At 50.5% G+C, this 139609-nt stretch overlaps 3 protein-coding genes across 3 annotated transcripts in view; 2 read left to right on the top strand and 1 right to left on the bottom strand.

The window, feature by feature from the left end:
• TXLNG (taxilin gamma) overlaps positions 1–7635 on the top strand; it is a 23250-nt gene extending 15615 nt beyond the window's left edge. Inside the window, 6 exon segments of the mRNA XM_054397118.1 lie at positions 240–434; positions 2453–2572; positions 3592–3666; positions 4415–4507; positions 5774–5869; positions 7330–7635. Of these exon segments, the coding sequence (XP_054253093.1) occupies positions 240–434; positions 2453–2572; positions 3592–3666; positions 4415–4507; positions 5774–5869; positions 7330–7635 (885 nt within the window).
• A 6415-nt stretch (positions 7636–14050) lies between these two features.
• On the bottom strand, positions 14051–23589 carry RBBP7 (RB binding protein 7, chromatin remodeling factor). Its single transcript, XM_054391682.1, has 12 exons — positions 23566–23589; positions 23090–23234; positions 21069–21211; positions 19936–20109; positions 19542–19657; positions 18785–18945; positions 17994–18120; positions 17824–17901; positions 16851–16927; positions 15792–15849; positions 14900–15010; positions 14051–14139 (listed from the first exon to the last, which is right to left on the bottom strand). Exons 1-12 carry the CDS (start codon positions 23579–23581, stop codon positions 14071–14073), a joined length of 1275 nt encoding a protein of 424 aa, XP_054247657.1. The 5' UTR covers positions 23582–23589; the 3' UTR covers positions 14051–14070.
• A 22185-nt stretch (positions 23590–45774) lies between these two features.
• REPS2 (RALBP1 associated Eps domain containing 2) lies at positions 45775–127203 on the top strand. Its single transcript, XM_054391672.1, has 18 exons — positions 45775–45975; positions 79424–79547; positions 80614–80762; positions 83080–83203; positions 86411–86502; positions 88805–88943; positions 90400–90463; positions 92705–92847; positions 95923–96017; positions 96712–96781; positions 97448–97513; positions 101586–101628; positions 103554–103690; positions 109201–109265; positions 118906–118989; positions 120770–120915; positions 124679–124784; positions 126306–127203. Exons 1-18 carry the CDS (start codon positions 45775–45777, stop codon positions 126372–126374), a joined length of 1917 nt encoding a protein of 638 aa, XP_054247647.1. The 3' UTR covers positions 126375–127203.
• The last annotated feature ends 12406 nt before the right edge of the window (positions 127204–139609 follow it).

Below are 139609 nucleotides of genomic sequence, written 5' to 3'. Positions count from 1 at the left end.
GGTAGCCAACAGTAACTGAAAGGGTAGAGCTTGAAGCTCTAGAGCTTCTAGAAGCCTTAGAATTAGGTTCTTCACATGAGGAGTTGTGTAGCAGGTTGTGAGTGTAGCTCATAGCACCTCTGAAAGGGCAGAGCTGGAAGCTCTACAGCAGCGAATCCCTGCTGTGTCTGTGGCTAAAACACGAGCAGGGGGAGGTGCACTCTTTGACTGGAGCACCTTGCTGTTTATCCCCTCACAAGGAGGAGAACCTGCAGCAGGCCCGAGAGGAGGAGGAGAGGCGGAAAGAAGCCACTGCCCACTTCCAGCTGACGCTGAACGAGATCCAGGCGCAGCTGGAGCAGCACGACGTGCACAACGCCAAGCTGCGGCAGGAGAACATCGAGCTGGGCGAGAAGCTCAAGAAGCTGATCGAGCAGTATGCACTCAGAGAAGAGGTGAGGCACTCTGCTGCCCCTGCACTGCTGCTCAGCAGGGAAGTGCTGAAAGGGCAGAGGGGGAAAACCCTGGAATGCTGCACACCGTCGTGCTGGAAGTGGTTCTTGTTGCTTGTGGCCTGGCCAAGGGCACTGCCAGCTGGCAGCAAACTGGGAGCAGTGGCTGACACCCCTTCAGGCTGAGCTGCCATTCAGGGAGACCTGGACAGGCTGCAGAGTTGGGTGGGCAGAAATTGAATGAATTCCAGCAAGGCCAAGGTGTCCTAGTTTAGAGACACTGGAGGTCTCATCTCCCTGCTTTCTCTTTGGAGGCACCTAGACTGAATGGCCACACAGAGTCTGGCATGTGGGAAAGAACAGCCCCATGGAGCAGGATGGGTTGGGGTCTGAGCTGTTGGAGAGCAGCACAGGGGAAGGGGACCTGGAGGTGCTGGTGGACAAAAGGATGCTTCTGAGCCAGCAATGTGCCCTGGTGGCCAAGAAGGCCAAGGGCATCCTGGGCTGCATCGGAAGGGCTGTGGGGAGGAGGTCAGAGAAGTTCTTCTGCCCCTCTGCTCTGGGGAGGCCACATTTGGAATCTCCAGTTCTGAGCACCTCAGGTGAAGAAGGAGCTGAGGGAAGTGCTGGAGAGAGTCCATGGCAGAGCCCCCAAGCTGCTGCAGGCAGTGGAAGATCTCCCTGTGAGGCCAGGCTGAGGCAGCTGGGGCTTGGAGCTTGGAGCAGAGGAGACTGAGGGCTGCCCTCAGTGCTGGGGAGAAAGATGTGCAGGGCAGTGTGGGGAGGACAGAGCCAGGCTCTGCTCAGGGCTGGCCAAGGACAGCACAAGGGGCACTGGGTGCCAGCTGGAGCAGAGGAGGTGCCAGGGCAAGAGAAGGGAAAGCTTTTTGCCTGTGAGTGTGGCAGAGGGCTGGAGCAGGCTGCCCAGAGAGGTTGTGGAGTCTCCTTGTCTGCAGCCATTGCAAACCCCCTGGCTGTGTTCCTGTGTGAGCTGCCCTGGGTGCTGCTGCTCTGGCAGGGGGCTTGCACTGGATGCTCTCTGGAAGTCCCTTCCAGCCCCTCACACTCTGTGGTTCTAAAACCTTTAGAACTAGCAAACTAAGCTTAGCTATGGAACTGCTTGAAGTTTAGCTCCCTCTTTGACAAGGAGTCTACAAACCCTCCCAAAAGCTTAGTGAACCAAAACCAAATAAGAGACAAATAATAATTCTGAAGTGCCCTCCCATTATAATGTGAAATGATCATTTAGTGGGATTTCAAATATTCATCCATACTGCAGTTGGAAATAACCTCTGGCAGCTGTTTATCCAACTCAGAACAGCTTGAAAGTCTGCTCAGGTTGCTGACACTTTGCCCAGTTCTGAACACCTATCAAGACAGAGATTCCACATTCTCTGGGCAGCTTTCATAGCATGGCTCAGGTTGGAAGGGACCTCAGAGCTCAGCTCATCCAACCTCCCCACCATGCCCAGGGACACCTCTCAACTAGAGTCAGCTGCTCCAGGCCTCGCCCAGCCTGGCCTTCAACACCCCCAGGCAGGAGACAGCCACAAGCTGTTCCAGGGTCTCAACACCGTCACTCTAAATAATTTCTTCCTAACAGGCAGTCTAACTCTACCCTAGCTTGCCTGCTCATGGGCATCCTCCTGCCCACCAGGCTCCCCAGGTCTCCCTACCCTGTGCTGCTCGCCCCACCCTGTGCTGGTCCCTGGGGTTGCAGTAACAAAGTACACCAAGGATTAAAGGTGGCTACACCAAGTTCAGAAGGAAGTACTTGCTCCAGGCTTTTTGAAATGCCTGGTATGAAGAGGCTGCCAGCATTGTACCCATCTGGCTTCTCTGAAGGACAAAAAAGTGCAATTCTGTCTGGAGAGAAAGGGAGACAAAGTGCAGCTAAAGCTTTGGCCACTCCTGCATGAAGCTCCTAAACACTCTGCAACTCCCCAGAGATGTTCTCTCCCTTTCATTGCCCAGAGGGCTGTTCCTGTTTGACTGATGTGATTGTCTTCTTTCTTCCTCAGCACATTGATAAAGTGTTCAAACATAAAGAGCTACAGCAGCAACTGGTGGATGCCAAACTGCAGCAAACCACCCAGCTCATCAAAGAGGCAGAGGAAAAGCATCAGCGGGAGAGGGAGTTTGTAAGTGCCTTGTGTGTGTGTGGTGAGAGACAGGACAGAGCCCAGCCCTGCCATGCAGCACTTTGTGCTCTTCTGACAGTCAGGGGGGAGCTCAACAGCAAGCCTTGAAGGTTAAGTTTGACATGTGTATGATGCCTGTCATGTTTAATGTCCATGGACCTCATGGAGCAGGTCCAGAGGACACCACAAAGATGATCAGGGAGCTGGAGAACCTCTGCTCTGAGGACAGGCTGAGGGAGCTGGGGGTGTTCAGCCTGGAGAAGAGAAGGCTCCAGGGAGACCTCAGAGCAGCCTGCCAGGACCTGAAGGGGCTCCAAGAAGGCTGCAGAGGGACTGTTTCCAAAGGGCTGCAGGGACAAGGGTTTGAAATGAGAGCAGAGCAGACTGAGATTGGATGTGAGGAACAAATTGTGGAGCAGGAGGCTGCTGCCACACTGCAAGAGGTTGGCCAGGGAGGGAGCTGAGGCCCCCTGGCTGGAGATGGTGAAGGTGAGGCTGGAGAAGGCTGTGAGCAAGCTGCTCTAGTGGAGGATGTCCCTGCTGAGTGCAGGGGGTTGGACTGGATGCTCTCTGGAGCTCCCTTCCAATGTAACCACTCTGATTCTATTGTTCTACAGTTTGTGTTTGTTTATTTACCTCCTTGGGCAGCCTCTTCCAGAATCTCACCACCCTCACACTGAAGATCTTCCTCCTCAGCTCCACTCTAACCCTCAGCTTCAAACCATTTCCCCTTGTCCTGTCTCTAGACACCCTCAGGAAATGTCCCTCTGCAGCCTTCCTGCAGGATCCCTTCAGGTACTGGCAGGCAATCTGAGGTCCCCTGGAGCCTTCTCTTCTCTAGGCTGAACACCCCCAGCTCCCTCAGCCTGGCCTCACAGCAGGTGTATGAGAGTAAAGTGTAATAAAAGGCCCTGTGGAGAGCACAAGGTGAGGCTAACATTGCATGTTTGACCCCAGCTCTGTTGAAGCCGTTCTCACAGCACTTCCTTCACAATTTGGCTTTTTGCTTTGTGTTCTAGCTGCTAAAAGAAGCTACTGAATCCAGACACAAATGTGAACAGATGAAGCAACAGGAAGCTCAGCTGAAGCAGCAGGTACCTTTTATTTGTGGGGTTTTTTCTTTAGCTGGTGGTCTTCAGTAACAGTTCCTCCAAAATCAAAGCACCCAGAGTTGTGGCTGCAGTGAGCTCACTGAGTGCAGCTGCATCCTTCAGCTGATGCAGTGGACTGCTTGTGGGCAGGATTTGGGTGATAGTTTTAATTAGGCCTTATATTGGAAGGGTTAATTTGTGAGGACTTGACACTTTGTCCTTGCTTTTTGATGCATCCTCAGGCTGCTGTTACTGGAAGGTGCTAAACATTGAATTGCTGGAGCTGGGCTCTCTCCAGCTGCTCTGTGCCCTTCTGCTGGGGACCCCAGAGCTGGAGGCAGGATTGGAGGTGAGGTCTGAGCAGAGCAGAGCCACGGGGCAGAATTCCCTCTCCTGCCCTGCTGCCCACACTCCTCTGGCTGCAGCCCAGCACACAGCTGCCTGCTGGGCTGCAGGAGGGCACTGCTGGCTCCTCGGGAGCTGGTCAGCGCCACCAAAGCTCTTTCTTCAGAGCGGCTCTCACCTCACTGCACCCAGCCTGGATTTGTGCCTGGGGTTGGCCAGAGGCTCATGCAGGACCCTGGACTGTGATTTGTTCTCAGACCAGTTCTGCCTGCTCCTCAAATCGAGAGGGATTAGTATATGAAAAAGTTCATTTTCTGCTGTTCTGATTGATTTTTGTCTTGTACCTTAACATCTTTCTTTATATACAGCTGCTCAGACAAATGTTTTCTGCCTCTTTTTCCAACAGCTTTCCCTTTACATGGATAAGTTTGAGGAGTTCCAGACCACCATGGCAAAAAGCAATGAGCTCTTTACAACCTTCAGGCAAGAAATGGAGAAGGTATTCAGAGGATTACTTACTTTCAGAAAGTATATAACAATGGATGCTCCTGGAGGGTGCTTTGGAAATGCTAAGGCAGTGTTTGCCTACTGAAAATGCAGCTTGGGATTTCATTTGGATCATGAGGTGGGGCAGCAGGATTGGTCATATTTCTGAGTTTTGATGCATTGCCTAACATCTAAACCCCAATTTCAGAGTTTCCTGAAGGCACACAGCACTTCTCAGTCCTTTGGCTGGTGCTTATGTTTTAAAACATTTTCCTGCAGCTTTTACTTGTACTTGAAGGCTGCTGCTCTCTTTGGTGGTTTTTAAGACTCAGTCTTGTTATATTCCAATTCAGAGTCTTTATTGGTGGGCTTGATTTTGTGCAGAAAGGCTCCTCTGTAAGAGAACTTGGTCAAGCTGGGCTTGAAAAGTAACACTAAAAAATTGAGTTACTGATGTAGAGCCACAAAATGGGTTGGGTTGGAAGGGAGCTCCAAAGGTCATCCCTGCACTCAGCAGGGACATCCTCCACTAGAGCAGCTTGCTCACAGCCTTCTCCAGCTGAAATAGCTCCAGCCATGGGGCCTCAGGTGCCTCCCTGGCCAACCTCTTGCAGTGTGGCAGCAGCCTTCTGCTGCACAATTTGTTCCTCACATCCAATCTCAATCTGCTCTGCTCTCCTTTCAAACCCTTGTCCCTGCTCCTGTCCCTGCAGCCCTTTGGGCACAGTCCCTCTGCAGCCTTCTTGGAGCCCCTTCAGGTCCTGGCAGGCTGCTCTGAGGTCTACCTGGAGCCTTCTCTTCTCCAGGCTGAACACCCCCAGCTCCCTCAGCCTGGCCTCACAGCAGAGGTGTTCCAACCCCCTTACCATTTCTGTGTCCCTCCTCTGGACCCTCTCCATCAGGTTCATGTCCTTCCTGTGCTGAGGGCCCCAGATCTGGACCCAGCCCTGCAGGTGAGGTCTCCCCAGAGCAGAGCAGAGGGGCAGGATCCTCTCTCTCCAGCTCTGGCCACACTGCTTTGGATGCAGCCCAGGCTGCCCTTGGCCTTCTGTGATGCCAGTGCCCACTGATGGCTCCTGTCCAGCTTCTCCCCACCAGCACCCCCAAGTCCTTCTCTGCAGGGCTGTTCTCAATCTCCTCATCCTCCAGCCTGGATTGATTGCAAGGGCTGCCCCAGGTTATGTGTAGGATCTTGCACTTTGCCTTATTGAACCTGATGTCAGCCTCCCTGCACTACAAGAGCAGCCCCAAAATAAAATCTTTTTTTCATCTTTTGCAGATGACAAAGAAAATTAAGAAGCTGGAGAAGGAGACCATCGTGTGGCGTACCAAATGGGAGAACAACAACAAGGCTCTGCTGCAGATGGCTGAGGAGGTAAGCTCTCTTTCAAGCAGCAGTGTGGCCAGACTGGAGTCTGTGTCCTAGACAGCTGCAGACAGGTCATTTCCAGGCACCTGGAAATTCAATCTGCAGCAGCCTCTCCTTGCACTGTCTGCCTTATGTTTCCTGTTGTGTGGTTGCTGCTGTTCTCCTCATGCATGGAAAATGAAAAGCTGCTGCAGCAATCTGCAGTCATAACATGAAAAAGTTAGCCTCATCTTTCCTTGCTTCCTTTTTCATGGCTGGGATATGAAATCTTGAAAGCTGAATGAATTGCCTGTGGTTTGATGTGCTGAGCAGAGCTGAGTCAGTGCTCTAAGAGGGATCTGTTTGAAATCTCTGAGCCTGACAGGAAGGAAATAACCACAAATAAAGGATCAGGGACCTCCCTGCCTTGCTGCTGTGCCATTCCTTACCTGTAGTGCAGCAAGGAAGGAGCCAGCAGGGTTTGCACACAGGGCAAGGGCAAACAGCTCTGCCTGCAGTGTCTGGTTCATGTAGGTTAGGTGTGACATTACTAAGCCATCCTGGGGTGGTCTGCTAGAGCTCTGCTCATCTCTCTTCTTTTAAGGAGCTAGCCTCAGGAGAGCCTTGAGGGTGATACCTTCTGGCCTGGATTCCCCACTTGTGTGGCCCTCTGTTTCCTGCAGCTGCCATTGTTTGGGTTGTAACTGACTGATCTGTGGGCCTGCAGATAAGGCTCCTCAGTGATGCTCAGCCCACTCTTGAAAGCAGTGTTGTGCAGTTCTAGCTCTGACTGCTCTCTAAAGCTGTTTGTTGCCACCCCAGCTTAGGTGAACTCTGAATGTAGTGAGGAGATCTGCTCTGGTGCTGCTGGAATCTGACCTACTGGGTTCAGATTTCATGTTCAGGCTGAAAGGCAAACTCTGAATGTAGAGTGGAAATGTGCTCTACTACTGCTGAAATCTGACCTACTGGAGTCAGACTGAGAGAGTTGGGGTTGTGCAGTCTGGAGAGGAGAAGGCTCCCAGGAGACCTTCTGGTAGCCTTCCAGGATCTGAAGGTGGCTACAAGAAAGCTGGGGAGGGACTTTTGAGGGTGTCAGGGAGTGATAGGACTGAGGGGGATGAATCCAAGCTAGAGGAGGGCAGATTGAGATTGGATGTTAGGAAAAAGTTGTTCCCCATGAGGGTGATGAGAGACTGGCACAGGTTGCCCAGGGAGGTGGTGGAAGCCTCATCCCTGGAGGGTTTTGCAGCCAGGCTGGATGTGGCTGTGAGCAACCTGCTGTGGTGTGAGGTGTCCCTGCCCATGGCAGGGTGTTTGGGACTGGCTGAGCCTTGAGGTCCCTTCCAACCCTGACAATTCTGTGGTTCTGTGATTCATGTTCAGGCTGCAGTAGTGGAGCTCCTTCTCAGCCATTGAACAACCCCACCCCCAAAATCAGCTCATCTCGGAGTTTTGTCTTGTTTGCTGTTCTTTTTGTTCTGCAGAAAACAGTTCGAGATAAGGAGTACAAAGGCTTCCAGATCAAGCTGGAACGGCTGGAGAAGCTGTGCAGGGCCCTGCAGACGGAGAGGAACGAGCTGAACGAGAAGGTGGAGGTGCTGAAGGAGCAGGTGTCCCTGCGGGACGCGGACGTGGACCTGGCTGTGCAGGTGCTTCAGTCCTGCAGCCTCAGCTGCCCCCCGGAGCTGGAGCCTGGCATCCAGCCCCCGCCGGGGCCCTGCCCAGCCGGCGGCTCCCCACGGACTCTCTCCCTCAGCCCCACTCCCGCTGGCACCCAGGCTGGAGACTAAAAGCCAAGTGTAAACACTGTCCTGAGAGCTCTATTTTGTGTATCACTTTCTCTGTTGGTGGTAACTATTTGGTTTTTGTGGTGAAAAAAAAAAAAAAGAAAAAATCAACAAAAAAACCCCAAACCAAACCCAATTTTCTTACTTTTTCTACCATATCTGTATTTTCTTAGAACTACTGGACTCCCATGTGGTACAGCAGGCTGCATAGCAGCTTGGAAATAGCTTCAACTATAAATTTTCCACAACTGTGTTGCACATCTGCCTCATTTTTTTTGTTTAAACAAACAAACTAAAAAACAACAACAACAACAAAAAAAAAAAACTATTTTTCCATGCGAAGGATGCATGTGCATTGCCCTCCCCAACCCCCACCCCCCCAGCACTGGCATGGAAGGGCTGTGGACAGAGCTGGGGCAAACAGGGACAGCAGGTTTCTGCTTTTTTGGGTGTAAAAAACCAGCACTCTACTTTTTTTCGTTCCTTTGCCACTGAGCCTACTGAAGATGAAGCATTTCCCCAGGAAACTGACCTACATCAGAATGCTTCTTGGCCAGTAAAGCAGTCAGCTTTCCCCTCTAGGATGCTCTCATCTGGATGGGAAAGTGTAAAGGTCCAAACTACAGTAAAAAAAAAAAAAAATTAGTTGGAAGGGGTTGATGTTCTTTGTGGCATGAAAAAGAGCTCTGCAAGATCTCAGTTTGTATCTGGTGAGACAGACTGGGCAGCTTTGGGTGCAGACTTCTCAGGCTTGTGTTGTAAAAGTGAGTTTAGGCTCCTGGCCCTACCTGTATCCAGGGGAGTGAGCAGACATGCAGTAGTGTTCCTGAGTGGGGCTGTGGAGCCCCTTGCACAGGGGCTGGTCGTGTCCTTCACTCTGAGCTGCAGAGTCCATTACTTGGTTATCCTGACAGATCCAGCAGTGTCTAGGTGAAGCTCTGGATTAGCTAAGGGCTGGCAAACAGGGGTGGAAGGCTGGAGGCTGTGGCATACAGGCCTCTGCTAGCCCTGTGTGCTGTGTATCTAAGTGTTAGTGAAGTGTCTACTGCTTAGAATCACCCTGGAGATTCAAATCCTTCCTTTGAAGGGACAGTGTGGAAGTTGTGGCACACTCAGCCTCCAGGATGTCCCAGTTGGGTTGTCTGGTGGAGATGGTCACCAGCATAGACCACCAGCAAAGCTTCCTTGGTAACCTTAAACCAGAAAGTCTCTTCCTAGAAAAGCTGATAGCCACAGTTTGATTTCTTTCTCCTGGAGGAAGCCAGGAGCAGCAGTGCTGGCTGGGCAGGGCCCTGTGTGGCATGGCTGCAGGCTCCCCTTTGCTGTAGCTCCCATCCACTTCCTTGCTTGTTTTGATTGCTGTCATTTGAGGAACTGCAGATGTCTGGAGCCTTTCGTGCTACCTAAAGTCCTTTGCACTTGACTGGGGAGGGGGTTTGTGAATCAAGCACATCTCTCAGTGAGCTTCCCACCCTCACTGCCCAGGACAGTGGCTAAATTACTTGAATGTTGGGGCTGCACTGAGCCTTTTCCTGGAGTACATTGAATTCATATATCTGGCTCTGAAAGAGAGGAAGGCTCTGTAAGGCCTGAGAAAAATGTTTTTTAGCTCTAGCACTGAGAGGAACTGTGCAAAACTGATGTTTCTTAGCTGGTGTGTGGAGCAAAGGGGGAGCTGGCATCTCTCTCCTGGATCGGTGTGGGGGTTGTGTTTGTGGTGCAAGCACAATGCAGGCATGAGAAGAAGTTGAGAGCTTTGGGATGGTGCAAACCATAGGGCATAAAAAATACTTGGGGGGTTGGGGGGAGGAAAAAAACAAACCAAAAGTATTTCAGAGTTGCTTTTCAATTTGCTTTCTAGAACCAAACTCTTTAAAAACAACAGTTGTTACAAGAATGGTTTTCAGCTCTCACTAAGCATGAAGCAGTTTTCCTGAGGAAAAGTTTTGTACCTGCTGCATCATAGCCCTGGCAAAAGTAGGAGCTGCAGCTTTCTATTTGTACAATGATTTGGACATTTGTACCTGGACCAATTCTTTCTGTCCTGCTGCTCCTGTATGGAGGCAAGAGGGAAACTCTGCACCGTGCTGCAAGGAATCTTTCCAAGGGCTTTTGGAGATGTTCCAGATGTTTAGAACAGCAATACAGATGTTTGTTACTGACTTGAAATGAAGCAGAACACCCCCCCCCCCCCACCCCCACCCCCCCCAAGAAAAGGCTTTTTTGGGATTATGGAATTATGGGGATAACTTTTTCCTACCCTTAACAAACTCATATCAACCTGGCTGGCCAAGGGGAGCTCTGCTTTGCTTCCTGAGACCAGGCCCTACTTTCAGTCATTGCTTAAGGAGTGTTTTAAAAAAACAAATCCTGGAAAGAAATTACCAACTGACAGGAGGGGTGAGCTGGGCACTGCTCTGCCAGGGCTGCTGCAGGGGCTGCAGCTCTGCCAGGGCTGCAGCCAAACTGGCTCCAGGAGGGGTTCAAAGTAAAATTCTCCCACTGCCTTTCTCCCACTCCCCTCAATGCTTAACCTGGGCTGCAGAGCGGTTGAGCCTGGAAGGCTGCTGCCTCCCTGGCCTGACTGACAGCTCCACCATGATGAAGCAGCACAAAAGCTCCCTGGCATTGTGCTGCAAGAGCCAGGGCTGTGTAGCTGTCCCCCAGTGAGTGAGCTCAGGCTGTCTCTGGTGTTTTGTCCTTCCTCTCATCACACCTGGTTATGTTACAGTTCAACTCTCAGGTGTTGCAGCAAATCTACCTCTTTGGGACTGTAGATGGAAATAACTGTGAAAAAAAAAAAAAAAAACAACACAAAAGTGATGCAGAGATCTAGTTTGTGCTAAACACACTGCTTTATTTTTACAACCCACGTCTGCTTTCATGAGGAGAAAAACCAGAGATGCTACATGAACAGGGAGGCAGTCTTGGTTTTGCTTTTCAAGAACATTTTTGTAGAGACTTTTTCACTGATGTGAACCTGAGATTTTATCTACTCGATGCTGTAGAGATCAAGTAAAGGAGTATGCTGAAGAGACTGGACTCTGAGTGTTTCTTTCACATCATCTGCTTGTCTCTCCCAACTGCCGCTGCTGAACTGGTTGTATCTGTTTGAAAACTCCTTGAGAATGAGAATTAAAAGCTGTGAAACTGGAGTGCAAGCCTTTTGTGCCAGTGAAATGCCCTGAGGGCTGCTCTTCCAGGCTCTTGTGTCAGTCACTGAGTGGTTTGGGTTGGAAGGGACCTCCAAAGGTCCCTCTGTGTTTCAGGAGATCTTTGCATTTCACTTCCTTCCAGAGTGCTTTTTGTTGTATTAGAGTCTAGTTTCAGTTTGGAAAAAATGCCATGGAAAGGTCTGGGTTGGAAGGGATCCCCGAAGCTCATCCAGTCCAACCCCCTGCACTCAGCAGAGACATCCCCCCATTAGAGCAGGTTGCTCACAGCCTCCTCCAGCCTCCCCTTCAACATCTCCAGCCATGGGGCCTCAGCTCCCTCCCTGGCCAACCTCTTGCAGAGTTGCAGCAGCCTCCTGCTGCACAATTTGTTCCTCACATCCAATCTCAATCTGCTCTGCTCTCATTTCAAACCTTTGTCCCTGCTCCTGTCCGTGCAGCCCTTTGGGCACAGTCCCTCTGCAGCCTTCGTGGAGCCCCTTCAGGTCCTGGCAGGCTGCTCTGAGGTGTGCCTGGAGCCTTCTCTTCTGCAGGTTGAACAACCCCAGCTCCCTCAGCCCTTTGATCATCTTGGTGTCCCTCCTCTGGACCTTCTCCACCAGGTCCATGTCCTTTGTATGCTGAGGGCTCCAAATCTGGACACAGCCCTGCAGGAGAGGTCTCCCCCGAGCAGAGAGAGCAGAGGGCAGGATCCCTTCTCTCCATCTCTGGCCATGCTGCCAGGGCCCCTTGCTGGTTCGTGCCCCCGTCTTCTGGAACATTCAGTATCTGTTAACCCCTTGCTACTCTGCTCATGAATATTTCTGTTTCTCAAGGTGACATTCAGAGGAGTTGGTGGTGCAAACCAGCAGGTTCTTAGAGGAACAGACCTGTGATGTGCAGCTCTGAAGCACTCAAGTGGTTGGTGAGGTGGCACTGATGAAGATTTTTATCCAGGAACCCTGGGCTCCAGAAATGAAATTGCAACTCTAAAATGTGATTTATCATTCCCCTGCCCTTTGTGTTTTATTTCAGGACAGAGAGGAAAGAATTTAAACTCCCTAGGTGCAAGCTGAAAGCTTTGGAGAGAGAAGGCAGCCTTGGTGCTGAGAAGTGGCATCAAGTAGGTGGGTGCTGGGAACACAGGAGGAAATCAGCCTCACCTGGCAGCCTTCCACTGCAAATTACCTTCTGTGTGGCTGCAATGTCTGCACTGCTGGCAGCAGCTCCTGAGAAAGGTAGGTGCTGAATTCTCACAGCTTCCTTGAGAAGGAAGGGCAGCAGCCTCTGGGTTCATTGCTTTATGGCTGCTTTTGGGTTTTAGCTTTAAATTCCACTATAATGGTTTAGGTTGGAAGGGACCTTGAAGATCATCTGGTTCCAACCCCCTGCCATGGGCAGGGACATCTCCCACTAGGCCAGGGTGCTGGGGAGGGGCTGAGGGGGACCATGGTGTCTTTGTGCTGGTGCTGCAGCATAGCATCCTGCTGCTGGCACTGCCCCTGCCTAGGGCTGAGCTGCACCGTGCAAGCAGGCAGCAGGACTCTGTCAAGGGCAGCAGCAGGGGTTGTGTAACAGCCTACAGCCACCACCACGCTCTCTGGGAAGCACTTTTATTTTTCCCATTGACAGCCAGGCCCTTGACCTCTCTACTTCCTACTTTTCAAGAGCTGCATCTGTCAGAACAAACGTCAAAGGGAAGCAGGACCTGACCAAACCCATCCCTGAGTTCAGTGCCTTTAGTGCTTCTCATTGGCTGTCACTTGCATGTTAAATTAGCTCCCAGGGCAGCCCGAGGCCCCCATGGAGATCACTGCAGAGCTCTTCCTGTGAGGCAGGACAAGCTGCTGACCTGCTCACACCTACTGAGACTTTGTCAGATGAGGGAATGGTCTGGTTTGGAAGAGATCTCCAAAGGTCATCCAGACCAATCCCCCTGCAGTCAGCAGGGACATCCTCCACTGCAGGTTAAATGTTCAAGCAGAGAGAGCAAGAGATGCATTAAGGGAAGTAGAATCACAGAGTGTGAGGGGTTGGAAGGGACCTCCAGAGAGCATCCATCCAACCCCCTGCCAGAGCAGCAGCACCCAGGGCAGCTCACACAGGAACACAGCCAGGGGGCTTTGCAATGGCTCCAGACAAGGAGACTCCACAACCTCTCTGGGCAGCCTGCTCCAGCCCTCTGCCACCCTCAGAGGGAAAAGGTTTTCCCTTCTGTTCCTCTGGCACCTCCTCTAGTAGTGTTTGCAGCACTTAAAAACCTCACATTTTTCCTATCCTCAACTGGACACCAACTTAGTCTGCCCTGACAGCTCCCAGGCTGCTCCCCAACTGCTCTGTAGAGTCCTGATCAATATGCATTCTCCAGCTTTCCACTCAGCCAGGGCTTTAGGAGCCAGTCATGTTTGTCTTGGATTTGTTAACGGGTTTTAAACAGCCACCTGCTTGGCTACCCTGGCAGCACCTAAGGCAAGAGGAGGTTAAAGCACGGTGCTTCCACCACCACTCCAAACCCCCCAGGGCCACCCAAAACAACACCCACCCAGAGCCAAACCCCAGCTCAGCAGTTCCTGCAGTCTGCTCAGGGCTCAGACTCAGCTTTACAGGAGCCTGCTTGGTCTTCCCCACATACTCCCCTAACAGCCTGGTTGTGAAGGGCTTGAGTTATCTAGTCCCAAGTTTTGTACGTCAAAACAGCTCTCATCTCCATCCAGCTTTAATTGCAGGGTAAGTTATGAACCAAGAACTACAGAGGTTGATGACCAAGCAGAAACGGAATTCCATTCAGGCAAGGAACCATTCACCTTCTAGCAATGTAAACGAAGCACAAGAAACCTTTTCTTTAATAAATTTTATTTATGCAAAGCCAATCCAAAAGTGTTGTGTAAAAGTGAAAAGATTTTTTTTTTCTTTTTACATATTAATAAAAACTTGGGGGGTTGGGGCACTTTCTGTGTGGGAAGAGTAAGGATTTGACTCTTCTATTTACAGGAAGCCACTAAGGCTGCTTAGAAATATAGACATAAAGTTCATCCTTCCTTTCCCTACAAGCTACACAACAGCTCCAAGTGCCCACATTATAAAGGCTATCCCATGACAACTTGACTCTTTTATGCCTGATAAATTCTCAGTTTGATGGAAACCTTCTGCCCAGTGCTTGGTTTATGGTTTGGGGTTTTTGGGGTATTTTTTTTAGGGGCACTTACTTATATTTTTAAACATATACAGTAGTCAAATAATATTATACTTATTATGTCACACCCAGTGTCTCCTTAAGGAAGAAAAGTTATGTTCCTTGACCCTCCAGTTCAGCTGCTGCTATGTCTGGATCTTCATCATTGTAAATGTTTTCTGCCTGAAGACACGAAATGTAATTACAAGTGGTAAGCATTAATTGTTTGCAATCTTCTCTACCTCACAGAGAAAGACCCTGGCACTACCAAAAAGGCACAGACATCATCCTCTCCCCTTCAAGAGAGCCTCTCCCAGCCATTTCTAGGGAGCTGCACACAGTGGCTATACTTCAGCAGTTGGTTTCTCACCCTGCTTTTACTTCAGCAGTAACCATTTAACCATGAACATTTCATTTGGACTCAGTTCAGCCTCAGCCTGAACACACAAAAGAAGGTAAGGAACAGGTATTAAACCCCAAAAGCCTGACCTGTGATGCATGTTTAAGTCTGTTGGATCTCTTTTTAACTGAAATTCTCCCCAGATGAGTTCATTTCACATTTATGATTGAGCAAATTGCAGTAATATAAAAGAATATCAACTAACTGGAGAGTTAAGAGGCACTGGGCTTCAGAGTCAGCGTGCAGGTGAGGGGGAGAGTAAGTCTTGGCTGCTTTGGAAATGAGTTTGTGGCTGTCTCATTTACTCCTAAGCAGTAGCTATGACCTGGGAGTTGAAGGATTAGTCTGCAGTTACCTTGACCCAGGTTGGTTTAGCCTTTGTTTTCCTTCTGAAAGTCTTAACTCTCCAATCAAAAAGTGTCAGAAATGCAGGGGACAGACTGCTGCAGCCATTGAATGCAGAAGCTGCCCTATAGCCAAACCAGTTCAGTTTCATTTATGCACCAGACTTCAGAGCAGCTGGAGAGCTGTTGTGCCACTCACCATTTGCCAGATCTGCATGATGTTGTCCTCTGACACAGAACAGATGACCCAAGGCTCATTAGGATTCCAGCTGAAGTCTGAAATTTTGGCAGTGTGTCCTCCATGGATAAACTGTTAAAATAAAAACACCCACAAACCTCAGTAAAACATTTCCTTCCTGCAGAGAAATCTGTTCAAACCCAGGATTCAGCAGTTGAATTCATCATGTGATGGCTACATGAAATAAAAAACCTCCTAATAGGGACTGACAGCAGAGACACCAAGAAGGGAGGTGTGAACCAGCACAGAACATTCACTGTGGTGTGGCCAGTGCTGTTCCTCGATTTTGTTCAGTATCATCTTCATCAATGACCTGGGTGAGAGGATTGAGTGGCTCCTCAGCCAGTTTGCTGATGATACTAAACTGGGAGGGTTGCAGACACCCATCAGGCTGTGCTGCCATCCAAAGGGATCTGGACAGGCAGAGAGCTGGGGAAAGGAGAACCTCATGAAGTTCAATAAGGACAAGGGCAGAGCCCTGCATCAGGCACCAGGACAGGTTGGGGGTTGTCCTGCTGGAAAGCAGCTCCATGCTGAAAGACCTTGGAGTGCTGGTGGGCAGCAAGTTCTGCATGGGACAGCAATGTGCCCTGGTGGCCCCTGGAGGTGCTTCCCAACCCCTTCTCTGATGCTGTGGCCAAACTGTCAGTACGTTCAACACTAAAGATGTGTAAATGGTGATCAGGACCATTTTCCAAACACCACTGCCTTTGGAACTGAACAGAAGCAGCCTACTGCAAGTTAGAGCAACGGATGGGAAATGGGGAGGTGAAAAGATGTAACTACTGCAGCTTCAGCAGCACAGCCAAAAGGCCTCACAGCACCTGTCAAACCCTGACAAAAAAAAACATACCAGCAGCTCAGGAGGGCCATCTTCTGCATCCTCTGCAGACTGCTCTTCTCCAATTTTACTGTAAGAAAGCAGTTTATACATTTATTAAGAATGAGAAAATTGCATCATATAGCTTAGTTTAACAGGTCCTAGAATGCCAGCTTGGGAGGGACCTCAGGGATCACCTGGTCCACCCTTTCCAGGTGAAATCCCTGTCTTGGAAAGATCAGTGCTGCCATGCTCCAATGACCAGACACTAGTGCAGGCAGGTTGATTATCTACCACTGCACTGGCAGTCAACAGTGTTTTGTGAGAGAGATCAGCAGTTACTACCATTTGGACTTCCCAGCAACAGGACCACTACACTGAAAGAATTCCCAGTTCCTAGCCTTTGTTTCCAGTATTTGCTTTTGCCAGTGGTTTGTTGCTTGTTTTTTGTTTTTCCTACTGTGGAATAACTCCAAGCCTCCAGCAGAAAACACAAACTGTTTGCTATTCTCCTCAGGGAAACAGAGCCTGACCTTTGAGGCACGTGGAAGCAAAGGACAACACAAACCGAGCAGCAGGAAATCCTCCCAGAGAAGCAATGCTGCAACCTGAAAGGAGGTTGTAGAGAGGCTGCTGCTGGTCTCTTCTCACAGGTGATTAGTGATAGAACAAGAGGGAATGGCCTGAAGCTGCCACTGGGTAGGTTTAGACTGGATGTTAGGAAGAAGTTTTTCCCAGCAAGAGTGGTCAGGCATTGGCAGAGGCTACCCAGGGAGGTAGTGGAGTCCCCAAGGCTGGATGTGATTCAAGGTGGTTTGGATGTGGTGCTTGGGGCTATGTTTTAGGGGTGAGCCTTGCAGGGTAGGGTTAATGGTTGGACTTGGGGGTCCTGAGGGGCTGTTCCAACCTGAATGTTTCTGTGATTCTGTGAATGTTACACACAGCCTGTGCTGCTATGTACTCACAAGACCAGGTCTGGCTTCAGCAGGCAAGGAGGGGCAGGGAAGAGCACACAGCAGGGCTCCCCCATAGGCAGGGTGCAGCCTGGTGTAGTTACCAGCTCTTGATCCACCCCAAGGAAACGGTGCTCACCTCAGGTCCCACACGTTCAGCCGCCGATCAGTGCCACTGGACGCAAGGATTGTTTCGTTGTGAGGAGACCAATGGACCTGCACAGAAACACACACAGCTACTGCCTCCTGAGCTGGAGCCCTAGCAGCCAGCACCTGTACACTGATCCTCAGCAGTTACACTCAGCACTTCATTTGCTCCCAGCAGAAAGGAGGTCCTAGAGCTCAACAGAGTGCTTTGAAGGATTTCTGAGAGTGAACAGCCACTGTTACAGAGTGATTGTATCATGGAATTCCATTGTCTAAAATTCACATCTTTGCACCTACTGAATAGGGAGAGTTCACAAGATTAGATCTGAACCCAAGTTATTCCACAGCAGGACATTTAAAGGAACCTTCTACCTGCACTGAAGGTAGTTGAAACCTCACACTATCTTTTTAGTAGTAAGTTCACAGGAGGTTAGGGGTTGGAAGGGACCTCCAAAGACCATCCAGTCCAACCCCCCTGCCAGAGCAGGAGCATAGAATTCAGCACAGGTCACACAGGAACACATCCAGATGGGTCTTGAAAGCCTTCAGAGGAGACTCCACAACCTCTGTGGGCAGCCTGTTCCAGTGCTCTGTGACCCTCACCCTGAAGAAGTTCCTCCTCCTGTTGAGGTGGAACCTCCCTGTGCTGGAGATTATACCCACTGCCCCTTGTCCTATCCCAGGGTGCAACTGAGCAGAGCCTGTCCCCTCCCTCTTGACTCCCAGCCCTCAGATATTTATAAATATATATTAAATCCCCTCTCAGTCAGATATTTGGAAAAAAGTGGTGGACTACTTGCTTCAGAGTCAAGCGGGGAAACTCTGTGTCTCTATTTGTTGAACCAAAATTTGTTATTTCACATTTAACAGACTTATTTCTTGTGGTTTCTCACCAGAGGACAATCCACATATTCTTGTCTTGCTTAGTGTTCTTACAGACTTTGCTAGAGGGGAGTTTCACCCACCTGAAAGATTTCATCTTTATGAGACTCAAAAGAATGGAGTTTCAGTTTTAGATTCCGAAGATCCCAGAGAGCCACGGTCTGGGAAAGGAACAAGAAATCATTTTTACCGTGCTGGCCACACAACTGGCACCTGAAATACTTCTCAGTGCAAAGCAGACCCAAGTAAATACCTTGTCAGCAGAACCAGTTGCTAGAATGAACTCACTGTAAGGGTTGAAGGACAGACAGTTGACCTCAGCTGTATGAGCATCTACTGAATGACTTGGCTTGGATGTGGTGTTAGATCTGGTGTCCCAGCTGGTGAGTGGCAGGAAGCAGAGTCAACAAACAACTTTTTACGGGAGGTTGTTTCTCACAACACTACACATTAGTTTAACAGCCTACATCATTACTCAACCTAAGTCTGAAGCTACAGTTTGTATTCTTAGAGGGAATGGGTTGAGGCTCGAGGAGGGCAGATTGAGACTGGAGAGTAAGAAGAAATTCTTTAGTGGGAGGGTGGTGAGACTCTGGAACAGGCTGCCCAGGGAGGCTGTGGATGCCTCCTCCCTGGAGGTGTTCAAGGCTAGGCTGGATGAGGCCTTGAGCAACCTGGGCTGGTGGGAGGTGTCCCTGCCCATGGTAGGGGGTTGGGACTGGATGATGTTTAAGGTCCCTTCCAACCCACCCCATTCTATGAATCCATGAAAGCATGAGTCTGTCTCAAAGCCTTTCAGGATTGTGTCTGTAGTGAGGAGCAGTTTGCAGCAAGAAGCTTATAGTTATAACTTAATTTCAGTGATGTGAACACATTAAATGATGTGCAGATTTCAGAGACTCTGCAGCATTACTAGAGTTGATTACTCTGAAGAGCTACTTTAGACCATGCCACAATTCAGGTTTTTCTGATTTGAGTGCTCTGGACTGGTCCATTGCCAGCATATAGCAGGCACAATCCAGAAACTACTTAACCCCAACTTACATCATAAGCTTCTGATCATCGGCCACAGATCCAAACAGAGATTCATGGAGCAGGTGCCAGGCCACATCTTCTACTACTGCAGAGTGTCCAGTGAAGATTGATTTGGCATCAACAATTTTGCCTTCTTTTGGTCCAGCACTTATATCCCACAAACACACAGTCTGCGAATAAGAGCCATATTCTGCTGTTAGGCAGACTGACTCTGTTGCCCTTGAAATAAAAAAAAACATTCCCATCCTGCACATAAACAGAGAGAGGCAACCCTCTGAAACTAAAGAACACTTAGTATGCCCTAAGTGAGAAAGGAGCTAAGTTATCCATCAGTTTGGTGCACATTTGAGGCCCAAGGATTATTTGCAGGGACACAAAAGCAATTCATGCTTTTAAAGATCACAAATTTGTAAGCCCTCACTTCAGCTGATCCTTGAGAGCCTTGCTAATTTACGGGCTCAGACCCAGGCCTGCTTAAAGGGTTATTATGCAATCATTGCTTTCAACAGACAACTCTAAAGATATTCTGTTCTTATCAAGGATGTTAAAGAACTGCTTCTTGATTACAGTCTGAAGTCAATTGACAGCCTCTGGAAATATGTGAGAGCTTCCCCATATGACAAAATAGAGCTACAAGAACTCTTTAGTTCTTTAATTATCTGTTACAGCATAAATTAGGAGGGGGTTGGATTTTGGGTTTTTTTGCTTCACTCTTTTGGTTTGGTTTTGTTTTTTTTTTCACTAGGGGTAAGGATGTGGCTTTTACATGATCATCTGATGCACTGAGAAGATGTCCACTCAAATTGGAGTTCCATGATAAGCCATAGCCTTCTTTCTGGTGGCCTCTTAATCTCAGGTCAGGATTACACTCTCCACTCGGGTCTGCAAGAGAGGAAATTCCTTCCATTTAGCTTCATCTTGCACATCAATCCAGAGAAGCATCACTATCAGTCAAGAACTTTGTCTCCATTGCAGTAATGGAATTTCAAACACCAGCTTCACAGGAAAGTGCTGCTTAGGATGTGATCATAACCAGGCAGTTAAAAGTCAGCGAAGTCTGGGCCTTCCTGGATTTCAGGGCTCTTCAACTCTCCTAACTGCAATCAAGCACAAATGTACCCTTCAACAAGAAGACTTCAGCTTCAAAGAAGGTAACCTACCTGGTTTTGGAGGATGTTTGGTGTAGTCAAACACCAAGACATCAGCAGCGGGTGTCTTTGTAGCAATGATGCAGGGGTTCTGTGGCATGTACCGAGCACGGTTCACTTCCCCTTCGTGGTTGATCTTAATCTCTGTTTCGATTTTGCCAGTCACAGATCCAAAGCCACCGAACTCTGCATTGGTCAGAACAAGGTCAGTTTGTCACATCAGTTGTTTCAGACAGAGGAAGCAGCACTTCATGCATCTCCCTCACTCCAAGCATCAGTGACAAGCATTTATAATACAATCCAGACAAGGAAGACTAGCAGCATGTGGCACAAGAGTACTAATCCTTGGAAATTTGAATCCTGAAGCTCTGACTTTGTATTTAAGGGAGGTGAAGAATATTGGTTTGCACCAAAACAACAGAGAGCTGGTAGAAATGCTAGAAGGGATTGTGCATCATAATGTCACCTGAATTATTCTGAAATCACAGAATGTCAGGGGTTGGAAGGGACTTCCAGAGAGCATCCAGTGCAAGCCCGCTGCCAGAGCAGCAGCACCCAGGGCAGCTCACACAGGAACACAGCCAGGGGGCTTTGCAATGGCTCCAGACAAGGAGACTCCACAACCTCTCTGGGCAGCCTGCTCCAGCCCTCTGCCACCCTCACAGGCAAAAAGCTTTCCCTTCTCTTGCCCTGGCACCTCCTCTGCTCCAGCTGGCACCCAGTGCCCCTTGTGCTGGCCTTGGCCAGCCCTGAGCAGAGCCTGGCTCTGTCCTCCCCACACTGCCCTGCACATCTTTCTCCCCAGCACTGAGGGCAGCCCTCAGGCTCCTCTGCTCCAAGCCCCAGCTCCCTCAGCCTGGCCTCACAGGGAGATCTTCCACTGCCTGCAGCAGCTTGGGGGCTCTGCCATGGACTCTCTCCAGCAGTTCCCTGAGGTCCTTCTTGAGCTGAGGGGCCCAGACCTGGACATAATGTTCCAGATGATGTATGAAGTACCCTCTTTCAGTCAGTATTCATGACCTAGAGTTGGCACAAACTGGTAAGCGTCAGCTTCAGCATTTAACAGCAAATCAGACTACCATTAGACAGGACATTTATCAATGCTACTGCTAATGTGTTCTCTCCAGATGGCATGCATTGCCCACCTCCTTTCTCACTGTCATACTGAGAAGCATCAAACTGGTCATCATTGGGGATCTGGACTCTTGCAACCACCAGGTGGTTCTGCTCGTCAGAGGTGTGTGTGCCCAAGACCAGCCAGTGCAGCGCGTAATCCTTCCCCTCCGGCCTGTCACGACAACAAAGCAGGGAGGACAGCTGAGTGCTCACAACTTTGATAGCCAGCAGCAATAATAGTCAAGATCCAAACCTTCTCAGAGAGCTAGAAAGGAGAGACCTGTGCAAAGATCCTGTCCTTGTGCAATAAAGTGAACAAGGCTGTGACACAAGCAAGCCTAGGGCACATCCAGCGAGGCTAGAGAGTGACAATGCAAGTCACAGGACAACTACAAACAGGAGTTAAAGGTGACACTAATAACTACTTCTGTCTTTAATTCCCCTAGCACAGTAGTGATTTAGAAAACAATCAATACAACTTTCTATACAACACAAATGCTGGGGACAAGCAGCAATTTATTTTTTAAGCTTTTCCCAGTTATTATTTTCAGCTTTTCCCAGTTATTATGTCATTTCAGAAGCTAATTTTTAAACACTGCACAAGTCCTAGAACCATATTTCTCTCCTGGCTGTTCAATGCAACATTGAGTAAGAAGTGAAAGACTGGATGGACAGTGCCATTTCTCTCTAAAAGGGAAAAACTGAACAATAAACCACAAGCAAACTCTGCATTCCTGAAAGTAAGAAGCTAATGGTGCTGCCTGGATCCAAGCAAGGAGGAACCAGTGGGGCAATCAAACTACTGCAGCTGTTACTATACCATTTCCAAAGCATCATCAAACATTTGGACAGGGAAAGGAAAATACAAAACAAGAAAATCCCAACACACAGAATGCATAGGGCACTTACTTGCATCAGGAACAGATGTCCCATCATGTCAGGTGCCATATAAAGAGACAGTCCTTGCCTTTAAATGACTTTACATATTTTGACACTGGCAATACCAGGTTTTAAACTGAATATTAAGTCAAATCTGCAAAACATGAGGCAAGCAGAAGTGTTCCTGATCAAGGCTCCACACCCTCACCTTCCCACTTTACTCTCTCCATGCCATAACTACCTGGCTCACACCTCTCACACCACCTTCCCCACACGTTCAAAAGGAAGTGGTCATCTAACCACCAAACATAACATCACATATCCAAGGTGGAATCTGAAAGAGGAAGGAGACCATCCTCTGATTATGGCATGAACTTTACAGATCAGCTGTTTTAAAACCTAGCTGTACCCAGGCTGCAACACCATGAGGGAGCCAGTCCTTGTCCACTACTTCAGTGCCCCTGTAGTTCTGAGATTTATAATATATGTAGAACAGAATCTTTCTCTGTCTTCAGTATTCCTTAAGAACTAAACCAGTTAGCCCACAATTTTCAAGGGGAACTGGAAGAATAAGGAAAATTAAAAGATGTGAGATCAACAGTGAGTCAGGGACAGAACCATGCCATGAATCACTAGTCTTAGAACAATATCCTTTTAAAAAAGTCTGGACCTAAGACAAACAACCAAAAAACCATAAGAGACAGATACTATAGCTTTGACAGAACAGTAATCTGTAGTGCACATGAAGAAAAAAGGCAGTCTTGAGCAGAAAAGATTTCTCTGATCAGAATTAACTATAGGAGAGTATTAAGTCTCTTATTTATCAATCAATAAATTGAGAAAGATTTCTCCCCCAACACCTCAGGTCACCTTCTGCTAGGCTAAACTAGAGTTCTGCAAAGCATCAAGTTGTGGCATTTTCCCCAAAGCTTCTGCATACCTGAAGGGCTTTTGAAGTTGTGTGACAAGCTCACAAAGGAGCCCAACCGGCATTATTCTCATCTTGCGTGGTTTTTATCTCAAGTTACTTAAGCAGACATGGCCAGCAAAAAGAGCAGTGGAACAAGCAACTGCACCCAGCCTCAGCTCCTGCTTTGCGAGCTAAGGAAAATCGGTAACTGAGCCCTGTGCCTACCTGGCACCTTCCAAGGCGTCTTTTCCTTTCTCTCACCTGGTGATATCTGGCAGCCACTGCACGGTGAGGCTGGGCCACTCCAGGGCATGTGTCATCACCAGGTCGTACAAGAAGGGGGTGTTTTTCTTCCAGATCTTGTACTCTTCGCTGATGACACGCTCTTCCACCGTGTCCTCCAGCACTGCGGAAAAAGGACAGAGGTGAACCTCTGCCGCCGAGCCGGGGCGCGGAGGGGCGGCGGGGAGGGGTGGTACCGCCACGGGCCAGGGCAATACCAGCGAAAGGGGAAGGGCAGGACATGCGGGGGGCCGAGGCGCCCTCAGGGGCGGCCGGCGGGAGAATAACTGCAACGGCCCCACCCTGGCTGCCACCCCGTCGGAAGCTCCCCGGAGAGGAAGGCAGCAGGGCCGCAGCCCCTCTAGGCCATGCGCGCCTCTGCGAGCTGCCAGGGGCATACATCCTCACCGCAGCGCCCGGCCGGGGAGACGGACGGGGAAAGAGGGGTCTCCTACCTTCCTTGCTCGCCATGTTGGAGGTGCGAGGGCAGGAGGCAGCACAGGGGGCAAAAGCTGAGGGAGCTGAGGGCGGCCACGGGGGAGCAGAGCAGGAGGGAGCGCGAGCCGCCGCTAAAGGCCCCAACGGCGCCAGCGGCGCCGCCTCGCCGCGCGCGGGCTCGCCGCCTGCCAACGCGCGCCTCGCGCCACCGCGCATGCGCCGTCCGCGAGGCCCACCCCCTCCGCGCCACCGCCCACGGCAGCAGCCAATGGAGAGGGCGGAAGGGCCGCGAGGGCGCGCGCGTGCGCGGGGCGGGGCCGCCGGCAGGCCGGGGCGCTCCAATCAGGCGCTGGCGCGCGCGCTGCGACCTCGCGGGGCGGGGTCGCTCTGACGGCCGGGGGCGGGGGGGAGCGAGGGGGAGGCCCCTGGAAGCGCTGCAAGGGGGAAAAGAGGAGGAGGCAGTGGCTCGGGGTCTGGGAGGTGCTGGTGGCGCAGTGCGTGCCCTGCCCCGGCTAGCGCCCGGACTCGGCCCCGAGGGGGATGACGCTACGCCCGAGAGCGTCGTGCGGCGGCCCCGGGATTACGGGGTCAGGCGGAGCGAAATGGACGAGGAGGAGTCAGGCAGCTGCGGCGGCACAGGGTTTGCGGTGCGGAGCCGACAGCGGGACCGAGCCGCGCTGTTCCCGCCAGGCGGCGCTGTAGGCAAAGCAGCGCCACGGGCGGTCCAGGCGTGGGAGGAGGTCTGCGGCCTTCCCGCCGCTCCACTGCAGTTCTGGGCGCTGCGGGGGAATGCGGCCACCCCCTTCAGAAGCTGCCTCACGGCGCTCGCAGCGAGCCCGGCTCGTACGGCGTGGGATTAGCTTTAAACATATATTCTGATCTGCTCACCGATATGCTGCCGTTGTCCCCAAATCCACCCACAGCAGGAGGTTGGCGTCGGTGCCACCGAGAGGGCGCTGCCGCCAGCTGTGCACACCCCACAGCGGGGTTAGTAACCGGTTCCTGCGGCTGGACCGTTCCCCCGGCCGCACGGTGCCACACAGGCCGCGCAGGCTTGCCCGGAGAGCACCGGAGCTCACCATTCCTCCACACCGGTAACCACGAACGGGAAGCCACCACAAACCCGACTGGAAGGGGCTCCCCTCAGTACTGCCGGGGGAGATCGGAGCACCCAAGTGCTGACCGCCGGGATCCTTTACACTTCCCTGCAGAGGAAAACGAAAGTCTACAGGTGTTAACCCCCCAGCACGCTTAGGAGTCATAAACTGGTTTAGGTTGGAAAGGACATTAAAGATCGTTTGGTTCCAACCTCCCCACCATGCCCAGGGACACCTCTCAGCTAGACTCAGCTGCTCAAGGCCTCATCCAGCCTGGCCTTCAACACCCCCAGGCAGGAGGCAGCCACAGCCTCCCTGGGCAGCCTGTGCCAGACTCTCACCACCCTCACACTCAACAACTTCTTCCTCAGCTCCACTCTAACCCTGCTCTCCCTCAGCTTCAAACCATTCCCTCTTGGCCTGGCTCCAGACCCCCTCACCAAAAGTCCCTCTGCAGCCTTCCTGCAGGATCCCTTCAGGTCCTGGCAGGCAGCTCTGAGGTGCCCCTGAAGCCTTCTCCTCTGCAGGCTGCACACCCCCAGCTCCCTCAGCCTGTGCTCACAGCAGAGCTGCTCCAGCCCTTGGATCATCTTTGTGGCCTCCTCTGGCCTTTCTCCAATTCTCAGCGTGAATGAAGACTACAAATTAGCCTTGTGGAAACAAGTGGAAGCAGCTACAGCCACGAAACTTCAGGGAACCCCAAGGAACTTGGATCTGAATCCCACTTCACAACCGAGAAAATGTAAGTAAAAATGGCTACAGGGGCCACAGCTGAATAGTTTTGGTTGTTGTGGGTTTTTTTCCTCAAAGATAACAGAGTGTTGTTTAATTGTTTAATTTCCTGCCCAGCCTTCCTGTTCTCTTCTGCTTCAGTTGTCACTAACCAAAAAACCACTTTCTTTAACTGCTTAAACAGTGCTTGCAACAGGTAACAACAGCCTTAACCAGGCCAGAACTTTCTGGCAGCTAATAACAGTTTCCAGCAGGATAATGGCAACAGAGGCAGTTAGGAATTGGGTTAGATTGTCCCAAATTCCCCTAATGATTCAGAGGGATGTTTTGCCTCCAAATTGCATGGATTTTCACAGAATCATAGAATCATTAAGCTTGGAAAAGACCTTTAAGATCAGTGAGTCCAACCCTAACCCAACTCCCGTGGCCACTAAACCATATCCTGAAGCACCAGAGCTGCAGCTTCCTGAACACCTCCAGCCATGGAGACTCCACCACCTCCCAGTGCAGCCTGTTCCAACCCCTCACCACTCTCTCAATCAAGAAGTTTTTCCTCATGTCCAGCCTAACCCTCCCCTGGCACAGCTTCACCTCATTGCCTCTCCTCCTGTCTCTGGGTGCTTGGGAGAAGAGACCAACCCCAGCCTCACTCCAGCCTCCTTGCAGGGAGCTGGAGAGAGCAAGGAGCTCTCCCCTCAGCCTTCTCTTCTTACCATATTGTGACTTAGGTTCTTAAAGTGAATTCTTGCTTCTGTATTGAATGCAAGGAGATGAATTCTGCCTCACTGATGCTCGTATGCCTTGACTTTGACTCCCAGAAGGGGAACAAATTAGCTCTGGAGTGAAATTCACTGTGCTCAGCTAGAGATAGTGTCAGGAGAAAGGGGAACACACAGCCAAGTAAAAGCCAGCAGATTTTAATTTTCCTCTGTTGAGGACACTCTTCCTGGGCTGAGCCTTCTATGGTCTGGCCTCCAGTTTTTCTAACAAGGAGTCCAGTTATGGAAAATATTTATGTCTGGGAGAGGCTGGTAACAGCAGCCAAAAGTTGTAGCATGGGAACTGAGGAAGAAGGCTGAGGTAGGCAGCCAGCTTCTCAAACAGGAAACCTTCCCTAATGAACCACTGCTTCATTCACCCAGAGTGGTGAAAAGCAGGAATCTTTCAGTGAAGTTCAATCATGACATATTCATCCTCTCCTGCAGCCTGCACAAATTGGAGGTAAAGCTATGCATGGCTCATTCCAAAAAGGGAAATCTTGTTCAGCTAATTGGAAGCTACCAAATAATCCTCTACACAGGAGGGCAGGAATGAGGGTGTGAGCACAGACACACAGCCTGGATCACACAAGAAGTGTTTCCAGCTTGCCTCTGGCAAGGCTTGCTGCTTGTTTTGGTATTTGCTGCCAACTATGTGACTGCTCTTACAACGTGCTGAGGCCTTCCTAAAACGTTGGAGAGTGAAGAGTGAACCTTTCAAAGTCTTCCTCCTTCCAGAGCACTGCTCAGTTAAACCTCAGATGCTGGCTAAGGGACAGCTTAGGCTTCCTGGCTTTGAGTGACCTCTGGTAGTTCTCACTAAAGAGAGGTTACAAGGCTTCATGAAAGACCAAGCCTGTGTCAGCATTTTGGGGGGTGGGGATCCTGCTTGTGCATTTTCACAGAATCATAGACTCACTAAGGCTGGAAAAGATCTTTAAGTCCATTGGCTCCAACCTTAACCCAGCTTCCACAGCCACTAAACCATGTCCTGAGGCACCAAGCTGCAGCTTCCTGAACACCTCCAGGCATGGGGACTCCACCACCTCCCTGGGCAGCCTGTTCCAACCCCTCACCACTCTCTCAATCAAGAAGTTTTTCCTCATGCCCAACCTAACCCTCCCCTGGCACAGCTCCAACTTGTTGCCTTTCATCCTGTCTCTGGGTACTTGGGAGAAGAGACCAACCCCAGCCTCGCTCCAGCCTCCTTGCAGGGAGTCAGTTCTGCTCTCTTTGCATAGTCTCCCATAGTTCTGTATTCTACTGGCCTGGGCAGGTTATTGCCCGTATGTGGATTTTGCAGACCTGTAGAGATACTAAAAGCAATGGCAGAGAGTATTTTGGCTCTTTGGTGGAGGTACCAGACCTGGACATTTTTTACACCAATCCAGTGTCTTTTCAGTACAATGGAAGGAGCACCCCCTGAATTCTGAAGCTTCCAGCATATGGCTCACTGGAGTTCGTTGTTGCTTGTTGCCCTGGCTTCACCCCTTGGAGAAGCTTGGTGAGCAGGAATGGGATAGTTCCAAGCCTACGTCTGGGTCACAGGAATCAGAGCAGACTGGAATCCAGAAGGTTTCAGTTACATGAAAGGGAATTGAGGCAAACTACTTCTCTCAGTGATGTGCTGGAAGCAGCGTGAAGCACAGGGAAGTCTCAGCCTGCTGTGTCAGAGGAGGTAGAGGGGAGATGTTTGTTATCATCTGTGTCCTCTTCATCTTCCACTCTGGGCCTTAAAAGCCTCTACAAGTGTGCAGTGAAGGAAAGTGATGTCTGCTCTTGCCTTCTCATCTTTAAGGATGAGTCTCCCCACCTGAGCTGCCTGCCCTTCTTTCCCAGAGACTCCCCTGAGGTCACCATATGGTTTCCTTCTTTGTTCTTCACTCTTTCACTTCTGAGACTTGAAGCAATTAACAATGACATTATGTTCAAGGTTCTGGGTATCTCAGGGGTGAATCCTCTGAGACAGGAGCCATGCCAAGCAGTTTCTGTAGTAATGAAGATGTTTGTGCTGTTTGACTTTCTCAGCCATTATGTCAGATCACCCTCAGGTGCAGTCTTCAGAAGCTCCAGAGATCCTGCATCTTCTATCCTGTCCTCTTTCCAAGGGTGCTGAGTACTGAGAACCACAGCAGTGCCCAGAGTGTGTAATGTCAGACAGGTGGTAATGTCAGAAGGCTTTACAGCTTTTTTACTTTGGGAGGCAGAGTCTGGGGCCAGATTATCCTCACAGTATGTTAGGGACATCATAGAAGGGAAGAAGGAACAGGCAGGTAGAAGATCTGCTGAGCCCAGGCTGGTGCCTGTCTACTTCTCTGCAGTCAGTTCTAAAGCTGGTGGCTACCCAAGCATCCTAGGAGTATCCAGCAAACAAACTTTGCTGCTGCTTGTGCTGATCACTGCCAGTGGTGTCTGCAGCTGGAGGGGCACAGCCACATGTCCAGAAATGTGAGAAAAGAAAGATGGAATCACAGGATCATAGAAAAGGATGAGAAAGACCTCTACAGTCATTGAGTCCAACCATAACCCAACTACCATGACCACTAAACCATCTTAAGCTACTTCAGTTCATGGCCACCCAACCTTCCCCTTCCATGAGGAAGGCTCTGTGAGCTGCACTGCCTGTGGTGCTTGTAAGTTAAAGATGGGAAATTAGGAGGGGATTAACCCAAAGATCATCTTCAGGAGGTGTGCAAGACTTCACTACAGCATTCAGGGCTCACTCAGCACTGCCAGGGGAGCAGCTTTTCCACTTGCTTCTGACTTCCCACTGCAGTGGTCACACTGCAGAGTTCTGTGGAGGCAGAACAACCACTAGAGCTCTGCAGACAGCAGGACATGGCAGCACTGCCCTGTCAGGTCAGAACTCTACTTGAATGTGCTCTTCAATTAACAGCCTGCCTTCTGTTCCCTGGGGACCACTTCATGCTGCTAATGCCACTTTACAGCACGTTTCAGGGCATGGTGGTGCCAAGAGTTTAAGCCAGGCTAAGACCCTAATGATGCTGAAAGGAGTAGCCCTGCTCTCTCCTGCTGCTAGCCACTCTTCTGGCCCTTCACTAATGTTCACATGGCCCATGGGGAGCTGAACCAGGTCCCCAGTGTGGCTGACTTCTTTGTTCAGCAGAGCTGGTTTTCATTAGATGATCAAGCTGACCATGCTCCCTGCACATTTTCCCAGTCTTAAACCTGGCATAAAGAAGAGCCCATGGCCAAGGGCAAGAGCAGGCTCTGGTTTCATATTAGCTTGCACCAGCTGTGAGGCTGCACCAGAGTGAGGGGCAGCCAACGAGTTCTCAGACAGGAATGTGTTATCAGGTAGGCTGGGCTTGTTTCCCTAAGCTTCAGCAAAAAAAAAACACCAACCCAGGTTCCTCTTAAGAAAGAGCACAGAGGTGGTCATCACTACTCTGCTGTTCCTCTGATGCACCTCAGAGCAGAGACTAAAGGCAAAACACAAACCAATAAAGCCAAACATTAGCATTCCAGCCATGTGGCCAGAAACCTGAGCTAGGATTAGCAGTCAGCACTTCTGATTCCCTAAATGACTTTGGCCAAGTTGCTCAGGCCCTGTTTACATTTGATTTCCAGCTGTGTGGAGAAACAGTGCAAAAATGAGAGCTTAGATTTTTCTAAAGCCCCTAGGATTAGGGAGTTCCTCAGCTGATGGCTGCTCAGCCTCAGACACCTTTTAAACAGACTCTCCACAGTATCTCAAACCACAAAATGCTTTGATATTTCAGGGTTTGTTTAATCTGATCCAGTTGTGCTGCCTCTTGGCAAAGCAGCAATTTTGTTTAAACTTTTTTCCTTTAAAAAAAGTCTTTGAAGAATGTTTTCAATGCTTGTCAGAGAAGGTCTCAATGGTGTCCTGGAATACTGGGAGTCCCCATGCTCATACTTAGGTCTGTTGTCTCACACTGAAGCCCAAGTTATATATCCCATCTATAGAACCACAGAATGGTCTGGGTTGGAAGGGAGCTCCAGAGGGCATCCATCCAACCCCCTGCACTCAGCAGGGACATCCTCCACTAGAGCAGGTTGCTCACAGCCTTCTCCAGCCTCACCTTCACCATCTCCAGCCATGGGGCCTCACCTCCCTCCCTGGCCAACCTCTTGCAGTGTTGCAGCAGCCTCCTGCTGCACAACTTGTTCCTCACATCCAATCTCAATCTGCTCTGCTCTCATTTCAAACCCTTGTCCCTGCTCCTGTCCCTGCAGCCCTTTGGGCACAGTCCCTCTGCAGCCTTCTTGGAGTCCCTTCAGGTCCTGGCAGGCTGCTCTGAGGTCTGCCAGGAGCCTTCTCTTCTGCAGGCTGAGCACCCCCAGCTCCCTCAGCCTGTCCCCAACCAGAGGTGCAGGTTCAGATTCCTACAAAGCATCCTGTAAGCCACAGTGGAGTGTTGAAGCTAAACGTCAAATGCCTACTTGGCATCTTGGCAGGGGCAGATGAAAACAAACACTTAAAGACAGTGGAGGTCAGAAATTCTTTCTCAGAGGGTTTTGAGTTGAAATGTGAGAATTTTAAAGAAATACATTGCAGGTTTTAACAGAACATTTGGAAACACTTTTCCCTCTTTCCCCTGTGTGGCCATGGAGTCATTCATCAGTCTCTCCTCCCCACTTCCTTGGCTCTGCAATGCAAACATCTAGGGGCAGTATCCTGTTGATGTTGTATGTGTTTTATTAAGGGCTAGCATGGAGTTGTTCAGAAGAGAAATATTCTGCTAATGTGAACACAGAGAGATGAGGTGGTAGGCAGAAATGTGGAAACATTCCTCTTTCTCCATCCATTCAGACAGAGGGGAGGGAAGAATTTACCACAGGTTATTAAGGGGTAGTGTAACAGACTCTCACAGACAACCACAGGGAAAAAGAGAGACCCAGAGAGGTGGAAACTGCTTCTTCCTTCAAGCTTTCCTTGGGCTGGTACAGCTAGACACAGCCTCACCTGCAGTGCTCTGTCTTAAGGCTTATGTGTGTATGAGGTGGTGGTCACTGAAGTCTTGGAAGTGCTGGGCACAAGCTGGTGTGAGAGTTGGTGCTGTGCAGGAAGCATTATTACTTCAGCATTCTTGTTTCTCTGAGTTTAGAGTGCAGCAAGACCTTGATAATGTCTGCCAGGTGAGCTTTCTGCATGCAGCACAGACCTCAAACAGGGCTTGGACCAGACCCCTGCTGACAGGGTCAGGTTTGATCACTCAGAGAACTCTAACTAAGCAGAGAGAATTTGTGTTAAGGTTAAAAATCCAAACCCTTTTTGGCACAGTTCACAGAATCACAGAATGGCTGAGGTTGGAAAGGACCTTAGAGATCATCTTCTCCAACATCCTCTCTCAACTAGACTCAGCTGCTCAAGGTCTCATCCAGCCTGGCCTTCAACACCCCCAGGCAGGAGGCAGCCACAGCCTCCCTGGGCAGCCTGTGCCAGACTCTCACCAGCCTCACACTCAACAACTTCTTCCTCAGCTCCACTCTACCCCTGCTTTGCCTCAGCTTCAAACCATTCCCCCTTGGCCTGTCTCCAGACCCCCTCAGCAAAAGTCCCTCTGCAGCTTTCCTTCAGGTCTTGACAGGCAGCTCTGAGGTGCCCCTGGAGCCTTCTCTTCTGCAGGCTGCACACCCCCAGCTCCCTCAGCCCATGAGGGAAATTATTCCCCATGAGGGTGGTGAGAGACTGTCAGAGGTTGCCCAGGGAGGTGGTGGAAGCCTCATCCCTGGAGGGTTTTGCAGCCAGGCTGGATGTGGCTGTGAGCAACCTGCTGTGGTGTGAGGTGTCCCTGCCCATGGCAGGGGACTTGGGACTGAATGAGCCTTGAGGTCCCTTCCAACCCTGAAAATTCTGATTCTAAATCCTGATGATTCATAGATTGATAGAATGCCAGGTTGGAAGGGACCTCAGGGATCATCTGGTCATCATGTCCTTTCAAAATCTAGACTTCATTCTTTCCTCCTAACATGAAGAACACAAAGTTTTGAGGCTTTTTCAGTTCTTCCATGTTCCTGACCATCTCAAACTAACACAAACAGCTCTGAAAATAAAAGGGTACTCACTTCAAATTCCAATACATGTAAGTCCCAAGGCACGAAGTGTCAACATAACAGCACTCTCTCCCTGAAAGATAGGATTTTATTATTTATTTTTTCTAAATTTCTCTGCTTGGAAAAATATTTGTCATTTGTAATATGGAATTTGTCATCCTGGCTTCAATCACTGCAGTGGAGCTCTGTCTTCTGCAAATGCCTCTAGCCAAGTAATGAAAGAGTGTGGAGCCAAAGGGAGCACTTTTCCTTTTATAACTCTTATAAAGAATTGGTTTATTTGATTAGGTTTCTTAAAGTGGCTTGAAACCAGTTAGTAGCCTCTAAAATGACATAGCCCAGTGTTGGTGCAGTGACTGACTTGGTGCTCAGCTGCAGTTTCACTCTGCATTTGTTCCCTTTGGGGTTGCAAAGTTGTGGCTCAGGTCTCAGATACACTTTCAGTCAAGAAATAGCTGCAACAATAAAAATTGTTAGCAGCCAAGCTTTTGTTGTTGTGCTTCTGCCAGAGGTGAACACAACCACATTTTCCACCTCCTCTTCTGATGGATCAGCAAAGCAAAATGGGCCTTTAGCCAGTCTGCTGTAGTGCAGTAACAGAGCTGAAATCATGGAATTGTTAGGGTTGGAAGGGAGCTCAAGGCTCAGCCTGGCCCAACCCCCTGCCATGGGCAGGGACACCTCACATCACAGCAGGTTGCTCACAGCCACATCCAGCCTGGCTGCAAAACCCTCCAGGGATGAGGCTTCCACCACCTCCCTGGGCAACCTCTGCCAGTCTCTCACCACCCTCATGGGGAACAACTTCTTCCTCATCCAATCTCAATCTCCCCACTTCTACTTTTGCTCCATTCCCCCCAGTCCTATCTCTCCCTGACACCCTCAAAAGTCCCTCCCCAGCTTTCTTGGAGCTCCCTTCAGATCCTGGAAGGCCACCAGAAGGTCTCCTGGGAGCCTTCTCCTCTCCACACTGCACAACCCCAACTCTCTCAGCCTGTCCTCAGAGCAGAGCAGCTCCAGCCCTCTGCTCATCCTCGTGGCCCTTCTCTGGACACCTTCCAGCACCTCCAGATCCTTCCTGGAACAGAGGTTCCAGAACTGTTCACAGAGCTCCAGGTGTGGTCTGAGCAGAGTGGAGCAGAGGGGGAGAATCCCCTCCCTGGCCCTGCTGGCCACACTTCTCTTGCTGCAGCCCAGGCTCTGCTTGGCTCTCTGGGCTGCCAGTGCTCACTGCTGGCTCCTGTTGAGCTTCTCCTCCACCAGCACCCCCAAGGCCTTTTATTCAGGCTGCTCTCAATGACTGTGAGAAGCAGTTGATGCTGAGCTGCCAGATTTTGTGTGATACTGGCTTAGGGATGCTTGGACTTGCTAGAGGGTTGGAAAAGATCATCCAGGGTACCCTCAGCAAGTTTGTCAATGACACCCAGCTGTGTGGTGCCATGGCCTCACTGGGGGGAAGGGATCCATCCAGAAGGATCTTGACAGGCTTAAGAAGTGGGACAGTGACAACTATATGAGGTTCAACAAGTCAGTGCAAGATCCTGCAGCTGGGGTTGGGCCAGGTTCTTCTCCAGGCTTGACACCCCCAGCTCCCTCAGCCTGTCCTCAGAGCAGAGCTGCTCCAGCCTGATCATCTTCATGGCTTCCTTTGGATCTGCTCCATCAGGTCCATGTCCTCCCAGTGTGTTGAGGGCTCCAGAGCTGGATGCAATGCTCCAGGTGAGGTCTTACCCCAGAGCAAAGTGGCAGAATCACCTCTCTCAAAGTGGATTGTAATTAACAGTGTGCTAAGGCTATGAGACAGCACCACAGAAATGGAGTTAGGAGCAAAAACCATCTGCCAGCAACAGAGCACCACACCAAAGAAGTTCATAGATTCATGGATGCATAGAATGGTTTGGATTGCAAAGGACCTTAAAGATCTCCCAGTTCCTACACCCCCGCCATGGGCAGGGACACCTTCTACTAGGGCAGGTTCTGAGCTTGAGTTTAAAACGAGCTGCACTGAGTACTGTACCCACAGAAAACTGAGGAAGACTCTCCTGAAAAAAAATGAGCACTTCCCTGCCACTGTATTTGCAGCATAGGAGCCCTGCCAGCCAGCATCACTCAGCAGCCTCCCCTGGTGCTCTCTGCTTCAGCCAGGCAAGCTGCTAACCCCAGGAAAGGCTCTGTACTCCTGCTTGTACCGAGCAAGCTGCAGGAGTGTTCCCAGCCTTGCTTAGGCACTCAGTGGTACTAAGAGCTGCCTTTGTCAACTGCTTTGCCTTGCTCTTGCTCTCATCTCACTTGTCCTTGCTCCTAAGGTTTCTGCTGGCAGCACTGTCTGTGCTAAAGCTGCTAAAAGGCTGCAGCTGAATCACTGTGAGCAAAATCCATTGCAGTGCACCAACCTGGAGCTGACTCAAACCAGCAGTGATGTACTGGCATCAAAGAGTGCCTGCAAGCAGAAGAGCTGCCATTAAAGCTGGCCAAAAGCTGCCTGCTGTGAACAGCTCTGCTTCTGGTATCTAGCTGGGGCAGAGGGTAGAGTTCTCTTTTCACTGTAGTAGCCTTCCCTAGCAGGCTGCAGTTGTTGCACAAGGTACACACCACTGAGGCTGGAAAGAGGGGAAAAAATGCTCAGTGGGAGGTTTTTAGCGGTACTAGAGTCACAGTGTTCACCTTTCCTTCACTGGCTGTGGGAGCAGGTCAGGTCACACAGCTCATAGCTTCCACACAGCTCATGGCCTCTAACCTGAAGGCAAAGCCCTGAGTGTATTTAAGTAGATCTCCTGAAACTAGCTTGAGGCTAAGCTAGAGAGCCTGCAGAGGATGCTGCCAGGTGGGGCTCTAGAAGCTGCAAAGCTTGCAGCAGCATGCAGGTGAAAGTTTGCAGAGCTGCTCATACCAAGCTGCTACAACAGCTGCCTCCAAATCCTCTGCCCAGGAATTAACTTCGGACTCTCCCTGCAAGCTGCAGACACACCATGACTGCAGTCTGGGCACATCTTCGATTTCACTCAGTACTTGAGTGGTCTAACTCTGTACAAATTCATCAGAGTTGACTGGCAATCAGAAACTGTTTGTTAATGAGGATTTTTTATCCTTTGGAGTAGTACCACATTAGCAAGGCATTCAGAGCTCTGTAGTGGCTGTCCACACATGGAGTTCCTCTGAAGAGCTAAGCCTGCAGATTCTCACCCTGCTTACCTTCAGACTCTCTGGCAGGTTCCCTTTGGGAAGGAGGGAGCTCACTGTTCCTCCTCAACCAGCTCCCCAGGACATTTTCATTTCTTCATAGACCTTGATAGGGCTCCCTCCACTTACCTCCCTCTTGACAGAGCTTGACTGAAGGGTTGCTCCTCTTCTGCTGGCAGTTCAGGACCGTTCTTTGCTATAGGCCCTGACCCAGATTTTCTCTCTGTGCAGTTTAAGTAGATCATTTGCTGCCTGATTAAGACATTTGCCCTCCCCCTTATGCTTGCCAGTGGTAACATTGCTATGCTGCATGAAATTTAGGGGCTTGTCTGAGAGATGAGACATGTTTCTGGGTTCAAGCAGGCAGGGGTTTTAGAGGACAGCAGCAGGCTGTCTCTCTTCAGATCCCCACAGCTTTCTTCCACCTGAAAAGAAAGACCCTGCACTCCCATCCTCCTCCTCTGCTAGCCAGAGCCAGCCTGGCATCCCTGCTCTTGCAGCAATTAACCAGAGTGGCATCTCTCAGAATACTGCCAGGGAGGCAGCAAAAAGAACAAGGAACGCATCCAGTTTGTGTCCTGCTTTGCATTGGGTGAAGAATGCCAAGGATCTGGCTGGATCCTAACAAAGTCCTGCTCAGGCAGCTCCTTGCAACCCATAGCTCAGGGGCACCTTGCCACCAACTGTCATTATCATAGAATCACAGAATGGCTTAGGTTGGAAGGGGCCTCAGAGCTCAGCTCCTCCAACCTCCCCACCACGCCCAGGGACACCTCTCAGCCAGACTCAGCTGCTCAAGGTCTCATCCAGCCTGGGCTTGAGCAACCCCAGGTGCCAGACTCTCACCACCCTCACACTTGAAGAACTTCTTCCTCAGCTCCATTCTAACCCTGCTCTGCCTCAGCTTCAAACCATTCCCCCTTGGCCTGTCTCCAGACCCCCTCACCAGAAGTCCCTCTGCAGCCTTCCTGCAGGATCCCTTCAGGTCCTGGCAGGCAGCTCTGAGGTGCCCCTGGAGCCTTCTCCTCTGCAGGCTGCACACCCCCATCTCCCTCAGCCTGTGCTCACAGCAGAGCTGCTCCAGCCCTTGGATCATCTTTGTGGCCTCCTCTGGCCTCTCTCCAGCAGCTCTGTGTCCTTCTCCTGCTGGGGACCCTAAGGCTGGAGGCAGGATTGGAGGTGAGGTCTGAGCAGAGCAGAGCCAAGCCAAGGGGCAGAATCCCCTCTCCTGCCCTGCTGCCCACACTCCTCTGGCTGCAGCCCAGGATCCAGTTACTATCTGGGGTCTCAAGTGGAACCAACTTTACCTTCCTCCCCAACCCCTCTCCCTGCCTTTGAGAGAAGGCAGTTTAATGAAGACAGCTGACAGCCATACTTCAGTATAAAGGTGTCAAGTGAATTATTCATGAGCTCCTTTCTCTCCAAAGCATTCCAGCTGCTTTATCTCATTGTCAAATTGCAAGAGAAAGTCGCAGTGTTGTGTGGCAGTGCAGCTGTTGCTTTGAATAGCATCTGTTTACCACCTCACACTGGCAGCCAGGAGCATCCCCAACTCCTGCAGTCAAGTGGCAGAAGTAAAAGACCACCAGGACTGGGCAAAAAGACATGCTGGAGAGAAACAGAGATAAGTGATACCATCAGCACTGTGAGGAAGTCAAGATTCAGATATTTTTAGGTGCCTCATTTTCTGCAGTTAATGTCTTTGAGCAGCAGTGAACAAATGGAGCAGCTGTGCATCCGCCTCCTCCCCCAGATTCTCCTTTCTTTAACACTTGACTGTCCCTTGCTGGGCCTGGTTGGCAGACCAGGCCTGTCACTAATGTCGTCTGTTGATACTCCTGAGGACACCACTGCAGGCAGCATGGCTGCAGGGAGCACAACAGGCTGCATGGGAGCTCATTTCAGAGCCCAGATTCATAGAATGGCTTAGGAGAAAAGAGACCTTGAAGGATCATCCAGTGCCAAGCCCCTGCCATGGGCAGGGACACCTCCCACCAGCCCAGCTTGCTCAAGGCCTCATCCAGCCTGGCCTTGAACACCTCCAGGCAGGAGGCATCCACAGCCTCCCTGGGCAGCCTGTGCCAGAGTCTCACCAGCCTCACTCTAAAGAATTTCTTCCTCATCTCCAGTCTCAATCTGCCCTCCTCAAGCTTCAATCCATTCCCTCTCATCCTGTCACTCCCAGCCCTTGGCAAAAGTCCCTTCCCAGCTTTCTTCTAGCCCCCTTCAGGTACTGGAAGGTTGCTCTAAGATCTCCCTGGAGCCTTCTCTTCTCCAGGCTGAACAACCCCAGCTCCCTTAGCCCTTTGATCATCTTGGTGTCCCTCCTCTGGACCTGCTCCATCAGATCCATGTCCTTCCTGTGTTGAGGGCTCCAGAGCTGGATGCAGCACTGCAGGTCAGCAGTGTAGATCAGAGGGGCAGGATCCCTTCCATTCCCTCACTCTTTAGCAAATACAGATGAATATTAAATAATTCATCCTACCTTTGATTTCTCAGCCTTTGTGCTCAGAACAGGCCAGCAAGGGCCCTGTGCAGGCTGTCTCGCCTGTGACACTTCCTAAGTTTGCAGCACTTCATTTCAGATCTCAGTATTTATTTTTGTGCAGGATGTTTTACCTGCAGCAAACCTAACACACTGACATCTGTCCTCAGATACCATCCTTGGTTATCAAACCAAAGTAACCTTTAAAGATGTGATCACAATCTTAAAGGCTCAAACAGAAAGATAAGAAATACATAATCATTAAAAAAAATAGATTCTCCTCAGTGCAGAAGTAGATTGCAATTAGTCCTAATTAATTCTGGTGCTGCTGAGATTGGTATCTGCTTTAATGTAGCTCTGCCTTGCCAACTTGATGCTAATTTCTTCCTCCTGAGCATGAGAAGGTTTTGCTGAGTTTTAATTTAACAACACAGGACTGAGCTGATCACTGCTGTAGCAGCTGCAATGTTTTCACTCTGCTGTGAGCACAGGCTGAGGGAGCTGGGGGTGTTCAGTCTGCAGAAGAGAAGGCTCCAGGGGCACCTCAGAGCTGTCTGCCAGGACCTGAAGAGATCCTGCAGAGGGACTTTTGCTGAGGTTGTGGTGTCTGGAGACAGGCCAAGGGGGAATGGTTTGAAGCTGAGGCAGAGCAGGGTTAGAGTGGAGCTGAGGAAGAAGTTGTTGAGTGTGAGGCTGGTGAGAGTCTGGCACAGGCTGCCCAGGGAGGCTGTGGCTGCCTCCTGCCTGGGGGTGCTGAAGGCCAGGCTGGATGAGACCTTGAGCAGCTGAGTCTAGGTGAGAGGTGTCCCTGGGCATGGCAGGGGTTGGAGTAGCTGAGCTCTGAGGTCCCTTCCAGCCTGAGCCAGTCTAGGATTCTGTGATTCCATGGTTATGCATGGTGCTAAATCCCATAGGTGATCTGCAGTTACAAGTGACTGCTTCTTGAACTGGAGCATTGCTTAGCTGCCCAGCTGAGAATACAGCGCTTCAGGAAAGGAAAGCCAGTCAGACTGATTCTTTTCCATCAGTGATCACTGGACTACAGAAAAAAAGAAAAAGAAATGATGGAGCTACCAAGGAAGGAAAAAAATGTTTCACCAGTGGTGTTAGGAGATTGCTGGGCACTGGCTTGAGTGGCTGCACCAAGGAAAAGGTCATTCCAATGCCTTCAGGTCTTCAGAAGAGAGGAACCCTTCCAGCTAAGGCTTTCTGGCAGTGTTGTGAAGGCCATCCTACTTCTGAATGGTTCTTCTGTGGCTTCATCAGATCCTTTCACTGTTTCCACAAGGCTCATATGATAAGAGGAAACCCAGCAGGCATCCTTAGGTGTTTAACTTCAGAATGCAATCTGCTGTAAACCTTTTGGTCTCTAGCTGGGCTTTTTTAGGACAGACTAATCCTGAGTTTGACTGCAGTGTTCTTGCACCTGAATGAGGGGATTGCAGGATCAGTCTTGAGCAGAAGTGGAGTGGTAGTGCAAGGTATTTGTACAATACCTAACTGCCCAAGCACAAGAGAGTAGCTGCACATCCTTGTGGCCCAGCTCCAGTTGTTTTTCTCGTGTTAGGGCCAGGAGCAGCTGATGTACCACACCCAGAGGAGTAAACAGGAAAGGCTGCATCTCTGGCTTTGTTCTGCAGCCCTGCCTGACAAGGGGAGACACAGGACACCACCAGGCAGATCCATGCAGGCAGGTTCAGCTCCTCAGGGCTCTGCCCAGAGCTGAGCAAGACTGCAGGCAGGAGAACCATAGAATGGCTGGGCTGGAAGGCACCTCCAAAGCTCCTCCAGTGCAACCCTCCTGCAGTCAGCAGGGATATCCTCCACTAGATCAGGCTGCCCAGAGCCCTGTCCAGCCTCACCTTGAATATCTTGTAGCAGCACCTAGGCAAGTTCCTGCTGACAGCTACTTGTGTCCAGCTAACCTGAGGGGAAGGCAGAACTTAACTCTGCCTGTTCCTCCACACAGCCTGGCTTCCTTTCTTTTTCACTCTCTTTCTTTCTGTCCTTCCCTTTTCTCTCTTTTCCTTTCTTTCCTGCCCTGGCTGATACCCAGTGTTACAAATGTGCAGCAGCTGAGAGCTGAATATTGAGAGCTGGCATCTGCCATAGGTTCCCTCTGCCATAGGTTTCAACTGATGTGCTCAGGCACAAGAAGGGAGATTTTTTAACCTAAGGGGTTGTGTCCTCTGATAGAAGTGAAGAGAGTCTAGCAAAGAGAGGGAAGAAGAGGGAAGGTACCTGGCAGGGGGAGGTCCAGCAAGGGAAGACAGTGGTGAGTCACTGGCAACAAGGGTGAGAGAGGGATGGTAGGAAAAGTCCCAGGTCACACACAGACAGGGTAGGGAAGAGTGAGATCACTCAAAGAAAATATTAAATAGGGTAGGGGCAGCGTGGGGAGAGGCTTTTAACCTCTTTTATTTGGAAGCAGCTTCTGAAACCTGGCCTCTGCTTTTTCCTGTGCCAGTGATCATTCTTCTCTCTAGAGCTCTCCATGTTTCTCCCATGGAAGATTCTCCCATGTGCCATCTACTCCTGATGCACATCTGTGTGACACTCTGCTGAGCTACACTGCAAATCCTGGAGCCAGTACCAAAGAGCTGATAAATCACCACAGCCTAGTGCCACTCACATTTGCTAGCTTGGACTCCAGAAGGCTAACAGCCTTCACCTGAGCCTGCCAGCTCAGCCATGGGCAGCTGTACCACTTGGATTTGCAAGCTGGCAGGTCTGGCTCCTGTGTGGGATCTCTGAAGGCCTTGAGCAGCTGAGGTGTCCCTGCCGATGGTGGGGACCTTGGAGCAGATGATGAGGTCCCTTCCGACCAATTCAGTGATTCTGTGAACTTAATAACTGTGTTGTGGAGCTTAGCTGTCTGCAGAGAAAAATGAAATAACTGCTGAACCATCTGATCAAATGCTGCATTTCACCAATTTACTTCTTATTAGTTATTGCCATTACACCTGCAGTGGTTCCCCAGTCAGTTAGGAATAATGTCCTGAGTTTATGTGCTTCCCATCCCTCTTTCAGAGCCCCTGAGTGTCCAGCAGTTGCCTGTGTCTGACAAGACTGCCATACAACTGGAAAATAATTCCCTTGAAGCACTAACAAAAAATCTCTGCAGGGTGGTGTGGCAAATGTAGCTCAGGTAGGAGCAGAACCATTTTTTTTTCTGAGTCTCACTAAGACAAACTCCTCAGTCACAGGGCTGCAGATGAGCTTCCTTACACACACCTTCCTTCTCCACCATGCTGAGAGTTAATATCTAATCTTTATACTGAAGAAGAATAATGTGGCAGCTGCCTGGAGTTCTTACACTGCAGGGGGAAGATAACCACATTAAAAAATGGCAGAGCAGAGAATATTCTAACAGTGTGAGTGCAACTGCATCTGCAAGACTGCAGATGACACCAAGCTGTGTGGTGTGGTTGACACTCTGGAGGGAAGGGATCCATCCAGAGGGACTTGGACAGGCTGCAGAGCTGAGCCCAAGCTAACCTCATGAAGTTCAGCAAGGCCAAGTGCGAGGTTCCTGCACCTGGGTGAGGGCAATCCCAAACACAAATCCAGGCTGGGTGAGGAGTGGCTGGAGAGCAGTGTGGAGGAGAAGGCCTTGGGGGTGTCAGTTGGTGACAAACTCCCCAGGAGCCAGCAATGGTCCCTGGTAGCCCAGAGCCAGCTGTGTGCTGAGCTGCATCCAGAGCAGGGAGAGCAGCAGCACAGGGAGGGGATTCTGCCCCTCTGCTCTGCTCTGCTCAGACCCCACCTGCAGCACTGCCTCCAGTTCTGGGGCCCCCAGCACAAGAGGGACCTGGAGCTGCTGGAGAGGCTCCAGAGGAGGCCACAAAGATGATGAGAGGATGGAGAACCTCCCCTGTGGGGACAGGCTGAGAGAGTTGGGGCTGTTGAGCCTGGAGAAGAGAAGGCTCCAGAGAGACCTTAGAGCAGCCTTCCAGTACCTGAAGGGAGCTACAAGAAAGCTTGGAAGGGACTTTTGCCAAGGGCTGGGAGTGATAGGATGAGAGGGAATGGATTGAAGCTTGAGGAGGGCAGATTGAGACTGGAGATGAGGAAGAAATTCTTTATAGAGTGAGGCTGGTGAGACTCTGGCACAGGCTGCCCAGGGAGGTGGTGGCTGCCTCCTGCCTGGAGGTGTTCAAGGCCAGGCTGGATGAGGCCTTGAACCTTGTAAAAAGTTCCTCCACAGCTTTCTTGTAGCCCCCTTCAGGTACTAGAAGGCTGTTTTAAAGTCTCCTTGGAGTCGTAGTTGCTGAAGGCTTTTTGGAAAGCCTGAGTTAAAGCACAACTGACAGAGGAACCCTGCTGTCTAGTCTTGGTTTGCTCAATTTTTGCATCCATGTAATATAAAAGCAAAGGGAGAATCTTGTTTCAAACCTAAAAAAGATAACAAATGTGCCCATCCATTCTTTTAAAATTCCACATGAAGCTGTTATTTTAGAAGAAAAAGTGCCAGGGACTTTGATGGAATTTCATGGAAACTGTGCTGGAGAATTCCCTTCCTGTTTACAGTGGAGTTGTGATACCATTACAGGTTACAAAACTTGCCCCTAACCAAGAAATGCTACACATCAGAAATGAAAACAGTTCAAGGATTTATTGTTTGCTGGGGGGTACTAATAAACAAAAAAAGAGTAATGTAACTGTATTGAGATCTGACTTATCAAAGTATGGTTTGGATCTGTGTGTGGTCCTCCTGCCCTCCCCACCCAAATAAGGCAGTGATTTACTCTCAACCCAGACAGCAGCAGTCCTGCAAACAATTGTGTGAGCATGTGTGGGAGGAAGACTGAAGCCATAGTGCAAAATAAATATACTGTTTGCAGAGATGTGCCAGAAGGAACCACAGCATCATGCCAGGGGTTGGAAGGGACCTCCAGAGAGCATCCAGTCCAAGTCCCCTGCCAGAGCAGCAGCACCCAGGGCAGCTCACACAGGAACACAGCCAGGGGGCTTTGCAATGGCTCCAGACAAGGAGACTCCACAACCTCTCTGGGCAGCCTGCTCCAGCCCTCTGCCGCCCTCACAGGGCAAAAGTTTTCCCTTCTCTTGCCCTGGCACCTCCTCTGCTCCAGCTGGCACCCAGTGCCCCTTGTGCTATTACTGGCCATCCCTGATGGCTTGTGTTACCATGAAGTGCCCCTCAGGTCTGAGCTCACACCCCCTCACAAGCACTGCATGGAGTGGCAGTGCCACTGCACCAGGCACACTGCAGTGTATGAAGTGGCTCTGGCCCCTCTTGTTCTGGGGTCAGCAGTGTAACTCAGTGTAGCTGGCACTGCTGAAGGACCCCTGCAGTTCAGAGGAGGCAAGCAAGCACCTGAGCACCCCTGTACCCCCCAAAAGTGCTCTCATGCCCACAGGGTGTTCAGCTCACCCCATTAATAAGCTCACACTTGGCAGAAATAAGAGGCATGGATTTCCCTGCCTCCTCCTTCATCTCATGGGGCTTCACTTCTGTAGTGTCTTGGGAACAACATGCTTGAGATGACAAAATTGGGGTGGACTGTTTAGACCACAGCCTCTGGGTTGTTTCAGAGGAGAGTGGGATGCCCCTGGAGGTGTTTAAGAAAAGACTGGGATGAGGCACTTAGTGCCATTGTCTAGCTGATTAGACAAGGTTGGGTGAGCGGTTGGACTTGATGATCTTGGAGATCTTTTCCAACCTGGCTGATTCTGTGATTCTGAGAAAGGTATGCAAGCTTTGCAGGTCAAGGAAGAAGAGAAAATAGTCCAAAGGAAAAAAAAACACCAAACCCAAAACAACCCCAAAGCAGATGGTTTTGTTTGCAGTAAGGTGTGGCTGGTGAAGCAGATCAGTGCGTTCTGGGACACTGGGTGTTTCCAATGTCTTCCTGCCATGCTTCACCCTGGGAACGCTTAGGGAGGGAAAAAAAAGGGTCAAATGGTGTCTGCTGGAGAAGGGAGAATTCATTGTGATGAGGCAGTTAGCATCAGAAGTACTGCACTGGTCCATTAGTGATGAGCATATTGATGGCAAGCTGGAGCAGAGGAGGTGCCAGGGGAAGAGAAGGGAAAACTTTTTGGCTGTGAGGGTGGCAGAGGGCTGGAGCAGGCTGCCCAGAGAGGTTGTGGAGTCTCCTTGTCTGGAGCCATTGCAAAGCCCCCTGGCTGTGTTCCTGTGTGAGCTGCCCTGGGTGCTGCTGCTCTGGCAGGGGGCTTGGATGGATGCTCTCTGGAGGTCCCTTCCAACCCCTGGCATTCTGTGATCTTCAGGCACAGGCAAATGCAGATTGTTGACAGTATTTTCCTTTGCTTGTGGGCACAACAGCCCTGTCATTCAAGTTCAGCAACAAGGCAGCTGTTCTTCCAGAGGTTAGTTTGAAGATATTTATCTATACAACTCTCATGAAGATAGTTAGGTGAAGCCCTGCGTCATCTCTACATGACTGGCACCATGTCTTCTAGCTAGGATTTTGTACCTGTCTGAAGAGACAGCAAATGTCCAGCAACCTCTTAGGCATCTCCAAGCAAAGAACCTAGTAGTCGAGGAGTCCCTTGGTCTCTTTGCTGAGTCTTCTCACAGATTTTGCTGAGCTGCTATAGGTCTTTGCCACTAAGTTGGGCTGCAAGACAGATTCTTGAATAGGTATGGCCTCCTTCAAAAGGAGATGAAGTTCAAAATTAAAAAATGCCATCATCTAGTCCCCTGTCCTTAAAGGAACAAAGATTTCTCCATAGCACTCCAACCTAATATTTTCTAGTAAAATGACATGAAGTTGTTAGAGAGCCACAAACAGCTTTGTTGGGATATACCCAGTGCTCCCACCTTGGGTTGTGAGCTGGCTGACTTTTAAGGAGGTACTCGACCTCCAAGGGGAAGATTCACAGTGTCACTGCTGCCAGAGGTGTGAAAAAGAGGAATCTTGTCTCCAAAAACAAGGGACTCTGTCCTCTCCACGTTAAAGCACGAACTAGAGAGAACATGATCAGATGTTTCTCTGTTAAACAGACCTGGCTGACCCATTAGGACTCAATTCAGAGGCGTCACATTACTGCAGCACCCAGGCTGCATCTTTTTTCCCCATTGTTTCTGGTGAGAGAAAAATTGTTTCTGCTGCACTGCCTCTGCACAGCCCCCAGAGAGGGGCAGGGTGGCAATCCTGGGAGGGCTGACAGGGGCACAGCAAAGATGAGATGGGTGAGATGTGTGGCACCCAGCTGGCTGGCAGCATTCCACGCTGCCTCTGTGGTGCTGGGTGTCTGTCTGGGTGCCCATGGGTCTGCCCAGTGGCACAGTGACACTGTCCCCACCCAGCACCCACTAGTGGCAAGTGCAGACTGTCCAGACTGAAGCTTAAAACTGGAGGTGTTTAAGAAAAGCCTGGATGAGGCAATTAGTGCCATGGTCTGGTTGATTAGTTAGGGTTGGGTGATCGGTTGGACTTGATGATCTTGGAGGTCTCTCCAACCCGGTTGATTCTGTGAATCACAGGCACACAGGATGTTAGGGGTTGCAAGGGACTTCCGAAGATCATCGATTCCAACCCCCTGCCAGAGCAGGACCATAGAATCCAGTGCAGGTCACACAGGAATCAACTGAAGAGACAGATTGAAAAAAAAAAAAAACAAAAACAAAAAACCAACAAGAACAAAACTAAAAAGAAAAAAAAAGACAAACACAACAGGCGGGGGCGCGGGGTAGCCGCGGCCGGCGGGGAGCCCAGGCAGGGCCACTGGATGCGGGGCGAGAAGGGGGTGAGAGGGGCAGGCTGCGGGAGCGTCTCCCGGTGGCGGCGGCGGCGCGGGGCCCGCGCCGGCTGGGAGGCGGCGCCTGCACCTTCCCCGCCGCAGCGCGGTCCCGCCTCTCGCCCGCCACCACCTCCCACCCCCCTCACCGGCGGCGCGTCTGCCGCTGCCCCGCTGTGCGGGTCTGCCTGCAGCCACCCCGCTATGGAGCAGGGGCCGGCTGGGGGGTCCGCCGCCGCCACCACCAGCACCGGTGGTGTGCTGCTGGCGCTGAGCGAGAGCGAGCAGCAGCGCTACTCCGAGCTCTTCTCGCGGTGCTGCCCTCCCCCCGAGGCGGCGGCGGGGGGCAGCAGCGTGGGCGAGCTGTTCCGGGCCTCCCAGCTGCCCCCGGACACGCTGCACCAGGTGGGGCAGGGGCGGCCGGCGCTTCCGAGTTGCGGGGTGCGGAAGGTCGGGAGAGGGTGTCGGGGGACTGAGGCGGGACGGGAGCCGCTCCCTCACAGCCTTGGGGGAGAGGGGCTGCGCGTTACCTCTGCCGGAAAGTTGGGGCTGCGCGGCGGGCCGGGGCTCCGACGCCCCCCTGCGCTGCCCGCGGGGCCGGGGCGAGCGGCGGCTCCGGCAGTAGTGCGGCGGTGTGCGGGCGGTAGAGCAGAGCGGGGCCGGAGCGGGGCACCGGCTTCTCACCGCGGCAGCCTGCATGGCGGTGCCTGGGGCTTGCTTTGTGTCCGCTTGCCTTTTCCGAACAAGCTCCTAATACCGCCAGCGTTCGGTAGCCGCGTTCCTGCTTTCCTCCCCGGTGTCCGGGACCGGCGGCGTGCCGTTGGGTTACGCTTTGACACGGAGTCACCGGAGCGGGCGTGAGGTGGTGCGGCTGGATTGCGGTCTCCTGGGTCAGGTCGGTAATGTCATTAACTTTTTTCCGAGGAGCCCGGAATATCGTGAAGGTGCTGGCGGAGAACATGCCATGCGTATCGTTCCTGGTTTAACACTGCTAACTGGGGAGGGGGGTTAGTGGTGTATTTTTCGGTGGAAAAAAAAAAAAAAAAAGCCCAACCGTGTAGGTGAAATGACGCTGGGGTCCTTGCATGTTTGTGCTTGGGAGCAAAGCCATTCGGGTACGAAGCAGGAGGCTCTGGCGCCAGCAGAGCCGCTGGGTAGTGTCAGAGGTGCTCGACGCAGGATGTGAGGCTGGGTTCTGAGGAGATGCTTGGTCAGGGTAAGGAGAAAGCTTTGTGCTGTCCAGGGAAGAACCGGATTTGTGGTCTGGTCTTCTCCACCTGTGGATTAGTGATGTGACTAACGTGCTGTAGTTGCATAATACTTCAGACAATAAACTACAGAGAGGAAGGCTATCTCTGTTTTATTCTTATTTACAGGGATTCTGTTCTCCAGTAGTCTGTTTAATTAGGAAGAAAGAAGTTACATCAAAAATTGAACCAAAGTTATAGTTAAACCTGGGCACTGCCCGAGTGTTCTAAACTCTTCTCCTGCATTTGTGGTAGATGCCAGGTCATACGGTAATGCTTTCTACATTCCCAGGTGGCTGTGAATGAAAGTAATGATATTCCAAGAGCATTTCCCCTCTCTTGTGGTGTTTACACAGCCTGTGTTAACAAAAGTGTTACAGAGCACTGCAGTACTGCTTCCTTTGGAGACCCACTTTGGCCTTGGGCTTGCAGTTGAATTGAGTGGTGAAAGCAGAGGTTCCACGCAGATCTAGCAGCAGGGGTAGGTCTTTGAAGAACTTGGGCATTTAATTTCAAACAAGAAGGCATATTTAAGAACCTTGTTAAAGGCTTGGTTAGGAGCTGCCCTGATGGAAAGCAGCTCCAAGGAGAAAGACCTTGGAGTGCTGGTGGGCAGCAAGTTCTGCAGGGGACAGCAATGTGCCCTGGTGGCCAAGAGAGCCAATGGGATCCTGGGGGTCAGCAAGCAAAGTGTGGCAGCAGGGCTGGGGAGGTTCTGCTGCCCCTCTGCTCTGCCCTGCTGAGACCACCCCTGCAATCCTGTGTCCAGTTTGGGGCTCCCCAGGTCAAGAGAGACAGAGACCTGCTGGAGAGAGTCCAAGGGAGAGCCAGGAGGATGCTTAGGGGACTTGAGCATCTCCCCTGGGAAGAGAGACTGAGAGCCCTGGGGGTGTTTAGTGTGTAGAAGAGAAGGTGAGAGGGATCTGATCAATGTCATATCAATAGCTGAGGGGTGGGGGTCAAGTGGAGGGGGCCAGGCTCTTTTGGGTGGTGCACAGTAGTAAGCCAAGGAACAATGGAGACAAACTTGAACAGAGAAGGCTTCAGCTCAACATGAGGAGAAACTTCTTTACAGTGAGGGTGGCAGAGGGCTGGAGCAGGCTGCCCAGAGAGGTTGTGGAGTCTCCTTGTCTGGAGCCATTGCAAAGCCCCCTGACTGTGTTCCTGTGTGAGCTACTCTGGGTGCTGCTGCTCTGGCAGGGGACTTGGACTGGCTGCTCTCTGGAGGTCCCTTCCAACCCCTAATGTCCTGTGATACTGCAATATGTGTGACTTTGCTGTAAGTTACTTCATTTTCCAAAGAAATATGAAAAAACCCTCCTTATTTTCACTGTGTGGTACCTTACCCTATCATTTAAATGAAATTTATTATCATGTTGTTATCACAGTCTCTTCTGGGGATCATTTTGATAGTAATGTTTGACTGAAAGCCTGGAAGTGTTAGGTGTTTTTTTTTAATGTTCATGTTGGGATTTTTTACTATTGTAGATTATCTCCAGCTATATTTATTCTGTGAGGAGAATGTTCCTGGGAAACAAACCTGTAATTGGCTTCAGCAATATTCAGATAATAAGGCCTGTGGGATCTGGGGCTGTTTCTTTTCCTCCTTCCTGCCTTCCCTCTCTTATTTATATGGCATTAAACTCAATTGCATTCTCTTCTGTGGCTACAGTGCCTCAAAGCCCACTGCTGTCAGATACTCTTGCTAACATTTACTAGGACTTAAGAAAGGGAAAAAAAAGTATTAGTGCAATGTGTTAAAAAAAATCAATTGGCAATGTGGCTGTTTTGCTTAGGGAAGCCCCTGCAATGTTGTTGGAGGTATTTGCTGATATTTTGTGTTTTATCCTCCTCCAAAAATGCAGTTTAATGCTTTGTTCCCCCCTCCCACTCTACCAATTATGGGAACAAGGCAGAGATTCACAGTCACAGATTGCAGTGGTTGGAAGGGACCCTCAAAGGTCATCTTGACCAACCCCCCTGCAGGCACCAGGAACACCTCCAACTGGAACAGGCTGCCCAGGGACACATCCAGGCTGATCTTGAACGTCTCCAGGGGCCTCAACCACCTACCTGGGCAGCCTGTTCCAGTATTTCACCACTCTCATAGTAAAGAATTTCCAACTAATGTCCAACCTCAATGCCCCCTGCTCCAGTTTCAAACCATTGCCCCTTGTCCCATCACTCCAAGCCCTTCTAAACAGTCCTTCCCCAGCCTTCCTGTGGGTCCCCTTGAAATACTGAAATGTAGTCCCAACTCTCTCAGCCTGTCTCCATAGGGGAGGTTCTCCAGCCCCCTCTGATCATCTTGGTGGCCTCCTCTGGACCTGTTCCAGCAGCTCCATGTCCCTGTTATGCTGGGGGTGGCAGAACTGGAGGCAGTGCTCTAGACTGGGTCTCAGGAGAGCAGAGTGTCTGTACACCTGGCAGTTAGTCCTTCCTGTCCAGGCATCCCTACTGACTGGCTGAGATAGGGTCATGCAGAGCTTTGCCATGCCAGAAATAGGGAGATTGGGACTGCAAACCTGTTGTGGGTTTCTCCTCAGCAGAGGCTGCACAATGCAGAAGGTACTTAGCAGTGTTCCCGGTCCCTTGTGTGAGCTGTAACAAGAGGCAGCTGTGGTTCATTTTGTAAGCAGTGTGCAAGTTCCAGCTTTTTATTCTCAAGGTATTCATTGAAGAGCAGTTTTACACATCAGTGTGCTTCCAGAACTGGCATTTAGTGCCATGGCAAAGTCTTGGACCTGTGCTGTTGTCTTTAGGGATCTGTACTTGTACAATGAGTGGGATAAATCTTTGGGAAAGGAGGAGCCTTCCCTTTATATGTTCTTTGACATTTCTGGTTGAGCAGGAGGATGCTTACAAGCATCATAGGACACCTTCCATCTTCCTTAACTATAATGGCAGGGTTTGCAGTCTAGACAGAAGTCACAGAATCCTAGACTGGCTCAGGTTGAAGGGACTTCAGAGCTCAGCTCCTCCAACCTCCCCTCCATGCCCAGGGACACCTCTCAACCAGACTCAGCTGCTCAAGGTCTCATCCAGCCTGGCCTTCAGCACCCCCAGGCAGGAGGCAGCCACAGCCTCCCTGGTGCCAGACTCTCACCAGCCTCACACTCAACAGCTTCTTCCTCAGCTCCACTCTAACCCTGCTCTGCCTCAGCTTCAAACCATTCCCCCTTGGCCTGGCTCCAGATACCCTCAGCAAAAGTCCTTCTCCCAGGGGTGCCTCCCTGCTGGAGGGTTGCAGTTCCTGTGGGAGAAACAGTGTCCTGAGGAGCAGAGAGGTAAGGCTGCCTGACTTGGTCCAAGAGGCTGCTCACATGAAAGAGGCTGGGTGAGAGAGAGCAGAGAGGGAATGTGAGAGCATGTGCCAGAGGAGGAAGTGCTGGAATCAGTGGAAACCATCCAAGAGCAGCCAGGTCAGTGGCAGCAGATGGTGTGCACCCAAGGGTCCTGGGTCTTGCTGAAGAATGCAGTGCTTGAGGACAGATTGCTCCCAGCCAGGCTCCTGAAGGCCAGCTCCAGCTCTTCTGCTGGGCAGCAGGCTGCAGCAGAATTGAACCTCTTCCATTTCCCTTACAGAAGGGCTCAGAGAGTGAACTTAGCAGGAGTTGTTTGGGTTCAGGGAAAATGGCTGAAGTTAGCACTGAAGTTAAGAATGTCAGACACTTCAGAGCCTGCTAGAGAAGGGCCTGGCAGGGACAGGACAGGATAGTTTGTGATGGCTGTGGAGCCAATACCTGCCCTGTGCACTGAAAGCCTTTGACAAGCCCCAGAGTCTGATTAAAGGCAGAACCATGAAGGTTTTATTTAGATTTGTGCAAAGCCTGTGGCAGATCTTTCACCAGGGGCTTTTAAAGAACCTTTTCAGATGTCTGTAATCTCTTGCCTGAAAGATTTGTGCCAGCATTGGGTTTATTTTCATTTTTCCTGTTTTTTTATGACACAGAAGGAGCAGACTAGGCAAGTGCCATGCAGTTCACAGATTCATGGGTTCACAGAATGGGTTAGGTTGGAAGGGACCTGAAGATCATCCAGTTCCAACCCCACTGCCATGGGTAGGGACACCTCCCACCAGCCCAGGCTGCTCATCCAGCCTGACCTTGAACACCTCCGTGGAGGAAGCATCCACAGCCTCCCTGGGCAGCCTGTTCCAGTGTCTCACCAGCCTCACTGGAAAGAACTTCTGACATCAGCCAGATTCATCTTTACCTCTGCTGGGCAAATTAAAAAGGGTGATCCATGTGCTTTGGTTCCTAAGAAAGGGAAAAAAATTCTTCACTGTCAGGGTGGCAGAGCTCTGGAACAGGCTGCCCAGAGGGGTTGCCACAGGTGCTGACAGTGGCTGCTTTGCCTTGTCTCATTGTGGGCAATCAACTTGTGACATCATTTTGAAGCTGGCCACCAGCCAGCACAGCCTCTGCTCCTTGAGGAGAGGACTCCAAGGGGAATTTTTTGTGGGTGCCAGTCCCAGTGGGCTGATGTCTGTGTGGATTTAAAGAGTCATCATCCTCTGCCCAGCAAAGCAGAGGTCCCTGCTGCTGCTTTCACCATTTTTTGGTATTGCTGTGGTCTCTGGAGATTTTTCTTGTTGTCTTAAGAAATTAGAGAGCAGGATTAGACTCAAGATTTACACTGCAGTGCTTATCTCTTTTTTTATTAGTTCCTGACTTATATGATTAATTTTCACTTGATGTTATCTTTAATTCCCAGGTTTATAAACCTTAAGGCTTATTTGTGGGCTTGAGCTATCAGCACAGAGATTCAATTTACTTGAGAAAACTCATTCTTCCCTCTGCAAACGAGCACACTGCCTTATTCTGAGCTCTGAGGGGGACAAGTACTAATTGTATGATGCTGGAGCTACACAGGCACTGCATTAATTTATTTTTTTTTAAGCTGGGACTCTCCTTCCAGCTCTGTGTGAAGAGCAGAGCACAGCAATCTTGCTTTTCTTCCACAGGTTTCGTGAGTTCATTTGTGTTTGTCGTGACTGGTCTCTATAGTTACAACTCTGCAACTTAGCTGGGGCTTTGTGTTCAGCAATCAGAAGTACTGAGAGGTGATAAAAAAATTGCTCAGTTGATGTTTCTTTGGAAAAGAACCAATACTCTCTTTTTTTTTCAATTCCAGGAGCATAAATTAGTACCTGTGTGGTAGCTGGGGTGGGATGATTCTCTCTGCCTGGAACAGGCAAAAAAGAGTAAGAACTGTGACAGTTAAAATGTTAACTTCTGGTGTGAGGAATCTGGACTTGGACTTGCATTGCTAAAGATCAAATTTGCTCTGTCATGCCCTTTGACAGAATTTGGCATTATGCAGCTGCTGGAAATGTCACTTAGCTGGCTGGCTAACAGTGAGCCCATCAAAAAGTGATCATAGAATGGTTTGGGTTGGAAAGGGCCTCCAAAGGTCATCCAGTCCACCCCCCCTGCACTCAGCAGAGACATCTTCCACTAGAGCAGGCTGCCCAGAGCCCTGTCCAGTCTCATCTTGAATACCTTCAGGGATGGAGCCTCAACCACCTTCCTGGGCAACCTGTTGCAGTACCCTCATGGTACAGAACTTGTTCCTAACATCCAATCTAAATCTGCCCTTCTCTAGTTTGGAGCCATTGCCCATGCTCTTGTCCCTGCAGGCCTTTGCAAACAGTCTCTCTCCATCCTTTTTGTAGCCCCTTCAGGTACTGGCAGGCTGTTCTTAGGTCTGCCTTCCCTTCTCCAGGCTGAACACCCCCAGCTCCTTCAGCCTGTCCTCATAGCAGAGGTGCTCTAATCCCCTGATCATTTTTGTTTCCCTCCACTGGACCTGTTCCATCAGGACCATTTCCTTCCTATATTCGGGGCTCCAGACTTGGATGCATTACTCCAGGTGAGGTCTCACCAGAGCAGAGTAAAGTGGCAGAATCACCTCTCTTGATCTGCTGGCTGTGCTGCTTTGGATGCAGTGATGTTCTGTTAGAGCACCTATAGAGAGATTACATCCTACTGACGTCTTTGAGTCAGGAAGGAACAAACCTGGGCATATGACTTAGTCCAGAGGAGACCCCAAAGATGCTCCAAGGGCTGGAGCTGCTGTGCTGTGAGGACAGGCTGAGGGAGCTGGGGTCCAGTCTTAACGTTTTGTGCAAGATGACACAATCAGAGAATGGTTTGGGTTGAAAGGGACTTTTACAGATGATCCAGTGCAACCCCCCTGCAGTCAGGAGGGACATCCTCCACTGGAGCAAGTTGCTCAGGAACTGGGATAATGAACCTCTTTGAATTTTAAATATTATGAATTGAGAACTATTTCTGTTACAATATTTGTAAAGCAAGCTTCTTTGATGTGTTAACATCTAAACATACAAACAGGATGGCAAAATAAAACATTAATGAGCAGGATCAGCTAGTTCCCCTTCTGAAGACACTCAAACAGCTGAACAGCTGAGTTAGTGGATGATTAATTTAGCAAAGATTGTTGGAGCAGAAACCCAACTGTGCCCAAACAGTAATTCCCCTTCCTCAAGACAGTGAATTTTTTTTTCTTGCCAGTGTGCCCAGGAGTGCCTTTTGGTGACCACTGCATACAACTGAGAACACTGTTGGGAACTATTTTCTTTTTTCTTTTTCTTTTTTCCTGCAGTTTGGATGCAGTAATGAGGTGGAAGGATGTGGAGGGATGAGATCCATTAATTCTGTCATCTGGTAGGACATTTGTCCATGGATGGCAGCTCCACCACTTCTCTGGGCAGCCTGTTCCAATGCCTCTACTTTATGTGAAGTTTTTCCTAATATCCAGATATGCTCAGCAGTATCTCCAGTGTTTCTCACCAAATTCACCCTTCCTTGAGGAAAGGGACAAACGAAGATCTCTCAGCTGAAAGTCCAGTGCCCCCCAAGTCTCAAAGAATTTTACAGCGCCATGAATTTGGTTTCTTTTGTATCATCTTCCAAGGAGATGTGTGTGTGTGTCATCATAGAATAGAATGGTTTGGGTTGGAAGGGAGCTCCAGAGAGCATCCAGTCCAACCTCCTGCACTCAGCAGGGACATCCTCCTCTAGAGCAGGTTGCTCACAGCCTTCTCCAGCCTCACCTTCAACATCTCCAGCCCATGGGGCCTCAGCTCCCTCCCTGGCCAACCTCTTGCAGTGTTGCAGCAGCCTCCTGCTGCACAACTTGTTCCTCACATCCAATCTCAATCTGCTCTGCTCTCCTTTCAAACCCTTGTCCCTGCTCCTGTCCCTGCAGCCCTTTGGGCACAGTCCCTCTGCAGCCTCCTTGCAGGCCCCTGGTGTCTGCTGGCTCACCATAGTGTGAGTCACAGAGCTGATTTTTCCTTTCAATAGCAAATGTCTGTACTTATTATTATTATTGTTATTGTTACAAATTTGAAGTGGGTTTTGGCAGGAGCCTTTCAAATTCATTTACCTTTGGGGGTTTTCTTTAATCCTTTTTCTTGAAGCCTCCCTTTCCCCATCAGGAAAGATGAGCTCAGCTTTGGCACAGGTAACATTGCACATTTCATGCATTATTTACTTCTGGCATAATTTCTCCAACAATGTCCTATGGAAGCCAAGATGAGGACCTTTCAGAATCAAACCTGTCTAATCATCTGCAAAGAGGATGAGTGCTGTGGGCTAGCAGATACAGGCAGAATTGTTTTGTTACCAACAGCAACAGCAGCACAGCACTAAAAGGTAAAGTGCTTGGAGATTACAAATGCCAAAAGTAAAAATAAGTGGGGAGGGAAGCAAAATAATTCATATTATTGGGTTCATGGATTTTCTGAATAATTGCTGCCTTCATGAGAACATCTGTATGCATTAACAGCCATAGGCTGCTTTTGCCTTTCTGTGTACAGTTGGAAATGCAAACCAAGTCAGGATGCCAACTGTGCTAGAAAATGCTGCCATGCTGCAGGCAGTGTTGTCCTGGACTCTGTCTGCTGCTGCTTTCAAGTCCTGTGCTCCTTGGCTGAACTGAGGAGGAACACTTGGTTTAACTGCAGACAATAGAGGTCTCACTACCTGAATGATGCAGTTCAGCACAAGGTGCAAGCATGGTCGGTCCAAGCTCTCAGGCCCCCAGCTTAAGATGGACATGAAGCTGCTGGAGCAGGTCCAGAGGAGGCCACAAAGATGGTCAGAGGGCTGGAACAGGGGACAGGCTGAGAGAGTTTGGGCTGTTGAGCCTGGAGAAGAGAAGGCTCCGGGCAGACCTTAGAGCAGCCTTCCAGTACCTGAAGGGGGCTGCAAGAAAGCCAGGAAGGGACTTTTGCCAAGGGCTGGGAGTGATAGGATGAGAGGGAATGGATTGAAGCTTGAGGAGGGCAGATTGAGACTGGAGATGAGGAAGAAATTCTTTATAGAGTGAGGCTGGTGAGACTCTGGCACAGGTTGCCCAGGGAGGCTGTGGCTGCCTCCTGCCTGGAGGTGTTCAAGGCCAGGCTGGATGAGGCCTTGAGCAAGATGTGCTGGTGGGAGGTGACCCTGCCCATGGCAGGGGTTTGGAACTGGATGATCTTTAAGGTCCCTTCCAACCCAAACCATTCTATGAATCTGTGAATTCTTCTGCAGGTACCTTAGAAAATAGCAGAGCCTGAAGTCAGGCCTGCCAGAAGGGGTTTGGAGAGGAATGGGGAGCCTGGAGGTGATGATGTTAGAGCACCTGGTACCTGACAGTGTGACAGGTCCCAGGTTCACTGCAGCACTGAGCAGTGCTGATAGCAGCCAGCAGGATAATAATGCTTCATGTCACTTACATCAAGTTAGGAGTCCCTTATTTTCCTTCTCTCCCTGCCCATCAATCTGCCCCAGCTATATTACAGTAATTATATCTTTTATTTGATCTGATCTAAATCAGGCCTGTTTTTGAGGAGGATACTCTTCAAAGGAATATTTTTTTTTTCTTTGGAATATATTCATTAGCTGGTTTTAGACTGCATGATTTACTGTGCACATATTTGAGTGCAGGGGAAGTGTTGCAAGAAGTAAAGCTTTAGGTTAAGCCTAGCAAGACTATTTTAGAGTAAATACTGAACTCCAGCCCTGCAACAAAGCATCAGGCATCCTGGAGTTGGAGTGAAGGTCTGCTGGTCATAGATCAGAGCATGGTTCAGTCTGGAAGGGACCTCAGAGCTCAGCTCCTCCAACCTCCCCTCCATGCCCAGGGACACCTCTCAGCCAGACTCAGCTGCTCAAGGTCTCATCCAGCCTGGCCTTCAGCACCCCCAGGCAGGAGGCAGCCACAGCCTCCCTGGGCAGCCTGTGCCAGACTCTCACCAGCCTCACACTCAACAACTTCTTCCTCAGCTCCACTCTAACCCTACTCTGCCTCAGCTTCAAACCATTCCCCCTTGGCCTGTCTCTAGATACCCTCATCAAAAGTCCCTCTGCAGCCTTCCTGCAGGATCCCTTCAGGTCCTGGCAGGCAGCTCTGAGGTGCCCCTGGAGCCTTCTCTTCTGCAGGCTGCACACCCCCAGCTCCCTCAGCCTGTGCTCACAGCAGAGCTGCTCCAGCCCTTGGATCATCTTTGTAGCCTTCTCTGGGCTCACTCCAGCAGCTCTGTGTCCTTCTGCTGCGGACACCAGAACTGGAATCTGTGCCTGGGACTGGCCAGACCCAGATGCAGGACCTTGCACTTCAGATACTGCAGGACAGGTGTTAAAGTAAATATCTCTGAGTACTGGAAACATCACAAAGAGCAAAAGTAGAAGATAAGTTTGTGAATCTATATAGTTTAAATTATTTGGCAATATCTTAGTGCAAATATTACTAACAAGCAAACTAAGAAATTCTTTCCAGTGAGGCTGGTGAGACTCTGGCACAGGTTGCCCAGGGAGGCTGTGGCTGCCTCCTCCCTGGAGGTGTTCAAGGCCAGGTTAGATGAGGCCTTGAGCAATCTGGGCTGGTGGGAGGTGTCCCTGCCCATGGCAGGAGAGTTGGAACTGGATGATATTTGATGTCCCTGCTCCAGTTCAAACCATTGCCCCTCATCCTATCCCCACAGGTCTTTCTAAACAGTCCCTCCCCAGCCTTTCTGTAGGTCCCCTTCAGATACTGAAATGCAGCTCTAAGGTCTCCCTGGAGCCTTCTCTTCTCCAGGCTGAACACTCCCAGCTCCCTCAGCCTGTCCTCAGAGCAGAGCTGCTCCAGCCCTTGAATCATCTTCATGACCCTCTCCATCAGGTCCATGTCCTTCCTGTGCTGAGGGCCCCAGATCTGGACCCAGCCCTGCAGGTGAGGTCTCCCCAGAGCAGAGCAGAGGGGCAGGATCCTCTCTCTCCAGCACTGGCCATGCTGCTTTTGGTGTCAGCCCAGGCTGCCCTTGGCCTTCTGTGATGCCAGTGCCCATTGCTGGCCTCTGTCCAGCTTCTCCCCCACCTGTACCCCCAAGTCCTTCTCTGCAGGGCTGCTCTCAATCTCCTCACCCCCATCCTGGATTGATACCAAGGGTTAAGCTCATGGCTAACCATGAGTTGATATTCCTCACAGGTCTCCCTGTTTCCTAATTGCTGTGTAGATTCAGCTCAGAAATGAGCACAGAACTGAGGTGGTCTCCTTTGAATAGTGGATATTCCACTTCAGATTTCATAATTTAATCTAAAATTTACTAATTTCCTATGTCATGGCTTGGGTTTTTTTGTGGCCTGGTTTCTCAAAAGAAATGAGGCTTGTGCAATGCTGTTGTTCATTCAGCCCAGTGGTAACTTCTGAATTTTTTAAGTATTTCAACAACATTGTAAGAAAATGGAAATTTAGACTAGAAATGAAGTCAGGCTGGAGGTAAGGGTGATCTTCAAAGTCCCTTCCAACCCCATCCATTCCATGAATCTGATGGCTGGCAACCCCAGGAGAAAGCAGTAGCACAAAAGGAGCACCAATAGTGCAAGAGCCAGCAAATTGTCTTCAGCCTCCTATGGAGGCAGGGGGAAATCACAGTCCAGAGACAAAAGGGTCCCAGGGCCCTGCAGTGAGTAAGTGCAAGTAGGCAGTTGCAGGACCTTGCAAACAGACCTCTGTGCCTGGCAAGCCTTTGGGGGACTCCATCAAAGCTCCCCTAGGCAAAAGCACATTCAACAGCTGCATGAAGGTGACTCCCCTTCCTGCACACCCATGTCAAAGCAGTTCCATTTTCCTGCATGCCAGAAGACTGAGGGAAGCAAGGGAGTGACAGGATTCAGCTCCAGCTCCAAGGAAAGGTTCCCACAGTAGGACATTTTTGCAGAGGGGTAGGATTTTTGAAAAGCCCTAAGTAAAGCTGACAAAAAGAGCAGCAGCAGCAGCACATCCCTTCCGCTGCTCTTCCCACTGTTTATTGATCTCCTGGCAGATGCAGAAGTGCTACACCAGCAGCTTGCTTGGCTGGTGGAAGTGCCCAGCTGGAACCAAGGGGAACAAAGAGCACTGCAGGTGGAGCTGGGTGGGAAGAGGCAGGGAGGGGAGTGCAAAGAGGGGACACAAAAACAGCTGCACAGAGCGGAGATGGAGAGACTCAGCTGCCTCTCTAGCTCCTCTCCTCTCACTAGCAGGCTGCCCTTTCTCTCATGCCCATAGCACTGTGTAATAGCTACATTACTTCCAATAAGAAGTTGTCTTTGGGCAGCACAACTGACAAATCCCAACTCTCTCTGCACCTTTGCTTGGAGGTGAAACTCCTCAATGAATTATTTAATGTTTAACACAGACCAAGTGCACTTTGGGACCTTCAGGAGGACAAGAGCATTTCCTTTTACCACGAGGTCTTTCACATCACTCTTTAAGAACTCTTCAGAGTCTCTCAATTTTTCATAGGTTCATAGAATGGTTTAGGTGGGAAGGGACCTTGAAGATCATCCAGTTCCAAGCCTCTGCCATGGGCAGGGACACCTCCCACCAGCCCAGGTTGCTCAAGGACTCATCCAGCCTGGCCTTGAACGCCTTCAGGCAGGAGGCATCCACAGGCTCCCTGGGCAACCTGTGCCAGAGTCTCACCATCCTCACTCTAAAGAATTTCTTCCTTATCTCCAGTCTCAATCTGTCCTCCTCAAACTTCAATCCATTCCCTCTCATCCTATTACTCCCAGCCCTTATCAAAAGTCCCTTCCCAGCTCTCTTGTAGCCTCCTTCAGGTACTGGAAGGCTGCTCTAAGGTCTGCCTGGAGCCTTCTCCAGGCTCAACAGCCCCAACTCTCTGAGCTGAGGGAGCTGGGGGTGTTCAGCCTGCAGAAGAGAAGGCTCCAGGGGCACCTCAGAGCTGCCTGCCAGGACCTGAAGGGATCCTGCAGGAAGGCGGCAGAGGGACTTTTGCTGAGGGGGTCTGGAGCCAGGCCAAGGGGGAATGGTTTGAAGCTGAGGCAGAGTAGGGTTAGAGTGGAGCTGAGGAAGAAGTTGTTGAGTGTGAGGCTGGTGAGAGTCTGGCACAGGCTGCCCAGGGAGGCTGTGGCTGCCTCCTGCCTGGGGGTGTTGAAGGCCAGGCTGGATGAGACCTTGAGCAGCTGAGTCTAGGTGAGAGGTGTCCCTGGGCATGGAGGGGAGGTTGGAAGAGATGAGCTCTGAGGTCCCTTCCAGCCTGAGCCATTCTATGAGAACTCATAACTTTTATAGGCAATGCTCTCTGCTGCTGTGTTATCTTTAGATTTCAGAAGGTTGGGTTTAATCCTTCTGTTGTTTATGGCCTGTCTGCAGAGCATATGAGGAAAAGATTATTCCTCTCCCTTTTCAAGCCCACTCCTACCATGCCTCTTAACGTTGCAAACTGTCACTTGAACATCTCTGCTGCAAGTCTTGGGAAAATGAAACATGAGACAAATTATCTTCAAGAATCTGTGTTAGCATTTACTGCTTGGTTGGACTTGAACTTAAAGGTCTTTTCCAACCAGAAAAACTCTGTGATAAGATAGAGAGCAGTGCAAATGGGGCATCAGAGAAAGAAACAAAGCCAGATGGGTGTGATCCTTAGGAAAGGGGGAGAAACTGAATGAAATCCAACAAGGCTAAGGGTAGAGTCTGGCACCTGGGAAAGAGCAACCACATGCACCAGGGTAGGTTGGGGACTGACCTGCTGGACAACAGCACTGGGGAAAGGGACCTAGGGGTGCTGGTGGGCAGGCGGATACCCCTGAGCCAGCAATGTGCCCTGGTAGCCAAGAAGGCCAAGGGCATCCTGGGCTGCAGTAGAAGGGCTGTGGGGAGGAGGTCAGAGAGGTTCTCCTGCCCCTCTGCTCTGCCCTGATAAGATCACATCTGGAATCGTGTGTTCAGGTCTGGGCCCCTCAGGTGAAGAAGGAGCTGAGGGAAGTGCTGGAGAGAGTCCATGGCAGAGCCCCCAAGCTGCTGCAGGCAGTGGAAGATCTCCCTGTGAGGCCAGGCTGAGGGAGCTGGGGCTTGGAGCTGAGAGCAGAGGAGCCTGAGGGCTGCCCTCAGTGCTGGGGAGAAAGATGTGCAGGGCAGTGTGGGGAGGACAGAGCCAGGCTCTGCTCAGGGCTGGCCAAGGACAGCACAAGGGGCACTGGGTGCCAGCTGGAGCAGAGGAGGTGCCAGGGCAAGAGAAGGGAAAGCTTTTTGGCTGTGAGGGTGGCAGAGGGCTGGAGCAGGCTGCCCAGAGAGGTTGTGGAGTCTCCTTGTCTGGAGCCATTGCAAAGCCCCCTGGCTGTGTTCCTGTGTGAGCTGCCCTGGGTGCTGCTGCTCTGGCAGGGGCTTGGATGGCTGCTCTCTGGAGGTCCCTTCCAGCCCCTCACACTCTGTGATTTTTGTGAGATGTTGGCTCCACTGTCTTCAAAACAACCAAACAGTAAAGCCCTCAGACCTAGCCCCTCTCTAAGGGGAAGAATTCACAGTCAGCATCTTGCTGAGTAGAAAATGTTTCTTACCAGTCCCTGAAGACTGAGCCATATATGAAGGGCATGGGGCAGGGGAAGTTGTGTGGTTGCCACCCTGCATGCCTGTCAGGAGGTGAAGGTGATCAGCACTTAACCATGAAACAATTTCATTACAGAATGCTTCATGAGGGGATTTAGGGAAAGGGTTGAACTCTTGAGTGGTTTGGTTTGGTACCTTCTGTGCTGCTCCTCTGGGACTTCTCCAGCTTCCCTGTGGCTCCAGCTCGTTCAGTGTGTTGGTTTTGTGTGTGCTGTGCTCTCCTCTGTGGCCTGTGGTGTAGCTTTGGATCTGAATGTCTGTAAATAACCCTGCACAGGAATTCCTGTCCGATCTTTCCCAGAGTTTTTACACAGAAAATCAATTTCCTATGGGGAGTGTCAAAAATGTGAAGGTTAACAGTCCATGGAAATGCCTCTCATCGTTTTTAGCAAAACCCCAAATTTTTTAGAAAAAAACCCAAATCTCAGCTCCTTGTGGGAGCTGAATTAAATCTGTCCTCTTGGCGTGCAGTAAGTGTAGTTTCTTACCTCTGCAGAAGGCCAAAAGGTTTTCTGTTCCTGCAAGGTTTAACTCACAGTGCATCTGTGGGATCAAATTGGTAGCAGATGACAAGGGGTGGAACACAGGTGATGCCTGAAGCTCTCTGGGGAGGCTGTGGATGCCTCCTCCCTGGGGGTGTTCAGGGCCAGGTTGGATGAGGTCTTGAGCAGCTGGTGGGAGGTGTCCCTGCCCATGGCAGGGGGGTTGGAACTGAATGATCTTCAAGGTGCCTTCCAACCCAACCCCTTCTATGAATCTGTGCCTCTGTGAACTAAGAGTGAGGCACAGAGTATTTTAAAAGTCATTTGTCCTTGCTGTAGCAGTGTCTGTAAAATCTCAGAGTCTGAGAGATAATGTCACAGAACAGGAGCACACTGCTTGGGTTGAAGAATAAAAAGTGCTTGTGGGTAAGCATTGAGCTTTGTTCTTGTGATGGTTTGAAACTGTCTTTTTAATTTTTTCCTTGCAAAGTTCAGAACAGAGAAAGTGAAAGAATGTAAATAAGTCACTATTGGGTGTAAGAAAGCAAAATAACGATTGTTCTAAACACTTCCATTGGATAGATAGAAATGTTTAAGAACTATTACCCAAAACAAAGTAGGCATTCTGCACATTCTGCGTTCGGCAGTGGGGGCAGTTGCTGGGCTGTCTGGCTGCTGTTTCTTCTTCTCTTCTGGCTGAAGATAACACACTGACCTTGGCAGCTAAGTTAACATCTTTCTGATTAACAAACTCTGCTTCTCTGTCCTGGGGGTCCTGGGGGGAAGCTCCTGGGAGAGGGAGAGGCCCCTTTGGGAGGGTCCCCTTGAGGGGAAGCAAAGGAAGATCTTTGTGCTTTTCTGTTGATTGTATATATTTGTGAATGTTGTGAATTTTGTATATTTGTACATATTCATTGCATTTCATCGTAGATTTTAGACTCTGCTTGTAAATACAGCTTTTCATTTGCTTCCAGACTGAGCTAGCCTGGTTATTGTTGGGGGGGGGGGGGGGGTATTTCAGCTCACGCCGACACACTTTTTATTTTTGGCGCCCAACGTGGGGCTCGATTGCTTGTTTGATTTATTTCTGCTCAGATTAGGAAGCAAAATGAAGCTGTTTTGGATTCTGAGTCATTCTATTTCATCTATTATCGGTGCAATTGTCTACAGATGGGCCATTTCCTGCATAATAGACAAGATTGTGAGATATGTGGCATATAAGTCGTTTCTTTGGGTTAAGAACAAGTTACTGAATGTTGGTGAATTCTGTTGTGGTCTTATTGGGCTTAGAAGATATGGTAACTCAACTATGGATCTGCTAGCAGACACATTTGAGTTTGTTACTCCTCTTACAACTACAGAGGGTCCTTGGAACCAGTGGTACCCTAGATACCTTGTGCTAGCCTTAATCTTAATTTTGTTGCTTCTTGGAATAATCATATGGCTACTGATAGCACTGTATCAAGAAAGACATAAGGCTACTTGCTCTTCCAACTCTGCTGTGAATGTGAAAACCAATCCAGTAAAGGAGCTGCAGGAGGAGATGCAGATGCTGCAGGAGATGGTGCAGATGGAGATGAGGGCCCTTCTACTCAGGGTCCCTCTGTTAAGAAAGATCCTTCTGGTGAGGAAGAGAGGGTTAGCCTTAAAACTCTGGCAGACCTCTTGAGACCCCACATGGATGATGGAGATGTAGGTCAGGATGTAGACCCTGGTAGATTAGCAACTGCTGGCAGAGCCTCTGAACTCAAGGAAATTCAACGGAGGATTACAACAGGATTATGGGGACAGCAACCTCAGGATGATGATGATGACATACAGTCAGCTAATGCACCCAGACAGGAAATTAGACATGTGAGGAAGGATTACATCAGAGGAGATAATCATAGAATCATAGAATCAAGAAGGCTGGAAGAGACCTCAAAGATCATCGAGTCCAACCTGTCACCCTAAACCTCATGACTATCTAAACCATGGCACCAAGTGCCACGTCCAATCCCCTCTTGAACACCTCCAGGGATGGTGACTCCACCACCTCCCTGGGCAGCCCATTCCAATGGCCAACCACTCTTGCTGTGAAGAACTTTCTCCTCACCTCCAGCCTAAACCTCTCCTGGTGCAGCTTGAGACTGTGTCCTCTTGTTCTGGTGCTGGCTGCCTGGGAGAAAAGAACAACCCTCTCCTGGCTACAACCTCCCTTCAGGTAGTTGTAGACAGCAATGAGGTCTCCCCTGAGCCTCCTCTTCTCCAGGCTAAACAGTCCCAGCTCCCTCAGCCTCTCCTCATAGGGCTTGTGCTCAAGGCCTCTCCCCAGCCTCGTTGCCCTTCTCTGGACATGCTCCAGCAATTCAACATCTTTCCTAAACTGAGGGGCCCAGAACTGGACACAGGACTCAAGGTGTGGCCTAACCAGTGCTGTGTACAGGGGTACAATGACCTCCCTGCTCCTGCTGGCCACACTATGCCTGATGCAGGCCAGGATGCCATTGGCTCTCTTGGCCACCTGGGCACACTGCTGGCTCATGTTCAGCTGCTGTCAACCAGTACCCCCAGGTCCCTTTCTGCCTGGCTGCTCTCCAGCCACTCTGACCCCAGCCTGTAGCTCTGCATGGGGTTGTTGTGGCCAAAGTGCAGCACCCGGCACTTGGATTTGTTGAATGCCATCCTGTTGGACTCTGCCCATCTGTCCAGCCTGTCAAGGTCCCTCTGCAGAGCCCTTCTACCTTCTAACAGATCAACATCTGCTCCCAGCTTGGTGTCATCTGCAAATTTACTGATGATGGACTCAATCCCCTCATCCCGATCATCAATAAAGATATTGAACAGGATGGGGCCCAGCACTGATCCCTTGGGGACACCACTAGTGACAGGCTGCCAGCTGGATGTGGCACCATTCACTACCACTCTCTGGGCTCTGTCCTCCAGCCAGTTCCTAACCCAGCACAGTGCTGCTGTCCAAGCCATGGGCTGACAGCTTGGCCAGGAGTTTGCTGTGGGGGACAGTGTCAAAGGCCTTGCTGAAGTCCAGGTAGACTACATCCACAGCCTTTCCTACGTCCACCAGGCTGGTCACCTGATCATAGAAGGAGATCAGGTTGGTGAGGCAGGACCTGCCCTTCCTAAATCCATGTTGGCTGGGCCTGATTCCTTGGCCATCCTTCAGGTGCACAGTGATTGCCCCCAAGACAATCTGCTCCGTGATTTTCCCTGGCACTGAGGTCAGGCTGACAGGCCTGTAGTTCCCAGGTTCTTCTGTCCGTCCCTTCTTGTGGATGGGTGTCACATTGGCCAGTTTCCAGTCTTCTGGGACCTCTCCAGTGAGCCAGGACTGGTGGAAAATGATGGAGAGAGGCTTGGCCAGCTCATCTGCCAGCTCTTTCAGCACCCTAGGATGAATCCCATCAGGTCCCATGGACTTGTGAATATCCAAGTGACTCAACAAGTCTCGAACTAATTCCACATGGATTTCAGGAGTACAACACTGCTCCTTGACCCCATCGACCAGTTCAGGAGGCCAGTTATCCTGAAGTCCTCCTGCCTTACTGTTGAAAATGGAGGCAAAGAAGGTATTTAGAATCTCAGCCTTCTCCTCACCCTTAGTTACAATGTTACCCTCCACGCCCAATAAAGAGTGGAGGCTCCTCTTGCCCCTCTTTTTAGCATTACTATATTTATAAAAATGCTTTTTGTTGTCCTTCACGGAAGCGGCCAGTTTAATTTCTAACTGTGCTTTTGCCTCTCTAATTTTTCTTCTACATGATCTAGCAACATCCTTAAACATATCACTAGTTTCCTCCCCCCCTTTCCAAAGGCGATAAACCCTCTTTTTTTCCCTTATATCCTTCATGAGCCAGTCCTGTCTTGGCTAGCCAGATGTTTTGATATGGGAGCCCCAGCATTGGTGGTAGGTGACAAGTCGGCCTCGCAGTTGGGGATGCTCTCAAAGGATACAGGCATAGACAGGCACCTAGGCAAGTGCATTGGTAAAGTTTCTCTGTGGGCACGCCTCCTACTGGCAGTCTCGCTGAGGTACCCCAGCAGAGATGATTTACCATGGAACCCACAATAGCTGAGGGAATCAAGCGTCTTAGAGAATTTGCTGTGAGAGAAATAATGTATGGAGATCATAAGACTCTGAATCCTGATGAAATTCCTGTTGGAACAGGCCTCGCCAAAAAGCTCATTAAGCTTGCTCCTCCTAATTATGCTACTATTCTGGCAAGCAGGATTGTGGCAAGAAATTATGGTGGAGCACCTCCTACTGTTGGCTATTTCACTGACCAAATGAGGCAATTGGAGGATAGTCTTGCACATACTTCTTTGGTTTCAGCCACTGAAACTTTTTCTGGAGAAATAAAGAATTGCATGAAAGAACTGAAGGAGGAACTTAAAACCTCCATATCCAACGTGATGAAGGGGGATGATGCTGATTCCTCTTCCTCCAGATGGATACAAGTTTCAGCTGTTAGGAACAGACGTGCTCCAAGAAGGCCATTCCAGAATAGGTCAAACCAAAACAGACAGCAGAAGCAATCACGTGGCAGTATCTGGATAACTCTGCGTGATCAGTTTGGTGAGAACATGAACAGATGGGATGGTCAACCAACTTCTGATCTTTTCAGGAGGTTACAGGAGCTGCAGAGTGGCAGATCCCGAGGTAGCAATACCAGGAGGGTAGCTGTCGCTTCCTCAGTTTCCCAGAACAACTCTGATAGCTCCAACAGTGATCCTAATTCTGGTGCTGGACGTTGTGCCAGCTGTACATGTGGAGGTAATCCCCACCATTAGGGGTGCCCTGCCTTCCGCCAGGGGAAGGTAAGGGATAATGGAGATAACAGAATCTATTGGGATGTGTACATCCAGTGGCCTGGCACTTCAGAATTTCAGAAGTACAGGGCCTTGGTTGACACAGGAGCTCAGTGCACCATAATACCATCAAATTATCAAGGGGGAGAATCTATAACTATTCAGGGAGTCACTGGTGGATCTCAAGAGTTGTTTAAGATAGAGGTTGATATAAGCTTAACTGGGAAGCAGTGGAAGAAACATACTATTGTAACAGGCCCTAATGCACCTTGTATTTTGGGAATTGACTTTCTGAGAGAAGGGCGTTTTAAAGACCCTAAGGGTTACAAATGGGCTTTTGGAATAGCAACTGTAGAAATTGATGGAGGGAAATTGAAGTTGTCCATTAGACGTGAGCTTTCAGATGAATCTGCAGTTGTGGGACAACATGAGATAGAGGATGTAAAGCTGCTGGTTGCTTCTCAAACTGTGCATCACAGACAATACAGAACCAACCGTGACTCTTTGGTGCCCATTCAAAACTTGATTCATCAGTTGGAGAGTCAGGTCATCAGCAAAACTCATTCACCTTTCAACAGTCCAATCTGGCCTGTGAGAAAGCAGAATGGAGAGTGGCGTCTGACAGTTGATTTCCTTGCCTTGAATGAAGTAACTCCACCCATGAGTGCAGCTGTACCAGACATGATGGAACTCCAATATGAGCTGGAATCCAAGCAGGCCAAATGGTATGCTACCATAGACATTGCTAATGCTTTCTTCTCTATTCCCATAGCGGAGGAATGCAGGCCTCAGTTTGCTTTCACCTGGAGAGGCATTCAGTACACATTCAATCGTTTGCCCCAGGGGTGGATTCACAGTTCAACTGTCTGCCATGCAGTGATCCATGATGCTTTGGAGAAAGGTGGAGCTCCAGAACACATTCAGTTCATCGATGACATCATCGTCTGGGGTGAGACTGCTGAAGAAGTCTTCAAGAAAGGTAATAAAATCCTTGACATTCTCTTGCAAGCTGGTTTCGCTATCAAGCGAGACAAGGTGAAAGGACCTGCCAGAGAAATCCAGTTTCTGGGAGTGTGGTGGCAAGATGGTCGCCGTCACATCCCAATGGATGTGATAAACAGAGTCTCCACCATGGCAAATCCCATCAACAAGAAAGAGACTCTGCGTTTCTTATGCATAGTGGGATTTTGGAGACTGCACATTCCTGGATACAGTCAGATTGTGAAACCTCTATATGATGTGACTCAAAAGAGAAACAGTTTCCAATGGTGTCCTGAGCAGCAAGCAGCCTTTGACCAGATCAAGCGAGAGGTAGTCCAAGCGATGGGTCTGGGACCTGTCCGAACTGGTCCAGACATTAAGAACATTCTGTACACGGCCGCGAGTGACAATGGCCCAACCTGGTGCTTATGGCAAAGAGCTCCAGGTGAGACACGAGGACGTCCTCTTGGTTTCTGGGGTCGTGGCTACAGAGGCTCAGAGGCAAACTACACTCCAACAGAGAAAGAGATTTTAGCTGCTTATGAAGGAGTGAAAGCTGCTTCTGAAGTGATTGGAACTGAGTCACAACTTCTTCTAGCTCCTAGATTGCCAGTTCTGAATTGGATGTTCAAAGGCAAAGGTTCTTCACCACATCATGCAACAGATGCTACCTGGTCTAAGTGGATGGCTCTGATAACACAGCGAGCTCGAATGGGAAATCTCGAAAGGCCTGGTTTGGTGGAGGTGATCACAAACTGGCCAGAAGGCACAAGCTGTGCAAAACCTCCAGAGGAGAGAGTAACTCGTGCTGAGGAAGCTCCTCCTTACAGTGATCTGTCTGATGATGAAAAGAGATATGCTTTGTTCACAGACGGTTCCTGTCCTCTTGTTGGGAACAAGCGGAGATGGAAATCTGCAGTGTGGAGCCCAACGCGCAGAGTTGCAGAAGCGAGAGATGGAGAAGGAGAATCCAGGCAACTTGCAGAGGTAAAAGCTGTCCAGCTAGCTCTTAACATAGCTGAACATGAGAGATGGCCAAAGCTTTATCTCTACACCGACTCATGGATGGTAGCCAATGCCTTGTGGGGTTGGCTGAAAGACTGGAAGAAGAATGGCTGGCAGAGGAAAGGAAAGCCTATCTGGGCTGCAGATCTGTGGCAAGACATTGCTGCTCGCATTGAGAGAATCCCAGTGAAAGTGAGACACATTGATGCTCACATTCCTAAGAGCAAAGCTCCTGAGGAACAACAACACAACCATCAGGCAGATCTAGCTGCAAGAGTTTCCCAAGTGGACACAAACTCTGATCCTGATCCTGATCTTGACTGGAAACACCGAGGTGAGCTGTTCTTAGCTCGGTGGGCCCATGACTCGTCAGGACATCAAGGCAGAGATGCAACCTACCGATGGGCTCGTGACAGATCCATTGACATTTCCATGGATGCTATCACACAAGTCATCCATGACTGTGACATTTGTGCTGCTATTAAGCAGGCAAAGCGGATCAAGCCCTTGTGGTACGGTGACCAATGGTCCAAGTACAAGTATGGTGAAGCCTGGCAGATTGACTACATCACTCTACCTCATTCTCCATCTGGTAAGCAGTATGTGCTTACTATGGTAGAGGCAAGCACTGGATGGCTGGAAACTTATCCAGTTCCTCATGCAACTGCACGTAACACCATTCTTGGTCTGGAAAGACAAATCCTGTGGAGACACGGAACTCCAGAGAGGATTGAGTCAGACAATGGAACTCATTTCAAGAACAATCTTGTGAAAAACTGGGCCAAAGAGCACGGCATTGAGTGGATATTCCACATTCCCTACTATGCGCCAGCTGCAGGGAAGATCGAACGCTACAAAGGTTTGCTGAAAACCACTCTCAAAGCCATGGGGGGTGGATCTTTGAAAAACTGGGAGAAACATTTAGCACAAGCAACCTGGTTAGTGAATAGTAGAGGTTCAGTGAATCGAGCTGGACCTGCCCAATCAGATTTGTTGCGAAAGGAGGAAGGTGATAGAGTTCCTGTTATCAGAGAAAAGAATCTGTTAGGCAAAACTGTTTGGGTATTTTCTCCTTCAGGAGAGGCCAAACCTGTCCGAGGGGTGATTTCTGCTGAAGGTCCTGGTCACACCTATTGGGTGATGCAAGAAAATGGTGAAATTCAGTGTATTCCACAAAGAAATCTAACTTTGGCTGAGAGAGGTTAAATTCAGAGTGTTGCCCAGATACAGCATCGCGCCCAAGAGGAGAGTTCATGAGATCTACGGTGCACGAACCCTGAGAGCCCTGAGTCACCTGAGAGTCCCTGTTCCTTCCTTCGTTCCATCTACGAGGAAACAAGCTGTTTGCTGTTTTTCCTGTGATTTGACTCTTTTGAATCATCTACATCTGAGATAGCCGGAATGGACTATGGTCTTTATTCACCTAGTGTTGTAGATATTATTTTAGATTAGATAAATGATAGTAGCAGCCAATGGAATTGTTTAGAAGGGGTGGACTGTGATGGTTTGAAACTGTCTTTTTAATTTTTCCTTGCAAAGTTCAGAACAGAGAAAGTGAAAGAATGTAAATAAGTCACTATTGGGTGTAAGAAAGCAAAATAACGATAGTTCTAAACACTTCCATTGGATAGATAGAAATGTTTAAGAACTATTACCCAAAACAAAGTAGGCATTCTGCACATTCTGCGTTCGGCAGTGGGGGCAGTTGCTGGGCTGTCTGGCTGCTGTTTCTTCTTCTCTTCTGGCTGAAGATAACACACTGACCTTGGCAGCTAAGTTAACAACTTTCTGATTAACAAACTCTGCTTCTCTGTCCTGGGGGGCCTGGGGGGAAGCTCGTGGGAGAGGCCCCTTTGGGAGGGTCCCCTTGGGAGGAAGCAAAGGGAGATCGGTTGTGCTTTTCTGTTGATTTTATATATTTGTGAATGTTGTGAATTTTGTATATTTGTACATATTCATTGCATTTCATCGTAGATTTTAGACTCTGCTTGTAAATACAACCTTAATTTGCTTCCAGACTGAGCTAGCCTGGTTATTGTTGGTGGGGGGCGGAATTTCAGCTCACACCGACACAGTTCTTTTTCTCAAAATAATTTTTGTTTCTAGAGGCTGAAAATAATTTTTCTGTGTGTTGTAGAATAATTTTGTTCAAGTCAGCATGGCTAAGAAGTTGAAGAAATAGAAATAAAGAAACGATTTGTGCTCATCAGCTGTGAGCCCAAAGCAGTGGTGAGAAAATGCTCAGTGCTGGAGGGATTCTTCTAGTTACTTTGCAAAGGTCTGCAGGGACAGGAGCAGGGGCAATGGTTTGAAATGAGAGATTGGATGTGAGGAACAAGTTGTGCAGCAGGAGGCTGCTGCAACCCTGCAGGAGCTGAGGCCCCGTGGCTGGAGATGGTGAAGGTGAGGATGGAGAAGGCTGTGAGCAAGCTGCTCTAGTGGAGGATGTCCCTGCTGAGTGCAGGGGGTTGGACTGGATGCCCTTTGGAGCTCCCTTCCAACCCAACCCATTCCATGATTCTGCTTGGTGGATGGGTCAGGCATGGCAGCAGATCTCCAACTGGCTTTCTTCCCCTGCAGCTATGCAAATATCAGCAACATGTAAAGAAAATAGTAAATAAAATAAGCAGTATCTTAGCTCAACTCTTCTTCCCCTCTTGCCCTGCCCTCAGCCAACCCCAAAAGCAGGACTGAATTGCCACCTAAATAAGTGCTCAGAGATGTGGAACAAACACTGCTGCTTTTTGACTGAAGACCTAATTTCAACAGCACCCTGGACCTAAGCCACGAATCAGAAACAGAGCAATGATGTCTCTCCTGTCTTAAATATTTTCCTGTTAGATTTCATCTTGCTTTTTGTGGTCAGCTGTCAGTAATAAGAACAACTGAAATTTAGCTTTCTACTGTAAAATAAAGCTGAAGGAATCCCAAGCTGACAGAGGTTAGTGTAGCAGCACCCTTGGCAGGTAGAGCACTGTTTGTTAGGTGGGACTGCAGGGGGGCATTGGGGATAGGGCTTCCCTTCTTACCTTGCTGCACAGGCTTCACAAAGTGGCTGTTGTAAGTCTGCTAAGCCAACAGATTGTTGTGCAGGAGCACTGGGGGAATTAAAAGCTTAAGTGATTCTTGCACTCTCAGGGGTTTACATGATTGAGACAAGGAAAATGGGGGAAAGAGTCTCTAGTTAAGTAGGTTTTTTTTGCTTGTTCTCAGTTAGGCTCCAAGCTACCATAGCAGTTAAACCTGGGAGCTCTCAGCTTGTGAGCTTTCCTGCTGCATGTGCATGGGGCTGCAGGCTGTGAAGCTCAGAAAGAGAAACATTTCTGAACCCTGCAGCTCTTGAACAGCTCTCCCAGCTCAGCCATACAAGGAGAGTGTCCTTACTTCAAATGGAAATGCATTGGAAGCCTGCTGTGGTTCTGCTCTTTTTAAAGTTGTTCCCCTTTGTCCTGCTTTTATCCATGTGTTGTAGAGATTCATTACATGAAGCAAGACTGAGACGCCTGTTCAGCCTGCAGAAGAGGAGGCTGGGGGGGATCTGATCAATGTCTGTCTATCTGAGAGGTGGGGATCAGGATGCAGGTGCCAGGCTCTGTTTGGTGGTGCCCAGTGACAGGACAAGGAGCAGCAGGCACAAGCTGGAGCACAGGAGGTGCCACTTAAGAGGAGGAGACACTGCTGTGTGGTGAGGGTGCTGGAGCCCTGGAGCAGGCTGCCCAGAGAGGTTGTGGAGTCTCCTTGTCTGGAGCCATTGCAAATCCCCCTGGCTGTGTTCCTGTGTGAGCTGCCCTGGGTGCTGCTGCTCTGGCAGGGGGCTTGCACTGGCTGCTCGCTGGAGGTCCCTTCCAACCCCTCACATTCTGTTTTTCTAAGTACTCAGAAGAAGACTAAGGGGGATAGATAAAAGCTAGAAAGGTCCCAGATGCACCCTGTCCCCTCATTATCTCCTGAAACTGATGAAGATCCCTGGGAGTGAGGCACTGCTGTTCTGTGGTTTGCCTGAGGGGGAGAGTTCTGTGCTTCAGTCCACAAAGCCTGCTGTGCTGCATGCTCAGTATTTACAGTGTCTTCTAATTCTGGCTGTATTAATCAATTTTCTTTTGCATAGGTCCATGGTTTAAGGACAAGGAAGTCAGTGGTGATGTGTTGGGAAAGAGTGGGATGCAGGTGAACAGCCATGTGCCAGTCCCACCACCTGCTGCTGCTGCCCAAACACCCTCTGCAGCTCTTGCCACAGGGCTGTGTGCAAGGGGAGCTCTCAGGGTATTTGAAGTGCTAAATGAGTCTGAGTTTCTCAGTTCTTTGCTGCCTATTTTAATGCACCTCCATTATTAGGACGACACTCACAGCAGGCAAGGTATTTCCAAATGTTAGCTGCAAGGCTTTCCTGACTTTCCCAGGACTTGGTGGAGTTAATCTAGCAAAAACCAGACAGACATCTGTACACATTACTGCATGTGAGAATAAAAAGGATTTGTAAGAGCTTGTCACATGCAGCTTTGCTACAGATCTGCTCATTTTTAGCAGTACTTTGCTGCAGTACTGAAAAGGAAGCCTGGGAACCAGGACAGTGAATGAAGCATTTAGCAATCCTTTTTTGTCCTTTTAAATTGCTTGATTTGCTTTCTTGTTCTTCAGCTCTGGTTAAGCTTTATATGGAGGCAGAAGTCTTGAAGTGAATTACTGCTTAGAGTAAATGAAAGCAGGCTACCAAAAGCTGAGCTTTTGTTGCATGTTGGTTCATGTCTCGAAGCCAGCAGCCTCTCTTTCTTCTCCTAGCTCTCTGCCTTATACTTTGCACAATTTCTACACTAAATGAGTCCTTGCAGAGCAAAGATAGGTTGGGTTGGAAGAGACCTTAAAGATCATCCAGTTCCAAGCCCCTGCCATGGGCAGGGTCACCTCCCACCAGCCCAGGTTGCTCAAAGCCTCATCCATACCAGCCTTGAACATCCCCAGGATGGGACAGCCACAACTTCCCTGGGCAATGTTTCCAGACAGCTTTAGTCATCCCCTGTGTTTGACCTCTTGTGATCTGCAACCACTTTGATCCCACAGATGCTCTGTGAGTTAAACCCTGGCCTGTGGGGTTCAGCATCTGAGTGTCTCTGGGCAGCCTGAGCCAGTTGAGGGTGTCCCTGCTGACTGCAGAGGGGGTTGGACTGGCTGACCTTTGGAGGTCCCTTCCAGCCCAGGCCATTCTGTGGTTCTGTGATTCTGTGTCTGGCCTCTGGTTATCATCTGAGATGAAGAATTGGTTCATGTCTAATTGGGCAGAGATGTGTGAGTGCTGGCTGCAGGGGTTGCACCCATTAACAAGCAGTAGTGCACTTGCTGAGAAGAAAGAAAAGCAGAGAAATGAGTTGGGTTTTTTTGGCCTGGAATTGTAAATCTGACATTAATTGTCCTGAGGTTTGCTGTTGGGCACTCTGGGTAGCTTTCAGCCTGCAAATGGAACAGGTCATGAAGTTCTGCTGGCACAGCATCTGAGAGTGAAACTCCTGCACTGTTTCCTTCTTGTGGTTGCAAAGAAATGTGGAAATAATAAAGCAGCTGTGGTAGAGGCAGCAGCAGTGTGCTGCAGTACTTTCTGTGGGCCCTCCTGTAGGCCTCTCAGTGGTGCCAGCAAACAAGAATGGCTTTGGTTTGCCTGCTGCACCCCCAGCCAGGCAGTGACCTGGGGCATGGCCATCGAATGGGAGCAGCCTTGCTTCAGGACAGAGGTGTTCCATGCCCCCACTCATCCCCATAGCTCTCTGTTGGACTCTCTGCAGCAGATCCCTGTCTCTCTTGAGCTGGGGAGCCCAAGAACAAGCTACAATGAGCCTGGAAGACTTTCCAGCTCAGCTGCTTCTGTGTTTTCAGGAGCATGTGGAGCTGCTCTGCCCTCAGCCAGTGCCCTCTTTGCCCAGCACTCCGTGGAGGCCCATCAGCCCTCCCACCACAGTTCAGACCTCAACCACAGAGTGACCTCAGGCACCCTTCTTGATCAGCTGACCTCTTCTAACTGTTCCAAAGACAAATATTTGCAGCAGGGGCTTTATCAGCAGCTTATCTCCAAACTGTCAAACATCTGACCCACTTCACCCTTTGCTGTGTTGGTGAGGTTTTTTCACTTGGCATTTAGACTCTTTGATCTGCTGGTTACAGACAAGTTTTGCTACATTCCTGACCAGGTATTTCTGAAGGGATCACTGTTCACAGACCTGTAACCCTACCTGGAGCCCAGGGCTCTCTGTCTATCTATCCATTATTTAAAGAGAAGGAAGACACAACATATCCTGGATCCAGCAGGACTTCTGCCTGGAAAAGCAACAGGAGGAGGAATGTGCTGGAGCTCTTATGTCCCAGCTGTGCAGAGGAAGAGGCTCTGCTATGGATTAGGTTCTTCAGCTCTGCTCCTTCACACCAGTGGTAATTCACAGAACAACAGAATGTTAGGAGTTGGAAAGGACCTTGGAAGATCATCCAGTCCTACCCAGCTTTCTTGTAGCTCTCTTCAGGTACTGGAAGGCTGCTCTAAGGTCTCCCTGGAGCCTTCTCTAGGCTGAACAGCCCCAACTCTCTCAGCCTGTCCCCACAGGGGAGGTTCTGCAGCCCTCTGATCATCTTTATGGCCTCCTCTGGTACTTCTCCAGCAGCTCCATGTCCCTCTTGTGCTAGGGTCTCCAGAACTGGAGGCAGTGCTGCAGTTCTGGGGTCTAGCAGCATTAATGGCTAAATGAAAAAGCAGAAATGCCAGCTCTATCTTCATCCCACAGCTGAAAACCTTCCCCTTGAGGCTGCAGAATGGTCATCTCAGCCCATCCAGAGGGTCACTAAATAGTTGTTTCTGATTTTACCTCTTTTTGTACTTATGGGAAACAAACCAGCTCTAGCTCCGTGTTCAGTTCCTGAAGTTTAGTTCTTGCGATTGAAATGAGACCTGCCCATGGTGTCTGAGAGGTCATTGCTCTTGGAGACTGCAGTGGAAACTTGTTTGGAGAGAACTAGGGAGAGCTGGAACAATGTCAGATTGTGCTGGGAAAAACTGCTTCATGTTGGGACATCTTGAAGGAGCAGTTACAAAAATAACAGTGAGTGTCAGCCCACAGAGCAGAGCATGGAGAACGAGCTCCACAGTCTGCTTTGTGCTGCAGCATCTCCAGATGCAAAGCTTTTGTGTTGGGACTTCACATGGAGAGTGGGAATTGAAGCCAGGCAGTCCTCTGAACAATCCACAGCTACAATGTTCAGTTCTGATGCTGATGAGTTGGAGATCTGTTTGTTGTGCTTCCTGGGTTTGGGGTTTTATGCTTTGTTTGGGTTGGTTTGTTGTTTTTTTTTTTTTTTTTGTCTATTTTCACAGTCATAGAAAAACTTCTGGCCCTTCAGAGGGCTGTGCAGGCATCTGGGGTTTGCTCTTTCTCCCTTTCTTGTGGCTGCTTAATAGATAAGGTTGACCAGTTGGAAAGCAGTGTATGGAAAGGGACCTGGGGGTGCTGGTGGACAGAAGGATGCTCCTGAGCCAGCAATGTGCCCTGGTGGCCAAGAAGGCCAAGGGCATCCTGGGCTGCAGTAGAAGGGCTGTGGGGAGGAGGTCAGAGAGGTTCTCCTGCCCCTCTGCTCTGCCCTGATAAGTCACATCTGGAATCTTGTGTCCAGGTCTGGGCCCCTGAGGTGAAGAAGGAGCTGAGGGAAGTGCTGGAGAGAGTCTATCCCAGAGCCCCCAAGCTGCTGCAGGCAGTGGAAGATCTCCCTGTGAGGCCAGGCTGAGGGAGCTGGGGCTTGGAGCAGAGGAGCCTGAGGGCTGCCCTCAGTGCTGGGGAGAAAGATGTGCAGGGCAGTGTGGGGAGGACAGAGCCAGGCTCTGCTCAGGGCTGGCCAAGGCCAGCACAAGGGGCACTGGGTGCCAGCTGGAGCAGAGGAGGTGCCAGGGCAAGAGAAGGGAAAGCTTTTTGGCTGTGAGGGTGGCAGAGGGCTGGAACAGGCTGCCCAGAGAGGTTGTGGAGTCTCCTTGTCTGGAGCCATTGCAAAGCCCCCTGGCTGTGTTCCTGTGTGAGCTGCCCTGGGTGCTGCTGCTCTGGCAGGGGCTTGGATGGATGCTCTCTGGAGGTCCCTTCCAGCCCCTCACACTCTGTGGTGCTGTGTGAAGGTGCTGCAGTGCCTGTGCAGCTGTATTTTAAGGCAACCTGCACAAATCCTGTTGAACTGTGGGGTACTGTTTCAGGACTGGATGAGGACAGGCACAGCGCTGACCCTGCAGCTTTTCATCCTTCTCTGACAACTATTTTTTCCATGATGTTGTGTGAAATGAACTTTTTATTCCTTAATTGGCAGATGACCTGTGAAATTGTTTCATGTAAGTAGTTAGACCTTGCAGTAAATTTAAACTTGGGTGCAGTCCACTTTGCATCATGTTCTTGCCTTGCAGGCTGTTAACAGATCCCATTTTGCTAGCTCTCTTCATCAGCCTGAGGTTACTTTTGGCAAGCAGTATCTGCAGCCTGGCACCATGAAAAATCCTTTCCAAGATGTTCTTCATCAAACTTCCCTTCGCTCTTAGGCTGTCCCTGGAGGATTACAGTTTGTCTGCTGAAGAATTACAGATATAATTGCAGTGGAAATTGACTGTCAGGAGTTCTGTATTCAAATCCCTGCAAGTTGTTTTGATTTGTCTAGCAGTGTGTGAACTGAAAAAAAAATCAATTCTTCCCTTGCTAGCTTGCTGGATGGGCTGAGACCCAAACTAACAACAGGAAAGGACAGAAAGGATTTGGTTTTAAGCATCAGTTGAATGAAAACAGACCTGGTGGTTCCTCTATATTTCAAAAGATCTTTTCATTTAACCTTCTTCCAGAGTGCTCTTTGTTGTATTAGTGAAAGAGTCATATCGTAGGATCATGGAGTGGTCTGGTTTGGAAGGGACCTTCAAAGGTCATCTCTGCACTCAGCAGGGACATCCTCCACTAGAGCAGGTTGCTCACAGCCTTCTCCAGCCTCCCCTTCAACATCTCCAGCCATGGGGCCTCAGCTCCCTCCCTGGCCAACCTCTTGCAGTGTTGCAGCAGCCTCCTGCTGCACAACTTGTTCCTCACATCCAATCTCAATCTGCTCTGCTCTCATTTCAAACCCTTGTCCCTGCTCCTGTCTCTGCAGCCCTTTGGGAACAGTCCCTCTGCAGCCTTCTTGGAGCCCTTTCAGGTCCTGGCAGGCTGCTCTGAGGTGTGCCTGGAGCCTTCTCTTCTGCAGGCTGAACACCCCCAGCTCCCTCAGCCTGGCCTCATGGCAGAGCTGCTCCAGCCCCCTGATCATTCTTGTTGCCTCCTCTGGACCCTCTCCATCAGGTCCATGCCCTTCCTGTGCTGAGGGCTCCAGATCTGGACCCAGCCCTGCAGGTGAGGTCTCCCCAGAGGAGAGCAGAGGGGCAGGATCCTCTCTCTCTAGCTCTGGCCACACTGCTTTGGATGCAGCCCAGGCTGCCCTTGGCCTTCTATGCTGCCAGTGCCCATTGCTGCCTCCTGCCCAGCTTCTCCCCACCAGAACTCCCTAGTCCTTTTCCACAGGGCTGCTCTCTATCACCTCATCCCCCAGCCTGGACTGATAATGAGGACTGGTCTGACCCAGGCATTTCAGGAGATATTTTGATATAACTTCATTCCAAAGTGCTCTTTGTTATTTATGAGATAAAGAGTCCAGTTCCAGTCTGATAAAATATCCTATCTCCTTCACAGGCTATGCCTTGAGTTCAGATGGAGCGTGGAGACTTTATGGGGCAAGCTAGCTCCATTTCAGGACTGCATATCAGTGCATGGAATCTGCCTGTTGTGTTGGCAGGCTGTGTGCACTGACCCTGTGGAAAGTAAACCAGTAAACCCAGGAACCATGACCATAATGCAGCATTCAGCCGAAGCTGCTGTGGAAATCAGAGCAGGCAGCGTGTTGTGAGGATTTCATTTTGGATAAACCCTAATCTGCCACCTCCTTCTGTGCTTGCTGCAGACAGGAGCTACTCCTGTTAACAGCTCCAAGCAGGTGCTGTGAAATGCTGTCTGGAAGGACCCCAAGACCCTCTCCTTTAGCTGTACAAGGAAACTGATAAGAGAAAATGTCTGTGCCTGCAAGTAATCTGTATTGATAGATTCTTAGAATGGTTTAGGTTGGAAAGGACCTTGAAGATCATCCATTTCCAACACCCTGCCATGCCCAGGGACACCTCCCACCACAGCCCAGGTTGCTCAAGGCCTCATCCAGCCTGGCCTTGAACACCTCTAGGGAGGAGGCATCCACTGGAGGTGGGTTCCAGAGTCTCACCAGCCTCACTCTAAAGAATTTCTTCCTCATCTCCAGTCTCAATCTGCCCTCCTCAAGCTTCAATCCATTCCCTCTCATCCTGTCACTCCCAGCCCTTGGCAAAAGTCCCTTCCTGGCTTTCTTGTAGCTCCCTTCAGGTACTGGAAGGTTGCTCTAAGGACTTCCTGGAGCCTTCTCTTCTCCAGGCTGAACAGCCCCAACTCTCTCAGCCTGTCCCCACAGGGGAGGTTCTGCAGCCCTCTGATAATCTTTGTGGCCTCATCTGGACCTGCTCCTGCAATTCTATATCCCTCTTGTGCTTGGGGCCCCAGAACTGGAGGCAGTGCTGCAGGTGAGGTAGTGTCAGAACTGCCATTGTAAGGGCTGTTCATAAGCACAGTTCCCTGTGATACCATAGCATCTGCTCCAGAAATGTTTTCCTGGACACTGTACTGACCTTGTGATTTCACCTCAAAGCTCCTCAGCTGTTTTAGGCCAGCAGTGCTCCTCAAAAGCTTAACAACTACCTACATGTCTCTGATGTACTAAGGGGAAGGCAGGCAGTGATGTCCTGAGTTGAAACAAACCTGCTGGAGAGAGTCCAAGGGAGATCCATGAGGATGCTTAGGGGACTTGAGCATCTCCCTGAGAGATACTGAGAGACTGGGAGCCCTGGGGCTGTTTAGTGTGGAGAAGAGAAGGCTGAGAGGGATCTGATCAATGTCTATCAATATCTCAGGGGTGGGGGTCAAGAGGAGGGGTCCAAGCTCTTTTGGGTGCTGCACAGGAATAAGCCAAGGAACAATGGAGACAAACTTGAACAGAGAAGGCTTCAGCTCAGCATGAGGAGAAACTTCTTTGCAGTGAGGGTGGCAGAGGGCTGGAGCAGGCTGCCCAGAGAGGTTGTGGAGTCTCCTTGTCTGGAGCCATTGCAAAGCCCCCTGGCTGTGTTCCTGTGTGAGCTGCCCTGGGTGCTGCTGCTCTGGCAGGGGGCTTGGACTGGCTGCTCTCTGGAGGTCCCTTCCAGCCCCTCACATTCTATGATTCTGTGAAATCCAACAAGCAGTTGCATTTAGAAAGGAGTTGTGTTGTTTTTTTTCCTCTCTTGTTTACAGGGAGCTGTTTCCCTTCCCTGGGAGCATCAAATTAACCACCCTGGTGTCTCTTCTCCCTCAGATCACAGAGGTGTGTGGAGCCAAGCGTGTGGGTTACTTTGGTCCTGCCCAGTTCTACCTTGCCTTGAAGCTAATTGCAGCAGCACAGTCAGGGTTCCCAGTACGAATTGAGAGCATTAAGAATGGTAAGTAGCAAACTTTTGCTTGCAGTGCTCTGTGCACTTGTTCCTTGCTTTCTTTAACGCTTCTCAGCTCTCCCTGGTGGGAGACTTTGTGCTTCCAGTGTGCCTATAGAACAGTTGGATTTACAGCCCTGCCTCCTGCCATGCAGGCTGAATGCAGAGTGCTTGCCTGTGGCTTTGGTGGAGCTCAGGAATGTTGACTGAGGCAGTCAGTGTCACTGGGCTGGGTCTTTGAGTTTCTTTGAGTTGAGGATGCAGACCTCTTGGTGGCTTTCTTGAGCACAAGAAAGAACTCTGCCCAGCCACTCTGTTTCTTACTCCCTCTTTTACACCAGATACTTCAGGTAAAGGAGGGCAGATTGAGATTGGAAATTAGGAAGAAATTCTTTAGAGTAGGGTGATGAGACTGGAACAGGTTGCCCAGGGAGGCTGTGGCTGCCTCCTCCATGGAGGTGTTGAAGGCCAGGTTGGATGAGGCCTTGAGCAGCTGAGTCTAGCTGAGAGGTGTCCCTGGGCATGGAGGGGAGGTTGGAGCAGGTGAGCTCTGAGGTCCCTCCCAGCTTGAGCCATTCTATGAATTGCCTTGCAGAGTGAGAGTGTCTCTCTCCTGCTGCACAGAGCAGATGTGAGATGGGACCTTTCTCGACAGCTGGCACCAGGGCCTTGCTGTGCTCTCTGAACCCTGCCGCTTTTCTGATGGCAGCAGTGAGGATGCTGCTGATCCTGGCTGATTAATTCATCAGTCCCCCAGTTTCTGTGGGAAACTACTCTTGTCACTACAGACAGCCTTTTGAAGGCAGGAAATGAGTTTGCCACTTGCTTGAGTAATGCGCACAAGGCTCATTTCTTTCTGCTCTGCTGGTGGAGATGATGCATTGAGCTCCTCAATGTAGCCTTGTGCAGCACTCACGTTTTCTCTAAGACACAAACTCATCACAGGAGTTGGAAGCATCACAAAAAATCAGTGCTGCTATTTGATAGATAAACTTCCAAGATGGCACTGCTCAAAGCCCTTGCAACGTTGTGCAGTCTCCACTGACTTTCTCTCTCTGTCTCTCTCTCCCTGCAGAGCTGCCTCTGCCGCGGTTCCCGGCGCTGAAAGCTGACAGTGAAGCATGGTATGGGACCCCTGCAGACCTCCAGCCAGGGAAGTTTCAGCTTCCACATGCAGCCTTGGAAAAAAACTCCTACAAAAGAACAGATGAAGGGGACAAACAGGTAACAGGCTCCTCAGGGGCTCAGGCTCCCTTTGGGTCCAGCCCTGTAAATGATACATTCAGGTGTGCAGTACTCAGCAGGAGAGGAACTCCTGGCATGCAGATAATGCCCACTGGGGCTGTGTTCTGCTTCTGATCATCCCAGCTGCATCCTAAGAGAATTTTTCTATCTGAGCTTGCAGAAAGCTGTTGGTCTCCGGGCTGAGGGAGCTGGGGGTGTTCAGCCTGGAGAGGAGAAGGCTCCAGAGGGACCTCAGAGCTGCCTGCCAGGACCTGAAGGGATCCTGCAGGAAGGCTGCAGAAGGACATTTGCTGAGGCGGTCTAGAGACAGGCCAAGGGGAATGGTTTGGAGCTGAGGCAGAGCAGGGTTAGAGTGGAGCTGAGGAAGAAGTTGAGTGTGAGGCTGGTGAGAGTCTGGCACAGGCTGCCCAGGGAGGCTGTGGCTGCCTCCTGCCTGGGGGTGCTGAAGGCCAGGCTGGATGAGACCTTGAGCAGCTGAGTCTAGGTGAGAGGTGTCCCTGGGCATGGAGGGGAGGTTGGAGGAGCTGAGCTCTGAGGTCCTTTCCAGCCTGAGCCATTCTGTGAATATTCTGTGTAAGTTGTTTCAGTGTTGTCCTCCTCCTTAGCCCAGCACTGATTGTTGGAGGGGTAACAGAACAGGAAAGCGAATGATTGCTTGTGGCCAATGTGATCTTCAGTCACCACAGAAATACTCAGTTGGAGAAGAGGCTGAACCATGAGCCACTGTTTCTGGGTGGGATAAGGCCACCAGGAGGCTTTCTTCCATTCTAGTCTCCCCCAGGAGTAGTCCAGAGGGCATCTGCTGCTCTTTTGTCCTCTGTGTAACATCTTCCCAGCATCCACTGTTCTGAACTGCCAATTTAATGGAGCTGGCTAAGGCAGCTTTGTGTCACCTGAGTTCAGGGGAGCTGAGAGTGCTTACTCATATCCACGCAGCTTCACAACACCACCTGGATATGCATCATTTTCCCCAGGCCTGGCAGCAGCTCCTCTGGTGCCACATCAGTGCCTGCCGGCAGGTGCTCTTATCTTCCCAGAACATTTATCACACAGAGTGTTGGTGTGAGCAGCAGTTCCAGCCTGAGGTCAGCCAGCAGGAAGGAGCTGATGAGGAGATGGATGAGTGGAATAACAGGAGGAGGAAGAAAAGCATGAATGCCTCTCTGCCTATGTGTTCTGATGCTGAAGCAGAACAGTGCCCTCAAACCCCTGGATCCATCTAGGCTGTGTGTTGTGGTACATTCTGCTTTTTATTCAGTAAACTTCTTGAGGATCACATCCTCTACTTAAATCTCTGTCAGGGGAAAGAGAAAGCTTCAGGATGGTTCCCCAGTAATGCCTACAAATCCCCAGAGTGTTTAAAATACTGATTCAGGGGTTTATTTTATTTTTTGGTAAGGTTTTTCACATGAGGAATGCTCTCCCACCAGGAATGCACACACACACTTAATACATTCAAAGATGCCTGCTCACATTAAGCCTTCTCCAAGTAATTATCATAGAACCACAGAATTGTCAGGGTTGGAAGGGACCTCAAGGCTCATTCAGTTCCAAACCCCCTGCCATGGGCAGGGACACCTCACACCACAGCAGGTTGCTCACAGCCACATCCAGCCTGGCCTTAAACACCTCCAGGGATGAGGCTTCCACCACCTCCCTGGGCAACCTCTGCCAGTCTCTCACCACCCTCATGGGGAACAACTTCTTCCTAACATCCAATCTGAATTTCCCCATTTCTACTTTTGCTCCATTTTCCCAGTGATAGAACCAGAGGGAACAGCCTCAGAGTGCACCAGGGGAGGGTTAGGCTGGAATTTTGGAAAACTGTTTTCACTGGTCAAGCCTTGGCACAGACTGCCCAGGGAGGTGGTGGAGTCACCCTCCCTAGATGTGTTTAAAGGTCCTCTAGATGCAGTGCTTGGGGATATGGTTTAGTGGTCACCTTGGTGGAGTAGGTTAATGTCTGGACCTGATGATCTCAAGGGTGTTTTCCAACCTGAATGATTCCATGGGTCTGTGATATACTTCTTGAGGTGTGTTTGGAAGTCAAATACCTTAAGCTGTTGATTGCAGGCTCTGCTGTGCCATTCTTGATTCCTGGAGGGCTCGATGCCAAATTCTCTCTTTTGGTTTTTGAGGAGCTTTTTGTTGGAAATAGGGGTCCCCAGGGAGCAGCAGCCTTTGGCCTGCTCTTTGTCTGTCCTGCTCTAGACATTCACGTTGCCATGCAGGATTACTTGTTTGCTTTGCTGTCCTCTCAGAGTTCCCTTCTGTGCTGGTGTGTTTCTGAACACAGGAAGCCAAGTCCCCATCGATGTCTCCAATGTGTTCACCTCCTGCTTCTCCATCAGCTTACCAGAGAGTGCCCTTGACTTATGGATATGGCAAATCAAGAAGTGGGCTCGAGCAGCAGCATGGAGGTAGGGCAAAAACTGACATGTCCACATTGGGTTTTTTTTGGTTTTAGGTTCTCAGAAGCAGCCAAATTTCAAATGCAGCTGAGAGTCAGCCTTAAGATTTGAACATTTAATTAGAGCTGTGTTTTGCAAACCAGTTCAGTCATCTAAGTTTATGTTCAGTCTTGTTTGCTTTCTGGTAAATCAGATTTGTGTGGCCCTGCTCACAGGCAAATGGTAACTCCTGATGTCTGACAGGACTCCCTGCAATGTATCCCAGTGACAAAGTCTTTGTGAGTCATGAAGTTCAACAAGGCCAAGTGTAAGGTCCTACACCTCGGTGAGAGCAGTTCCAAGCACAAATCCAGGCTGGGTGAGGAGCAGCTGGAGAGCAGCCTGGAGGAGAAGGCCTTGGGCCCAGGAGCCAGCAATGGTCACTGGCAGCCCAGCAGGCAGCTGCTCCAGCAGCTCTGTGTCCTTCTTCTGCTGGGGACACCAGAACTGGAGGCAGGATTGGAGGTGAGGTCTGGGCAGAGCAGAGTCAAGGGGCAGAATCCCCTCTCCTGCCCTGCTGCCCACACTCCTCTGGATGCAGCCCAGCACATCTGGACTGCAGGAGGGCACTGCTGGCTCCTGGGGAGCTTCTCAGCAACCAAAACTCCAAAGTCTCTTTCCTCAGGGCTGCTCTCAACCCACTCTGCACCCATGTGGCAGATGACTCCCATGCTGAAGAGCAGGGCAAGAGATGGCCATCAGGAGCAGCCAGCTGTGTTACCTGTTTGGCATTCTGCTGTCCCTCACCTGTTGGTGGGGGTTGGGATGGTGTATTTTGGGTGATTGGGTTTTTTTGGTTGGGCTTTTTTCAGTCCTCTGAGTTTGGCTGCAATCATAACTTCAGTCCAAAGCCTCCTGGAGTCAGTGTCTGTGCCAAGTGAGTAAAGGCAGCAGCATCCAATCCAGCTGTCAGCTTCTTTTCAAATCAGTTACTCAGCTGCTTGAATTCTGAAGGGGATAAAATCCTGAGGTGCAGAGTCCTGTGGTTGTTTTCCAGCAAGGGAATCCCTCCTCTTCAATCCCACTGGGGTTACTTCAGTCAGATGTGCTCTCAGGGGGAGGAAGCAGGTAACATTTTATGGTCCATGCTGTACCAAGTGCCAGGCTGCATGGCCTAATGGGTTCTTCTTGACCTTTAAGGTCAAGACCTTCCAGTTTTCTGCAGGGCACTTGAAAGGATGGGTCCCCAAAAAAAGCCACCTCAAAAGCCACCATATGTGGCTTGTTTGTATGTGCAGGAGGTGCTAGGGCCACAGCAGTGAGCTAGGGGTGGGCTCTTCTGTACTGCAGATCTGAGCCTGAAGCTGTGTCTCCAAGAGAAGTCTTTCCCACTGCAGCCATGGCTGTATGGAATCAGAGAGTGGTTTGGCTTGGAAAGGAGCTCCCAAGCTCATCCAGTCCAACCCCCTGCACTCAGCAGGGACATCCTCCCCTAGAGCAGGTTGCTCACAGCCTTCTCCAGCCTCCCCTTCAACATCTCCAGCCATGGGGCCTCAGCTCCCTCCCTGCCCAACCTCTTGCAGTTTTTTTCTTGAAAGTTTTAGAAGCTTTTGCTGCTAGCAAACCCCCAGCAGTGTGGCCTCCCCTCCAAGGGCTCCTGGAGGTTTCCCAACTTCCTTCCTGTGTTGTTTTCTGAAATCAGAAGTTACTTGTACAGCAGTAAAAATATCAGTAGGGGATAAAACCACTTAGGAAAGTGAGGGGCTTAGGGGTATCCTTTTTAAGGCTCTCCTGAGCTCACTTTTCATCAAGAGTCTTTCAAATCCTGTCTCATGCAGCCTGGCACTGTAGTGGTACACTCTAAGCAGACTGGCAGCAGAAGGCTTTCAGCTCTCTGAGTTTGCAAGTGATTTTCTTTGGTGTTTTGGCACTTGACCTATTTTTAAAACCTTGTTCTTAAGTGTGCTGCTATGTCACCACTTACTCTCTTTGCTGCAGTGGAAGGCAAGAGCCTCCTAAATTTAGCAAAAGAAGGCATTGTTACTTTGCTTTCCTAACTGTACCCCAAGCATTGGGAAGGGGTGAGTCATGTGTTGGGACAGCCAACAGGAATTAGGGAAAGAGGAAGAAGAGTGTATGGAAAATGAGGGATTTGCTGTTTGAGAGCATTGGCAAAGGAAGGATTTTTTAATTTAATTTTTTTCAGCTCAGTTGAATTCTTTCTTTCTTGCAATTCATTCTTGTGCTTTATATGGCTGTGAGGGCAGAAAATTTATTGCTATATAATACATAACATAATTCATGTAGAATAATAGATAGAATTAATATGGAATACATGATACATCCACACAATATATCAATATCTGCTTCAATATAATGAACAATAATTGCTGCGAGCTAGCACTATGGAACTGACAGCTTCTGTCAGTAATGGCTGAAGAAAGGGATCCTGCCCCTCTGCTCTGCTCTGCTGAGCTCTCACCTGCAGGCCTGCGTTCAGCCCTCAACACAAGAGGGACATGGAGCTGCTGGAGTAGGTCCAGAGGAGGGCCACAAAGATGATCAGAGGGCTGGAGAACCTCTCCTGTGAAGGCAGGCTGAGGGAGTTGGGGCTGTTCAGCCTGGAGAAGAGAAGGCTCCAGGGAGACCTTAGAGCTGCATTTCAGTATCTGCAGGGACCTACAGGCAGGCTGGGGAGGGACTGTTCAGAAGGGGCTGTGAGGACAGGACAAGGGGCAAGGGTTTGGAACTGGAGCAGGGCAGAGTTAGGTTGGACATCAGGAGGAAGTTCTGCACAGTGAGAGTGGTGAGAGACTGGCACAGGCTGCCCTGGGAGGTGGTTGAGGCTCCATCCTTGGAGATATTCAAGCTCGTGCTGGATGTGTCCCTGTGCAGCCTGCTCTAGCTGGAGGTGTCCCTGCTGCCTGCAGGGGGGTTGGGCAAGAGAAGCTTTTAGGAGGGTCCCTTCCAACCCAGTGCCATCTGTGAATCATCTGTGGAGAGGAATGATGTCATGTGAAGCACAGGTGTGTGGCTGGGACTGTGTTGCAGAAGACAAAGTGAGCTTTGGCTCTGTGGTGTTAGTCACTGCTGGATGCTTGCCAAGGTGGCTTTGGGTATGGTGGGACTGGGGTCACAAGCTGGATTCTTAACCTTGTGGTATTTCATCATTTGCTTTAGCCTAGTGGAGTCTCTGTTGTTATCTTATCACCTGTTCTTTATTTTCAATGTCTGTAGCTCCTTATGAAGTCAGGCACTCTGCTCACCAGCAAGATGGACCAGGAAATTATGGAGCCAAACCTGCACTTGCCTGTTCAGCTCTTAACCAGGTAGCCAGCTGCATGGGTTTATTTACTTCTACTACTACTAATAAAGAGAGTTCCTATTTTTCTTTTTAAAAAGGCAGGAGAATTCTCACTTCAAAAGTAAAAAGTGTTCCCAGTGGTGTTTTTGGACTTGAGGTAGAAGCCTGCTTTTCAGTATGGGGAAAAAATCAACCCCCAGAGTGGATGGGAAGAAGAAATGAAAGACTCCAATTATTTCAATTGCTGAAGTAAAATGAGAAGCACCAAATAGGAAGTTCTTTACAATGAGAGTGGGGAGATACTGGAACAGGCTGCCCTGAGATGTGTTGGAGGTCCCTGGAGACGTTCAGGCTCAGCCTGGATGTGCCCCTGTGCAGCCTGCTCTAGTTGGAGGTGTCCCTGCTGCCTGCAGGGGGGTTGGGCATGATGCCCTTTGAGGATCCCTTCCAATCCACTGCACTCAGTGAAATAGCACAGACAGGAAAACCAGACTGAGACTTTGCAGTTCCAAAGGAAAGAATTTACAAATGAGGTTATCCTAGCAAATGTAAAACATTTTCATGTAACACAGATGAGGTTTCACAGAGATTCCTGCCTGGTTTAGCTGCCATCTGTGACCCATGCACAGAATTTGTGGCCTGATATTCTGCATACCCTGGGTTGGTTGGGGTTTGTTTTTTTCAGCCCAGTTGGTTAACTCACATCTCAAAGAAAAGCAATGAAGCTTTGGTTATGTGTTTGCTGTTATGTTTTCCTGCTGGTTGCACAAGCACTATCTTCCTGCTGCCTGCTGAGCACTGACCAGGCAGGTGGGTAGTTTGCCCTCTGGAAGAATGAAGCTCTCCGAAAGGAGAGCTTTTCCTGGCTGAGCAGGGCTCACAGACTCTGAGGTCCAGAGAGGTTGTGGTTCCCTCCTCCCTGGAGATGCTCAGGACCAGGTTGGATGGGGCCTAGAGTAACCTGGGCTAGTGGAGAGGCATCCCTGCCCATGGCAGGGAGGTTGGATTAGATGATCTCTGAGGTCTCTTCCAGCCTAGGCCATTCCATGATGATTCTATGATATGAGTCTGGACCTTTTCCCTGGTGCTTAGCACTCCAGACTCTTAACAAAATTCCACCTGGACTGCCCAGGGAGGTGGTGGAGTCACATCCGTGGAAGTGTTTAAAAAAGAGCCTGGATGAGGCACTCAGTGCCATGGTTAGTTGGTTAGATGGTGTTGGGTGATAGGTTGGACTTGATGGTCTCAAAGGTCTTTTCCAACCTGGTTAATTCTGTGATTCTGTGGTTCTCAGGGAAAGATCTAGAGGCAGTGTCACATAATTTGTGCTAACTCAAAATTAAATGAAAATTCATGTCCAGCTTTACTGTGCTGCCTGTTTGGGGCAGCTTTTGATGTATTTCAGAACCAGTGCTTTGCATCTGGACAAAGAAAGGATTGCAGAGCTGCTTGGAGCCTGATTATTGGTCACTCTTGCCTTCCTTTTTTAAGAGTGCTGCCATCCAGGCTTAAATCTTGAGCACTGAGTCACTGCAGTTTAACAAAGGCATAGACTGTACTGCCAGCCCTCTTCTAGTTACCACCCAACCTCCCTTAAGCAAGTCAGTCAGAAAGCAAAGACATAAAAGGACCAAATGGCCTTCTCCACGAGAGTATTCTTCCTCCTGAAGTAGGATTTTAATCTGAGCCATGAGGAGTGGCAGAAGGTTGAGGAGGTCTCTAGGGCCTTGCCTGTCTCCCTGGCTCAGCATGGTGTGTGCTGAGTTACCTGAGTGAGTGGAGGCTCCAGGAGCCACACAGCTCCCCTGCAGTTGCAGCACCATTGATGGTCTGAGCACCCAGCTGCTCAGCAAAGCTAAATCTTCATGCACCAGGCCGCATAAAGGCACCTTCACAGGATCACAGGATGCTAGGGGCTGGGAGGACCTCTGGAGATCTTTGAGTCCAACTCCTCTGACAGAGCAGATCTTTCACTGGTTCCATCCATTTCAGGTGTACAGTTCAGGGCTGCAATTCATGGCAGCCAAAATGAGCCCCCAGCAATGAATCCAGAGGCAATTAAGTATGACTTGGACTTGCTCTTTTTTGCAATCAGCAGTACTAAGATTTCCTTTTTCTTTGGGCTTTGGTCATGTAAAACTAATTGCCCAGGTAAGGATGCCAAGGGTCAGCCTCAGCCTTAGCAGCTGAGCAGTGGGATGCTCATCAGCGTGGCTGTTCCTGCTTCCTGCCTTCTTAAAGTGTCTCTGCTATCACCAGAGAGTCAATTTTGGTTTCCTGAGCTTCCCAGTGCCAGTTGTGGCTGGTGCCAGTGTCCGTGCCTTCAGTCTCTTTCAGTGGAACAGGAGCAGCAGGACAGCAGCAGCCAATACTCAGATGACCCTTGGAGGATAACAGAGGAGCAGAGAGATTACTACATCAACCAGTTCAAGTCCCTGCAGCCTGACCTCAGCTCCTTCATTTCAGGTGAGCTTTCCCAAATGCCATGGGTGTCCAGGGAAGGGACAAGGGAGACAGATCAGAAATGCTGAGTAGATAAATTAACTCTTCTTTTAATCTCTGGAGTGAGTTTGTAAGGAAGGTGGTTGTATTTTCCTTCCTGTTGATAAAGATGTGCAGGGCAGTGTGGGGAGGCTCTGCTCAGGGCTGGCCAAGGACAGCACAAGGGGCACTGGGTGCCAGCTGGAGCAGAGGAGGTGCCAGGGCAGGAGAAGGGAAAGCTTTTTGGCTGTGAGGGTGGCAGAGGGCTGGAACAGGCTGCCCAGAGAGGTTGTGGAGTCTCCTTGTCTGGAGCCATTGCAAAGCCCCCTGGCTGTGTTCCTGTGTGAGCTGCCCTGGGTGCTGCTGCTCTGGCAGGGGCTTGGATGGATGCTCTCTGGAGGTCCCTTCCAGCCCCTGATATTCTGGGATTCTGGGATTGGGGACATACTAATGATGCTAGTTAGAATCACCAGTACTGAAGCATGTTTTCCTTTATTTATTTTTCCGATATGGAGAGAATGGGGAAATGAGGTCAACAGCTCTGTCTGGCTTCCTCTGTCATTCAGCAAGAGACACATGGTCTGACAGCTGTACTAGCATCCAGAGAATCATTAAGGCTGGAGAGGACCTTTAAGATCATCACCTCCAACCCTAACCCAGCTGCCATGGCCACTAAACCATGTTCTGAGGCACCAAGCTACAGCTTCCTGAACACCTCCAGCCAGGGGGACTCCACCACCTCCCTGGGCAGCCTGTTCCAACCTCTCACCACTCTCTCAATCAAGAAGTTTTTCCTCATGCCCAACCCAACCCTCCCCTGGCACAGCTTCACCTCATTGCCTCTCCTCCTGTCTCTGGGTGCTTGGGAGAAGAGACCAACCCCAGCCTCACTCCAGCCTCCTTGCAGGGAGCTGGAGAGAGCAAGGAGCTTTCCCCTCAGCCTTCTCTTCTCCACACTGAACACCCTTAGCTCCCTCAGCTGCTCCTTGTGTGATGCCTCCAGACCCCTCCCCAGCCTGGTTGCTCTTCTCTGGACATTCTCCAGCCCCTCAAGGTCTTTCCTGTGCTGTGGTGCCCAGAGCTGAACCCAGTGCTCAAGCTGTGGCCTCAGCATGGCTGAGTGCAGAGGCAGCAGCACTGCCCTGCTCCTGCTGCCCACACTGGTTTGATGCAGGCCAGGTTGCTGTTGGCCTTCTTGCCCACCTGGGCACTGCTGCCTCATGTTCAGCCCCCTGTCCACCAGCACCCCCAAATCCTTTTCTGCTGCTTTCCAGCCACTCTGCCCCAAGCCTATAGCATTGCTTGGGGTTGTTGTGAGCAAAGTGCAGGACCTGGCCCTTGGTCTTGTGTCGCAGTGTCTTCTCAGATGTGCTTTTGGCACAGCAGCCCTGGCCAGTGGTCAGTCATTGGAGGACTCATTTCCAGGCTTTTTTCCCAACAGGTTCTGTGGCAAAGAATTTCTTCACAAAATCCAGGCTGCCCATCCCAGAGCTGTCTCACATCTGGTGAGTAGTGCTGGGGCTCTCTGTCCAGGTTGGGGTTTTGGTTGTTGGTTTTTTTTTTTTTTAATTTTTTTAAAGAGATGGTTAATTCAGGAGTTGTTGTTTCACTGTGCAAAGTGTTTTCAATTCCAATTATTGCTCTTATCTCCAGAATCATTTTCAGGCCCAAGCAGCAGGGTGTTCATTGATCTTCCTGACATGATTGTTTTCTGGAGAGCTGTTCTGGGGAAGGTTTGAACAGGGATATAAGTGAGAGCTGTTCTTAAGTACATTGTAAGCAGCATCATTAGCCCAACCAGCTGACTGTTATCATGAAATGACACAGAGGAGAAGAACCTCTGGAATGTTTTAGATGTGTTGCTGGTTTCTTGTTCCTGGCTGGGTTTTGTCAGAAGAGGCCCAATTAATGCCTAATTTTTTAGAGAGCACAACTGCATAATTCATTAGTGCTTTCCTAATGAACCAGCAGACTTACTTTTAATGAGCTTATTTAAAAACCATTACAGATGAAAGTGCACGTGAGAAAATGTGGCAAGGGTTCTCTTCTGTGTACATGGTGCTTTGTAATTCAGTCTCAGTCTGGCATCTTGGCTAGCAGGAACAAAGAGCATTAAATGTTGATCAGAAATGCTGAGGGAGGCTTTATGTCATATCTGCTTTTATGGAGAGAGAGATGAGAACAAAAACCTTGCAAGAGCCTGAGCATCTCTCAGGGGTCAAAGAATACTTGTGGAACCTTTTCAAAGTGGGTTGTGATAATCAAAGTGATAATCAGGGAATGATAGAATCATGGAATGGGTTGGAAGGAATCCCCAAAGGGCACCCAGTCCAACCCCCTGCACTCAGCAGGGACATCCTCCACTAGAGCAGGTTGCTCAAAGCTTTCTCCAGCCTCCCCTTCAACATCTCCAGCCATGGGGCCTCAGCTCCCTCCCTGGCCAACCTCTTGCAGTGTTGCAGCAGCCTCCTGCTGCACAACTTGTTCCTCACATCCAATCTCAATCTGCTCTGCTCTCCTTTCAAACCCTTGTCCCTGCTCCTGTCCCTGCAGCCCTTTGGGCACAGTCCCTCTGCAGCCTTCTTGGAGCCCCTTCAGGTCCTGGCAGGCTGCTCTGAAGTCTGCCTGGAGCCTTCCAACCCAAACCAAAAGTGCTTCCATCCACTAGAATCCCAATTTTGTCCTTGGTAGTAGAGGCTATGGGTTTCATGTTAAAACACACAGATGGAATCAGAGAGTCATAGATGGGTTTGTGTTGGAAGTATGGACTTCACTAAAAGAAAAGGCAGTATCCCAGAATCTGTAGTATCCACTAGCTTGGGAGCAGCCTTGAAGAAAAGGCTTTGGGGGTGCTGGTGGAGGAGAAGCTCACCAGGAGCCAGCAGTGAGCACTGGCAGCCCAGAGAGCCAAGCAGAGCCTGGGCTGCAGCAAGAGAAGTGTGGCCAGCAGGGCCAGGGAGGGGATTCTCCCCCTCTGCTCCACTCTGCTCAGACCACACCTGGAGCTCTGTGAACAGTTCTGGAGCCTCTGTTCCAGGAAGGATCTGGAGGTGCTGGAAGGTGTCCAGAGAAGGGCCACGAGGATGAGCAGAGGGCTGGAGCTGCTCTGCTCTGAGGACAGCCTGAGAGAGTTGGGGTTGTGCAGTGTGGAGAGGAGAAGGCTCCGAGGAGACCTTCTGGTGGCCTTCCAGGATCTGAAGGGGGCTCCAAGAAAGCTGGGGAGGGACTTTTGAGGGTGTGAGGGAGTGATAGGACTGGGGGGATGGAGCAAAACTAGAAGTGGGGAGATTGAAATTGGATGTTAGGAAGAGTTGTTCCCCATGAGGGTGGTGAGAGACTGGCCCAGGTTGCCCAGGGAGGTGGTGGAAGCCTCATCCCTGGAGGTTTTTGCAGCCAGGCTGGATGTGGCTGTGAGCAACCTGCTGTGGTGTGAAGTGTCCCTGCCCATGGCAGGGGGTTGGGCCAGGCTGAGCCTTGAGGTCCCTTCCAGCCCTGACAGTTCTATGAATCACAGAGTTGTAGAATGGCCTCGGCTGGAAGGGGCCTCCGAAGGTCGCAGTAGAAAATGAACCTGGTTTGTGTTCCTCAGGAGAAATGCAGAAGCCAGGATGCAGTGCAGGTGCCAGAGGTGCTTGTCTGCTGTTAAAATAGCCCTTCCTGAGGTCGTGGTTCTGTCTCCCTCTCGATGCACACCTCTGTGCCCCTGAGCTAATGGCTTGGGGCTCCCGTTCCTGTCGTGCCTGCAGGGAGCTGAGCGACGTGGACTGCGACGGGGCACTGACACTGCCAGAGTTCTGTGCTGCTTTCCACCTGGTGGTTGCAAGGAAGAATGGTTACCAGCTGCCAGAGACACTGCCAGAGACACTGCTGCCTGAGTACCTGCAAGCAGGTAATGGCCCCATGGCAGGCTGGGCTCCTGTTGCCATCTCAGCAACCCATTGTGCCTGCAGGACAGGCTTCATTTCCCATCCTGAGTGCTGTGTCATGGCTCTTAGCAATGTCTGTAAATAGCTGAGGGGTGGGGGTCAGGATGCAGGTGCCAGGCTCTGTTTGGTGGTGCCCAGTGACAGGACAAGGAGCAGCAGACACAAGCTGGAGCACAGGAGGAGCCACCTCAGGAGGAGGAGACACTGCTGTGTGGTGAGGGTGATGGAGGCCTGGAGCAGGCTGCCCAGAGAGGTTGTGGAGTCTCCAGTCTGGAGCCATTGCAAAGCTCCCTGGCTGTGTTCCTGTGTGAGCTGCCCTGGGTGCTGCTGCTCTGGCAGTGGTGGTTGGACTGGATGCTCTCTGGGGGTCTTGTCCAACCCCTCCCATCCTGTGATTCTCTGATAGTTGACTGAACAGGAGCCAGCAGTGCCCAGGTGGCCAAGAACACCAAGGGCATCTTGGCTTGGATCAGCAACAGGGAGGACAGAAGGGCCAGGAGGTGACAACCCCCTGTGCTTAGCAGCAGCAGGGACAGGAGGTGACATCCCCCTGTGCTCAGCAGCAGCAGGGACAGGAGGTGACATCCCCCTGTGCTCAGCACTGCTGAGGCCACACCTCGAGTGCTGTGTTCAGCTCTGGGCTCCTCACTCCAGGAAGGACATTGAGGGGCTGTAGCCTGTCCAGAGAAGGGCAATGAGACTGGAGAAGGGCCTGGAGACCCTGGGCTATGAGGGGCTGAGGGAGCTGGGGGTGTTCAGGCTGGAGAAGAGGAGGCTGAGGGAGACCTCATTGCTCTCTCCAGCTCCCTGAAGGGAGGTTGGGGTGAGGAGGGGGCAGCCTCTGCTCCTTGGTGACAAGGGACAGGAGCAGAGGAAATGGTTCCAAGCTGCACCAGGGGAGGTTCAGGCTGGATGTCAGGAAATATTTCTTCAGTGGAAGGGCTCTCAGACATTGGAATGTTCTGCCCAGGGCAGTGCTGGAGTCACCATCCCTGGGGTGTTGAAGCAGCGTGTGGAGCTGGTGCTTAGGGACATGGTTTGGTGCTGAGCCTGCAGTGCTGGGTCAAAGGTTGGACTGGATATGATTTGAAAAGTCTCTTCCAACCAGCTAGGTTCTGGGATAATCCAGCAAGGTATACAAGGCTCTTTTGATGATTTTTTTCTCTCCCTCCCTGTCTTTTGAGGATGTGTTGAAAATGCTGCTGGACTGCTTTAGAATTTATTATGCTAAGAGATGCTGTTAGATACAGTTGCTGCTTATATCAAAGGTTGAAGGTTTTTGTAACTCATTTTATGTAACTCACAGCTTCTCCTGTAAGTAATTGCAGCAGTGAGGAGGGGATTACAGCAGTTTGTGCAGCACAGGGATGAATTAATTCAAAATCTAAGACCTCAGTAACAATGTGCAGGGAGAAACCTCCCCTGCCTATCTCCTTAGTTAGGTCTCTTTTAATTAGGAATGAACTTTGAAACATCTGTTCCATCTCAAAACTCTGCCTGACTTTCTAAGGCAAGGAGGATTAATCACAGCTGATAATTACAGTGCTGAGGGGTAGTGTTTTAAGACCTAATAAAATCTCCATTAAATTTGATGGCACAGAATATATTAAAAAGACAGGAAAAGAGCAAGTCATGCTACAGTTAGGAAAATTAAATGTTCAGCCTGGATCAGATGGGGGGAAGTCATTCCTGGAGGAGTCATGTTCCTCACAATCCACTGGCTTCATATAATCCAGTGGCTTCATATCCAAAGTGAGAAGCTCCTGCAAAAACTGACTTCCAAGTCCGAAGCACTTTCAGTCTCTCCAGCTACCTTCTCTTACCATAATTACAACCACTCTATTCCTTCCAGCACCACCACTGGTGCTTGTCCACTACTCTCACTCTGTTCTCAGGAGAAATCAGCTTCTGTGTGCCTCCCTGCAGGTTCTTCTTGGTGTGTCTTCACTGTAAGCCTTTTTGGGTAAAACTGCAAAGGAAATAATGAGTTCTAGGAGTAGGGAATCATTATGTCAATGGGAGAAGGAGCATGGGAAGCTATGGACCTTCCATGGGACTCCTCTTTTTCCTTAATTTGTCCCATTCACACTGGGGCTTTCACATTTTATTAGAATCACGGAATGGTTTGGGTAGGAAGGGAGCTCCAAAGGGCATCCAGTCCAACCCCCTGCACTCAGCAGGGACATCCTCCACTAGAGCAGGTTGCTCACAGCCTTCTCCAGCCTCCCCTTCAACATCTCCAGCCGTGGGGCCTCAGCTCCCTCCCTGGCCAACCTCTTGCAGTGTTGCAGCAGCCTCCTGCTGCACAACTTGTTCCTCACATCCAATCTCAATCTGCTCTGCTCTCCTTTCAAACCCTTGTCCCTGCTCCTGTCCCTGCAGGCCTTTGGGCACAGTCCCTCTGCAGCCTTCTTGGAGCCCCTTCAGGTCCTGGCAGGCTGCTCTGAGGTCTGCCTGGAGCCTTTTCCTCTCCAGGCTGAACACCCCCAGCTCCCTCATCCTGTCCTCACAGCAGAGCTTCTCCATCCCTCTGATCATTTTCATGTCCTCCTCTGGACCCTCTCCATCAGGTCCAGGTCTTTCCTGTGCTGAGGGCCCCAGATCTGGACCCAGTCCTGCAGGTGAGGTCTCCCCAGAGCAGAGCAGAGGGGCAGGATCCTCTCTCTCCAGCTCTGGCCACACTGCTTTGGATGCAGCCCAGGCTGCCCTTGGCCTTCTGTGCTGCCAGTGCCCATTGCTGGCTCCTCCCCCAGCTTCTCCCCCACCAACATCCCCAAGTCCTTTTCCTCAGGGCTTCTCCCAAAAGTCTCAACTATCTATCTCTACCCCAGAGGTGATCCCTATGTCCCTTTGATGGGATACCAGGTGGGATTATTTTCTCTGTGATGTTTGTCATCCATGGCTTAGAGCCCAAGTTCTGCTCTGTAGAAGTGAAAGGCGAAATGATGCTGGAGGAGGTTTTTCAGCAGTGTGTATTGACCAAAGCCTTAGCACATCTCTCTTCTGATGTTTTGATTTATTTTTCTCTCTCTTTGCAGCTTCCTTGAAGCCCATCCATGACTGCACACTGTTTGATTCCTACTCTGAGGCGTTGCCAGGGGCTCAGCAGAGTCGGGACTTCAGCCGTGCAGAGGTGAGAAGGAGCAAGCAGGGGCTTTGCCTTGAGGAGTGCAGAGGAATGGTACGGCCTTACCCTGACTGTGCTACAGGTAGCAGCAGAATTTTGAGCCTCTGAGAGGACTTCAGGAGTCTCCAAGCTTCCCATTCAGCCATCTCCCAGCACTTTGTTCAGAGTATGGAAAGGGCTGACCAGCTCATGAAGGGCCTGCAGCACAAGTCCTGTGAGGGAGCTGGGGGTGTTCAGGCTGGAGAAGAGGAGGCTGAGGGAGACCTCATTGCTCTCTCCAGCTCCCTGAAGGGAGGTTGGAGTGAGGAGGGAGCAGCCTCTGCTCCTTGGTGACAAGAGACAGGAGCAGAGGAAATGGTTCCAAGCTGCACCGGGGGAGGTTCAGGCTGGATCAGGAAATTTTTCTGCCCTGGAAGGGCTCTCAGACATTGGAATGTTCTGCCCAGGGCAGTGCTGGAGTCACCATCCCTGAGGGTGTTGAAGCAGTGTGGAGCTGAGGCTTAGGGACTTGGTTTAGTGCTGAGCCTGCAGAGCTGGGTCAAAGGTTGGTCTGGATGGTCCCCTCTGCTGATTTATCTGACAAAGCAAACTGTGATGCAGGATAGGATATCACCTTCCTTTGTGCTGAGCTGAGTTTGTTGCAGTGTTTGACTGCAAACATGAGCTGGATCCATAAATAAACAAATCTGCTTTCTTTAAGAAGACATCAGCTGAAGAGGCTTCTGCTAGCTCTGCCCTGTTACCAGATGGAAAGAAAGATGACAAACAAGGTATGCAAATAAATCAGTAACCTCTGGGGTTTATTTCCCATGAGGGGTTAAGCCTTGGGGCTTTAGTGATGCTGCACATTTGCTGCCAGGAGCTGTGCTGTGGTGCAGTTCTCAGCTGGTTGTGTGATGCTGTGCATTTAGAGAGACAGCTAAGATGAAGACAAAGGACTGGGTGAGTTTGCTTCAAAATGTGTTCTGCCAGATGTGAATAATCACAGAATCAGACAATGCCTTGGGTTGCAAAGGATCTCAGAGCTCATCTCCTCCAACCTCCCCACCATGGGCAGGGACACCTCTTAGCCAGACTTGGCTGCTCAAGGCCTCATCCAGCCTGGCCTTTCCAAAGGGCTTGGAGAGACAGGACCAGAGGGAAAGGATTGAAGCTTGAAGAGGGCAGATTGAGGCTGCTCTCAAACTCCCAAGTACTCAAAACCTGAGGTAACTTAGGCATAAACCTTCCTGTTCTTGACTCTTGTGCTCTTAGAGACTGTGACTTTTTGAGTGCCTGGCTGTTCTGAAGGTATTAGGTTCCATTCCAAGTATGTTTGGCATGCTGCAGTGTTCTAACCCTGATCTAAATGCTCCTTTTCCTCAGAGCTGATAACCTGCAGAATTTACCTTCAGATACCTGAAGTAACTCTCATGGCTTTCATTTTTTAATTTCAGCTCTTAAAGGCAGTGCTGCTCTCAAAACCATACCAAAGGAATTTCAGCACTTGACCATGAAAACAGGTAAAAAAAAATTCTGCTACTCCCATGAGAACTCTGCTAAAATATTTTTATGTCACAGTTGGCCTAAATGAGTGGAATTGGATTAATTTTATAAGATGCTTTTGCTATCATACTATTGGATTACTGAAATTAGGTTTTATCTCATAATGACATTTTCACAGAATCATAGAATAGGTTGGGTCAGAAGGGACCTCCAAAGCTCATCCAGTCCAACCCCCTGCACTCAGCAGGGACATCCCCCATTAGAGCAGGTTGCTCACAGCCTTCTCCAGCCTCACCTTCAACATCTCCAGCCATGGGGCCTCAGCTCCCTCCCTGGGCAACCTCTTGCAGTGTTGCAGCAGCCTCCTGCTGCACAACTTGTTCCTCACATCAAATCTCAATCTGCTCTGCTCTCCTCTCAAACCCTTGTCCCTGCTCCTGTCCCTGCAGCCCTTTGGGCACAGTCCCTCTGCAGCCTCCTTGGAGCCCCTTCAGGTCCTGGCAGGCTACTCTGAGATCTGCCTGGAGCCTTCCAACCCAAACCAAAAGGCTGAACACCCCCAGCTCCCTCAGCCTGTCCTTGTAGCAGAGGTGTTCCAGCTCCCTGATCATTTTTTAATATTTTATAGTTTTTTTCAATTTCTAATTTTTTATTTTTACATTTTATTTTTATTTTTTATATTTTAATTTAATTTTTTTTAATTTTTAAAGTTTCTTATTTTTTATTCCTTCTTTTTTTTCTATTCCTTATTTTCTTTCTTTTCCTTATTTTTTTTCTATCCCTTATTTTCTATTTCCTATTTTCTTTCTATTCTTTATTTTCTTTCTATCCCTTATTTTCTATTTCCTATTTTCTTTCCATTTTCTGTTTTCTTTCCATTCCTTATTTTCTTTCCATTTCTTATTTTCTCTTTATTTCTTATTTTCCCTTTATTTCTTATTTTCTCTTTATTTCTTATTTTCCATTTCTTATTTTCCCTATCACATGATCACCAATAGTTGCATGTTTTATGGGAATCCTGCAACAATTATTTGTATGTCCTACTGAGGAGCTACCTGTTTTATAATACTTTTTTTTTTTCCTCTTATATTTCATCATTTCTTCAGAAAGGCAAATCTAGAGCTGGATCTTGCATAGTTGTAGCCTTGAATTCTCTGTCTGTTCAAAAGCTCTGAAGAAATTCCTCAGCAGCAGAACTCCATTTTGTTGTCAGTAGTCAGTTCAGGATTCTCTCTTCTTTCTGTGCTTTCCTGTATACCTCAACAAGATGTCCTTGAAGACTTCAAATGTCAGCTTCACCTGCAGCTTTGGAGGCAAAAGGCTTTCTGAGAGAAGGATGAACAGAATTACAGTCCCCAGAAAAGGAGGAAAATGGGAAGGCTCTTAACCATAGCTCAGCCTGGGATCAAAATTTAGACTTCCTGTTTGTTAGTGGCATGGAATTGTGGCTGTGATTTGACAATGAGCAATTTCAGCTTTGGGAAAAACTGGCTCCTGTGGCTGGAGGGAAGCAGCATCTGCAGTTGTGTTCTCTGGGAGCTTCACAGAGAGGGAGAGAGAGGAGGATTAGCACCACTGCACACTTTAATGACAATTCCCTCTCCCTCTTGGAGCTCCTTGGAAGCTCCTTGCACAGAAAGCTGGGGTGAGTGTGAGGCAGTTTGCTGGTGACAATAATCCACTGCATCTTAAAATCACAGCAAGTGAGGGGTTGGAAGGGACCTCTAGAGATCATCCAGTCCAACCCCCCTGCCAGAGCAGGAGCAGCCAGTAAAGCGATCATTTGTGTCACTGCCAGCTGAGCTGGGAGTTACTCCATCCAAACCATGAACTACCACGGCCTGACCCTGAAAGTACCTTTCATTTTCTGAAGTCCTGTGTGGCTGTCCATGTGCCATATGCTGCTTCTTGTACTCTGTGAGCCTGAACGTGACACAAGGCTGTGTGGTGTGGTTGACACTCTGGAGGGAAGGGACCCATCCATAGGGACCTGGACAGGCTGCAGAGGAGAGCCCAAGCCAACCTCAGGAAGTTCATCCAGGCCAAGTGCAAGGTTCCTGCACCTGGGTCAGGGCAATCCCAAGCACAAATCCAGGCTGGGTGAGGAATGGCTGGAGAGCAGTGTGGAGGAGAAGGCCTTGGGGGTGTCAGTTGGTGACAAACTCCCCAGGAGCCAGCAATGGTCCCTGGCAGCCCAGAGCCAGCTGTGTGCTGAGCTGCATCCAGAGCAGGGAGAGCAGCAGCACAGGGAGGGGATTCTGCCCTCTGCTCTGCTCTGCTCAGACCCCACCTGCAGCACTGCCTCCAGCTCTGGGGCCCCCAGCACAAGAGGGACCTGGAGCTGCTGGAGAGGGTCCAGAGGAGGCCACAAAGATGATCAGAGGATGGAGAACCTCCCGTATGGGGACAGGCTGGGAGAGTTGGGGCTGTTCAGTCTGGAGAAGAGAAGGCTCCAGGGAGACCTTAGAGCAGCCTTCCAGTACCTGAAGGGAGCTACAAGAAAGCCAGGAAGGGACTTTTGCCAAGGACTGGGAGTGACAGGATGAGAGGGAATGGATTGAAGCTTGAGGAGGGCAGATTGAGACTGGAGGTGAGGAAGAAATTCTTTAGAGTGAGGCTGGAGAGACTCTGGCACAGGTTGCCCAGGGAGGCTGTGGCTGCCTCCTGCCTGGAGGTGTTCAAGGCCAGGCAGGATGAGACCTTGAGCAACCTGGGCTGGTGGGAGGTGTCCCTGCCCATGGCAGGAGATTGGAACTGGATGATCTTCAAGGTCCCTTCCAACCTAAAGCATCCTATGAGTCTATGAATCTATGCAGCCCCCTATTCAGGGTCTCTGCACTCGAGTCCAGTGCAAGCTATTAAAAAATTAGTTTTTGCCAGCTGCTAGCACAGGCAGCTCCTGCTCTGTGTTCCAGAGGAGCGTTGGTATTCTCAGGTCTATGCTGTGTAGTAGTTATGTCTGGTTCGGTATATAAATGCAGGAGCCTAGAAACTCTCAGATGTACTTCTTCCTTTTCTCCTTTCCCCTAACCTATTTGCTTTTCTGAAGGTTTGTACCTTGATTAGAAGAAGATTGGGAAAAGTACCAGGACTCATTTCAGGTCTGCACTGGGATCATTGATGTTGCTGCAATGCCTTGAGGATATCTCAGTGGACTGAACTGCAAAGCAATCACACAGAGATGTTTGCTCAAACTCCTCTGATGTTAGTAAGGAGAGGAACAGAAAAGGCTTCTGTAAACCAAGAAACAGCCTCAAGGAGCTACCCAGACAGAGTACTCAGCTCTGTTATTTTCCTGCTGCAAGTGGCAGCATATTTGGAATTCAGAAAAGAAACCAAATTTTATGATAGAAATGGGTTTGATCAACACTTAGCCTTTTGTAAACCTTTCTCCCTTCCCCTTGACTCTGCTCTGCTCAGACCTCACCTCCAATCCTGCCTCCAGCTCTGGGGTCCCCAGCAGAAGGAGGACACAGAGCTGCTGGAGTGAGTCCAGAGGAGGCCACAAAGATGATCCAAGGGCTGGAGCAGCTCTGCTGTGAGCACAGGCTGAGGGAGCTGGGGGTGTGCAGCCTGCAGAAGAGAAGGCTCCAGGGGCACCTCAGAGCTGCCTGCCAGGACCTGAAGGCATCCTGCAGGAAGGCTGCAGAGATACTTTTGCTGAGGGGGTCTGGAGCCAGGCCAAGGGGGAATGGTTTGAAGCTGAAGCAGAGCAGGGTTAGAGTGGAGCTGAGGAAGAAGTTGTTGAGTGTGAGGGTGGTGAGAGTCTGCCACAGGCTGGGGGTGCTGAAGGCCAGGCTGGATGAGGCCTTGCTGTGTCACAACAGCAGGCAGGAGTGCAGCTGTCAGGCCCAGGGCTTGTCCTGCCTTCTGGTGAAGGTGAAGCTCTGCCTACGTGTGGGCTTTGCAGGCCTTAGGACATTCACAGACAGCCAAAACTAAAGGGGAAGGAGAAGCAAGAATGAATCCTCACTCCTCACATGAGATGAGCAACCTCTCACATCCTCCCTGTGATGAGCTCTGACTCTGCAGCTAAGGTCTTTTGTTTCAAGGATGATATTTTATCAGTTCTCTTTTCTTCTGTTGCAGCTGCTCAGGAATCTAATGCACTTAGAGCCAGACCACGCTCCAGGTACTGCTTTCCTTTCTCTTCCAGGAGGAGACTTAAGTTCCTCTGCTCTTGGACACCAGGTGTATCAACTGCTGCTTTGGGGTTTTTTTTTTGGGGGGAGGGGATGCTTTTGGTGTTTTTACTGGGTGTTTTACTGGAAGTACAGCTGGGATCAGACAGATTGACCAGGAGGGAGCTGTGAGCACTGAACCCTGCAGGAAAACTGCTCCAGGACCATCTGGTCTCTGATGATGAAGGCTTGGGATTTTTGGCTTTCTGCTTTGTCAGGGTGGTGACTGCCCAGCCCAGGAGTGTTGTGGTGGAGTGCTGGGGACCAGAGGGAACACTCTCAGCAGTTTTGTGCAGTAGAAGCCTGCAGGGTGGTTGCATGTGGAGGGAGCCCCTGCACTAGCAATAGTAACTCAGCTCTCAGCTGTGGGGGTGAATCCTTTCACTGCTGTGCTCATACCTGACTGCGGCTGCTTGATGTGTGCTGGAAGGAGCCATGGACTTAAGCTCTGGTGCACTACAATTGACACTTGCTGAATCTGAATGCTTGGAAGAGGGGTCTGTGCTAGAAAACACTGTGTAGAAATGGATTACATATTGAGGCTGGTGTAGAACCACAACAGGTATTCACCTTCAAAGTTGGCTTTTTCAGTGCTAGCTAGAAGGAGCTGAGGGAAGTGCTGGAGAGAGTCCATGGCAGAGCCCCCAAGCTGCTGCAGGCAGTGGAAGATCTCCCTGTGAGGCCAGGCTGAGGCAGCTGGGGCTTGGAGCTTGGAGCAGAGGAGCCTGAGGGCTGCCCTCAGTGCTGGGGAGAAAGATGTGCAGGGCACTGGGTGCCAGCTGGAGCAGAGGAGGCGCCAGGGCAAGAGAAGGGAAAGCTTTTTGGCTGTGAGGGTGGCAGAGGGCTGGAGCAGGCTGCCCAGAGAGGTTGTGGAGTCTCCTTGTCTGGAGCCATTGCAAAGCCCCCTGGCTGTGTTCCTGTGTGAGCTGCCCTGGGTGCTGCTGCTCTGGCAGGGGGCTTGGATGGATGCTCTCTGGAGGTCCCTTCCAGCCCCTCACACTCTGTGGTTCTGTCTCAGGGCTCTGTGTTGTCACTGCTGTGGGCTTTGCCCAGTAGCTGCTGTCTTCTCCCTCCACTGGGTGAGGTCACTTACAATAAGGGCATGGTACTGAAAACTCTACCAAGACAAACACCTCAGCATCAGCAGAGGTTTTGTGTCACATGTAAATTTTGAAGCAGTTATGGCCTTGGGGAACAGTCCCTCTGCAGCCTTCTTGTAGCCCCCTTCAGGTCCTGGCAGGCAGCTCTGAGGTGCCCCTGGAGCCTTCTCTTCTGCAGGCTGCACACCCCCAGCTCCCTCAGCCTGCCCTCACAGCAGAGCTGCTCCATACTGAGCCATTTGTGTTTGACTAGTTTTGGTCACTTTGGAGCTATTCAGCTTTTGTGGATTTTGTGGAATTTGGTGACTCTTTGCTCTGAAAATAACTTCCTCTAACAGTCAGAATATTCTAAATTACCAAATGTGCCCTTGTGAGAGGGAGCTTGAAGCCACACCTGTATAAACACTGTTCTTGCAGTTGGGAAAGGCAACAGAAACTGTAAGGAGCCAGGGGGGAATTTGACTCAGATGAATTCAGAGTAGTTGCTCCAGTTCCCCTGTTCAGGTTGAATAAGAAAGGCTGAAGCTGTGATATATAAGGCCTTAAAAAAATCCCAGCCCTGAAGCATGACTTGTTCCTTTCTCCACATGGCCCTCTGCTGCCAAATAAATCTCTCTTCTTCTGAGGGGGGTACTTGTAGTCATCAGGGCAGGGAATTTTGACTGTCAGTCTGCCTCCTGGTCACTGTGTTTGTAGGTGTTGTGCACTGTAGTTGTTTAAGATGAATTTCTGAACTAAAGTACTTTCTGCTTTTTGTCCTCTGTGCTTTCCCTTAGGTCTTATTCCAGCACATCCCTAGAAGATGCCATGAAGAAGGGAGAGGAGCCCCCTACTCCACCTCCAAGGCCACAGAAATCACATTCCAGAGCTTCCTCTCTGGATCTGAATAAAATATTTCAGCAAAACACTCAAGGTAAGGGAGGGTTGCTTGCTTACTGCCCTTCTTTTCAGAGCCTTTAGGTCTAGCTGCATACTTGGCAGCTAGCTCTGTCTGCACACATGCTTGGCAGTGTGTGCAGCTGCCTGCCTCTGCTCCAAGCACTCATGCACTGCAGCACAGGAGAAGCTGCACTGCCTTGCAGTTGCACACTTCTCCTCTCAGTTGCAGTGGGAGGCAAAATCACAGTTGCTGTAATTAAGGTGTTAACAAGCTTTCCTGGCACTGTAATGGTAGTCTGTCATCACTGCCTGGCTTGAGCTGCTCTGCCTCTTTGGATAATTCTCATCAGTAACTGCAAGAGATTTGGGTTCTTTGTTAATGTTTATTCTGTTCTAGTTCACAGAATCACAGAGTGTGAGGGCTTGGAAGGGACCTCCAGAGAGCATCCATCCAAGCCCCCTGCCAGAGCAGCAGCACCCAGGGCAGCTCACACAGGAACACAGCCAGGGGGCTTTGCAATGGCTCCAGACAAGGAGACTCCACAACCTCTCTGGGCAGCCTGCTCCAGCCCTCTGCCACCCTCACAGCCAAAAAGCTTTCCCTTCTCTTGCCCTGGCACCTCCTCTGCTCCAGCTGGCACCCAGTGCCCCTTGTGCTGGCCTTGGCCAGCCCTGAGCAGAGCCTGGCTCTGTCCTCCCCACACTGCCCTGCACATCTTTCTCCCCAGCACTGAGGGCAGCCCTCAGGCTCCTCTTCTCCCAGCTCCAAGCCCCAGCTCCCTCAGCCTGGCCTTACAGGGAGATCTTCCATTGCCTGCAGCAGCCTGGGTGCTCTGCCATGGACTCTCTCCAGCAGTTCAGAAGCAGGAAGAAAACTCTCCATGTTTAAACTGGGAGAAAATGCAATTCCTCATGTGCAAACTCTTTTTTAATGTTAAACTCTTCCATATGCCTGGGGACAAGGAGAAACCATTCTTTGAGTAAAAAGCAAGGGTGGTTTGTGTTGACAGATGTGCATGGTGAGGGGAAGGAAAGAAAATGTAGGAGAGCAGCTGGAGTGAGCTGAAAGCCAAGCTCTATGCAGCAGGTTAGTGTCTGACTGGTCTCTTGGCCTGGCACAGTGAGTGGTGGAAAGAGAGAGGAGCTGTTTGCTCAGGGCAGCAGTACCCAGGGCCACAACACTGCCCTTGAACCAGAGCAGGCCTTCATGCAGTGCACAGCAATCAGCTGAGTCAAGGACTAGCTTCAATGGGGTGGTGTCTGTGCTTCAGAAGCCAGCACAGGGTTTGTCTGTGGCCAGGAATGTTTGGACTGAACTCTCTAATGTGGTGGTTGGAGCAGAAAAGAAAGAGTTTCACTTCACGGTATTGGGACTTATTTTTTTGTGCACACAGCAGAGAGAATTCAGGAGTCCTGCTTCGTGTGCTGAACCCTGACACCTGAGAGGAGTCCTTTTAGTTTTTGTTATGTTTTTACTCAGAGAAGCAGTTCCTGATCATTCACTATAGCTCCTGTTCAGGGATATTTTGCCTTCAGATTTTAACTCTAGAATATTCTGATTCAGCTTTGATAGAGAAAAGCAGCAGCTGTTCTTTGGCAGGGTGAGTCGAGTGGAGGGTTGGAACTAGATGACCTTTAAGGTCCCTTCCAACCCAAACCATTCTATGAATTTTGCCTTCATTATATATCTAAATAAAACTCCAAAGAGAGCTAAGTACACATTTTCTAAGGCAGCAAATCCTCTCTGAATCCAGACTGAAAGTAGAACTGGAAGGAAATAGACTTGCATTTAAGTTTCTCTTGGAACACAAATGAAAGAAGAATGTAAATCCTAAAAAAAAAAGTGATCCTGTGAATGAAAAGTAGCATCTTGATTGGCAAGGGGCCCTTTGGGATGTCACCACTGCTTAGCTAAGGTCATCAGTTCAACAAGGCCAAGTGCCAGGTCCTGCACCTGGGTCAGGGCAATCCCAAGCACAAATCCAGGCTGGGCAGGGAGTGTCTGGAGAGTAGGCTGGAGGAGAAGGCCTTGGGGGTGTCAGTTGGTGACAAACTCCCCAGGAGCCAGCAATGGTCCCTGGCAGCCCAGAGCCAGCTGTGTGCTGAGCTGCATCCAGAGCAGGGAGAGCAGCAGCACAGGGAGGGGATTCTGCCCCTCTGCTCTGCTCTGCTCAGACCCCACCTGCAGCACTGCCTCCAGTTCTGGGGCCCCCAGCACAAGAGGGACCTGGAGCTGCTGGAGAGGCTCCAGAGGAGGCCACAAAGATGATGAGAGGATGGAGAACCTCCCCTGTGGGGACAGGCTGAGAGAGTTGGGGCTGTTGAGCCTGGAGAAGAGAAGGCTCCAGGGAGACCTTAGAGCAACCTTCCAGTACCTGAAGGGAGCTACAAGAAAGCCAGGAAGGGACTTTTGGCAAGGGCTGGGAGTGATAGGATGAGAGGGAATGGATTGAAGCTTGAGGAGGGCAGATTGAGACTGGAGATGAGAAAGAAATTCTTTATAGAGTGAGGCTGGTGAGACTCTGGCACAGGTTGCCCAGGGAGGCTGTGGATGCCTCCTGCCTGGAGGTGTTCAAGGCCAGGTTGGATGAGGTCTTGAGCAAGCTGTACTGGTGGGAGGTGTCCCTGCTCATGGCAGGGGTTGGAACTGGATGATCTTTAAGGTCCCTTCTGTCCCAAACCCTTCTCTCAATCCATGTAATCAAATGTGTTTCCCACTCAGTCATAACTTGTAGTGTAGAAGTTAGTGCTGCTTCTAGTGCTGAGCAGAGGCTGCTTGGGTAGCAAAGGGAGTTTGCTGTGATGAAATAACAGAGGAGTTGTAAGCAGTGTAGTTTGGTGTTGCTATGGAAGCAGATGGAGTGTCTCTGCCCAATTCATCCAAAGAGCTATTTACCTTCCTGCAAATGAATTTTTGCCTGCAAGTTTTCCTCACTGATTTGCCTCTGAGGCTCCCCTCCTGCTGTGGCTGTGCCTGCTGTGAAAAGCTCATGGAATGCAGGCACCACTTCCTCTGTCTGCTTGTCAGCAATCACTGGCTGTAACCTGGGTTGGCTCCTTCCAGGGAGCTGGCTTCAGCCAGCAATGTGGGGCTGAGATTCTTGGGCTTTTCTCCCTTTTAAAATGTGAGGTCTTGAGTACCACACTTGGTAGAGGGCAGTGCCAGGCAGCATTTCATTTAAGTGCAGTGTTTCATGTCAGGGATGATGTTCTCCTAACTGCAGTCAGATCTGGAGGCTCTGCTTGTCCCTGCTGGGATAGTGATGGCTGCCAAACCAGGAAGCATCTCCTCTGCCCTAAATGCAGTGCCCACAGAAAAGGAACCAGGGAACAGTTTTGTTGGTGTGCACCAGCATGGCCACAAGAGGTGTATGGAGCAGGGCAGCCTGAGTGCCATCACAGGGCACCCACAAGACAGCCAGGAGGTGTCAGGTCCAGTCACAGGGGGTAATAAAGGCAGGTCCTGACTGACTGATCTGATCTGCTCTCCTTCCACAGCCAGGTGAGCTGCCTAGGGGGTGAGGGAAGGGCTGTGGGCATTGTCTGCCTGGACTTCAGTAAAGCCCCAAGTCTCCTGGCACTTGTCTCACCAAATCCCCAAAGGATGGCACTTGGGGGCATGGTTTAATGGCTGTGGTGGTGCTAAGTTGGTGATGGTTGGGCTCAAGGATCTTAGAGGTCTTTCCCAGCCACAAAGGTTCTGTGATTCTATGAAAAATAATTTTTATATAAAAGGGTGGAATTTAAAAACAAGCAAACAAAAAAGTTAACCCCCCACTGAAAACCCTCTCTCCAAAGCCCTGCTTCCTCAGCTCTCAAAATCTATGAAGTCAGCATTAAGGCAATTGGGTGCTTCCACCCTATGCATTTGACCTACTTTCCTCTTTTTAATCCTGCAAATTCTGACTTAAGCTAAACATGAAATATTCATCAGATTCCCGCTGTGGCAGAATCTCTTTGGCCTCTTGGTAGAGGGAGATCAAGCTGATGGTAGCACAAGTGGTAGAGAAAAGTCAGTTGGCTTTTGAAAACTCAGAACTTGGCAAGAAACCTTCCCCTGCAGCAGGGCAATAAAAAGTTCTGACAGATGCTGAATGCTTCTCTGGTGTCACTGCCCTAAGAGGAGAGCAGCAGCAGCTAGCCACACGTTTTATGTGGATCAGCAGGTGGCTTGTACCTGGGAGAGAGACCAGCTCCAGCTGGGAAGGATGGCATCACTCTGTTAGCTCTGGGAGTGACACAAATGCAGGGGCAGGTCTGTCTCCAAAGTGAAGGCAAAGAACCCAGCCCCAGGTTGGGGACTGAGCTGTTGGAGAGCAGTGTAGGGGGAAAGGACCTGAAGGTTCTGGTGGGCACAAGGATGCTCCTGAGCCAGCAATGTGCCCTGGTGGCCAAGAAGGCCAAGGGCATCCTGGGCTGCATTGGAAGGGCTGTGGGGAGGAGGTCAGAGAGGTTCTCCTGCCCCTCTGCTCTGCCCTGCTAAGGCCACAGCTGGAATCTTGTGTTCAGGTCTGGGCCCCTGAGGTGAAGAAGGAGCTGAGGGAAGTGCTGGAGAGAGTCCATGGCAGAGCCCCCAAGCTGCTGCAGGCAGTGGAAGATCTCCCTGTGAGGCCAGGCTGAGGCAGCTGGGGCTTGGAGCTTGGAGCAGAGGAGCCTGAGGGCTGCCTTCAGTGCTGGGGAGAAAGATGTGCAGGGCAGTGTGGGGAGGACAGAGCCAGGCTCTGCTCAGGGCTGGCCAAGGCCAGCACAAGGGGCACTGGGTGCCAGCTGGAGCAGAGGAGGTGCCAGGGCAAGAGAAGGGAAAGCTTTTTGGCTGTGAGGGTGGCAGAGGGCTGGAGCAGGCTGCCCAGAGAGGTTGTGGAGTCTCCTTGTCTGGAGCCATTGCAAAGCCCCCTGGCTGTGTTCCTGTGTGAGCTGCCCTGGGTGCTGCTGCTCTGGCAGGGGGCTTGGACTGGATGCTTTCTGGAGGTCCCTTCCAGCCCCTCATATCCTGTGCCTCAGTGAAATACCTCCCAACAGTAGTAACATACCAATACAAACCACAAAGCCAGGGAAACTGATGTGGTTTTGGATCAGTTGGACTTCTGTGCTATTAATTCCATGGCAGATGTTGTCTTTCTGCAGGCTTCAGTCCATGCCATCGAGTGTTGTACCTGGGGTGAGGGCTGGTGTCTACATTAGATGCTAAAGCATCACTGCTACAAGTGCAGTAATGTTAGTGGCAAAGAGCAGTCTCAAGGACATGGAAATCTTGTGGCTGGGATCTTTAACTGTAGTTAGATTCCACTAGCTGCAGCTTTTTGTAGCACCTCTGCTTCTTGTCATATCATTGTGGGGTTTTTGCAGCAATTAAATCTCTGCTCCTGAAGTTGTTTCAAACAAGGCTTTGCTCAATAAAGATCACATTTGGTTCCTGTTGTGAAGATGTTGAGTGCAGCCTTTTCCCCAGGAGTCAGAACGGAACTCAATCCAGCTGCTGTTTGGGCTGAATGTGGGTTTGTTGGGTTGGTGTTTTGATCTTCTTCTTCTTCTCTCCTTGCTCAGCTGTGAGGTCTGGCTGGCTGCCTCCACCACCACCTGCACTGCCCCCTCGACCTTCAGTGTCTCAGGTAGGCCCCAAGGTTCAGCATCTCACTTGGTGGTGCTCTCCTGTCTGTGTTCCTGCTGCAGTGGTTAGCTCAGGCTGGCTTGGCTGTGGCAGATGTGCTTCCTTCCAAGTTGATCCAAACCTGCAGCTTGCCCTGCCAGCTCCACACAGCTCCTCCTCCATTGCCTTGCCTAGCCAGGGGTTGCAGTGTGAAATTCCATCCTAATCCCCTCCCCAGAGGGGTTGTGGAGTCTCCTTCTCTGGAGACTTTGAAGACCCATCTGGATGTGTTCCTGTGTGAGTTGTGCTGGATTCTATGCTCCTGCTCTGGCAGGGAGGTTGGACTCAATGGTCTTCAGAGGTCCCTTCCATCTCCTGAAATCCTGTGATCCTGTGATTCAATCTCTTTATAGTGGAGCTGGCATGCACCCACTAGGCAAAGCTGTACCTGTGAGGCTAGGAAGGCTGGGAGGAGCTTCAAGCCTGAAGGGCATGGATGGTGCTTGATGCCTGCTATGTGCTTCTCAAGCTCTGAATGCTCAGAGGGCATCTGCTGAGGGAGCCACAGCATCTGAGAGTCTGTTTCACCTGTGGGTTTCACACATGGTGCTGAAAGGAAGAGAAGGCTGTGCCAGTTGTGGAATTAGGTTTCCAGCCATTAGTGGTGTGCTTTTAGGATGAGTTTGCGGTTGTTTCTTTCCTCTTTTTTTTTTTTTTTTTTGAGCTTCACACCACCACAGCACAATGCAAATTTGCTGCATCATTTAGATCTTCATACAGAGACTTCTTCATGTTTTAGGAAGTGATAGAGGATCAACATCATCATCTTTTGATGCTGTTGGCTCTGCTGAGTCTTTGGCAGCAGTGTGCTTCAAGTATTACTCTTTAAGGTGAGGTGTAGAACAGAAAACAAGTCCCTAGGGGAGCTAGTGGCTCAGTACGTATAAAAATTGGTGGGACACCTTCCCTGGGAAATCCCAGTATGGACCAGTTGGCCCCCAGTTTCCCCTCAGTCATTCCCTCCCAGTCCTTTCCAGTGCCCCTAAATCCCTTCCCAGTTTCTCCTAGTCCCAGTATCGCTAAATCCCCTCTCGTTCCCTCCTAGTACCTCCCAGTTCCTCCCAGTGCCCCCCAAATCCCCTCCCAGTCTTTCCCAGTCCCTCCCAAGTCCCCACCTGAGCTTTGGATCAGAATCTGCTGCTGAACCTTTGCCCAGGGAGCTGAGGGCAGTCCCAGGACAGGACTGAGTGCCAGGAGCACAAATGTTAATTCCCAGCCTTTTGTAAACCCAGCTGCAGATGCAGGGCAGAAGGTAGGCACTGCTTGTAAGAACATTGCCACTTATCCCAAATGCCTTCCTCAGGCTTGCACTGAAAAAACCCAACCCAAACCCCCAAATTGTAGACAAACAAATGAGGAGGCCTGGAAGAGACAGGAAGAAACTCTTTGGATGCAGTACACATTGCTACTGCTCCAGCACCTTCCAGCACCTGCAGCTCCTGGCCAGGTTCTAACACTTGCAGCTCCAAGGCCAGGCTGGCTGAGGCCTTGAGCAACCTGGGTTGATGGGAGGTGTCCCTGCCCATGGCAGGGGGGTTGGAACAGGAGGATTTTTAGGGTCCCTTCCAACCCAAAGCATTCTATGAATCCTACAGCTGCTCCGTGCTTAGAATAGAAATGATAAAAGGCTGCTTGCCATGCCAAGCTCCACCATCAGCCTCTGGCTCTCTTCCTCTCCCCATCCCTTTGTAGCATCTGAGTGCAGCTACCTTCTACCTGGAGGAGTGTGGAGCATCATGATCTGAGCTCTGTGTGTGCATTAGCCACACTGCTAGCACCAGCTGCTCTCCCATCACATTCCTGCTTTGGTTAACACCCTTGGGAGCAGTGCTGCCACCCTGCTGCTGCCTGGGCTTCTCAGTTAAGGACACAGCCAGCTCCTGAAGTGCTGCTTCACTTCATAGAATGACAGAATTGTCTTGCTCTTAGGCATTTGAAACCAGACCCAGCCTGATGTTCTCTCTCCACACACTGCCTAGCATGGCAGGGTCTTGATCCATGATTAAGGATCCTAAATGTAATGACAGGGAAAACAGTAGTGTTGCAGAGTATCACAGAATGGTGTTGGAAGAGAGCTCCAGAGGGCATCCAGTCCAACCCCCTGCACTCAGCAGGGACATCCTCCTCTAGAGCAGGTTGCTCACAGCCTTCTCCAGCCTCCCCTTCAACATCTCCAACCATGGGGCCTCAGCTCCCTCCTTGGCCAACCTCTTGCAGTGTTGCAGCAACCTCCTTGTTCCTCACATCAAATCTCAATCTGCTCTGCTCTCATTTCAAACCCTTGTCCCTGCTCCTGTCCCTGCAGGCCTTTGGGCACAGTCCCTCTGCAGCCTTCCTGTGTACCCCCTTCAGGTCCTGGCAGGCTGCTCTGAGGTCTGTCTGGAGCCTTCTCTTCTCCAGGCTGAACACCTTCAGCCTGTCCCTCAGGAGGAACTGCACGAAGATGGCTCTAAAACTTCTGTGTGGAGCCAGGGCTGTACATAAAATCTGTGTTACCTTGGAGGCAGCAGGAGTCAGTAGGAATGGAGGAGGTATTGAGCTGATCTGCAGCAACACAGGTTGCAGGCAGGAAACAACTTTGGGTGCTCATGAGTAAAACTCCACTGGAACCAAACCTTGCCTGCATCTCTCAAAGAAGCCTCTGCTGTTATTCTTTTAACCAGAAAACAAAATAATATCTTATTACGGTTGGCTTTTAAGCCTACTGAAGTAATTTACCACAGCTGCTTGCTGTGGGAGGTTTAGTAACATATTTATGCTAATAGGAATTAGGGGTGAACACTGAAGAGCAAATAGAGCTTTAGGCTCTTATCCAACATCATCTCACTCTCTGCAGCACTGCCCAATTAGATCAACACTGCTTTATTTAAGTGACTCTATTTTGGTACCTTCCTGTCCGCTAATGAAGGCAGAGCTGCAGTCCTGCCTGTGCTGTACAAGGGGATTTGAAAACAGTGGGGCTGGAAGCAGACCTTGTGTATCTTGGCTGGGGAGTCTGATGGTCCTGTTCTCTTTTCCCAGAGTCTGTTGGTTTTGTAAATTCACACTGCTCTGTGCTGGGCTTTTATTTCTGGAGCTGCTGGGAACTTGCTTTTCCCACTGCTTCCATGCTGGTAGTTTTGACAGGCACTGGGAGAATTATGGGTGAAGGCAAAATGTTCAAGTGAGGTGGAGCAGGCTAAGGTTACCAAAGGGAAGGATCTTGAGTACAGGTCAGCTCTAGAAATTAAAGTCTCACTGTGTTACATGAGCTCAGGTTTAGGCTGGCAGTCCACTGGCCATCAGCACCATTGGATTCAGAGAGTCACAGAATGCTTTAGGGTGGAAGGGACCTTAAAGATCATCCAGTTCCAACCCCTTGCCATGGGCAGGGACACCTCCCACCAGCCCAGGTTGTCAAGGCCTCATCCATCCTGGCCTTGAACACCTCCAGGGAGTTGGCATCCACCTGGGACAGCCTGTCCCAGAGTCTCACCACCCTCACTAGCTGTTACTGATCTGGCTAAATCATGGACAGTAAGTGCTGTGAGGGCTGATGGGTAGGTCACCCTGCCCAAGCACAGGCACTGCTGGTGTTGGAAAGCAAAGCTCCTGTTCTTTTATAACATTTGGAGTGGTCCATTCTCCAAGTGCTTCATCATTCCTTGATGCTTTTGGGGCATTCATCATCCAGAACTGCAGGTGAAAACCAGGACCCAGTTGGAGCAGTTGTCTCTGCTAGCATGCCTGCAAGTTCTGCTGGAGCCACGGAGAGCCACGAGCGTGGGGCAGGCATGGGCTGGGCCTGTAACTCTTAATCACACATCCCCCTGCTGAGCTGCTGCCCTGAGCCAGGCCAGGAGGGGCTGAAGGGCTCTCATCTGTCCTGCTGAGACCTCTCAGCCTCCTGAGTGGGATGGCCACGTGCAGTCCCTGTGCTGGGAGCTGGTCCTGAGGTGTCCCAACTGCCAACATCTTTGGGATTTGAACGTCTCTGGTGTGGAGCAAGACTGAGAGCCCTGTTGAGTCTGGAGAAGAGAAGGCTGAGAGGGGCTCTGATCAATGTCTGTCAATATCTGAGGGGTGGGGGTCAGGATGCAAGTGCCAGGCTCTGTTGGGTGGTGCCCAGTGACAGGACAAGGAGCAGCAGGCACAAGCTGAAGCACAGGAGGTGCCACCTCAAGAGGAGGAGACACTGCTGTGTGGTGAGGGTGCTGGAGCCCTGGATCAGGCTGCCCAGAGAGGTTGTGGAGTCTCCTTGTCTGGAGCCATTGCAAAGCCCCCCGGATGTGTTCCTGTGTGAGCTGCCCTGGGTGCTGCTGCTCTGGCAGGGGGCTTGGATGGAAGCTCTCTGGAGGTCCCTTCCAACCCCTCACATTCTGTGATTCTGTGAAGCAGAGAGATACATGGAGAATAAGGTTGGGTTTGCTCATCTCTGTTACAAGGTTGTATGGAGAAAATCCTGAGGCAGCTGAGGTGCTACCTGGCTGGGTACAATGAGGTGAGGAATTCCAAGTGCTGTAAATTCCAAGTGCTATCAAAAATAGCAAAGGCAACAAGTGAAGTTTTTCCTTTTGGCAGCATGCTCTTTGTGTACACCTTGGTGTTCTCTCAGCCAGCCACTGGATATGAAACCAAAGGAATACTTCTCTACCTTGCAGTTATAACCACTGGGCAAGAGGAGGATGGGGTTTGGGTTTTTGGGGTTTTTTTTGATCTTCATGATTTTGGCTGCAGAATAACTTGTGTTGTGTAATCAGTGCAGTAGGTACTGAAGAAGCCTGGAACTGTAACAAAGCTGAAATTCTTCTGTGAGATGAAAGATTTTTGCCATCTGCCACGTTAATATAATGCAAGTGGATTATCTTCCTCTCAGGAAAATTATTTAGCAGTTCTACAAGGGCCAGACAAAATACATGATGCTTTAAGAAGGAGTGGGAAGCAGCACAGTTAGGATTGGATTTGGGGAGCAGTTGATGATGGATGCCATAAAATCCTTTCTGTGAAGAGGTTTGTGGCAGAGCAGGAGCAGGCAAGTGTCGTAATTAAGATGTCTGGTAATGATTTTTTGATTTAGCATCACATCTATCATCAAAACAACAACAAAACCCCACTAAGGATCCCGTGCCTGTGTCTCATACCCCTTTCTAGCTGAGCTTAATCTGATTTTGTGGAAGTGGGGCATTGAACCAGATTGTTAATGCTTCCATCTGTGCCCTCTTCTTTCCCTGGGAACGGGCTGAACGTGGCAGCAATGTGTTTGTGTTCTCTGCCTCTTTTTACTTCCACCTTAGCACCTGCCCTCAGATAGCTCAGGGAAAGAAAAAGCTGATCAAAAGTTCTGGGCTGCACAGTGCTGAGAAGCAGGCAGCACAGTCAGGCCTTGGCAGCTTGTTGCAGTTGCATCCCTGTGGGTTTCCTTCCTGTCTTCACTGTTTTCACTTTATGTAATAAGCAATAAAAAGAGTTTGATGATGCAGTGTGGGATGCCCAAGGCTCACAGCAACTGGAATGGAGACATCTTGGCTTCTTAGAGATGGGCATTGGGAGCAAAAATAGGAATGTTTGGATGAGAGCAAAACTAAGGAATGTTTAGAAAGGAGCAGAATACCTCTTGAATGAACCTAAGTGGAGGTATCAGAAGATTGCAGTTGGCACATGCTGAGCATTAAGCATATTTAGTAGCTTACTTTTCTTGCAGATAAGCTGTTCTCAATACTTTCTTTTTGCAAGGCTAAGCAGTGGCACTGCACAGAGAACGATTCTGGGCTGTTCCAGTGAGTGCACAGAGGGAATGTCACTGCTCTGCCTGCTGCCACTGACTCCAATGGGACTGTTCCCATCTGTAAAGTTAGCCTGGAGCCCCAGTGTGGGCAAGGCTGAGTGGTGGGAAAGACTGAGCAGACACTTCACCTCTTGCAAAAAGGCTTTCAGGTAACAAATGGGAAAGCTCAAGTGTAGACCTTCTGGCCTGGAAGATCAGTTGTGGATTGTCTTGAAAGGTGGGTGTGAAATCTGCATATAACCCCGCACTGCAAAGCTGGAGAGCTGGAAATGGGAGCCAAGCAGCAGGTGCTAAGGAGTCAGGGAAATCTTTCATCCCAGGCTTTTAAAGCACTCAGTGCTTAAGTGAGCATTACATGATCCTTTGGAAAGGTGCTGGGAAGTGCTGGCACAGGAAGCAGTGAGGGAATGAGGAGTCAGGGATCAGGCCAGGCAGTAACTAGCAGCAGCAATTCCCAGTGCTCTCCTTAGCCAGGGGCAGTTACCTGACCTGATGCTCAGTATTGGCTGGAGGCCATAGGTTGTGCTCTGCCTGCAGCCACAGTGCAGAAACTTTGTTGGCTGGTTTGATCTTCTGCCTGTAAGAATGAGGAGGGCATGAGACTGCACTGGGGGAAAAGGGACACTGCCTGCTCAGAACTCAGTTGTGACCTTTCAAAGAGCTCTTCAGGTTTGAACAGGACACTTCCTAAATGCAAGATACTCTTAGGCTTTGTCTGCAAACTCTTTGGCACTGCAGGTAGTGCACCTGAGCAGGATATTCTTTTCTCACCTGGGTGTAGACCCACCCAGCACAGCAGCACTTGCTGTGTCATTAGCTTACTCCATTCTGTGGACTTCAGCAAGACCTTTGCATGGAAGCACTTTTACACTACAACAACTCATTTTTCTTTTGGAAGGCCATTTTGCATCATTTGTAATCTTTCTGTTTTAGAAACCAGCAGTGAAGAATTTTAAACTCTAATATCATGGTGAGAAGTTTCCAGCAATGGGGGAAACTTTTCACAGGGCTCTCAGAGCTCATCTCCTCCAACCTCCCCACCATGCCCAGGGATACCTCTCAACTAGACTCAGCTGCTCAAGGTCTCATCCAGCTTGGCCTTCAACACCCCCAGGCAGGAGGCAGCCACAGCCTCCCTGGGCAGCCTGTGCCAGACTCTCACCACCCTCACACTCAACAACTTCTTCCTCAGCTCCACTCTAACCCTGCTCTGCCTCAGCTTCAAACCATTCCCCCTTGGCCTGGCCCCAGACACCCTCAGCAAAGGTCCCTCTGCAGCCTTCCTGCAGGATGCCTTCAGGTCCTGGCAGGCAGCTTTGAGGTCCCCCTGGAGCCTTCTCTTCTGCAGGCTGCACACCCCCAGCTCCCTCAGCCTGTCCTCACCCTGCTCCATGCTACAGGGCCTGGCTTTCACCCCCTGTACAGAGCAATGCAGGGAAGGAAATCTGAGAAGAATCCCTCAGCCAAAAGGAAAAGTGGGATTTATTTTCCCTTTAAAATCTGTGTGAAGACACCAGCTTGCAGATGAATTTGTGCAGCCTCTGGGGCCATGCCTAAAGGGCTGAACCAGCAAAACCCTCTTTGCATCAGTGCATGCTGCTGTTAGCAAAAGGCTTTTGCCTCGGCTAAATGCTGCTGGTCCCTCAACAACTCCTGCTACAGCTTGCTGTGTCCTTGTGCTTAGACACTTGTGTCAGAGGCTGGATGGATCACAGGATGTTAGGGGGTGGAAGGGACCTCCAGAGATCTTTGAGTCCAACCCCCCTGCCAGTGCAGGAGCATACAGGTCACACAGGAACACATCCAGATGGGGCTGGAAAGTCTCCAGAGAAGGAGACTCCACAACCTCTCCGGGCAGCCTGTTCCAGGGCTCTGGGACCCTCACAGTGCAGAAGTTCCTCCTCATGTTGAGGTGGAACCTCCTGTGCTGCAGTTTCCATCCATTGTCCCTTGTCGTATCTCAGGGTGCAGCTGAGCAGAGCCTGTCCCTGTCCCCTCCCTCCTGACCCCCAGCCCTCAGCTATTGATAGACATTGATCAGATCCCTCTCAGCCTTCTCCTCTCCACACTAACCACCCCCAGGGCTCTCAGCCTCTCCTCACCAGGCAGTCTCCAGTCCCTTCAGCATCCTTGCAGCCCTCTGTTGGACTTTCAACAGCACATCCTTGTCCCTCTTGAACTGGGGAGCCCGATGGAGCTCTCTGAGGATGGAGCTCTCTGAGGATGGAGCTCTTTGCTAGAGGAGGAGCTCTGCTGGCAGATCGCTGCTGTGCAGGGCTGGCTGCAGCAGAAGGGGGCATGGAGGCTGTGCAAAGAGCCGAGGCTCGCCGGGGCAGGCTCCGATCCCCGCAGCCAGCTGCTCCCTGGTCCTCTCCCGTGAGCACAGCACTCGGGTGGCTGTGCCACGTGCCACTAGGTGGCACTTCAGGGACACGGCCGCCGCTGGGCGACATCCACTCTGCATCGGCTGCTTCACCCAAACTGCTTCAGGCTGGGGCTTATCGCTTCCTGGTTTTTCCTTTCTTCTTCTGCTCAGAGGTAATTCATTTATTTACTGTCCCCACTGCCTGCTCCAGCCAGCCCCTGCCCAGCTTTGCCATCCTGGAGTGCTGACAGCAGTGGGGAGCAGCCAGTCCAGTGACCCACAGCACAGCACTCAGCCTGGCAGCAGTGGCAGCAAACGCTTGGGAGTTTGGGAATCTTGCCCTCTGGAGCACCAGCACTCCAGTTTGCAATCAATCCCACCACCACACAACACTTACCCCATTTTCACCCCATTTTCAGGTCCCATCAGTGTTAAATAACATTATCCTTGCAATGAGACCATGAAGAAAAAAGGGCTGGGGGGTGGTCTGCTTCTGCAAAAGTTTGAGGGTTTGATCTTCTTGAGGTTTCTTTATTTTTTCCTTTTTTCCCTTTTTATTTTTTCATTTCTTATTCTTTTTTCCTTTTTATTATCTTTTTTATTTTTTATTTTTCTTTTCTTTTTTCCCCCTTTTTTCCTTTTCTTATTCCTTTCCTTCTCTTCCCTTTCCTTCTCTTGCCTTTCCTTCTCTTGCCTTTCCTTCTCTTCCCTTTCCTTCTCTTCCCTTCCCCTTCTCTTCTCTTTCCTTCTCTTCCCTTTCCTTCTCTTCCCTTCCCTTTCCCTTTCTTTTCCCTTTGCCCCTCCAGGCCCTTTTATCACCTTCCTGTGATATCAGTTTTGCTGCTTGTTTGCCATTGCCACTGCCAAGTATCAGCCTGCTGGCACTGTTGAACACTTGGGCTCTTGAACAGCTGCAACTTTTTATACATATAAATGTTGTGGGGTTTGATCTCCTGTTTCCTGCTGTGGAGTAAGTTCAGATATTCTTGCTTTTGGGCACACAGGAACACTTCAGGCACTTCTTGCTAGCAGAAGGGCTAAGGAGTCTCAATCTGACTCCTGAAGGCCAAGGGCAACATCCAGTCCAACCTCCTGCTAGAGCAAGAGCGCCCAGGGCAGCTCACACAGGAACAGATCCAGGTGTTCCTCACAGTGATTTAGGCCATAAAGGTAACTACAATGAATCCTGGGTGCTAGGTGCTTTACATTCTGAGGTCTGGTTCCCTAATTCTTCACAGAGAGGCTTTTCTCTCCTTTTCCTAACCCCATCAAAGGCAAGCAGAAGGCTTCATTTCAACTCTGCAGCAGACATTTGTCATCCCTGCAGCTGTCACCCTATATCTCTCCATTTCCCCTGCTGCTGAACTGTTAAAGTAACTTTTCTTTTGTGTTTAACGTTTCCTTTCATTGCCTTTATTGCATGTGACTGCTGGTCCTTCTCTGGGTGTAGCAGTGACTGATTTGTTGTTGCAGACAGAGCAGCCCTATGAGGTTGAATTACATCCTCAGCTGAACAGAGCCCCGGCACAGGCAGAAGAAAACAGTCCAGCAAAAAAGGTGAGACCTGCTCAGCTTGTGCCATAGTGATTTGCCTTCACCCACAAATGGGGGTTGCTTTTACTGTAAAAGAAATTAAACTGAGGGAGAAGCTTAGCTTAGAATGGCTGAGGCTGGAAAGGACCTCAGAGCTCATCTACTCCAACCTCCCCACCATGGGCAAGGACACCTCTCAGTCTCCCTTCCAGGACCTGAAGGGATCCTGCAGGAAGGCTGCAGAGGGACTTTGCTGAGGGTATCTAGAGACAGGCCAAGGGGGAATGGTTTGAAGCTGAGGCAGAGCAGGGTTAGAGTGGAGCTGAGGAAGAAGTTGTTGAGTGTGAGGCTGGTGAGAGTCTGGCACAGGCTGCCCAGGGAGGCTGTGGCTGCCTCCTGCCTGGGGGTGTTGAAGGCCAAGCTGGATGAGACCTTGAGCAGCTGAGTCTAGGTGAGAGGTGTCCCTGGGCATGGTGAGGAGGAGATGAGCTCTGAGGTTTCTTCCACCCTGAGCCATTCTCTGATCCTATAAGTTATTCGTTCTGTGCCACCCATAGGAGTCTCTTCTGCTGCTCAGGCTGCTTACTACAGTGTTGGCTTTTTCCCTGCAGTTCTTTTGGGTCATTAAATGCTTCCTTATTTAATTATGTTCCTTCATTTTTTAATATTTGGCCATTTACAGTAAGGCTGATGAGACTCTTGGGTTGCTCAGGGAAGTTGTGGATGCCTCCTCCCTGGAGGTGTTCAAGGCCAGGCTGGATCAGGCCTTAAGCAACCTGGGCTGGTGGCAGGTGTCCCTGCCCATGGCAGGGTGATGGAACGGGATGATCTTTAAGGTTGCTTCCAACCTAAACCATTCTATGAATCTATGAAGACCATGATGAGGAAGATGGTCTGGGCCAGTAAAATGTGTGCTGTGTAAGTGACAACAAATCATGGAACCAGAGAAACTGCTCTCTGATCCTGCCTGCGTCACTAACTGCCCAACCTTTGCAAAGTTACTCCATTTCTTTTTTTGAGCCAGCTTTCTCATTCATGAAATGGGGCAGCAATAGTTTTGTTTCTTGTTAAGAAAAGGCAAAGATTTAATAATGAAATGCAATGAGAAGGATCTCTTTCTGCTTCAGCTTGAAAGTAGCTCTAAGGCATCCAAAGTCCTTCTCCCTGCAAAAGAAGTCTTCATTTCAAGCAAACTTTGCCTACCACTGGAATCACAAAGCTCCAAGATTCTTTGTTCTGCCTGCAAAGCAGAGCACTAACTGCTCTCCTACCCTTCTCACCTGTGAATTTTGCATGCATCATGTTCTACATTTGTCTTTCTAAGCTGTTTTGAGTGTTGCTCTATGTAAGAGAGGAGGCTAAAAAGGGAGAGGCTCTGTGCCAGGTGAGGTAGTTCAGCTGGACTGCAAGTGATTGATTTTTGATTCCTATCAACCAAGCATCATGGAAAATAAACCTTGCTTTGGTTTAAATGCTTTTGGCTCAGCTGGGGGCTGCTATTTGTATTTATACCCCAGCCCAAATGCACAGAGAGCTCTGCAGTCCAGTCCTGTCCTCCAGGTGCAGACAGAGCAGCAGCACAATCACTTTGTTCGCTGCAAGGTCGCAGGAGGGATTGTTTTTTTTTTTTTTTGCAGAGTTAGAAACCTGAGAGGCTGTTACCACATTTGAGTGAGGCCCTGGACCTCTTTAGACTCTGAAACCTTAGGCCAGCTGTCAGCAATTTCTGTGTCACAAGTATCCCCCAGCCCAGTGATAGGATGCAGATGCCCTGACTTAACGTTGCTGTGCTTGTCCCTTGCAGGAGGTGGTCCTCGCTCAGCCGCCCTCCAAACCTGCCCGCAGGAAGCTCCGGACGGAGGCCCAGGGGTTGGAGACCCCCGAGCTTTCTCCCACTATCAGTGTGACTTCTGCCCTGCCAGCAGCCAAGACTCACCTCCCAGTCCAAAAGTAAAGACCTGTGCCAAGCACACCACACAGCACCACGAGAGCTGATGTGGCAGGGTTTGCTCTTTGCCTAGTTTTGCACTTAATGGTTTCCTCCTAGGTCTTGAAATCTACATCTGAATTCTCAAGGGCAGGCTTAGGGTCTGTGGTGACTCTCTAAGGTGGTAATATTTGAGTGGCAGCCTCTTTGAAGGGCAGCAAAGCTGGGGAGGGGTCTGAGCACAAGGCTGGGGAGGGGTCTGAGGAAGCCCCATGAAAAGAGGCTGAGGGAGCTGGGGATGTTTAGCCTGGAGAAGAGGAGGCTCAGGGCAGACCTCATTGCTGTCTACAACTCCCTGAAGGGAGGTTGTAGTCAGGAGGGGGTTGGTCTCTTCTCCCAGGCAACCAGCAACAGAACAAGAGGACAGTCTCAAGCTGTGCAGGCTTGATCTTAGAAAGAAGTTCTTCCCAACCAGAGAGATTGCCCATGGGAATGTGTTGCCCAGGGAGGTGCTGGGGTCAGCATCCCTGGAGGTGTTTAAGAAGATATTGGATGAGGCACTTAGTGCCATGGTCTGGATGATTAGACAGGGTTGGGTGATTGGTTGGACTTGATGGTCTTGAAGGTCTCTTCCAACCTGGTTGATGCTGTGATTCTGTGTCCTGTCTCTGGCCAGAGCAAGCCAGGCTGCAAAACCAGCATCCCTAAGACAACTCCTTGTAGCTCTGTGGGTTTGTGTCCTTTGCCTTGCATCTACCTTCTGGAATTTTGATTGTTCACATGGACAGATAGGACCAGACAAATGCCCAGGAAATTGAGTCATATCCTTGTGGTATTTCTTCATCACAAGGCAGGTTGGAAATGAGCTTGCCACTGGTGTGAGCTGAGCCACAGACCACTGATGGTAACCTAATAAATGCCAGCTCCAGCAAGTGGTGTTTGCTGTCACAGAGCTGTCAAAGCTGTCAGCAACAAAGACTTGCAGGGGTTTCACTGTAGCTTTATTTAATAAGAGTGGAGAAAGGAGGGTAAAAAGGGTAAGTGAAGGCATCTGAAACCCTGCTGGATCTGTACATCTCTCTCAGCTGAAACATTATAGCCCAACTTTACCTAAAGCCTTGCAGAGAACTCTGAAACAAAGCTAGGCTGCCCCCATCACGATCCTTGAGGTCCCTTCCAACCTTAATGATTCTATGATCAGCTGAGCAATGCTTGGCAAAGTCTTATCAGCAGGACTGACTCTGTGCTGTGTAACTGTAGATGAGAATAAGTAACAAGACTCCTAGGATGCCTTCAAAATGCTGCTTTGTGCTTTGGGAATGCATATTCTGTGGTGCTTCAGAGAAAGCAGCATTTGTTAGCATCCCCACTTCATCCTGGCTTGTATGTAATCTTTGCTAACATGTCTGAGTGACCACTGAGGTGTTTGGCCCTGGTCTGGTTTCAGGTTTAGAATCACGGAGTTGTCAGGGTTGGAGGGGACCTCAAGGATCTTCCACTTCTAAGCCCCCTGCCATGGGCAGGGACACTTCACACCACAGCAGGTTGCTCACAGCCACATCCAGCCTGGCTGCAAAACCCTCCAGGGATGAGGCTTCCACCACCTCCCTGGGCAACCTGTGCCAGTCTCTCACCACCCTCATGGGGAACAACTTCTTCCTAACATCCAATCTCAATCTCCCCACTTCTAGTTTTGCTCCATCCCCCCCACTCCTATCACTCCCTGACACTCCCAAAAGTCTCTCCCCAGCTTTCTTGGAGCCCCCTTCAGATCCTGGAAAGCCACCAGAAGGTCTCCTGGGAGCCTTCTCCTCTCCAGCCTGCACAACCCCAATTCTCTCAGCCTGTCCTCAGAGCAGAGCAGCTCCAGCCCTCTGCTCATCCTCGTGGCCCTTCTCTGGACACCTCCCAGCACCTCCAGATCCTTTCTGTAATAGAGGCTCCAGAACCATTCACAATGCTCCAGGTGTGGTTTCCTACCATTGTTAATTTTTAGCCTATGGAGAGTAGTTTGAAGCAAAATAGTGAAGCAGAAAACCTGACAGTTCAGTGTACCAAACTGATTCTGTGCAAGGAGCAGTGCCACCAGCTCTGCTGAGAGAAAAGAGCTCATGGGGACTCTGCCCCACTAAGGACCTTATTTAGCAAGGGCATCTCTTCTAGATCAGGTTTGGTCCTCAAAGAGCTCCTGATGTAAAACTCTGAAGAGATCAGTTTAGCACAAGGCTTGGATATGCAGCCAATGTTTCCTGTGTGTTCTTTCCTTTTTCCTGTTATTGCCTCTCTTTATTGGAGTAGGTTGGTGTCAGACTAATAGAAAAGCCTGGTAGGAAAACACTGTAAGATCAGCAGGGCCAACCATCACCTTACATGGAGCTGCCTCTTTTTGTACCTGTCTGCCTCACTGTTATTGCCTCCAGATCAGTTCTCATCAGCTATAGAGAAATACACAGAGGAGGCCACAAGGGTGATCCAAGGGCTGGAGCAGCTCTGCTGTGAGCACAGGCTGAGGGAGCTGGGGGTGTGCAGCCTGCAGAGGAGAAGGCTCCAGGGGCACTTCAGAGCTGCCTGCCAGGACCTGAAGGGATCCTGCAGGAAGGCTGCAGAGGGACTTTTGCTGAGAGAGTCTGGAGACAGGCCAAGGGGGAATGGTTTGAAGCTGAGGGAGAGTTTGAAGCTGAGGGACACTGAATCTGAGGAAGACGTTGTTGAGTGTGAGGGTGGTGAGAGTCTGGCACAGGCTGCCCAGGGAGGCTGTGGCTGCCTCCTGCCTGGGGGTGTTGAAGGCCAGGCTGGATGAGACCTTGAGCAGCTGAGTGTAGCTGAGAGGTGTCCCTGGGCATGGAGGGGAGGTTGGAGTGGATGATCTCTGAAGTCCTTTCCAGCCTAAGCCACTCTGAGGTTCTGTGAAATAGCAATAATATGAGAGAAATCTTTTACTTAAGCAGCCCAAGAGATGAGGGAAGTCTGTCAGCCATCTACCAGTTCATGACATGAGATGATTTTGGTGGAAATGACTGCTTTGAATGAAAAAGAGCTTGATTACTGAGGTAGAGAAGCACCAGAACTGGGAGGCAGCATTTTGCTGCAGATGCCCTTTCTTTCCACATAGATTTTTGTCTTTCCTGTTCACCACTTGTGAACCTTTAAACTGTACAGGTGTCTGAAAGCAGCTAATGCGGAGAAACTGTGATCAGCACAGGGATTGTTCTTAACCTGAATCAGAGTGCAGTGGTTTGGAAAGAGCTGAACCAGGCTGCGTGGTTCCTGTCAGGCAGGTTCACAAGTATACCTGCTTTGCTCCCAAACTCTCTCACCTGTTGCAGCCATCTCATTTCAGTGGTAGGTTTTGCTTCTCTGCAATGTGGAGTTCAGGCTCACAGGATGTTAGGGGTTGGAAGGGACCTCTGGAGAGCTTCCAGTCCAACCCCCTGCCAGGGCAGGACCATAGAATCCCGCACAGGTTGCACAGGGCTGGAAAGTCTCCAGAGAAGGAGACTCCACAACCTCTCTGGGCAGCCTGTTCCAGCGCTCTGTGACCCTCACAGTGAAGAAGTTCCTCCTCATCTTGTGCTGTAGTTTCCATCCACTGCCCCCTTGTCCTGTCCCAGGGTGCAACTGAGCAGAGCCTGTCCCTCCCTTGGATATTTACAAGCATCTGTAGCTCCTACCTTGCCTTGGAGGTGCAGCTCAGGGTGTTCAGAGGTGCAGAAGGGGTGTGTGGAGCTGTGGCAGCAGCTGTTGCTGAGCCTGTGGAGCTGAGTGCTGTGTTTCTGTGTCTGGCAGACAGCCTTCCAAGCAGAAGAGAGCTATCCAGACAGCCATCCGCAAGAATAAGGAGGCCAACGCCGTGCTGGCCAGGCTCAACAGCGAGCTCCAGCAGCAGCTGAAGGTGAGCACTGCAGGGGCAACACTGCCAGAGCTCCTTACAGCCACTTAGCCCTCACCCTCTCGTGGGCTGGATTGATCCCTCCCCAGTAACCTTTTTTTTTTTGTTGTTGTTGTTTTGGTCGGAAGTCTGCCCCAGAGAGCAAACTTACCACACTCAGAAATTGGAATTGGAAGGTGGGATTGTAGATACAAAAGAAACTAAATATATATATATATATATATATGTATATAGATATATACAACTTAACACCACAGGCCCCCCTGGACCTTAATTCAGCTCTTCTGTCCCTAAGAGGGGACAAAAAGGGCCCCAGAAGGCCATACAACCACACAGGCTCCCTCTCCACCCCCCTGTACCTTAGGGAAATCAAAGGAGAAGCCAGCAAGGTCAGAGGGAGAATAGCACAGCCCAAAACCCAGAACAGAGCAGTAAGAGAGAGCAGCAGAAAGAGGGCACACAAACTGTGCTGCAGAATATAAGGAATTCAATACACCAATGGGATGACCTTAACCTATCTGTTGTTATCATTCTGTGTCCAATCCCTAACTTTATTTATCTTTTACTCCAAGTCTCTGAAAATCTTCTATTTTACAATCAGTGTCTGAGTTAGGGACCAGCTCAAACTGCCACACAGCTCCAGCAAAGAATCTTGCTCACTCCCTCAGCTGAGACCTATTTTGTTACTGCCTGTTTTAACTGCTCTGTATGAGGCTTTCTGGGGAGAGTTGTAAGCTCTGGGCCCTCCAGCTCCACTGGCAGCTAGAGTAAGACTGATGGGTAGGGGTGAGCTTTGTGTTTCAGCAAAGTCTCTGATGGTGTCACCTGGTGCAGGAGAGCAGCTCAGGCACAGCTTTCTTATCTTCTGGTCAGCTGTGTGGCATAACTGTCTCCCAGAGTCAGGCACCTGGTAGAGCTATGGACTGGCTGAACCATGCTCTTCATCAGTATCTCCTTAAAGAGCAGAGCCCTGAGCCTCCATCCAGTGGCAGTGCTCTCAGCAGAGAAGGGCAACAAGGCTGGGGAGGGGCCTGGAGCACAAGGCTGGTGAAGGGTCTGGATCAGAAGCCCCATGAAAAGAGGCTGAGGGAGCTGGGGGTGTTCAGCCTGGAGAAGAGGAGGCTCAAGGGAGACCTCATTGCTCTCTGCAATTTGCTCCCTGAAGGGAGGCTGTAGTCAGAGGGGGGGTTAGTCTCTTCTCCCAGGCAACCAGCAACAGAACAAGAGGACAGTCTCAAGCTGTGCAGGGGGAAGTTTAGGCTTGATCTTAGAAAGAAGTTCTTCCCAGACAGAGAGATTGCCCATGGGAATGTGCTGCCCAGGGAGGTGCTGAGGTTGACATCCCTGGAGGTGCTTAAGAAAAGCCTGGGTGAGGCACTCAGTGCCATGGTCTGGTTGATTAGTTAAGGTTGGGCGATTGGTTGGAGTTGATGATCTTGGAGGTCTCTTCTGATGATCTTGGAGGTCTCATCAAGCTGGTTGATGGATCCTGTGGTGCCCTGCCCCCATCTCTCCCCGCTGCAGGAGGTGCACAAGGAGCGCATCGCCCTGGAGACGCAGCTGGAGCAGCTCCGACCTGTCACTGTCCTCTGACTCCCACCCTGCAGCAGAGCCCATGGCCTGGCAGCCTGCCCAGCAGAGGAGCACCAGGCAGGGCCTCTGCCAAGGTGGTGACTGTGGGGAGGACCAGCTTGTGGGGTCTCCCTTGGCCCTGCTGCTTGGAGGTGAAGAAGGTACAGAAAGCAAGCAGCTGCCTGCAGGGTGTCTGTGAGCAGAGGGCTGCTCTGCCTTCCCTTCCTCCCTCCTTCCCACACAGAAATGAAGGACCTGAGAGTGTTTTATTTATGTAGAGAATTCCTGATTTTATCTGCATCCTGGCAGTACCTCCTGCCCATGACTGGAGCGCCTACAGCATTGCTGAATGCTTGCTTCAGTTTCAGAACTCATCCTCCTGAGGTGGGGCTTCTGGATGGTACTGACTGCTGGAGGTGTTGGTGTCCTGGTGGGGAACCTGGGGGTTGGATGTTCTAACAGGACCCCACAAAACCCTCACCAGACAGAGTCTTTATCTGCAGGCATTGCTCAGATGATTATTTTCTTAGGACTGCTTGGTATGGGACCGTGGATGTATTTTGGTGGTAGAGAACTTGGATGTTAGAAGTGCAAATCACACAAGAGAGAACAGGGGAAAAATAACAACAATTAAAAAAAAAAGACTAAAATTTACTTATTTTGGAAATTGCAAATAAAAAAAGAAAAATCCTATTTTTTTTTGTTTGTTTGGAGCTAGAACTATTTGCCATCAGCAGTGTTTGATCACCTGCTTGCAACTCCCACTGTCTCTGCAGACCTTTAGTATCTTTGAGATCACTGACTTAGAGCGTTTTTTACTATTTTTCTTTCGGGGGTTTGTTTTATTCTTTCTTTGGGGTTTTTTTTAGTTGGTTGTTTTTCTTTTTTTTTTTTTTTTTTACCCAACAGCATATTTGTAACAAGAGGCTAAAAAAAATGCATTGGGGGCACCTTTGATAAAAGCTGTTCTAAGTACTTGTGTCTTAAGCCTGCTTTGTTGCCTTCCTAGCTGCTGCTTTGTTTCAGGTGTGTGTCCCAGAGCTGTGTTGCCAAAAGGAGGAAGATAACAGGAGGAGGTTATCAAGTGTGTGATGGAAGCGACTGCTCCCCACAACAGCCTCTTGTTAAGGTTCATAGAATCATAGAATCAAGAAGGCTGGAAGAGACCTCAAAGATCATCGAGTCCAACCTGTCACCCTACTCCTCATGCTTATCTAAACCATGGCACCAAGTGCCACGTCCAATCCCCTCTTGAACACCTCCAGGGATGGTGACTCCACCACCTCCCTGGGCAGCCCATTCCAATGGCCAACCACTCTCTGTGAAGAACTTTCTCCTCACCTCCAGCCTAAACCTCCCCTGGCGCAGCTTGAGACTGTGTCCTCTTGTTCTGGTGCTGGTTGCCTGGGAGAAGAGACCAAACCCCCTCCTGGCTACAACCTCCCTTCAGGTAGCTGTAGACAGCAATGAGGTCACCCCTGAGCCTCCTCTTCTCCAGGCTAAACACCCCCAGTTCCCTCAGCCTCTCCTCATAGGGCTTGTGCTCAAGGCCTCTCCCCAACCTCGTTGCCCTTCTCTGGACATGCTCCAGCAATTCAACATCTTTCCTAAACTGAGGGGCCCAGAACTGGACACAGTACTCAAGGTGTGGCCTAACCAGTGCTGTGTACAGGGGTACAATGACCTCCCTGCTCCTGCTGGCCACACCATGCCTGATGCAGGCCAGGATGCCATTGGCTCTCTTGGCCACCTGGGCACACTGCTGGCTCATGTTCACGCTGCTGTCAACCAGTACCCCCAGGTCCCTTTCCGCCTGGCTGCTCTCCAGCCACTCTGACCCCAGCCTGTAGCTCTGCATGGGGTTGTTGTGGCCAAAGTGCAGCACCCGGCACTTGGATTTGTTGAATGCCATCCTGTTGGACTCTGCCCATCTGTCCAGCCTGTCAAGGTCCCTCTGCAGAGCCCTTCTACCTTCTAACAGATCAACACCTGCTCCCAGCTTGGTGTCATCTGAAAATTTCCTTGGTACCTCGCTGCTGGGAGGGTGAAGCTGCTGCTGTTGCTGCTGCTGCTTTAAATGAAGAAGCAAAACTCAGCTTTTAACTTGGGTCTGATCCCAGGGCCAACTGAATCCTGGGTGGGGGTTTACCCATGGTCGTTGGCTTTGGTCTCAGTTCTGCCAGTGGCAGCTGGCTAACTAAAAGCCTTATCCCTGGAGGTTTTTGCAGCCAGGCTGGATGTGGCTGTGGATGTGGCTGTGAGCAACCTGCTGTGGTGTGAGGTGTCCCTGCCCATGGCAGGGGACTTGGGACTGAATGAGCCTTGAGGTCCCTTCCAACCCTGACAGTTCTGTGATTCTTGGGCCAATACTGTTAGATTGGGTGAGTTCAGATGCAACCATGTCAGCCCTGCTTCCTCCATGGACACAGCCTGTGCTTCACCACAAGGGAAGGTCACCTGTCTGTTCCCCATCTAAACATGACTCTGCTTCATATCAGAGAATCAATGAGGCTGGAAAAGAACTTTAAGATCATTGAGTCCAACCCTAACCCAACTCCCATGGCCACTGAACCATGTCCTGAAGCACCACAGCTACAGCTTCCTGAACACCTCCAGCCATGGGGGCTCCACCACCTCCCTGGGCAGCTTGTTCCAACCCCTCACCACTCTGGAGATGGAGCTGGGTGCTACCTTAAAATAAAAGCATCCAGTTTCTTCACATTGCTCTGGGTTTGATTTCTTCAGGGTGTCAGTTGTGCAGCTCTGCCAGGAATGCAGAAACTGTGACTTGATGTTGAAAAATACCAGAGTGTTGCACAGGCTGAGAGAGTTGGGGCTGTTCAGCCTGGAGAAGGGAGGGCTCCAGGAAGACCTCAGAGCAGCCTTCCAGTACCTGAAGGGGGCTACAAAAAAGCTGGGAAGGGACTTTTGCCAAGGGCTGGGAGTGATAGGATGAGAGGGAATGGATTGAAGCTTGAGGAGGGCAGATTGAGACTGGAGATGAGGAAGAAATTCTTTAGAGTGAGGCTGGTGAGACTCTGACAGAGGTTGCCCAGGGAGGTTGTGGCTGCCTCCTGCCTGGAGGTGTTCCAGGCCAAGCTGGATGAGACCTTGAGCAAGCTGGGCTGGTGGGAGGTGTCCCTGTCCATGGCAGGGGGCTGGAGCTGGATGATCTTTAAGATCCTTTCCACCCCAACCCATTCTGTGAACCTGTGAAACCACTGCATGGGGAGTGTGTGTGAGACAGAGACCTGCTGAAAGAGGAAACTGATTTCCGTAGGCTTTATTTAAGTCAAAACTTCATTTTTTGCTTGGTCAGGCCTCCTTTTGTCAGAGTTCAGCCTCAGCTGCATGGTGAAGCCTGGAGAGCTGCAGGCTTTGCTAACCTGAATGGCACCAAGATGAAGGCAAAGCCATTCCAAGCCTCTACCAGAGCCTTGGTCAGAGGGTGCCCAGGCAGGAGCAGCAGGAGGGCTGGAGTCACTCCTCCCAGTGCTTTGGGCTTCTCTTCACCTGCATGAGCTGAAGTGGAACTGGGCAATGGAAATGACTTGAAGAGCTGCCCTGGGTGAGCAGGGAGCAGGAGGGGCCCCTGGGCTCCTGCTCTTTAACTCTTGTGATTTGTAAGAGTTCTGTCACAGCTATGCAAAGAGCAGAGCTTTAAAGGAGGAAATAATTAGTGATAAATTAATTCTAGTAGCATTAAGCCCTGACAAGGGATGCTTTACTGGCCTAGAAGTGTGTCTGTGGTGCACGTGAGGCACAGGGCCAAGGTGTTAAAAACCTGTAAATAGCCTGCAGGGAGCTATCCTGCAGCAGCAGCAGGATGGATTTAGATGGCTCCTCCATTCTTAGTTTTCACAAGCTGATGGCACTCTGGAGTGCCATCATCCAGGTCTGCATTGGCTTTCCACATTTGAATTCATACTTGCAATAATCCTTCTGAGCTGATACATCTTCCTGCTCTGGCAAATCAGTTCTTGGTGGATGTGGGAAAGAGAAGGAACAGGAGAGGCTTCAAAAACATCTGCAGCCAGAGGAGTGTGGGCAGCAGGGCAGGAGAGGGGATTCTGCCCCTTGGCTCTGCTCTGCTCAGACCTCACCTCCAATCCTGCCTCCAGCTCTGGGGTCCCCAGCAGGAGAAGGACACAGAGCTGCTGGAGAGAGGCCAGAGGAGGCCACAAAGATGATGCAAGGGCTGGAGCAGCTTTGCTGTGAGCACAGGCTGAGGGAGCTGGGGGTGTGCAGCCTGCAGAGGAGAAGGCTCCAGGGGCACCTCAGAGCTGCCTGCCAGGACCTGAAGGGATCCTGCAGGAAGGCTGCAGAGGGACTTTTGCTGAGGGGGTCTGGAGCCAGGCCAAGGGGGGATTGGTTTGAAGCTGAGGCAGAGCAGGGTTAGAGTGGAGCTGAGGAAGAAGTTGTTGAGTGTGAGGCTGGTGAGAGTCTGGCACAGGCTGCCCAGGGAGGCTGTGGCTGCCTCCTGCCTGGGGGTGCTGAAGGCCAAGCTGGATGAGACCTTGAGCAGCTGAGTGTAGCTGAGAGGTGTCCCTGGGCATGGTGGGGAGGTTGTAGGAGCTGAGCTCTGAGGTCCCTTCCAACCTGAGCCATTCTACAATACTGTGAACTGCATGGGAAAGTTTCTGCATGACCTGGAGAGGAAATCTTCTGCCATAGCTGACTGAGAGCCTGCTTCTCCCTGAAAACCAGTGCTAAAACAAAGATGTCTCTTCAGATAGATAAAAATTGTCCTCTGCCCTTGTGTGCTTTGATTTCCGCTCCCTCAGGTATCAGGACAGCTCTGGGCATCTCCTGAGAATGCAAATCTCAGGCTCTGGAGCTGCTCTGCAGCTTATGGTAATGGTATCCCTGAGCCTGGACCTGGGAAGTTCCCAAGGAGAAGGACAATCTTGCAGGTGATTTTACATCCTGAGGTGTCTCATTAGCAGTCTCATCTATTTAGTCTGAAGGAGAAGACGTGGGATCAAAGGCAGGAGAGGAGTTGAGCTACCAGAATTAGTTCTGATAATAAATATCTCCAATTTTTTTTTTTCCTTAAACAGGAATATTTAGTGCTCCTCTTTGAATGTTAGCTAAGCCTTCTGAGAGCTGCTCTCAATTTTTGTGTGTGCTGCCTGCTTTGCCTTCTGCAGCTGTCTTTTATCATTAGGGAAGAAGTAATAATTCAGGCCTGAAATGTAGCTCTTGTCTGGAGGACATCAGGTTGATTGTTTACTGCCTGCACAATGGGACAGCATCTAATCCTCTCATCTGTTAGAGGGGCATAAGGTATTGTGTTAATCCTCAGCCTGGCTGTGTGTGGTGGTGGCTGGTGGGTTGTGACAAGAGTCTCATGGTGCACCTCTTAAGAGAATGGGAAGTGGGGGAGAGAGGAGAGCAAGGAGCTGGCTTCCTGCATGGGTCTGAGAGTGCTGCAGGCAGCTGCTGAAGGCAGCAGCTGTGCTCTCAGCATTCTGGTGTGGGAAAGAACAACCCCATGGACCAGGATGGGACCATGGGGAGAGGCTCCAGGGAGACCTTAGAGCAGCCTTCCAGTACCTGAAGGGGGCTACAAGAGAGCCAGGAAGGGACTTCTGACAAGGGCTGGAAGTGGGAAGCTATGATTCTTAAGAACACTTGGCAATGCTTTCTTCATGATAGCTGCAGAGTGCTCAGTTTTGTGGTAAGCTTCCCAGGGTCCCTGTAGGGTTTGTGTCCTCCTGGCTCTGGACACAGCTGTCTGTCATTACTGATAACCTAATGAGCTCAGGTGGTCTCTTTTCTACAAGCCAGCAGCTTCAGCTGTGTCAGGGTTTGAATTGCATTCACCTGGGGGTCTCTGCACTGCATTTCCAAGCAGTCTTTGGAGTGTAGCTGCAAATGAACAGCAACAGGACCAGAGCTTGGGCTGCTAGAACATAGGAGCAAGTTCCCTTGCAGATTCTGCTGCTGCTCCAGCTCTTACTGATTCAGGTGCCTACAGGTAAGCTGGGAAGGGGCTTTTGACCATGGCTGGGAGCAATAAGACAAGAGGGAATGGACTGAAGCTTGAGGAGGGCAGATTGAGACTGGAGGTGAGGAAGAAATTCTTGATGGTGAGGGTGGTGAGGCCCTGCAGCTCTCTCCTCTATCAAAAGGCTCAACCCAACAACCCTGGGCAGTACCAGCAGCCTGCCTTGAGTTGAGCAGGAGGGCCTCAGCTCATAACCCACTTCTCTGAGCACTGCCATTTCAAAGAGGCTGAGTTGTTTAATCAGCAATGACCTAATAACTTGTGTGTGGCAGGTGCAGCAGGGCTCAGGCAGCTGATGCAGCATGGATGGCCCTGGCTCAAGAGTCTGGGGGATGAAGGGGGCAAAGCTAATGCAGGATGAGCCCAGCCAAAGAGATTATTTTCTTGCACAGGCAATGGGGAGAGCTCCACAAAGCTGTCTGAAATCCTGTCTTCCTAGAAATCCACTCCTTTAAGCTTGTGGCCTGGATTCTGTGGCCCCCTAGAATGGAGCCAGGACACCCTTCCCTTTCTCTGGAACCAAACAGGGAAATAGAGAGACCTGGACTGTATTCAGCACAGCCTTCCAGCACTTGAGGAGGACCTGTAGGAAAGATGGGGAGGGACTTCTCACAAGGGCTTGTAGGGATAGGGCAAGAGGGGATGGATTGAAGCTTGGGGAGGGGAGACTTAGACTGGGAATTAGGAAGAAATTCTTTAGAGTGGGGGTGGTGAGAGTCTGGTACAGGCTGCCCAGGGAGGCTGTGGCTTCCTCCTGCCTGGGGGTGCTCAAGGCCAGACTGGATGAGACCTTGAGCAGCTGAGTCTAGCTGAGAGGTGTCCCTGGGCATGGTTGGGAGGTTGGAGATGATCTCTGAGATCCCTTCCAGCCCATGGTTCCATCCAGCCTGGCCTGGAGGCATCCACAGGGAGAAGACAGCCACAGCCTCCCTGGGCAGCCTGTGCCAGAGTCTCACCAGCCTCACACTCAACAACTTCTTCCTCAGCTCCACTCTAACCCTGCTCTGCCTCAGCTTCAAACCATTCCCCCTTGGCCTGGCTCCAGACCCCCTCAGCAAAAGTCCCTCTGCAGCCTTCCTGCAGGATCCCTTCAGGTCCTGGCAGGCAGCTCTGAGGTGCCCCTGGAGCCTTCTCCTCTGCAGGCTGCACACCCCCATCTCCCTCAGCCTGTGCTCACAGCAGAGCTGCTCCAGCCCTTGGATCATCTTTGTGGCCTCCTCTGGCCTCTCTCCAGTAGCTCTGTGTCCTTCTCCTGCTGGGGACCCCAGAGCTGGAGGCAGGATTGGAGGTGAGGTCTGAGCAGAGCAGAGCCAATGGGCAGAATCCCCTCTCCTGCCCTGCTGCCCACACAGATAGAGGAGAAGAGAGGCCTTTTGCTGCCAGGTTGTTGAGTTACAAATGTATGAGGAAGAAACCCAAAAAGAGGAGAAAAAAAAAAAACAAACCAGGGAGTGCTTTAAAGAGGCTGTGTTGGGTTAATTTCTAAGCAAGACCTTGGCTGTAAGGCTGTGGAGAGTTAAAATCCTGTCTGTATAACAGCAGTTGGCAGCTCAGTGGAGTTCAGAGCTCAGGCAGGGGCTGGGGCTCCTCCTCAGGCTCTCTGGCAGCAGTTGTTGAGGTTCTTCACACTGCCCCCAGCCTCTGCAGTGTGTGAGGCACGTGAGCTCCTGTTGGCCCTAACTGAAGGTGGCAGCCACGGCAGCCAAGTGCTGTGGGCACTGCCAGCTCAGATCAACCTCTCTTTTTTCCTTGAGGCCAGCCCTACTTCCTCAAAGTGCAAACCCATACAGTTGGCATGGGAGTGTGAAATGCAAAGTGCTGAAACACAGCTCCCCCCACCCTCTGGTGCTCCTCAGCTCCCTCCCTGCTGCAGCAGCCTGGCTTTGAGCTGTCTCAGCCACACAGCTGAGTGCTGTTTGTTGAGCCAAACCCTGACAGGTTTGTGAACATCCACACAGATGCTCAGATGTGACCCTGAGTGAGATTTCCTCACTTTTATAGACTCAAGAGATGGGGTAAAAAAAGGTGTCCAGCCCAGCTCTGTGCCGTCACAGCTTTGTTCTTGGTGTATTTCCTCCAGCAAACATCTTGTGAGCTGTCCTGCTTTGGAATCAAGGAGAAACTTTCCTGCCTGTGTAAAAAAATGTTGCTTTTTAACAGCTTTACTGTGGCAACACAGATGGTAGCCACCACTGGCAGCTCACTGAGTGGCACTGCCAAGGTTGACCTCTCTTAATCCCCAGTGCTGGCTGCAGCCTGAGGAGCCCTTGCTTCAAACCCAGAAAGCAGCTTTGAATCAGAGAATCACAGAGTGTGAGGGGCTGGAAAGGACCTGCAGAGAGCATCCATCCAAGCCCCCTGCCAGAGCAGCAGCACCCAGGGCAGCTCACACAGGAACACAGCCAGGGGGCTTTGCAATGGCTCCAGACAAGGAGACTCCACAACCGCTCTGGGCAGCCTGCTCCAGCCCTCTGCCACCCTCATAGGCAAAAAGTTCTTTCTTTCTAAGCATTTGGAAGCATCAAGCTCAGTGTTTCTGGATTTGATTCTTGTTGTTGGATCACTGGGCGGGGGGAGGCATGGCAGAGGGTGAGGGAAGGCACTGAGCTGCACCCTCCACCTGCAGCACCCCACGAGTGAGTGACTGCAGCCCCTGGGGATCTCTCCCACAGCAGGGGGAAAATTCTGCTGAGGTCAGAAAACATTTGGAGGGCTCAGGCCCAGCCCACCATAAATAAGGCATCACTTTGAGCAAGTACAGAGCTGAAAAAGAAGGCAGATTGGAAAATTACCTAAAAATAGTGAAGTGAAGATTAGCAGCACAGGAATCAGCTTAGAAGCACCAAGACACTGGTGGTCTTGTTCACATCACAAGTTCTCCATCCAGTTCTGCATCCTCTTACAGGAAGGATCTGGAGGTGCTGGAAGGTGTCCAGAGAAGGGCCATGAGGATGAGCAGAGGGCTGGAGCTGCTCTGCTCTGAGGACAGCCTGAGAGAGTTGGGGTTGTGCAGTGTGGAGAGGAGAAGGCTCCAAGGAGACCTTCTGGTGGCATTCCAGGATCTGAAGGGGGCTCCAAGAAAGCTGGGGAGGGACTTTTGAGGTTGTGAGGGAGTGATAGGACTGGGGGGAATTGAACAAAACTAGAAGTGGAGAGATTGAGATTGGATGTTAGGAAGAAGTTGTTCCCCAGGAGGGTGGTGAAAGACTGGCACAGGTTGCCCAGGGAGGTGGTGGAAGCCTCATCCCTGGAGGTTTTTGCAGCCAGGCTGAATGTGGCTGTGAGCAACTTGCTGTGGTATGAGGTGTCCCTGCCCATGGCAGGGGGGTTGGGACTGGCTGAGCCTTGAGGTCCCTTCCAACCCTGACAGTTCTCTGGTTCTATGATTCTTGAAGGAGGGTTGCAAAGTTGCTCAAGACACACACCCAGCTCTCTGCATTCCTTGGGCTTTGCCATCTTCCTGGCAGGGCCCAGTGGTTACCTGGCAAGTCTTAGCAGTTTTAATGGATTTTATTATCATGGAAGGAAATAGAATCACTTTCTCAACACAGAAAGTCTCCTTAGTCAGTAGCTGCTGCCTGGCTCTGAGAGGCAGCTCAGGCACCATTAGCTGTCATTCCTCAAGAGATATGGCAAGAACAAGATCAGCCTCATTCTGCCTTCCAGATCAGGAGAGCTTCCCATTAACAACACCTTTGTCTTTGTAATGTGTGACTTGGAGGGAAATCATTTGAGCTATGGAGGGGTTTATGAGAGAACTCTGGAGGCTGAAGTCAAGTAGAAAACTCTGAGCAGCTCCTCCCTTGTCTCCTCAGCAAGTTTGCTGGTGATACCCAACTGGGAGGCTTGGCTGAGACACCTGAAGGCTGTGAGGCCATTCACAGACTGGGACAGGCTGAGAGCTGGGCAGAGAGGAACCTAATGAGGTCCAACAAGGATAAGAGCAGAGTCCTGCACTGGGCAGGAAGAATAAACTGCAGCAGGACAGGTTGGGAGAGGATCTGCTGGAGAGCAGCCCCAAGGAGAAGGAGCTGGGAGTGCTGGGGGGCAGCAAGTTCTGCATGGCACAGCAATGTGCCCTGGGGGCCAAGAAGGCCAAGGGAGTTCTGTGGGGCATTCAGAGGAGTGTGGCCAGCAGAGCCAGGGAGGTTCTCCTGCCCCTCTGCTCTGCCCTGCTGAGACCTCACCTGGAATATTGCATCCAGTTCTGAGCTCCCCAGGTCAGGAGGGACAGGGATCTGCTGGAGAGAGTCCAAGGGAGGGCTCCAAGGATGCTGAAGGGACTGGAGACTGCCTGGTGAGGAGAGGCTGAGAGCCCTGGGGGTGGTTAGTGTGGAGAGGAGAAGGCTGAGAGGGATCTGATCAATGTCTGCCAATAGCTGAGGGCTGGGGGTCAGGAGGGAGGGGACAGGGACAGGCTCTGCTCAGCTGCACCCTGAGATACGACAAGGGGCAATGGATGGAAACTGCAGCACAGGAGGTTCCACCTCACCATGAGGAGGAACTTCTGCACTGTGAGGGTCCCAGAGCCCTGGAACAGGCTGCCCGGAGAGGTTGTGGAGTCTCCTTCTCTGGAGCCTTTCCAGCCCCATCTGGATGTGTTCCTGTGTGACCTGTGCTGGATTCTCTGGTCCTGCTCTGGCAGGGGAGTTGGACTGGAAGCTCTCCAGAGGTCCCTTCCAACCCCTAACATCTTGTGATCATGTGATTCTCTACCTTCCCCCCCTTCAAACCCAGCTGTCCAATTTGTTTCTCTTGTACTTGACTGTCTCCCACCTCTCCATGACCCTGTTTTAGGTTTTGTTTTGAAGGCATCATCCATTAGATATGTGTTGCTTTACTAAGCCAACCTGGAGCACAAATGCAGATTTTCTTCTTTTTTTTTTTTTTTCCCCTCTTTTTTACAGATTGCTCATTAAAACTTGCATCCCTGCTTGTAGGAGGATGATACCAACCTAATGCTAATGCTGTTGTGGGAGCTTGATAGCAGAGCTGCCTTTGTTTTCTCCCCAGTAATGAGGCTTCCAAGCTGACTCCTCTCTTGCAGTTGCTGTTTTCAGTCCTCGCCACTTTTGCCTGAAGCACTGAACTTGCCAGGAGAGCTTTCAGAAGCTTTCCCCTGCAGTGGTAAAAGTGACTTAGCTGTCCAGACACCATTGCTGTCTGATCTCTCTCTGGTCTGTAAGGAGTTGGTTGTGGATGAGCTCAATTAGTAGCTGCTGCTGCAGGAGGAGGAAGCCAGCAGTGAGCACTGGCAGCCCAGAGGGCCAAGCAGAGCCTGGGCTGCAGCAAGAGAAGTGTGGCCAGCAGGGCCAGGGAGGGGATTCTCCCCCTCTGCTCCAATCTGCTCAGACCACACCTGGAGCTCTGTGAACAGTTCTGGAGCCTCTGTTCCAGGAAGGATCTGGAGGTGCTGGAAGGTGTCCAGAGAAGGGCCACGAGGATGAGCAGAGGGCTGGAGCTGCTCTGCTCTGAGGACAGCCTGAGAGAGTTGGGGTTGTGCAGTGTGGAGAGGAGAAGGCTCCCAGGAGACCTTCTGGTGGCCTTGCAGGATCTGAAGGGGGAGCTCCAAGAAAGCTGGGGAGGGACTTTTGAGGGTGTCAGGGAGTGATAGGACTAGGGGGGGCAGGGATGGAGCAAAACTAGAAGTGGGGAGATTGAGGGTGGATGTGAGGAAGAAGTTGTTCCCCATGAGGGTGGTGAGAGACTGGCAGAGGTTGCCCAGGGAGGTGGTGGAAGCCTCATCCCTGGAGGTTTTTGCAGCCAGGCTGGATGTGGCTGTGAGCAACCTGCTGTGGTGTGAAGTGTCCCTGCCCATGCCTGAGCCTTGAGGTCCCTTCCAACCCGCACAATTCTGTGATTCTATGATTCTCCTCCACCCCTTGGTCCCCCTCCTGCAGACCCTGCTCCTCAGCACACCCTCCTCACCTCCCTGGCTGTCCTTGCCCCAGCCCTGGCACTTGTCTGGCTGTAAGAGGAGGCAGCTCTGGCCACTGAAACAGCAAAGCCAGGAGTCATTAATTGCACTCAAGGTCTTGTGAAACCATCCCCTGCAGCTCGAGGCACGACTGTGCAGGAAGCCCTCTCTGGGCACAGACCACATCATCCTATGAACTACACAACCTTTCATTCCCTAAAGCTGGAATTACAGATGTTGGAGGGTATGGAAACACAGTAGTGGACCTGAAATCATTCTGCACTTGAACAGCTTCTGTCTAGTGTGATCTCTGAGGACCAACTGCAAAGTCATTTCTCAGTGGGGCTCTCCTGAGCTTGCATTTCGGTGGCCAAGCTTGGGCAGCCACACCAAAGGGACCTGCCCCTTGCCAGCAACCAGGCAACCATGCTGCTTCTGTTCTTGGCTTGTCTGCAGCTCTGGGTACCTCAGCCCTGCCAGGCCTCCCATGTGCCCCCCAGCTCAGGGCTGCCCTCAGTGCTGGGGAGAAAGATGTGCAGGGCAGTGTAGGGAGGACAGAGCCAGGCTCTGCTCAGGGCTGGCCAAGGACAGCACAAGGGGCACTGGGTGCCAGCTGGAGCAGAGGAGGTGCCAGGGAAGAGGAGGGAAAGCTTTTTGGCTGTGAGGGTGGCAGAGGGCTGGAGCAGGCTGCCCAGAGAGGTTGTGGAGTCTCCTTGTCTGGAGCCATTGCAAAGCCCCCTGGCTGTGTTCCTGTGTGAGCTGCCCTGGGTGCTGCTGCTCTGGCAGGGGGCTTGGATGGATGCTCTCTGGAGGTCCCTTCCAAGCTCTCGGATCCTGTGATTCTGTCTCTGGTAGCCCAGGATGCTCCTCAGGCTGTGCTTTCCAGCAGAGTGGGCACAGTGCAAGTGGACATTTTTCAGGGGGCATTGTTGCAGTCCTTTCTCTCTCTTTTTTTCCTTTTTCTTTTTTATTTGGCTTGCTCCTGCTGTCTCTTTTGCACATCCTTAATTCCCAGGAGAAAAATGTCCTGACCTCTGGGAGTACTTAATGAGGGAGCAGAGCAGATGAGCAGTTGCAGTAAGCCTGAGCAGTGATCACAGAGCTAAATCTCTACCTAGAGCGTCCTGGGAGTGCTTTGTGAAAGCACTTGAAAGCTGACTCCTGCTTTTCCATGCTGTATTCTCACTATTGTCACCACTCTTTCCATCTACAAAGGACAATGGCACCTGCCAGGGCTTAGCTATCACTTTCCCTGCACAGTTATCAAAGCAGGGGGAGGGAGTTTAAAGAGGCTGTGCTTGGCAGGCAGTGCTGGGCACACTGCTTGTG

The sequence above is a fragment of the Indicator indicator genome, chromosome 1, assembly GCF_027791375.1.
Source record: "Indicator indicator isolate 239-I01 chromosome 1, UM_Iind_1.1, whole genome shotgun sequence".
In the NCBI taxonomy this organism is placed as follows: Eukaryota; Metazoa; Chordata; class Aves; order Piciformes; family Indicatoridae; genus Indicator; species Indicator indicator.
Note: the sequence above shows the minus strand (reverse complement) of the source record. Positions and strands in the feature narration are given on the sequence as shown.

Bases quoted from the DNA above. Each gene is read 5' to 3' on its own strand.
- RBBP7 (XM_054391682.1), bottom strand. The intron at 21,212-23,089 runs GTGAGAGAAAGG...TTGTCGTGACAG, and splicing joins TGGCTGCCAGATATCACCAG to GCCGGAGGGGAAGGATTACG. The intron at 16,928-17,823 runs GTGGGTGAAACT...GTTTCTGTGCAG, and splicing joins ATAAAGATGAAATCTTTCAG to GTCCATTGGTCTCCTCACAA.
- REPS2 (XM_054391672.1), top strand. From the start codon at position 45,775: ATGGAGCAGGGGCCGGCTGGGGGGTCCGCCGCCGCCACCACCAGCACC. The intron at 79,548-80,613 runs GTAAGTAGCAAA...CTCTCCCTGCAG, and splicing joins AATTGAGAGCATTAAGAATG to AGCTGCCTCTGCCGCGGTTC. The intron at 86,503-88,804 runs GTAGCCAGCTGC...CCGTGCCTTCAG, and splicing joins CCTGTTCAGCTCTTAACCAG to TCTCTTTCAGTGGAACAGGA.